The sequence below is a fragment of the Lucilia sericata genome, unplaced genomic scaffold, assembly GCF_015586225.1.
Source record: "Lucilia sericata isolate MDLA Ls3-8-SP2 unplaced genomic scaffold, ASM1558622v1 Contig000279F_arrow, whole genome shotgun sequence".
NCBI classification, from domain to species: Eukaryota; Metazoa; Arthropoda; class Insecta; order Diptera; family Calliphoridae; genus Lucilia; species Lucilia sericata.
Genome location: NW_023994304.1, coordinates 308,391 through 444,871, shown reverse-complemented (window position 1 = coordinate 444,871; position 136,481 = coordinate 308,391). Strand labels below are relative to the sequence as shown.

Genomic DNA, 136,481 nt, shown 5'->3' with positions numbered 1-136,481 from the left:
TAAATTAGATGGGCAACAACAAAACTAAAAACAGCTACTATTAAATAAATATCAATCCATATTCATATGTTTATTAATTTTAATTTAAAACTATATGTTTATTTTTTATGATACCCCACAACAAAGGGAATGGTTTTAATGATTGAGATTTGTTTCTCGCAAATGTAACATTTTTAAGAGTTTTGTAACAATTTGCATATTTGGGCTTTTAAACCCTTGACCACGGGAATAAACGACCTTTAAAAAACGATCTTCTTAAGGTTTTAGTTAGGCCTCACGTAACTGCTCTTTCGAATTACCAAAAACTACTACTAACTAACTAACTAACTAACTAACTAACTAACTAACTAACTAACTAACTAACTAACTAACTAACTAACTAACTAACTAACTACTACTAACTAACTAACTAACTAACTAACTAACTAACTAACTAACTAACTAACTAACTAACTAACTAACTAACTAACTAACTAACTAACTAACTAACTAACTAACTAACTAACTACCTAACTAACTAACTAACTAACTAACTAACTACTACTACTAACTAACTAACTAACTAACTACTAACTCTACTAACTACTAACTAACTAACTCTAACTACTAACTAACTAACTAACTAACTAACTAACTAACTACTAACTCTACTAACTAACTAACTAACTAACTAACTAACTAACTACTAACTCTACTAACTACTAACTAACTAACTCACTAACTAACTACTACTAACTACTAACTAACTACTAACTAACTAACTAACTAACTAACTAACTAACTAACTAACTAACTAACTAACTAACTACTAACTACTACTAACTAACTAACTAACTACTAACTAACTAACTAACTAACTACTAACTAACTAACTAACTAACTAACTAACTAACTAACTAACTAACTAACTAACTAACTAACTAACTAACTAACTAACTAACTAACTAAACTAACTAACTAACACTAACTACTAACTAACTAACTAACTAACTAACTACTACTAACTAACTAACTACTACTAACTAACTAACAACTACTAACTAACTAACTACTAACTAACTACTAACTAACTAACTAACTAACTAACTAACTAACTACTAACTAACTAACTAACTAACTAACTAACTACTAACTAACTACTAACTAACTAACTAACTAACTAACTACTAACTAACTAACTAACTAACTACTAACTAACTAACTAACTAACTAACTAACTAACTAACTAACTAACTAACTAACTAACTAACTAACTAACTACTAACTAACTAACTAACTAACTACTAACTAACTAACTAACTAACTAACTAACTAACTAACTAACTACTAACTAACTAACTACTAACTAACTACTAACTAACTAACTAACTACTAACTAACTAACTAACTAACTAACTAACTACTACTAACTACTAACTAACTAACTAACTAACTAACTAACTAACTACTAACTAACTAACTAACTAACTACTACTACTAACTAACTAACTACTAACTACTAACTAACTACTAACTAACTAACTAACTAACTAACTACAGTGGACGTCCAATAGTACGTATACTCTTTATTACGAATATCCAATAATACGAATGGCAAAATTGTTGCATTGTCTACTCTATAGTACGAAAAAAATCAAGATTTTTCTGTTCGATAGTACGAATAACGCATTTTTTATGGGAATTTTGGTTTTATTTACGTATGAATGAAGTTTTTATTATGTTTTTATTTTATTATTTCGGTATCATTCACCTTAAGCTCAGTAATTTTGAAGTTTTTTTTTTGTATTTATTACAAGTGTTTTGTATTTTAAAAATCCTATACAATACAATTTACTGCATGTATATTTACAAATCAACAATTATTTAGTGTTATTAATTTATTTTATTGGAATTTTGATGACCCAAGAGAAGAAATTAAATTGGATGATAACGCCAATGAGGAAAGTATTTTATTAGTTCCCCGACAATAACTCTGCTGAGAACAATATTGAAGCCTCAAAAAGCGCTGTTATTGAAAAAAGGCCGTAAAAATCATTTACAATGTAATAAACATCGATGTTAAATGATGGATTTTTTAATAAGTAAAATGATATTTATATACATATGTATGTATGAACTGTTAATTTTGAAAGTAGTGTGACTCCACATTCCAAACAATGGGTTTAAGGATAACTATTCTAATTTTTAAGAGAAAATTATAAATTAGAGAATTGTGGTATATTCCATTCAAGTTTCTAATAAAAGTTTTATGTAATCTGAACATTTTAATACATTTTAGAACACAATGTAAATTGCAAATTGTCTTTGGCACACATCTTTTTAAAAACATTAAAATTTAAAACCTTCTACATATGTCTCATTTCAACCATTGGACTCACGATACTTTCAAAACTAACAATTCATATACGTAAATATGTCCCTTTTATGCCTGTTTATGTACAAGAAATTTATTTAAAATAATACACATTTATTATATTTTGTTCCGTTATGTAATTTTTTCATGAAAAATAAAACAAAATAAATAAATCCATATTTTATGTGTATTATTTGAATTTAAACATACAAATGTGTTGTTCAATAATACGAATTTTTCGGTATTACGAAAGGGCCTGACACTATATAATTCGTACTAGTGGACGTCCACTGTAACTAACTAACTAACTAACTAACTAACTAACTAACTACTAACTAACTAAACTAACTAAACTAACTAACTACTAACTAACTAACTAACTAACTAACTAACTAACTAACTAACTAACTAACTAACTTAACTAACTAACTAACTAACTAATAACTAAACTAACTAACTAACTAACTAACTAACTAACTAACTAACTAACTAACTACTAACTAACGAACTAACTAACTAACTAACTAACTAACTAACTAACTAACTAACTAACTACTAACTCTAACTAACTAACTAACTAACTAACTACTACTAACTAACTAACTAACTAACTAACTACTAACTAACTACTAACTAACTAACTAACTAACTAACTAACTAACTAACTAACTAACTAACTAACTACTAACTAACTAACTAACTAACTAACACTAACTAACTAACTAACTAAATAACTAACTAACTAACTAAACTAACTAACTAACTACTAACTAAACTAACTACCTAACCTAACTAACTAACTAACTAACTAACTAACTAACTAACTAACTAACTACTAACTAACTAACTAACTAACTAACTAACTAACTACTAACTAACTAACTACTAACTAACTACTAACTAACTAACTACTAACTAACTAACTAACTAACTAACTAACTAACTAACTAACTAACTAACTAACTAACTAACTAACTAACTAACTAACTAACTAACTAACTAACTAACTAAACTAACTACCTACTAACTAACTAACTAAACTAACTAACTAAACTAACTAACTAACTAACTAACTACCTAACTAACTAACTAACTAACTACTAACTAACTAACTAACTACTAACTAACTAACTAAGAACTAACTAACTAACTAACTAACTACTACTAACTAACTAACTAACTAACTCTAACTAACTAACTAACTACTAACTAACTAACTAACTAACTAACTAACTAACTAAACTAACTACTAACTAACTACTAACTAACTAACTAACTAAAAACTAACTAACTAACTAACTAACTAACTAACTAACTAACTAACTAACTAACTACTAACTAACCTAACTAACTAACTAACTAACTAACTAACTAACTAACTAACTAACTACTAACTAACTAACCTACTAACTTAACTAACTAACTAACTAACTAACTAACTAACTACTAGACTAACTAACTAACTACTACCTAACTAACTAACTAACTAACTACTAACTACTAACTACTAACTAACTAACTAACTAACTAACTAACTAACTAACTAACTAACTAACTAACTAACTAACTAACTAACTAACTAACTAACTACTACGCTAACTAACTAACTACTAACTAACTAACTAACTAACTAACTAACTAACTAACTAACTAACGAACTAACTAACTAACTAACTAACTAACTAGCTAACTAACTAACTAACTAACTAACTAACTAACTAACTAACTAACTAACTAACTAACTAACTAACAACTCACTAACTAATTAACTTACTAACTAACTAACTTTGATGAAAACTCTATGAAATATGATATATACACTTCTATTGTCATAGGCCTATTACAAATAAAAATGACCGGGCATCACTTAACCCTAGTCCTCATACAAAGACTCCTTCAGAAAATAAGTTAAATAATGTCCACAATATCCTTAAAAAGGCTAATGTCGCGAAATTCAGAATAAATACATTTTATGGAAATGTAGATCAACCAAACTTTGTAGGAATCGGTCCACATTTTGCACCGGATCCCAAACCTCTTGCAGAAATTTAGTTTTTCATCAATGAATTGCTTTCATATTTCGGAGGCATTTAACTTATGTATATGTTTTATTATGAAACAAAAAAACACATTCTATTCTCTTAACTGGTGTAGGGTATTATATGCTCTGTAATGCCCAATATAATTTCTTACCGGTTTTTCTATATATAGGTAACTTTCTTTTCTCTAACAAAATATGTTAATACCATTTACGTAAATGCTATCCTAATCAGAAAAACTTAAATTTATCTTTAGCTAATTAATCTAGCTTAGAAAATCGCCAATATATACATTTTTATAATAAAAATCAAAACAATATATAAAAACTTACCAAAACTCCTTTAATATGTTGCATTCCATTCTTCTTCATTTCAGTAAATTTTTTCCTTTTTCCACTTCCTTTTATTTTAATTTTTCTTATTTTTCATTTACATTTTTTTTATTTTTCTAATATTTATAGATATTATTTTTTATCTAATTATTAAATTCACTATTTCGCTCCTTTCTATCACAATGCAATTTACATACATATTTATATTTACTTTTTAAGCCTTTTTTACTAAATGCACTTTTAGTACCAATAATAGTACCTATCAAAACACCAACTCATCACAGACATTTACTTGCATGTGTTTATTTACATTTTTGCTGCCTCCCACTTTCTACGCACAAAAATAAAATGGCAAACATTGAATTTTTTCTTTGGAAAAACTACTTTATACAACTTTTTTCCAACTTATTTTTCACTTGAAATAACATAATTTATAACTTTAAAACATATTTATTGTAATCTTTAGCACTTTAACTTTATTTTAACACAAAAATATTATTAATTTATTTGTTATTTCCATTAATAATTAATTTTTTTAACACTCTAAACTACTTGCGCAATTAACTCCCACGGCAAATGACAACAAACTGAAGATAATTGACAGCTGAATAAAAAAAAATACAATAAAAGAGACAGTTCGCCATCTTCAGAAAAGCTTTGTCAATTGTTATTGTTATTTGTCAGACAAAGGTTTGTGTCTTTGCTAAATTTAGCAAATAAAGGAATCATTTAGTGTAGGAGAAATAAAATGAGTAGAAAATGATAAAGATGTCGTGCTTGGTTGTTGAAAAATTAATAAATTTTAAAGAAAAATATCAATTTTAAAACTTTTTCTATAGATTTTCTTAAAATCTAATCTTTAAATGAAAAGTTTTAAATAATTTTTCTTTTGAAAAGTTGCAATATTGAAGGATTTGTATAGAAAATTTTCAATCTTAATTAATTTTTAAAGAAAATTTTTAAAATTAATAAATTTTCTATATATTGACAAATTTTCTATAGAAAAATTTCGATAAAAATATGTATTTCTATAGAAAAATTTCAATATTGATAGAATTTTCTATAGAAAAATGTCAATACTGACAAATTTTCTATGTTAGAATGCAAATATTGACTAATTTTCTATAGGAAAATGTCAATTTTAAAAATTTTCTATAGAAGAATGTAAATATTTACAAATTTTTTTTTACAGAAAAATGTTAATACTAATTTTCTATAGGAAAATGTCAATATTAAAACATTTTCTATAGAAGAATGTAAATATTGACAAATTTTGTATAGAAAAATGTTAATACTGACGAATTTTCTATAGAAAAATGTCAATATTGACTAATTTTCTACAGAAAAATTTCAATGTTGACTAACTTTCTATAGAAAAATTTCAATATTGACTAATATTCTATAGAAAAATTTCAATATTGACTAATATTCTATAGAAAAATTTCAATATTGACTAATTTTCTATAGAAAAATGTCAATATTGAAAAATTTTCTTTAGAAAATTGTCAATATTGAAAAATTTTCTTTAGAAAATTGTCAATATTGAAAAATTTTCTTTAGAAAATTGTCAATATTAAAAATTTTCTTTAGAAAATTGTCAATATTGAAAAATTTTTTATAGAAAATTGTCAATATTGAAAAATTTTCTATAGAAAAATGTCAATATTGAAAAATTTTCTATAGAAAAATGTCAATATTGACAAATTTTCTATAGAAAAAAGTCAATATTGACAAATTTTCTATAGAAAAAAGTCAATAATGACAAATTTTCTATAGAAGAAGTTCAATATTGAAAAATTTTCTATAGAAAAATATCAATATTTAAAATTTTCGATAAAAAAAATTTATTTCTTTAAAAAAATTTCAATATTGATAGAATTTTTTATAGAAAAATGTCAACACTGAAAATTTTTCTATAGAAAAATGACTAATTTTCTATAAAAAATTTCAATATTAACCAATTTTCTATAGAAAATGTCAATATTGACTAATTTTCTAGAGAAAAAGCAAATATTGACCAATTTTCTATAGAAAAATTTCAATATTGAATAATTTTCTATAGAAAAATATCAATATTAAAAAATTTCTATAGAAAAATGTCAATATTGACAAATTTTTTATAGAAAATGACAATATTGACCAATTTTCTATAGAAAAATGACAATATTGACTAACATTCTATAGAAGAAGTTCAATATTGAAAAATGTTCTATAGAAAAATATCAATATTTAAATTTTCGATAAAAAAAATGTATTTCTATAGAAATTTTTCAAATTTTCTATAGAAAAATGCCAATACTGACAAATTTTCTATGTAAAAATGTAAATATTCACAAATTTTCTATAGAAAAATGTCAATATGGACAAATTTTATATAGAAAATGTAAATATTGACTAATTTTCTATAGAAAAATGTAAATACTGACGAATTTTCTATAGAAAAATGTCAATGTTGACAAATTTTCTACAAATTTTCTATAGAAAATGTCAATATGGACAAATTTTTATATATAAAATGTAAATATTGACTAATTTTCTATAGAAAAATGTAAATATTGACAAATTTTTCTATAGAAAAATTTCAAAATTGACTAATTTTTTAAAGAAAAATGTCAATATTGACATTTTCTATAGAAAATTAGTCAATAATGACATTTTTCTTTAAAAAATTAGTCAATAATGACATTTTTCTATAGAAGAATGTCTATGGAAAAATGTCAATATTGACAAATTTTCTATAGAAAAATTTCAATATTGACAATTTTCTATAGAAAAATTTCAATATTGACAATTTTCTATAGAAAAATTTCAATATTGACTAATTTTCTATAGAAAAATTTCAATATTGACTAATTTTCTATAGAAAAATTTCAATATTGACTAATTTTCTATAGAAAAAATGTAAATATTGACTAATTTTCTATAGAAAAATGCCAATATTAACTAATTTTCTATAGAAAAAATTTCAATATTAACAAATTTTCTATCGAAAAATTTCAATATTGAATAACTTTTAAACAAATTTTTATAGAAAAGTTTCAATATTATTAATTTTTCATAAAAAATAGAAAATTTAAATTGTGTAAAATTAAATATCGGCTAAATATAAATTTTGTATTTATTAAAATTTTTACGATGCTTTTCCTTTCAAATTAAAATATTCAATATTTTTATTACTTTAAATTAGAACAAAACTCCATAAAGTTGAACAGAAAAAATCAAATGAATTTCAAATGAGCTATAAATTTTTTTTAAAAAACATTATAACTTCTTAATTATACAAAAAAAATAAACCACCAAAAAAATCCTAAAATTTGTTAAACATTTAGCAATATGTATACCAAACAAAATTCCATATAACGATCATATAAATTTATTTTTTTTCACGAAATATTATTACTTGTTTTCGAAATTTTTTACGACTTATTTTTATGGATTTTTTCTACGATTGTCAAAAAATAAAAAACAAAATATTTTTTAATCAAATGTGACATTAACAACATCAAACAGAAGTTGTTGTCTTAAAGTGATAAAAAATTGATAATCAACAAGCATTAAATTCGATTCGATCTGCCATCAAAAGAGAAGATTTTTTATCGTAGAAAGAAGATAAAACGTTAACCATAGTTAATTAATGTTTATGTGTCGGTGTTTAAAATTGCAATATTATGTTAATTACTTAATTAAAATAACATTTGTATGTGTTAACATTTTTTCTATTCGCAGAAACTCGTGTGTCGGATATTTATGATAAATAAAATTGAACTAGAGGTCGCAATTTTAAATTTAAGAAATATTAAAAAAAATAAAAATATATCCACAAATAAAACTTTAGAGATTTTGGCAAATTTCAGTTTAAGCTACTTTTTACGTTCACCAGTTCACTTAGAGAAAAATAGAGTAAAAGAAAAATAGGACAAAAAGTGGGCAAAAGTATTAAATAACTATTTAAAAAACTATAATATTCCTCGATTCTCTATTATGTATTATTTTTTACCTCCAAACAACTGTGATATTTTATATTATGTATTCTGTTATAAAAATGTCTCATTTTCTTTCATTCACAATAGATATTAGTTTAATAATTTCTTCAACAAAGGTTTGTGACTTTACTAAATTTAATTCTCAATAACATTTAGTGTGAAATTTGACAACCAGAGGCGCTATTTTTTTTTTTATTTCATGAAATAATATTGTAATAATGATTTACAATTTTATATCCAAAAGGTTTGTGTTTTTGTTAAGTTTACTTTTCTAAGTCTAGAGTAAAAAACATTTGAAAAATCTTTTATAGAAAGACTTTATTAATATTATTATTTTTTCTAAAGAAAACTTTCAATATTGTTAAATTTTCTACAGAAAAATTTCAATTTCTACAGTGTAATGATCTGTAATATGGCAACTCTACAAAAGATTGTAGTAATGTGTTATGTGGCAACTCTAAAAACTCATTAAGCCTTTGTCAGATGGAATGCAACCTGGCCTTTTTTGCATTTCCGTTTTAAGAATTATTATTGTAAGCCATTCTAATCAGAAAGGAACATAAATAAAAAACAAATAAGCATCCTTTACAACATCAGGTGTGGGGTGCATCTTAGTAAACCAACGAAAATATCGAAGCAGCTCAATGATGGATCTAAGACCTAGTCGCCAGACAATGACTGATGCATTAAATGCAGCCGGCATCGAGTTCCCTTCTTCTGCGACGCTGAGCCAACTACGAGGCTTATATGAAGCGCTAATGACACAACAAAGCAACCACGCTTTAAAACCAGCAAGCGAAGAGGATACAGTGGAAGACATGAACCAGTGCGCTGTCCAAGCAAATACTGATGCCGCTGAAAATACTATTAAGACACACGTTGTCGCAAATCCTGCTGCACAACAGCAAACACGTGCTCTAGATCAGTACGCCGTAGAAGTCAACACTGAAGTCCACGTGCATGATGCCGCTGAAACTGAAGACAATGCAACTGCTGTCCCGAAGCCCGCTGTAATTGCTGCCGCTGCCAGAATGCACACTGGAAAAACTTATGATTTTCTTCCAGATACCGCATCTGCTACAGGGTCCGACGAAATAAAAAAATTACAACTTCGTTTACAGATGTTACAACTACAGCAACAAATACAGGCCCTAGAAGAGGGCTTATCATACCAATCTCCTGTACGCAGAATGGACTGGATGGAATTGGACGCTGCTGTTCCTATATTTAGCGGTGACGACAACCAAGACATAAACCGCTGGTTCGTAGTCTTTGAAGATTATGCGGGGATGTTTTCCGAAAAGGAAAAATGTGCAGCCATACGCCGACGTTTGGAAGGGACGGCCAAACAGTACGTTACAAACTTAGGCCTGTTACAATTTGATGACTTAAAAGCTCGCCTAACAAGAATGTTCAAACGTACAGTTTCCCGGCAAGAGGTATACAGGCAACTACAGCAAAGAAATTTAAAGCCTGACGAGTCGTGCCTCAGCTACGTGGTGGCTATGCAGTCAATCGCTGCTAAAGCTGATATAGAGGAGCAAGAGCTAGTGGACATAATAATTGATGGTGTCCCTAAGAATGACAACGCAGTCAATATGCTCTACGGCGCCAGTAGTATGGACGACTTACTACGTCGTCTGGATAGGTATGAGTGCCGCCGTCAACAACGCCGCGTTCCGTTAAAGACTGTTACCGCAGCTAAACCGATGCCTTCTGAAACCACTGGTAATAAATCGACTGACGCTGAGGTCCGCTGCTACAACTGCTCGCAATTTGGACACTACCAAAGTCAGTGTCAGAAGCCCAGACGTCCCCCGAATTCATGTTTCGTGTGTGCAGAGATGGGACATTTCCACAAAGACTGTCCGAAGAAGAAGACTGCAGTTGGAGCCATAAATATTAAGGGTATTGATGCATTCCAATCGGTAAGTGTTGCCTTCAGACAACAAAATAAGCGCACTGATGTTATTAAATTTTTTTCTTTGTTTGATACGGGTAGCCCAATTAGTTGTATAAGTGAATCACTAGTACCGTTTGCAATCCCTATTAATAAAACTGTACCTACATTTCGCGGCGTTGGAAACAAAATCATAAATATAATCGGTCGTGTTGGATGTGACATATTTTTTCAAAATAAAACAGTAGCGGGTGATTTATTTGTTCTGCCGGATTCCGAAGCCATAGTGCCACTTTTAATCGGGCGTGATGTACTTAATAAACTTAATATTCACTTATGCAGCAAGAAAATTTCTTATAATAAAAATGAATTGTTAAAATTGAATTTGAAAAATGGATACATTGACAAAAAAATACATCGTGCGCTTGTGTTGTTTAAATTATGTAGTAGTCCTGAACTTCCACCTGCGGTAGAGAATTTATTCGATGAACTTCCATTTGCAACGTGTAATAAGAATGATTTTATTGAACCGACTAACATTAGGAGAATTATTTCACCTGAAGTAAAACATCTAGCGAGTCGTGGTAAAATTGCTTCTGAAAATGAGTGTAGTATAGTTGAAAACGTTGAAGATTTAGAAATTATTAACGAAGATGAGTATTGTGAGGAAAACATGGAAATAATTTGCAACGTTGAGGATAATACGAATATAGACATTGATGAGGGACTAGATACAGCGAGTGCGTGTACATTAAGGTCAATGTTAGAAACGCAGTATTTTGATAGATTGGGATCTCCTACAAAGATGGTAGATTATTGTATGGAAATTAGGTTAACCAATGATGTACCGATTTATAGTGGTCCAAGACGGCTTTCATACCGGGAAAAGTCTGAGGTTAAATTGAAATTAAATGAACTCTTAGAGAAGGGTATTATACGCCCTAGTGATTCGGCATATGCCTCGCCGATTGTGTTAGTGAGACGGAAAAGCGGGCAATTGAGAATGTGCGTAGACTACAGGGCCCTGAACAAGATTACACTAAAGGATAATTATCCCTTACCCATAATCGAGGATTGTCTGGACTATTTAGGTAATAAAAAAATTTTTTCGACCCTTGATTTAGAAAATAGTTTTCATCAGGTACCGATGCATGAGGATTCGATAAAATATACGGCTTTCGTCACCCCTTTGGGTCAATACGAATATTGTTATATGCCTTTCGGGCTAAAAAATGCTGGTGCTGTATTCCAGCGGTTTATTAATAAAGTTTTAAGAGATTTTATAGAATCAGGTAAGATTGTAGTTTACTTAGATGATATAATCATCGCCACTGAAACTTTGGAGGAACATGTAGGATTATTGTCGGACGTGTTAGGTGCTTTAAGTGAAGTAGGTTTGAGACTTAATATGAATAAGTGTAAATTCGCATATCGGGAAATAGATTATTTAGGTTATCGTGTGAACGAGATGGGCATTAGGCCTAATGAGGATCACATCAAGTCCATAAAAGAGTATCCTATGCCTACTGACTGTGAAGGGGTAGAGCGTTGTTTAGGACTGTTTTCCTATTTCCGAAGATTTGTACAGGACTTTTCGAGAATAGCAAGGCCTTTGAATATGTTGAAGAAAAATGGAAATTTTAACTGGACTGACGAATGTAGAGACGCTTTCTTGACTCTGAAGGATCGATTGACGAATGCTCCTGTGCTGGCAGTATATGATCAGCAACGTGAAACAGAATTACACACAGATGCTAGTACTAAGGGCTATGGTTCTGTGCTCCTACAGAAACTAGGAGATGGTAAATTTCACCCTATAGCTTACTACTCTAAGTGCACATCTCCGGCAGAATCTAGGTACCATAGTTTTGAATTAGAAACCATGGCCATAATATATGCGTTAAGAAGGTTCCGTATATACTTAGAAGGAATCCCTTTCACCATTGTGACCGACTGTAACTCCCTTGCACTAACATTGAGTAAGAAATTAATAAACCCTAGAATCGCCAGATGGGCTTTAGAATTGGAAAATTATAATTATAGCATTAGGCATAGAAGAGGAGAATTGATGACTCACGTCGATGCACTCAGCCGCGAACCAGTTATCGGGGTTATCGATGAGAATGAAGTCGACGTAAATATTCAGATTACGCAATCTAGGGATCCGAAGATACAGGACATTAAGATAGCACTTGAGCATGGTGAAAAAGAGGGGTTTTTGTTGGACAATAGTTTAGTGTTTAGAATAGGTAATCAGGGACAAAGACAATTATACGTGCCGGAGGAATTAGAAGAAAACATAATGAGGTTAGTACATGAGAAGTATAGTCATGTTGGTATTGGGAAATGTATGGACAGGATAAGCAAATATTATTGGTTCCCTAATATGAAGGACAAATTAAATAAATTCATAAGAAATTGCCTTAAATGTATTTACTATTCGGGCCCACATAAAAAAAATGAACGAAACCTATACAACATCGAGAAGAAGGCTATCCCTTTCGACACCTTGCATATCGACCATTTTGGTCCTTTACCAGCAATTAGATCCAAGCGTAGACACATACTAGCAGTAGTAGATGCATTTACAAAATTTACTAGGCTTTACGCTGTAAACTCGCCAGGGACAAAGGAAGCATGTTGTGCCTTACGAAAGTATTTTAGGGACTATAGTCGACCTAGGCGAATCATTAGTGACCGCGGTACGTGTTTTACTTCCGATGAATTCAATAGATTTGTAACCGAAAGAAATATTATTCATGTGAAAACTTCAGTAGCTTCCCCACAGTCGAACGGCCAAGTAGAAAGGATAAATAGAGATTTGAGGGCTATGATATCGAAACTATCTGAGCCAACGGAACATTGTGATTGGACAGATAAACTGTCGCAAGTGGAGTTTGCCATCAACAATTCGCTGCACAGTGCTACGAAACAATCGCCGGCTATCTTACTATTTGGAGTAGAACAACGAGGAGAGATAGTAGACGAACTGACAGAATACTTACAGGACAGATACGAGGATAGTAATAGGGATCTAAAGGTAATGAGGGAGGATGCATCAGAAAACATAAAAAAGTCTCAGGAGAATAACTTAAAGTATTTCCATGTTCATCACAAACCGCCAAAATCGTTCAAACCTGGAGATTTAGTTGTTTTAAAGAATGTTAATACAACCCCAGGAGTCAATAAGAAATTAATACCGAAGTACCGCGGCCCATACATCGTTCAGAAGCAATTAGGAAATGATCGTTACGAAATATCTGATGTAGAAAATTGCCAGGTGACACAATTACCCTATAAAGGTGTAGTAGATTCGACTCGATTGAAAAAATGGTTGGAAGTAAAGGACTCGGTAAAAAACAAATTATCTGAAACTGAAGGCAACACGAGTGAATACGAAGACTATGAGTTTCTAGAAGATGAATTTTTACAAGACTTAACGCAATCGAGGTCGATTGCCTAGTCAGGTTGGCCGAGATTGTAATGATCTGTAATATGGCAACTCTACAAAAGATTGTAGTAATGTGTTATGTGGCAACTCTAAAAACTCATTAAGCCTTTGTCAGATGGAATGCAACCTGGCCTTTTTTGCATTTCCGTTTTAAGAATTATTATTGTAAGCCATTCTAATCAGAAAGGAACATAAATAAAAAACAAATAAGCATCCTTTACAAAAGAAACACATTTTTGGTACAAAGATAAAATATATTATGCCATATGTGTTCCTTCCATAAATATCTAAACATCAACCTTATTTTTCGTCAAATTCAAAAATCTAAATTTAATTCATTATAATAAAATATCCATATTTTATTTGAAAACAAAATAAAAGTATCAACAATTAATTAATTTAATTATATTTATTTAAAATAATACACATTTATTATATTTTGTTCCGTTATGTAATTTTTCATGAAAAATAAAACAAAAATAAATAAAATCCAATATTTTATGTGTATTATTTTAATTTAAACATACAAAATGTGTTGTTCAATAATACGAATTTTTCGGTATTACGAAAGGGCCTGACACTATATAATTCGTACTAGTGGACGTCCACTGTAATTATATATATATATATATATATATATATATATATATATATATATATATATATATATATATATATATATATATATATATATATATATATATATATATATATATATATATAATATCAACACATATAATATAATATAAGCTTTATTATTCAAATTGATAATTTACTTTAGAAATGAGGGATTTGGTAAATTTTTGGTTCTACGAAAAAAATTCTATTTCTGTCAGTTTTTATCTGATTTCAACGTTTTATATCTTATTTTATTCATACAAATATGTTTTCAAATAAAGTGTTGGTCAAAAATGATACTGAATTGTAAAAAAATAAAAAAAAATATAAAAATTTGTATTTAGATCTAAATATTTTACACATTTCCGAAAAAAATATAAAAATGTGTGTACTTTTTAAAAAGGAAACTCTTTTCAAAACAGTTGAAGAATATTAAATCGGTTAAGAAACTTTTGAGATATATTTTTTTGGTCTGTCGAGTCAAAAAAAAAAAAACGTTTTTTCCAATATCTTCCGATTTTTAGGGTATATGAAGATTCTAAAAATGGTAAAATGATCTACTCATATAGGTCTATAAAAAGCATTATATCGCTTAATTAGTGTTTTTGAGTGTCACACAGTGTAATTTATTTAATTAAATTAATATTTTATTTCATTAATTGTTGATACTTTTATTTTGTTTTCAAATAAAATATGGATATTTTGTTATAATGAATTAAATTTAGATTTTTGAATTTGACGAAAAATAAGGTTGATGTTATGCTTTTAGGAGAAGGGAACCCTGTATGGGACCGACCGCACCCATGTTATAATTCGATCGTGAAAAAATCTTGAAATAGAATTTTTGTATACAAAACTAATATTTGTGCCAAATTTTATTTAGTTATGAGTAATGTATGGGAGCTATGACCAATTATGTATATAAAGACAAAATTTCAAAATTCTGTATCTATATCATTATTTGGTAATGAATATTGTGCATTTAAGTGATTTTCGGGAGGGGACCGATTTATGGACCGATCCAAAAAAACTTTCATAGTAATATTATTGTATATGTGAGCAATACATGTACCAAATTTTATATGGATATTTTAATTTTGTAATAAATTATGTGCGTTTAAGTGATTTTCGGGAGGGGACCTTGTATGGGAGCTATGACCAATTATGGACCGATCAGAAAAAACTTTCACAGTAATATTTCTGTGCATATGAGTAATACTTGTACCAAATTTTATATGGATATCTTAATGTAGTAATGAGTAATGCGCGTTTAAGAGATTTTCGGGAAGGGACCTTGTATGGGAGCTATGACCAATTATGGACCGATTGGAAAAAACTTTCACAGTAATATTTCTATGCATATAGGCAACACTTGTACCAACTTTTGTATGGAAATCTTAATTTAGTAATGAGTTATGCGCGTTTAAGTGATTTTCGGAAGGGGACCTTGTATGGACCGACCTAGAAATTTTTTTCTCTGAATGAATTCTATTGATATATCGACATTGTGACGGAAGTTATTAACAATGGAGTTTTGGAGTTTTTTTATTTCGGACCATACCTTTCTCAAAATTTAGAGTAAATAGTTTTTTTGAACAAAATTTAACTCAATTTAGTAATCACATTAATCTCATTATTCGGCATTGTTTCGGAACATCAACACCCACCCAAATTTTAATATAAATTAATTGTCATACTGATTTCGGCATAAATTTAATTACATCTACACTGAAAATAAGCCGTGCTTAACTTTACGAAAAACAATTACGAAACTTTTTTTACAAAATAAAATTTTATTTTGTTACGAAATTTTTTGTTATTTTCGTAATTTTGAGCGAGTTAAATTAAACATAATTTTAAATTGACGGGAAATTAGCTGCCTTATTTCTTAAGTTTTAAAAGGCGAACATTTGATAATAAAAATTTTGATTTATTTTAAACTAATCTTGATGGAAATAATACTTTGAAAATTGTTATCACTTAATAATAAAATTTTTAAAGTGTCTGTTAAACATAAAACAATAGTTTTTTTAATTTACAATAATGTTTTTTAAATGAACTAACATTATTATGTAATTAAAAAAAATCATAAAATAAACAAATTTTGTTTCTAAAATTATTTTGCATTATACTAAAATATTTCGTACAATTTCGTATATATTACGAAAGAATGTACGAAATTTTTCGTGTATATTAGGCATGGATTATTTTCAGTGTATTTTTACAGTATCAGTAAATTGGGATAAGATCTCAAATTCCATTAATAAGTTTCATTATAAAATTTCTGATTAGAAACTGATTTTTCTTTTTATTTAAATTGTTTGTTAAACATTTTTTTACCTTTTTCAACCAAATTTTCACAATAGCTTAGGCTAGTTTCTATCAAAATCATAAATTGTCGGTCTTGTAATTATGATGTTTTAATCTCGAAAGAACAGAAAATAAAATCAAGAATACTTTTATCGTTTCGAGGTATCAGATTAACCAAGAGTTAATATAAACTATTATTTTCTTTCCATTCAAGATTAAAACTCATTAACGCCTAATTATTCAAAAATAATAATATCTCTGAATTGTCCTTAACCTAAAGTTTAAGTAATATCACTGAATTGTCTTTAATCTTAAGTTATTTACCTAAAGTTTAAATAATAATACCCCTGAATTGTCTTTAAATCCTAAGAATATATCAATAAATTTAATGGCAGGCCCAGTTAGAATTGTACATTATAGTTCTAACTTAGGGTTATAGTTCAGTTAGCCATCTGGCTTAAGTTAAAATACTTGTAAAATAACTTTGAAATGATATTTGAATATATTAAACATTTAACTTAATTTTAATATGACTTCTATTTAAACAGGCTATAGAGGTAGGTATCGAGGTGTGATTTGGCTCCAAAGTTTAATACATTTTGTCTATATTGTCTAAAAAATTATACATCAAATTAAAGGTATTAAAAATACCTTTCCAATGATATATAACATGATACTAAAATATGGACCGACTTTGGGTTTTTCCCGAAAAATATATATTTTGACCCGACTTTTTTTATCTAAAAGAAATCGGGAAAAAATGTCAATATAATTCTATTTGAAATATATGTTAATATGTTAATAGTCAATGAATTAAGCTTTTATTTAAGGTATAAACCATTTATACTAAAAAGCTCAATATCTTTTAAATATAAGTACGGCGAATTCATTTCACGAAACATTTTTGTAAAATTTTTATATTTTATTAAGAATTAATAAGAAGAAAATATATTCTGAGTTGAATGTTTGTTTCAAACGAAAAATTCTATTTCGGCAGTTAAGTTAAGTAAGTTAAACTTAATAAGTTAAACTTAATTTTTTATGAAAAATAAACATAAAAAAGTACATATTCATGAAAAAATTATATTACGAATGAATGAATATTTGTTGCGAATGGATAATTGCACTCCGGCGAAGTAATTTTCAATATTTGGCCATAATGTAGCAGCCGCCGGAAGGGTAAATACCTCATATGAGTTTTGTTATATAAAGCGTTCCGGAACAGACTTTTTTTAGTTAATCTCTTTATCTACATAGTGTATATATAAAACAATATTTTTTAATTTGTTAACATTTAATAGATTTCAAAATTAAGCCATAACGTAGAAGTCAGCTGCCGCCGGCCGGGTAAATACTTCATATGCGTTTCTTAATATTAAGTGTTCCGGAAGAGATTTTTTTAGTTAATCACGTTATCTACACAATTTTAATATAAAATATAAAACAATAATGTGTAATATGTTAACATTTAATAGAAAAAAATATTTTTCTTAAATAACATATTTGTTAACATACCAATTATGCCATTATTTAAATAAAATTATATTTGTTTACGAGATGCTTGGTATTTTCAGATTTTTTACATAAACAATTCAAAATATTAACGAAGTTTTTCTCCGTTTAATGGACATTTTTAAATATAAAAATTTAAACAATAACAAACTTTGACAGCTACGTAAACCATGCGAATGAAGAAAAAAAGATCAGCTGATTGAATAACACCACCTTATATGAATTCGCCTTGGTATGCATTGTCAATGTTTTGTACTGACTGCGGCGTTATGAAATACTATACTTTGTTCGTATACACAGCAACTGACGTTTTGGAAGTCAGCCGCCTTACCAAACTTTTGTTCTCTGTACAATTGTAGTCTGTATACATACAATATCCCATTTTAGCAATGTTGCTTTATTCGTTCACTATGTTATTAGAGTAAGACGCATATAACTCTAAGAATTTTGTTATTCTATAGGATAGTAAGAAAATCAATGTTAATGAAAAAGAAGAAGACCTAATTAAAATACTTACTTACTTACTTGTCTCACTGTATTATCAAGCCCATCTTGAAATGATTAGTCACCTGGGGCCACACTAAGTGGTTAGTTCGGGACAGTCCTGCCGAACTGCAGGGAACATACAAAATGTATGAAACTCGTTGTCGACAGTGGCTGTGGTTCCAATTGTAAACAACCATTGATACGAATATGAAATTTTTGTTTTTTTTCGCCCGCAATCGAAATGCGGTATACATATAAGCACTACTTGACATTCAGAAAAATTTAGTAAATTAACAGAGTAAATTGGTGAAACAATTGTCTAATTCACAAGCCTCGTGTAGCTACGTATCGTGTGTATTTTTGTATTAGTTTACACTTCTGTATAAATGTTATTGGTAATTTCAATTAAAAAAGCTCGTATAACTTTACGTTTATTTTTCATGTTTATTTATTTCGTAATCAATGTCAAACTATCATTCTCATGTGAATGCCTATAATTAATTTAGTTTTTCTATTTAATTTTATTTTTATAAATATTGAAGATGTTTTTCTTTATTTTTTACAACATGGCTTTTTACACTACACAAGCAGATATCGGAATTCTGTATTTTAATATGCGATAGAAAATACAAATACCAGTTGTGAATTGGACAAATATGTATTTAGGTACCGTTAACGGTTTGCTCATTATATCCTTTCAACAAAGTTATGTACAAATAGTAAATAAAACAATCATTTAACTTTAAAAATTATGATATTGCATGGTTTATTATAATCATATATCCGACACAAGACATAAAAAGAAATCTTCCTGAAAATGTAAAAACACTAGATTTTAATTATTTTTATGTCTTAAAATAATAACATTTTACCTTTTAACAAACAGTAAAAATGTTACGACTTCTTTTGATCTTTCCAGTTATGTAATCTTCTCAATTGTTCTAAAATGAGAGAAAGTTGATAAAAATGTTACTTATTTTTACACATTTATACCTAAAACTAGAGACTATTATATATATATATATATATATATATATATATATATATATATATATATATATATATACGATATGTAGTGTATTATTGACATTTTACCTAAAAATTTATTCACTTCATTAGAATTAATTAGCTCAAGACATTATTTGTCTTGCTAAATCACTTCCAAAGCAAGTAGTAGTAGCACCACTATCTAATAATGATAAATACATCTTCCCAAAAACAAACACATTAACATAATAAAGTCTAATATCAATACTATTGGTAACAATGGTCGATATACATTGTTTTTGTAGGTTTCTCCAGTATGTTTTTATTCGAATTGCCGATCAAGTTTTCTTCTTATTTGGTTGACAAAATTTGCATATATTATTTTCGTTTATTTCCTTAACACGCGTGTGATATATTTGGTCTAAACAATTTAGAGAAACTTTTATATTATTAAATTCAGAAGTTAGTTTAATGCCTTTTTGTATGGATGTGTATCCTTTTTCGGATGCACATCCGCTTTCAAGTTTAAATGTTTATTTTGTTTCTGACACTTGGAACAATTCGGCTTATAAGTATCCGATGTTCCACAACCGTAACAAAAAATTTTACGAGGAGCCAAACAATCCTGATACCCATTTCATCACAATTCCAACATTTTAACAAATTACTATTAACTGCCTCAATTCGATCATCATTGTCATCACTATTATCTGTTTCTATTTTGTCATGGGATAATAAAATTTTCTCATGCTTTCTAATTTCCCGTCTTAATGTCGAAATATCGCTAATATTTACATGCAATAATTCATGCCGAATATTATTTCTCAAATTTCTACTAATAATTCCCACAAGCTCTTGTTCAGTTAAAGGAGATCTTAATTTGTCTGCCATGCATAGCATAACATCTAAAAATACACCAAATCGCTCATTAAACTTTTCTCTACGTCTACGCATATCATCCTTTATATCACAATCTGAACTCATCACAGTAATTTCATCTAAGCTACCCTTAAACGTTACATGCCAATTCTGAATGATATTTGATGTTCTATCCTTGGAAATCGACAATTGATCGTAGGAATTATATAACGGTCGAGAAATTCTAGAATTTGCATTCCCTATTTCAGATCTGTTCCTATTCTCATTCATATTTAAATTATAAGACGAAAGAACATTATGCAATTCACTACCAATTATTTCAGCTCTAAAATTATGAAGAGATTCGGAAATATAGTGCAATCAAGTGCTCTGCGAGCCTGAGATCTAGTCTGAACCCGTGGTACAGCACCTTGAGATTGTACATTAGGTTGATTAACATTTTCCTCAGTCGAGGTGTCATCAATTATTTGAACCATAGGTTCACTTGGACTACTAGTTAAGGGCATTTGTTATCAATTATTGCTCATTAATTATTGCTCTTTTTTCTTTTTGTATATGTTTTTCCTTTTAAATGACTACTTCTAAGGTTGATGTTTGATTCTTATCTTATTAAATGTATAATTCGAGTAAAATTATTCAAATAGTATGTCAAAATTTTAATTGTCAAGAACTACACATTAAAAAAAAATAAATTTATAATTCTATCGCAAAGGTATGTCAACTATTCATAATTGAACCAAACTTCCAATTGCAAAAGGATTTATAGAATAAATTAAAATTTATATAACATTATATAAATGGACAGTAATAAACTAAAAGTTTATATTTCTGTACTCCAATTTATAACATACATAATATATAAAAAAATAAAATAATTGAATAATAGGACTTGCATTAAACGTTAGTTTTTTTTCTTTTCAAAAACTAGATGTTAATTCATCTATGCAGGCCCCACGTTGGGCGCCAAGAATTATGTAACGATTTTCCTGCTCTACCATTTATTCAACTCGATCTGTAGACATTACACAATCTTAAAAAAAATAATCATGATTTTTCTTTTTTTTTAAAGAAACACATTTTTGGTACAAAGATAAAATATATTATGCCATATGTGTTCCTTCCATAAATATCTAAACATCAACCTTATTTTTCGTCAAATTCAAAAATCTAAATTTATAAATGGTAGAGTTATTCAACTCGATCTGTAGACATTACACAATCTTAAAAAAAATAATCATGATTTTTCTTTTTTTTTAAAGAAACATTTTTGGTACAAAGATAAAATATATTATGCCATATGTGTTCCTTCCATAAATATCTAAACATCAACCTTATTTTTCAAAAATCTAAATTTAATTCATTATAATAAAATATCCATATTTTATTTGAAAACAAAATAAAAGTATCAACAATTAATTAATTTAATTATATTTATTTAAAATAATACACATTTATTATATTTTGTTCCGTTATGTAATTTTTCATGAAAAATAAAACAAAAATAAATAAAATCCAATATTTTATGTGTATTATTTTAATTTAAACATACAAAATGTGTTGTTCAATAATACGAATTTTTCGGTATTACGAAAGGGCCTGACACTATATAATTCGTACTAGTGGACGTCCACTGTAATTATATATATATATATATATATATATATATATATATATATATATAATATCAACACATATAATATAAGCTTTATTATTCAAATTGATAATTTACTTTAGAAATGAGGGATTTGGTAAATTTTTGGTTCTACGAAAAAAATTCTATTTCTGTCAGTTTTTATCTGATTTCAACGTTTTATATCTTATTTTATTCATACAAATATGTTTTCAAATAAAGTGTTGGTCAAAAATGATACTGAATTGTAAAAAAAATAAAAAAAAAATATAAAAATTTGTATTTAGATCTAAATATTTTACACATTTCCGAAAAAAATATAAAAATGTGTGTACTTTTTAAAAAGGAAACTCTTTTCAAAACAGTTGAAGAATATTAAATCGGTTAAGAAACTTTTGAGATATATTTTTTTGGTCTGTCGAGTCAAAAAAAAAAAAAACGTTTTTTCCAATATCTTCCGATTTTTAGGGTATATGAAGATTCTAAAAATGGTAAAATGATCTACTCATATAGGTCTATAAAAAGCATTATATCGCTTAATTAGTGTTTTTGAGTGTCACACAGTGTAATTTATTTAATTAAATTAATATTTTATTTCATTAATTGTTGATACTTTTATTTTGTTTTCAAATAAAATATGGATATTTTGTTATAATGAATTAAATTTAGATTTTTGAATTTGACGAAAAATAAGGTTGATGTTATGCTTTTAGGAGAAGGGAACCCTGTATGGGACCGACCGCACCCATGTTATAATTCGATCGTGAAAAAATCTTGAAATAGAATTTTTGTATACAAAACTAATATTTGTGCCAAATTTTATTTAGTTATGAGTAATGTATGGGAGCTATGACCAATTATGTATATAAAGACAAAATTTCAAAATTCTGTATCTATATCATTATTTGGTAATGAATATTGTGCATTTAAGTGATTTTCGGGAGGGGACCGATTTATGGACCGATCCAAAAAAACTTTCATAGTAATATTATTGTATATGTGAGCAATACATGTACCAAATTTTATATGGATATTTTAATTTTGTAATAAATTATGTGCGTTTAAGTGATTTTCGGGAGGGGACCTTGTATGGGAGCTATGACCAATTATGGACCGATCAGAAAAAACTTTCACAGTAATATTTCTGTGCATATGAGTAATACTTGTACCAAATTTTATATGGATATCTTAATGTAGTAATGAGTAATGCGCGTTTAAGAGATTTTCGGGAAGGGACCTTGTATGGGAGCTATGACCAATTATGGACCGATTGGAAAAAACTTTCACAGTAATATTTCTATGCATATAGGCAACACTTGTACCAACTTTTGTATGGAAATCTTAATTTAGTAATGAGTTATGCGCGTTTAAGTGATTTTCGGAAGGGGACCTTGTATGGGGGTTATATCCAATTATGGACCGACCTAGAAATTTTTTTCTCTGAATGAATTCTATTGATATATCGACATTGTGACGGAAGTTATTAACAATGGAGTTTTGGAGTTTTTTTATTTCGGACCATACCTTTCTCAAAATTTAGAGTAAATAGTTTTTTTGAACAAAATTTAACTCAATTTAGTAATCACATTAATCTCATTATTCGGCATTGTTTCGGAACATCAACACCCACCCAAATTTTAATATAAATTAATTGTCATACTGATTTCGGCATAAATTTAATTACATCTACACTGAAAATAAGCCGTGCTTAACTTTACGAAAAACAATTACGAAACTTTTTTTACAAAATAAAATTTTATTTTGTTACGAAATTTTTTGTTATTTTCGTAATTTTGAGCGAGTTAAATTAAACATAATTTTAAATTGACGGGAAATTAGCTGCCACAACAAAATTTTTTTTCTAACCAAAATTCGAATAAAAAATAACCAAATTAAGAAAAAGAAAACAAAATTATTTTTATTTTTTTCATGTTTACATATGGACATTAAAATAACAAATTCATTTTCTGAAGTGGAACTATGTTAAATTTCGTCGCTAAACTGGTATTATGAAGACAGTTATCTTATATGAGACGTATGGTCAATTATGGACCAATTCTCATAAAATCTGACAGAGATATTTTAGTTCCTTTAAAACTTGATTATGTTGAATGTTTGTTGCTATATTGCAGTACATTATGAGCTTTAAAGTCATTTTCTGAGGAGACTTTTTATGAGGGATAGAGTCAATTATATACCGATACTCATAATATTTCAGTTTTCTATCTTGTTTCTTTTCGCCTCTATCGTGTTTTCAACAATAAATATAAGTCTCTTCGCGGATTCGTTAATAAGTGTATTTAATATTTATTTTAAAAAATAACAGAGTTTTTAATGCGTTTTAGCGCAATTCAAAAATACTCCACATGTGACTTTTTGGAAAACAATTTTAAATTATAAAATTCTTCCCATTTTATGTACAGATTTGGCGATTTCGTTCGAAATTTGAGTTTAAATTATAATACCATGTAGCGGATGTTAGCATTACATTCATAACTTCAGCAATATTTGTAAACGTAATCTATCCAAAATATCCGACAAATTGACCAAAATTTAGAATTTAAGACAGTAAAATAAAAACTTGTATACAACATCATCTAGAAAATGTAAATAAAGAACTAAAAGTCATGGTGAGATAGTAGAAGTCAAATATCATGAGTATCAAATCTTTGCATATATCGCGATTATTGTTCGTCGTACGAGTTTAGATGTTATTACAACTTTTGTATACAATACAATTTCATTTTCCTTAGCTGTGTTACTTAAAAATATCAGTTGATTAATACTTTAAAGATATCGTGATACTATTCTTGCATCAATTAGCGGAAAATACTTTATTAATTCTTATTAAATCATTTTTCTTAGAATTTCGGCAAATTAGCACAGTATCTTTAAATTTTAGACTATTCCCACCAAATTCCATAAAAATCGAAATGCGAAATACAGCCTACTTCTTTTTTTCATATAAGTACCGCGAGCAGAGATACAAGCCGAGACGGCTCAAATCGGCGGCGGCTGGCCGCCGGTAATATTTTGCAAGCCGCGCCGCGGCCGACTTCTTTCGTCTCAAAAGCTAAGCCGGCTTAAACGTAGCCGCTGATAAAGATTGTAATCGCACATGTATTTCAGAAAATAATTTAACCAAATTGAACGGAGTTGCCACTATTTTAAATTCTTATGCCAAATTGAAAAGAGTTGCCATACAATATTGTGCTAAATTAAAATAGTGAAAATTGATATAATAATGTCCACTTTCTGCAGAAAAAAACTTATATTGAGACAGGTTTCTATATAAAACACTATTACAGAGATTTTTCAATATAATAAACGCTTATAGGTCAATTTCTGAAGAAAAAGTTAAATTGAGCCGACAATTTAGCCGCCGCCAATATTTTCTATAATAAGCCGCCGCCGCCGACCGAAAACGGTCGCGCCGCCGCCGTCGATCAATTTGCATCGGCTTGTATCTCTGACCGCGAGTTCTTTACATAAAAAGTTCCAATAGAAATATTAACGGAAGGACGGACGAGTTTGAATCGATCTAAAAAGTGATTTTAAGTTCATGTATCCACCAAAAGGAGAGAGAGGATTCATTATTCACGGTGTTAGATTGACTAGTGTAAATAAAATATTACGATGTTGTTATGATTTAAATCAACTCATTTAATATGTGGAAAGCTCATAGGTACTTTTGCTAAATCCTAACCAATTAAGATATCGAAAAATACCTTTGTGTACATAAGTATAACCAGTAGATGTACAAATTGCAGTAATAAAAAATTTTCGAATAGTAAAAAAAAATTCCACTTATTACCAAAATTCAAAACAGGACGATATGTATATTTTTAGAATAAAAGCAAACAGCATTTAGTTCACTTCTTTGCCAAAAATAACTAAAACGAAAAAATAATTCACATGTACACATGCAAAATAAAAATAACCAATTTTGGTTAATAATAACCAAAGTGGCAACACTGATCAATTAACCGATTAAGAAAACTTATTATTTAACAGTAAAATTACTGTATATTTTATACAAAATTCAATATTTTTATAATAAATTTTCTTCCTTTATTAATTCCATAATTATTTTTCTATAAAGAAGAATATTTATTACATGATTTTTATAACAATACATTAGAAATATTGTGAGAATTTGTTATAATTTACCTACTTCTAGAATCGGTTCTTACAGAAACCCAGAAACTTTCAGATTCCTAAAAAGAAATCTTGGTTATAATGATATCGCCTTTACTTCTACATCCAGTTTTGAGGAACAGTGTTTCATAAGTATTTCAAATAAATTCTTCAGCAATAGTTATACACTAGTTCATTGGAAGGTATGAATTCTGGAATCGTTGAAAAATCTCAAAAACATAAAATTAAGTAACTTAATTTCTTTATATAGAAAAGGATTTCACATGAGAAGAAATAATTCATATTTGAGAAAAAACTTAATTAAAAAATTTACATATTCAATTTAAAGAAGTGAAAAATTATAATTGTGTTTGTTATAGGAAGAAAAATATTGTAAAAAAGAAATAATATTAATAAAAAACATCCAGTTACCATATATTTGATTAACCGAATAATTTTGAATTATCCGATAATTAACTACACAATATATGCATCTATAGTCTAGTTTATAGTCTAGTCTATAGTCTTGTTATACTCTTGTTTATAGAAATATTTATAAATTATTTAAATAATTTATTACTCAATTTATTTAAACAATTATATATTTTATTAATGTATATAAAAATATTAATAATAAACAATTCTCTATAATTTTAAATTTTATATACATATAAAGTAAAGAAAATTTTTTACTTTATTTTTTAATCGCTATAAACCGTTCCAAACAACCAAGGCTTTTCGCTACATTGACTATACTAAATAGCAACAACATGACACTGCAGGTTCACTATCTGTCTCTTTTCCACTTGCACAAGGTATTGAAACGTAATTTGTATTTTTTTGTGGTAAAATTTTGATGAAAAACAATATTAAATGAAATTTTAGAATAAATAGCAGTTATTATTCAATGATTTATCTTTTTAGTAATAAGTATAAACACATATATTATTGGCTTTTGGTTTGGTTGCGCATTAACTGTTCCTCTTGTTATGTTCCTCTTTGTCAGCAAACAAAATTTGTTTTTTTTACAGTTTTATCCGTCAATTGTTTTAAAAAATTATTTATTGTAATGTGAACACCGGGCAAACAAATTTTCACTATTTGTATTGAATTGTGTTTGGCTTTGTTTCTTCAAACAAAACGTCAAAACAGAAATGCTAATTTTAAGCACATTATGAAATGGAAATGTATTTAAATTTTTGTTTTTATGGCAGAAAGTTCTATGAAATCGTAAAAAACTATTATAAGTTCAATTAAATATTTTTTTTAACGTTAAAAAAAATGTTTCATGTTTGGTGTAGGTTGACAAATAAAAATGTTTCACGAAAAACAGCCGATATTTTCTTTGCTCTTCAGAAATATTTTGTGTTCACATTACAGCCAACAAATATTTGATAAAAAACTTCAAATATTTGATAGGTGTGAACGTAGCTTAACACTTCAAAAGAAAATCTTACTAATACATATTTAGGATTAGGTTAGGTTTGACAGCTGAGTTAGGTTTTTTCCGGGAGAGGTGGCCTTCTACGGTAATATTCTATGGTTATAAACATAGATGACATAGATAGCCAACTCAAGCTTTACCACGAATAAAAGAGCTTTCTCTCTTCACACTTACATGTTCTTTGTGAATTCAACACAAAGCTACAACAACAAATATTCAATATTTTAATTCCAAAATTCGCACAAAAAAACAATTCGGACACAAATTTTATAACACAAACACACATTTTTTATTTTTTTACAATTATTTTAATATAATTTCGTTAGCAAATTCTTTTTAATTTTCACAAACCAAAAAATTTTATTTTTTAATTATTTGACATTTCATTTTTTGTTTTTCTAATTTCAAATTGAAGGTGCAGAGTAGCATTTTTTAGTAGCAAACAAATTTATGAAAATCGAAAAAATTAAAGAAATTTACATTTTAGCAAATATAAAATGCATGAAAAATATTATCATGCATGCTTTTATAAATGCAATCTACAATTTAAAATGTAATAATATAAGAAAATTAATGCTATAAAAACATTGTACTATTATTTCGACCGATTTTATGCAACTATGTGGGTATTTAATGTGTGGTAAAAAGCTTTTATACACTAACACTTTTAAAGAAAATCTTACTAATACATATTTAGAGTTAGGATTTTTTTGACAGCTGAGTTAGGTTTTTTCCGGGAGAGTTGGCCTTCTACGGTAATATTCTATGGTTATAAACATAAATAATACACATAGATTGTCAACTCAAGCTTTACCACGAAAAAAACAGCTTTTTCTCTTCACACTTATATGTTCTGTGCGAATTCAACACAAAGCTACAACAACAATATTCAATATTTCAGGTCCAAAATTCGCACAAAAAAACGATTCGGACACAATTTTTATAACACAAACACACATTATTTATTTTTTTACAATTGTTTTAATATATTTTCTTTATTGAAATCTTTTTAATTTTCACAAACCAAAAAATTATTTTTTCAATTATTTGACACTTCATTTTTTGTTTTTCTAATTTCAATTTGAAGGTGCAGAGTAGCATTTCTTAGTAGTAAACAAATTTATGATAATCCAAGAAATTAAAGATTTTTACATTTTAACAAATATAGAATGCATGAAAAATATTATCATGCTTTTATAAATGCAATCTACAATTTAAAATGTATTAATTTATGAAAATTTACAACTAATTTATGAAAATTTACAACTAATTTATGAAAATTTATACAACTACGTGGGCATTGTATGTGTGGTAAAAAGCTTTTATACACTAACAATTCTAAAGAATTCCTGAATATTTAATATCGGATAACAGTAGGCAATTTAAATGTAAAGAATTTGATAGTTTATTGAAAAGTTTTGGAATAACGTACAGCCACTAACGTACGGCCATCTTCATCAAAGAAGGCCACGTCGGGACCAAAGAGAGGTGATGACCAATGCGGCATGACAAAGTCTGCTAGCACAACACCCAAGGGACTGTCTGCACAAAGAACGAGGACGCACGAGGGACAAGGGAAAAGGTAAAGATCTCTGGATCAAAATTGGTTCAGAATCCCTCCGACTCCTTCGTTCCTCTCAAGGCGTCATAAAATACGAGCTCAACCAACTTCGGTTGATCTTGCCCGCAGAGAAACGCAGTGATGAATCCAAGCGGCCTGAGGGTGGTACAGATTAATCTGCACCACTCCGAAGCAGCAACGGACGACTTGCTGCGCTGCAAGAACCCTGGCTTGCAGCCAATAAAGTTCGAGGTGTCCGGTCACGAAACTATGTGCTCCTCTCTCCAATCCCTGAAGGTAAAATAAGGAGCTTTATTTTGGTCAGGACAGACATTAGAGTTTTCCTTCTATCTAATTACAGATCTGGTGATTTAACGGTAGTTGCATTAGAGCGACAGGGGCTACCAACTCTAATTATATCATCTGAGTACCTACCGTATGACAATCCGCCCTCACGTGCCGTACGCACACTAATAGAATGGTGTAGTACAAGGAGCCATGATCTTGTCATGGGAGCTCCCCCCCATACTCTGTGGGGGAGCTCGGATATTAATGACAGGGGTGAGTGTTTACTTCAATACCTTCTAACTACTAACCTTAGTGTTTGCAATAAAGGTAATAGACCAACGTTTTTCAATAGGATCAGAGAACAGGTCATTGATATTACTTTGGTAGGGAACACTGACTCAGTCAGAATTCTTGATTGAAGAGTATCACTCGAGTGCTCATTCTCCGATCATCACAGAATAATCTTACGATACAGCTTACGATGACTAAGGAAAACCCCTTTAGAAATACATACTAGGAAAACCGACTGGGTCAAATTCAGTAATCTGATTGATACCATACCACCTCCGGAAACGGATGGACTACATGGTACACAAGACTTGGACGACTCAGTAGATTATCTATCCAGGACTTTAAGGGAAGCCTACTATGCTTCATGTAGGGTGCGGCAGGTATCTAGGAAATTCCGACAACCATGGTGGAATCCTAAACTAATGCAGCTAAGGAAAGAATGTAGGAAACTATTTAATTAAGCGAAGATGGATCAGAACCCGTTAAGCTGGGACGATTATCGTCAAAGCTTCAATACTTTCAAGAGGGAAACCAGAAGGGCTAAGAAGGAATCCTGGAAGCGTTTCTGTGATGAGCTGGAGAGTACCACGGAGGCATCACGTCTACGCAAGTTGCTATCCAATGACCCCGGTACGCCTGAATTCCCCGGTACGCCTGAATTCCTGATGTGCTACTGAAAGTAGCACCGTAACTCTGGAACTGCTTATGGAGACACACTTTCCGGGTTGCAGAGATGATGAAAATGAAGGCTCCACTTTGGAGCACCTCGCAGCTTCTCGAATCCACATAAGTGAATTAGTCAATTCCATTGTTAGTACGGAGAAAATTTCGTGGGCGGTGTCATCCTTTAAGCCCTATAAATCCCCAAGGCCAGATGGCATATTCCCAGTATTACTCCAAAAATCGATCACCATCATCATGCCATGGCTAATTATGATATTTAGGAGCAGCCTGGAAACAGGATATATTCCTAAAGTATGGAGAGAGGTTACAGTGGTATTTATCCCCAAAGCGGGAAAAGTAAACCATAATACCGCCAAAGACTATAGGCCGATCAGGCTGTCATCGTTTTTATTGAAAACATTGGAAAGATTGGTCGACATCCATGTCAGGAACATCATCTCTCCTGATAACTTCTGTAGAGCACAACACGCATACCTGAAAGGAAGGTCGGTGGAGACAGCCTTACATGACGTTATAGGAACTATAGAGAGGGCTCTTGACATAAAATAATATTTTATGGCATCTTTCTTAGACAAGAAACTGGATAAGAAACTGGACAGAAAACATGCTTAAGAGTAGGGCCATCAACTCTAATATGGGTATTGGCAAGACAAGGAAAGTTGTGACAAGGGGCACACCACACGATGGTGTCATCTCTCCACTCCTGTGGAATCTTGTCGTAAATAAAATCCTTTTCAGACTCAGTAGGATGGGCTTCAAAGTAGTCGCATATGATGACGACGTCGTGCTCCTTATTCAAGGGAAGTTTCTTCCCACAATAAGTGAACTCATTGAATCAGCCCTCAGCGTCATGGGCCAAGGAAAACGGTCTGGGTGTCAACCCGGCCAAAACTGAACTGGTTCTTTTCACCAGGAGGTACAAAATTCCAGAATTCAGACCTCCGCGTTTGGATGGTACCATTTTGAACACCTCAAGCGAGGCCAAATATCTTGGCGTAATCCTAGACTCACGTGGAAAAGATGGGGTCTTAAAACATACATTGTGCACTGGATGTACACCGCGGTCATAAGACCTATTTTGAGCTCTTGTTTGGTGGAGAGCGGTGGATACCAAGACTCATCTCTCTATTTTAAACAAGGTACAAAGATTAGCATATCTTGCAATCACTGGCTGTTTGAGCTCCACCACTCAGGCTAGTCTAGAGACGATGCTAAACATAACTCTGATATATACATCAAATGAAGTACGACCGCATTGGTCATGGCACCATCATACAAAAGGTAGGCAGGCCTATCATGGGGCAGGAAACAGATTACATTCTATCTACAAGGGATGATTGGGCCGCGAATACTGTCCTAAGGGACGACGTTATCTCAATCTACACAGATGGCTCAAAGACAGAAAGGGGTACGGGAAGAAGATTTAGATCATCGGAGAAGATTCCCCGATGATCTAAATCTTCTACTGCCTGACACCTGCACTGTCCTTCAGGCAGAGATATATGCCATCTATACTGCCGCGAGAAGAATCCGGGAACTAAATCCCGAAAATTCGACTATACATATATACTTGGACAGCCTTGCATCAATCAAGGCTCTTAACTCCAATGTCATTAAGTCGGAATGTCTTCTCAATTGCATTCAATCGTTGGCACAACTGACACAACATCACGTTGAGTTGATATGGGTTCCAGGACATGAGGGCATCCGGGGAAATGAAATATCTGATGAATGAGCAACCAAAGGGTCGTCCCTGGACTTAACCCTTGCGCAAAAGGATATTCACGCTCCTCCGACGACCCTATCAAAACTGATAGATGAATGGGCTCTGAGACGGAACTCAGGTGGTCAAATATCACCACTTGTAGAATATCGAGACTGCTCTGGCCCACTCTGACAACAGATAGGACTAGGACTCTCTTGTCTTTTGATAAGAACTCGATTAGGCTTCTAACTGGTATAATTACTGGGCACTGTATGATTGGACATATGTCAGAACGTATGGGCTACCCAAATCATAGCTACTGTAGAAGCTGCTTAGACGAAGAGGAACCTTCTATGTGACTGTCCAGCCTTACAAGAGCACCCACTACTCTATCTGGGTAGAGCTCTTTTCCATGATCTAGACTGTCTCACAGATGCGTCACTGATAAACATGATCGGTTTTATTAAAAGCACCGGCTGGTTTACATGGAGACCGAACGTACCAACGAAATTAGGGAGGGTAACCATTCTCTCATCGCTAGGGAATGGTAATTCTAAGGGTATCACAATGGGCCACAAGGCCTCCGAGTGAACTCGCTTGCTAGCGAGCAATCTACGTAACCTAACCTTTGGAATAAAACATATTTTTACAGCAATATATTCTCCACAGGCTAATGCTAATGAGAGAGTAAATCGTGTAATTAATGAGGCGTTGCGTTCTTATGTTGGACATGATCAAAGGAATTGGGATTTATATTTGAGTAACATTAATAGTTCTCTTAGAAATCATATACACATGTGGATTGGAAAATCTCCTTATTTAGTAGTTTTTGGTCAGAACATAATTACACAAGAGGATGACTACAAATTATTAAGAAACTTGGGTATGTTAACAGATGGGCCGACACATTTGAATAGACAAGACAAGTTTTCATATTTTCGTGATATGACAAAAAGTAAAATGGAGGATGCTTATAATAAGAATGTGAAATGTTATAATCTAAGGAGTAAAAACAGGAACTTCGATATTGGTCAAATAATAACGAGTAGAAATTTTCCACAAATTAAACAGATAGGTTATTTTATTTCTAAATTAGGTACTACAGGAATAAAAGCTAAAGTTTTAAATAAGTTTGGGAATTTACTTTATGTTATGGAATATTTGGATTCCGGAAAAATAGCAACATATCACGCAAAGCATATTTGGTGATATTTTTTGTTTTTTTTTGCGAGGTGTGATTGTAGCTGTGAGAAATAATACTTTGAAAAATTTTATTTTGAGTTCAGAAAATTTAAAATATTTAGTTTTCATTGAGAATTGAAAAAAAAATGAGAAAAATAAAATTTTTTGGTAGAAAGAAAAATTTATTGAATGAACTGGTTTTAAAATAAATTTAAAAAATTTTATCGGGAAAGGAAAAATTTAAAGAACTTACATCCTAACTTCTAAATTATATCCTTTTATAAAAGGAGAATATTATAAAAAAATATATATAAGTACTATCACATTAGAACTTTAATCATAACAATCATTATAATCAAGTTTTGGAAAAGATAAGATAAAATTATGAAAAGAATTGTCAAAAAAAATCTTTAAATTAACTGAAAATGCAGGTTACGAGATGAAAATTTAGAGAAAGAAGAACAATTAAAAAAAAAATAAAAATAAAGAAAAACACACAAAACTAAATGGAAATTTAAAAAAAATAATACATATATATATATATATATCGTCATCTAAAACGCAAACGGCCCTAACTAACCAAAAATTCATTTTATTGTTGATTATAATGTATTGCATCAAAACAAATGTCCACACAAAAAATTGGACTCCTCCGACCAAATTAAGCGATTTTATTGACAAAAAACAAAAGGCCCTATCTACAAAAACATTTAAATATTAAAGGTAAAAGTCCAATTTATCCATTTTTATATACGCCATTGTCAACTATCATAACAACTGATAGGTTTCACTATTAAACAATTTGCTTATTTACTACAAATAAATCGCGATGATAGAAACAAACTTTTCAATTTCAATAGTTTTTTGCTTCTCCTGTACAATTTTAAAAATGTTAGATAGAGCAAAACATTTTAACATTTTAAATAAAAAAACATATCTTATATATGTTAAATAATTAATTTAAAATCTTATAAAATAGTATTAACATTATTATAATCTTTATAAAATTTATTATCCATAAAACCTATAAAACACATTCGACGAAGTGATCACTAAGTTGTATGTAAGTAATGTATACTAATATTTATAATGTATTGATAACACTGTGTGACACTCATTACGCGATATAATGCTTTTTATAGACTTAGATGAGTAGATCATTTCTTCAATATACCCTAAAAATCAGAAGATATTGGAAAAACGCTTTTTGTTGACAAGACAGACCAAAGAAGAAGATATTGGAAAAAACGCTTTTTGTTGACAAGACAGACCAAAAATATTATATCTCAAAATTTTCTTAACCGATTTAATATTTTTCAACTGTTTTGAGAAGAGTTTCCTTTGTCCTTTTTAAAAAGTATACACACTTTTATATTTTTTACGGAAATGTGTAAAATATTTAGATCTAAATACAAATTTTAATATTTTTTTAAATTTTTTTTACAATTCAAGATCATTTTGGAACCACACTTTATTTGAAAACATATTGTTACGAAACCTCTTTCTACTCATGGGTGTGTTGCCACCTCGACTAGCTCATTTGAGGCGTGGATTCCCAACCCGCATACACACACTTGTTCGTACCAACAAAGAAATTTAAGATCCTCAACACAACCTAAACAAACAATACACTGACATTGAACATAACACCTACATAAATATGGGTAAATATGTCATTCCCATTACGTCACCCTCCCAACCTTGGTCATTATCTTTTTATCCTGTATGACCCCTTTTTCCTATATCAAGTTCTCAACAAGCTCATCTTCCAAGACGGCCCACTGTACCTAACCTTCTTCTTCAATTTACCAACACATAATGTTCATTTCTTTTCTAAACAAATTTATTACAAATATACTTATACTAAACATAAACAAAACAAATAACTTACTAACTATTAGTGGCTTAATATTTTAACAAGAATTATCAATTTATTATTATCTATTTTGGGTTTTTTTTACCAATATATTATTGTTTTATATTTACTTCCTCTGAAGTTTTAATTTCATTTCCGTTTCCTATTCTTTTTAATTATGCGAAAGCAAACATTTAAGTTGCTATAAACTTTTCCCTTTTCATTAATTCTTCTGAATTTTTTTTAATATATATCCGAATGGTTTTATATAAAAAAATCAACAACAATTATTTATAATTCCCTGGATGAATTCAAATATTATTATCTCTTTTTATACAAAGTTTTTTATCTTCTTTTCTATTTCTATATATTTTATACCCTCCACCACCATCAGTGGTGATAGAGGGTATATATAACTTTGTCATTCCGTGTGTAACACCAAGAAATATTCATCTGAGACCCAACAAAGTATATATATTCTGGGTCCTTATCAAATTCTGAGTCAATTTAGCTATGTCCGTCTGTCTGTCTGTCTGCCTAAAACACGCTCACGTTAAAACGAAGCAAAGGAAGTAAACCAAATTCACCGAAAATATTCATTGTTGTCCTAAGCAGTTTGGTATTGAAAATGAGCGAAATCCGTTCACACCGGGAAAAGTTATGAATCAAAATTTAAAACAACCTCGAAAAAAATAAGCATTTTTTACACATTCTGATGTAATTTTCTCGAAAACTATGCAAGATAATTTCATGAAAGTCAGCAAACATTCGTTTCTGCACAAGATCTTGACTCCTGCTGAAAATTGCCAGAATCGGTCCACAATTTCATATACCTCCCATACAAAAGTACATATTCCCGGAAAATTGGTTTTTTGTTAATAACTTCCGTCACAATATCGATATCTTCACAAAATTTTACAAATTAAAATCTTATGTCAATCGAATTCATTCAGAGAAAAAATTTTCTGGATCGGACCATAATTGGACATAGCTCCCATACAAGGTCCCCTCCCGAAAATCACTTAAACGCGCATAACTCATTACTAAATAAAGATATCCATATAAAATTTGAAATAAGTATTTCTCATATGCACAGAAATATTATTCTTAAATTATTTTCCGATCGGTCCATAATTGGTCATAGCTCCCATACAAGGTCCCCTCCGGAAAATCACTTAAAACCACATAACTCATTAGTAAATGAAGATATCCATATAAAATTTGGTGCAAGTATTGTTCTTATATACAGAAATATTAATATGAAAGTTTTTTTGGATCGGTCCATAATTGGTCATAGCTCCCATACAAGGTCCCCTCCCGAAATTCACTTAAAACCACATAACTCATTAGTAAATGAAGATATCCATATAAAATTTGGTGCAAGTATTGCTCTTATATACAGAAATATTACTATGAAAGTTTTTTCCGATCGGTCCATAATTGGTGATAACTCCCATACAAGGTCCCCTCCCGAAAATCACTTAAACGAACATAACTCATTACTAAAGTAAGATATCCATATAAAAGTTTGTACATGTATTGCTTATATGCACAGAAATATTACTGAGAAATTTTTTTCCGATCGGTCCATAATTGGTCATGGCTCCCATACAAGGTCCCCTCCCGAAAATCACTTAAACGCACATAACTCATTACTAAATTAAGATATGCATATAAAGTTTGTCACAAGTATTGCTCATATATAAAGAAATATTACTTTGAAAGTTTTCTCCGATCGGTCCATAATTGGCCATAGCTCCCATACAAGGTCCCCTCCCGAAAATCACTAAAACCACATAACTCATAAGTTAATGAAGATATCCATATAAAATTTGGTACAAGTATTGCTTATATGCACAGAAATATTACTGTGAAAATGTTTTCCTATCGGTCCATAATTGATCGTAGCTCCCAACAAGGTCCCTTTCAAAAAAACACTTAAAGGCACATAGCTTATTGCCTAATAGTGATGCCCATAAAATATTTGGCATAAATTTTATTTTTGTACACATAAATGTTATTTCAAAATTTTTTCACGATCGGTCCATCCTTGGTCATAGCTCTCACACAAGGTTTCCTCCCGAAAATCACTTAAACGCACATAACTCATTACCAAATATTGGTATCCATACATTTAGCAAAAATGTTGATCTTATATACATAAATTATACTATAAAATTGTTTTACGATCGGTCCATATTTGGTCATAGCTCTCATACTAGGTCCCTTCCAGAAAATCACTTAAATGCACAATATTCATTACCAAAAATGATATAGATACAGAATTTTGAAATTTTCTTTATATACATAATTGGTCATAGCTCCCATACAAGGTCCTTTTACGAAAATCTCTTAAACGCACATTACTCATTACCAAATAAAGCTATTGATACAAAATTTGGCACAAATATTAGTTTTGTATACAAAAATTCTATTTCAAGATTTTTTCACGATCGGTTCATAACATGGGTGCGGTCGGTCCCATACAAGTTTTCCTTCAGAAAATCACATAAACACTCATAACTTATTACAAAATTACGATATAGATACAAAATTTGACTGAAATATAGCTTTTATGTACAGAAATTTTGCTTAAAGATTTTTTTACGATCGGTCTATAATTGGTCATATCTCCAATACTAGGTCCTGCCTTTAAAAGCGCTTTAACCGTATTTAACTAGTTGCAATATCAATTTGTATAGAACAAAATTATATATATGTATTTTGAAAATCCTTAAATCTTTCACAACTCGCATATATGCAAATTACTAAATATCGCTAAGAGCTGTTAAAATGTAAAGAAAATGGCGTTTGTAATGTTCAATAAATCTTGGAATTGTAATAGATTTAAGCTGTTTAAATTTGGGATTTTTTCTATTTAAGACGTGAGAAAACTTATTTCTACATATATTTGATCAATTAGAAAAGTATTAATATAAAAGTAGCTGGTGGAGGGTATTTAAGATTCGGCTCAGCCGAATATAGCACTCTTACTTGTTTTTTTTAAATCTCTCTTTTGTAATTTTTAAACTAATTCTATGCTAAAACTTATCTATTAACATAAAGTAAAATAACACACACAAATGACAAATTTATTAAGGACCAACTAATATCTTTAGGTTTGGAACCTTAAATCTGCTCCGACATTAACTCAAAAAAAATTTTGTTCCTAATATAATCCCTGACAGAGCTCTCTAAAGGATTTCTTTTAAGGAACTTATCTATTTTACCCTTTTTTGGATTTTCTGAACTAAATTAACCTATTTAACATATTTCCTATTTAACATATTTCCTACAAGTTTGATCCTTTTAAAATATATAAATACACTATAACATACGACTAAACAATTCTTTTATCAAACAATTTTGTCCTAAATAACTTAACACTACCCTAATGCCACTTATACTATAAATTAGTTTTGCTACAATTATTGTTTTTATTTTTTTAACGGGTTTAAATCTTGGATACATTCAATTCTATGTTTTTGTACTGTATTAATTTAACCAAGTAATGGAGTATATTAACGTTTCAATTTTCGAGTCATAGATGGCTCTCTGGCGGTTTGTTTATATTTCATCCTGGACACACTATTACTTTAGACAATAATAAAGTTTTTGAATCATAGAGGGCCCTAATGAACTTAAATTCTCCTTGGGCACTAATAAAACGTAATAATGTTTCTTATTGTTTTAAATCAACTGTGTCACCTGGTTTTACGTTGTTTGTTACCAGTTTATATTATTTTAAATAGGATTCTTTGTCTCGAATGAATACCAAATCCATTCAGGCTTCTTATGATGTCCTTTGGACTTCGTATTGTCCTTTGGAACGTCTTGGTCACAGTTCCTTTTCACTTCACTAGGCTCAACATACTTGTCTTATACACTTGTTCAAACTTTCTTTTAATCTGATGCCTTTTTGTTTTTTTTTACTTTTTATTAACTTTCAGTTTTATGCTTCCTTTATCGTCAATCGCCAAATCTCGACTGTCTTCATCTTTTCTAGGTTTTCAAGTCAACTTCTTTTAACATAAAACCTAACTGAAAAACTTAGTAACTAATTAAAAAAAATATCGTTAGCCTAACTGTAACTTCAACAATCAAAACTGTGCAAAAAAATCTTGTTTAATAAGACCTATTTCAAAAAAAAAAAAAAAACAAAGAAATGTACATACAATACACCTAAATTGCTATATTAACGTTAAGGATCAACGTACTTTCCAATCCGACACATATAAGAAAAACTTTCGTGAATTCTAAAGAGAAATTTTCACGAGTTTTCAATTCATTTTCTCTTTAATCCTGGAAACGCTGTTTTTGTTTTTGTCGTATTAAACCATACTGGCATCACATGCAACACTGCATTATCCCACGATCCACATTTTGACATTTCTATTTTGACAACTAAATACATATGATCACACACACTAAATCAGACAACATAAACAAAACAATCAACTAAAACAAATTATAAATTAAAATTTATTTTAATTATTTAATAAACAATCATCAAACAAAACCAAGACAAGTGATAATTAAGACAAACTACAACTACAACAAAAAAACATACAACAGTGCAACAAAACAACACCACAACCAGCACTCACAAACAACCACAAAACAAACAAAAAACTAAAACAAACTCCCCGGAAGAAACCGTTTATTGTCCACCGTGTATTGTCCAACAACCAACCAGACGCGATACCAAGACTACCCTCCTGAAAACATGATACATCAAATCAATCTCAACAATATTTTTTAAATATTTTTTATTTTAGCCCATATTTTTATGAATAAAATAAGATATGAAACGTAGAAATCTGATAAATCTGATTCTAAAGTAAATTATCAATTTGAATAATAAAGCTTATGTTTGTGTTGCATATCTTACGTTGATATTTTACTTCAGCAAAGAGAGATTTGGTAAATTTTTGTTTTTATGAAAAAAATTCTATTTCTGTCAGTTTTTAATTGATTTCAACGTGTCATATCTTATTTTATTCATCAAAATATGGGTTAAAATAAAAAAATATTTAAAAAATATGTTTTCTAATAAAGTGTAGATTAAAAATTATCGTGAATCGTAAAAAAATTAAAAAAAAAATAATTTGTATTTAGATCTAAATATTTTACACATTTCCGTAAAAAATATAAAAGTGTGTGTACTTTTTGAAAAGTACAAAGGAAACTCTTTCCAAAACAGTTGAAAAATATTATATCGGTTAAGAAAACTTTGAGATATAATTTTTTGGTCTGCCTAGTCAACAAAAAGCGTTTTTTCCAATATCTTCCGATTTTTAAGGTATATTGAAAATTCTAAAAATGGTACTGTAATCTACTCTACTAGACCTAACAACTTCACTAGGTCTCGCGATGAGAGTATTGATTTTTTGTAATTTTGTCACACCGCGTAATTTGACATATTTGGATTCATTAATAATTTATTTAATTAATATTTTATTTAATTGTTGATACTTTTCTTTTGTTTTCAAATAAAATATGAATATTTTATTATAATGAATTAAATTTAGATTTTTGAATTTGACGAAAAATAAGGTTGATGTTTAGATATTTATGAAAGGAACACATATGCCATAATATATTTTATCTGGTACCAAAAATGTGTTTTAAAAAAAGAAAAAAAATTTAAAATCCTGATTATTTTTTTAAAGATTGTGTAATGTCTACAACACCCACCCCATTTCCCTGAGCAAGGTCGAGTTGAATAAATGGTTGAGCAGGAAAATCGTTACATTATGTTAGTTGACTTTAATAGGACACGTCAATAGCTAGTAAAGTAACTAGAAAAAGAGCTACTAATAAAGGCCAGCGCATATATATAGTAGGTATCAGAGAATGACAAAAGTAATAATCGTAAAGTATTGCAACCAAGCATGTATGCAGTGATGCCAAGTGTAGGGATTTTTCCCTTTTTGTAGGGATTTTTTTCAAAAATTTCACGTGTAGGGAAAAAGGGAAAGATTTCTTACTATTGTCAAATTGTAGGGATTTTTCAATTTCATAGTTTTTAATAACTAAAAATATACTCTTTCATGTATTAAACTTTTAAATTAAAAATGAAATCAGTTTTAAGTGTATCGTTAGTAAAAATTCCGCTTGTAATTTCTACAATATATGTACCTACATATCGCTACAAGACTGGCATAATCCAAAATTCGGCTTTCTTGAACTAAGGTCTTCAAAACATGCGACATACTAAAATCTTTCATATAGATTTATGAAATTTCAAATATGTCTATTATTTTCGATGTGAAATCGATTTTTTGTAAACGTAAAAACTAAAACCCACGTTTTTGTGAATATTAGACAACTAAAAATTTAATTTCAATTTAGATGAGAAACATATTAACCTCAACTATCTGGATCTGGATTTTTAAAACCCCTTGATTTGTTTAAAAGTTATTAAAAAAATAGTTAAATGTCATTAAATATTCATATCCATTTTTCTTGAAACGACTTTTTGGATTATGCCAATCCTGTAGGGCGATATATTCTGACTCCTTATAGATAGAGTAGTCGGGGGCTTAATGCAGTAACTCAGGATTGAAAAAATGAATTTAATGTTCTGAAAATTTATAAAAGTAAACCGCAAAAAGTAAACGCAAAAGTAAACCTTATTTAAAATAATTATTTTATGAAAATTTTTTTGTTGGAGGCACATAAAATAAATTTTTATCACGATTCGATATACTGCCATAAATCTTTCAATTGTTTTTTTTAATCTTAACTGAAGAGTCAGGGTTGGAAGATTTGTATGATGTAAAATTGAAAGAAAAAAAATTTAAAATTTAAATTCTAGAAATTTCATTCCTAAAAATTAAAAAAAAATACATACATATATGTATATTATAAAACGGAGCTAATATTTTAGTTTTTGATGTTATTTTCGTATTTTTTTAAGATAAACTTTGAAAAAAATGGAAAAAAGTAGTGTAGGGAAAAATGTAGGGAAAATAAAAAGTGGGTGTAGGGAAAAAAGGGATTTTTTCTCATAAGCGTAGGGATTTCTGAAAAAAATCTCCTGGCATCACTGCATGTATGTGTAATAAAGTTGAGTCAGTCACCCCCTACGATTAAAGATATGTTAATAACATTTCCAAAAATATAAAAAATATATTTTTGCCACGCCTAGAAATACCGCCCTTTTAGTTTTTTATATATTACGCCGCCATTTTAAGTCCGATCGTAACATGGCATATATCAATTAAATGTAGCTATATTGCACTCTTAGACCATTTTGTATTTCGACGTCATATTCCTTGCACGACTTCTGATATCTCGGATCCTTCCCCAAAATCTAAAAATGTGGCTATACTGGAATAAAGTACATTTAATTTTATGAAATATAGGCTTTTAAAATGCCCACTTTTTTGCATAAAGATCTATTTCACAGGTATTTAAAAATACCTGTAAAGTTCTAACTACAAACAATTTATTTGCTAGGGATGTGGTCAAAAACTATTTTTTTCAAATTAATTTACAATACAAAAATTGCATCCTACCGCCTATCTTAACAAAAGATCATTTTATTCAGCATTTAATTCTATTAATTGTTAACAAAATTACGTAGGTACATAAAAAACAAAAATTTTATTTCACAAAAATCGATGAAAAATTATAGTGTTATGCTAAGTTTTATAAAAATGTTTTTCATGTTATTTCCACACAACTACTTGCATGTTTCTTGTTTTTTTTTTTTTTTTTTTTTTTTAACAATTTTGAAAAATGTTTATACTAATTTTAATAAAATGTGATAAATTTATTTTATGATAAATTAACCATTCTTTTGAATAGTTACATATTTAAAGAAGTTCTTGAAATAATTAAAACTACTAAAAAAAGAATAATCGGGAATGGCCGACCATATGATACCAGATATGAGCATATCGAAAATGTGATTTATTATTTAATATAGCATTTATATTGAATTTTGTCTTAATTTCCATATATTATTTGAGCAATTTATTGATGAAAAACTAATTTTCTGAGACTATTAAAATTTGGTGGAGGGATTTATGTTCTTATAAGAGATATACATATATGCAGAATTTCATCATAATTGTAGTGTTTAAGAGGATATTAACGACCTTAAAGCCATTATTAAGAGCTCCATAGCCCTATTCGTGGAGTACGGTTGTATGAGGGCTAGGGGAATAATGGACCGATTTAATTCAATTTGCATCGAATTATCTGGAAAATTTCGACTGTAGTTCGATTACAATTAGGATGGATAAAGCTAAACCATTATAGTGCTGTAGGATATAATAAACAATCCTGTTTTGATAAGAAGTAGGATCTGGAAGGGTTTGTAACTGAACAAATAACAGTTTTATAATTCATTAAAAAAAATTCTACAGGTTTTCCTGGCAAATTAATTATTTGTTGTGAGAACGGTCGATAAGGAATATTTGAACATAATACATATCTATAAAATAGCTATATATGCATAAAAGTGAGCATTTCAAAAGCCCATATTTCATATAATTGAATGCTCTTTATTATTGTATAGCCACAGTTTCAGATTTTGGGGAAGGATCCGAGATATCAGAAGTCGGACATAGAATGTTACGTCTAATTTAAAAATCGTCTAAGGGTGAAATGTAGCTACAGCCAAGCCAAACAAATTGATATATCATATGTAGCGATCGGACTTAAAATAACGACGTAATATATAAAAAACAAAAAGGGCGGTATTTCTAGTCGTGGCAAAAAAAATTATTTTTCTATTTTTGGAAATGTTATTAACATTTCTTTAATCCTGGGGGGTGATTGACACAACTTTTTTTGTCCATAGAGACCGACACACTCTAATGTGTATATATCGTCAAACATCCCAGCAGTTCGACGGGTCAGTCCCGAACCACTTGACATACCACTTATGGTGGCCCCTAGCCACCCGACTACCCAGGTTACCAACCATTTTAACATGGGCTTGTCCTACGAAGAAGTCAATCTTCACTCTACAGTCTACAATGAGACTGTCAAGAGGTAGTCAATGCATGGTAATCTCCAAATGGGTTCCTGGGAGTCAGTCGCATTACTAGCTCTTTTGCTAGTTACTTTACTAGCATTGACGTGTCCTAGGGAAAAGTCAAGTGTCCCCAAGTAGCTGCTCCAATGGGCAGGTATTGCAGTAGGGTTAAATAACCGATCCATCGAAGTATAAATCTAAAAACTTATGAAAAAAAAAAAAATCTAAAAAATACTTTTATTTCTAGATTAAATAGATATTGAAATAAATATTTTTAATATTGCTGCTCATTTGTATCATCAGTAAAATCGGACTTTTAAACTTTGAAATTCATTAATACACATAAATGACTCTGAAAGAAGGAATGATTATTTTTTCCGTAATCTCTGCTAAAGTTTTTTGTTTTAACTCATCTTAAATGAATTCACGCTACCCTTCGCGACGGGTAGTCATCTTGACGCGATGCGAAGGCTTATGTGTGATGACCCATGCAGGCCGTGCTGGTAGGGCTACCCATGCCAGAGGGGCTCATGACGAGCACATACTAAGAATTACCCCTCCCACGATCTCTACTCATCCTTCGGATGTGTATCTTTTGACAGTATAGTCCGTTCGGGATCTTTAGATCCCTAAACTCCACGACGGTCCGTCTAAATCCACCAGCGTCTGTTCCCACATTGGGCGGCTTGGTGGTCTGCAAGCACATCATATGCAGAATCATATACTTGGCAGCAAGTATAAAATGCACACCGTTTTAATGTCCAATGTCAGACAAGAAACCGTGCCCCGCGTATCCGGTAAGGGGCCTAATAATCTCCGGAGACCCTACCCCCACGGCGAAGGCGACAGCCTGTGGAAAGTCGAGTGCTACTGCCACCCAGGTTAGTCCGGCGCAGACACCGGGTCGGGCTAGTCTGAATGCTACCGGCGCCAAACCCAAAACAAAAGCGTCTGCCGATTTAGGGATGCCTGGATCCTGCAGTCGCAAAACCATATCAACAAAAATAAGCAGCGAGGTACCTCTGGACGTCACCCCAAGTACCTCAAAAGCAGCTCAGGTCCGTATTGGCAAAATGCCGATAAAACCCCCTGTTTCGGGGACTACCAAGGCCACCAAAGCCAATGTAGCAACCCCAGTGCCGGTTATGCACGAGGGAACTGCGAACAAGATTTCGGGTTCTCAAACGGCATCACCCAATGCCACTACGGCGAATAATAAGACCCCCAGGCACGTAACACCAGCAAGAAGGGCCTTCCTACAACGGCGTTCCGCCGCCAAAATTCTAGCGCGCTTAGCTGGCAAGCCAGTTGAGTCGCTAAGTAAAGAGGACAAGTCCTCTCTAGAATGGGCTAAGGGAAATTGGCCGTTCTGGAGAAGAGTCCCCCCCTCTCGTCTAAAGACGCGCCTAAACGGCAACGTTCTGGGGAGGAGGCTAATCTTCAGGGCCAGCAGCCCGGGACAAAACGTCCGAAACCGTTGCCCCCAAGCCTCATGACAGGACCCTCGGTGAAGTAGTTGAGAACCAATTCACGCGTGCTGTCATCGACAGGGGTGACATTGATGGCGCTATGTCTCCATCTAGATGGGACATAGTGCGAAAAAAGCTGATGGGGGTGTTCTGGGAAGTTCTTACACAGAAACCTGGTACCCCCCCACACAGTGTGAGGACGGCGGTTGGTTTCACAACAGAGTGCGCCGCTTCGCGAGAGACAAGGGAAGGTCTACTACTGTTTCGAGTCGATTTTCCTTCGTGTCTACCAAGGCGACGACAAGGGACTATTGGAACAGGATGATCCCGATCAATCCGCTGAGGATATGTCTTGCGACGAGACTGACCTTTCGCTGAGTTAAACAACTTCTAAGTTGGTTAAGGAGGAGGAAGAGTCAGTTGACGAGAACGATCTCCTTGCCTCTGACAAGGAGGACGCCAATGTCACAGTGTTATATAAAGACAAAAAAGGAGAGTAACCCAAATTATTCTCCACCACTCCAAAGCAGCCTCGGCTGCACTGCTCCTCCGAATGGGCGTAAGTGGGGAGGAGCTCGCCCTAGTCCAGGAACCCTAGATTCACCAAGAAAGGTATGAAAAGCCATATTCTACTGTACGCAAAAGGATCTGGTAAGATTCGATCCTGTATAGTAGCCAAAAGCAGTCTCAACATCTTCATTCTTTCTGATTTCAGTGATGAAGACACCGTAGCACAGTGGTATAGAAAAAAAAAAAAGAGGGAAATAATTCGGTAACTTCTAAACGGTTAATCCGATTTTAATGAAATTTGGTGTGCACAAAGAGGAGGTGTTGTCGAGTTTAGGTTTTGAATTTGGACCTTATAGGCCAACCAGGGGCCCGGCGGGGGGTCATCAAATTAGGACACCTCGGCTATGTTAAATTTTTAAAACGATCCTATTTCTTCATTTGAGTTCCGATTTAAAAAAAATTTCGTATATAGAATCTCCTCATCGAGCACTATAAAAAATGTTGTCATAGCAGTAAATTATCTCTTATAGTTTAGGAGATATTCGCATTTGAAAATTAAAATTTTAAAATTTTTACCGTCCTTACTTTAGTTTTTTTTGATAATAGCAGGTCCAAATATTCCCGATTTTCGCCATTTTGTTTTATTCGCTTAACAACAAGTTTATATATCAAGCAGTGAAAGAATTATGTAAAAATCATGACTGAGTCCAAAGTTATAGGCATTTTAATTTAAAAAATTAAAAAAAGGCGATTTTTTGTCATTTTTTTGGGAAAAAAGTATCTTTTTCTTTTTAAGTTATCTAAAAAGTTTCTAAGAAGATGTATATAGAATTTATACTTTTTGGAAAGCTGACTTTACATAAAGTACGATAAATGAAACAAAACCTAAAAATTTTTGATACCGAGGGGACCAGGTCCATCCAAAAAAACCCTATTTTTTATGGAAAATTAAATTTTGAGCAAAAATTCTCAAATCGCATAGTCGATATCAAATTATAGTGACCTGTTTTATATGACCCAATATGTTCTTAATCATTTTGTAACGGGTTTCGATAACCCCGCCCCTGGTATGGATATAATAGGCAAAAAACTAAAAAATCCCATTTTTGGGATTTTTTAAAACTTTTTTGGGAATTCCGGGATTTTTAATAAGAAAATTCGAAATTTTGATTTAATTTTGGATTTTAAGTAAAAAAATCTACCTAACTGTAAAATTTCATCAAAAAATATTCATAAATAAAATTTTTATTGCAATTAGAAAAATTTGTATCTTCGCAAAAACTGAATAAAAAACATTTTTTAATTTTTTTTAAAAAAAGTATTCCGCGAATTTTTTAATTTTCAAAAATTATATACAGTTTTGAAAAATAGACAAAATTACCTTTCCATTGATATATAACATGCCTACCTAATGTTTTTTAAGTGACAAATTAATTAGGGAAAACTCAACATCTTTTAGAAAATTTGCCTAGCACTATTATTTTCATCCATAAGGTTAACTCTTAAATTTGTTACATATATGGATGAAAATAATAGTGCTAGGTAAATTTTCTAAAAGATGTTGAGTTTTCCCTAATTAATTTGTCACTTAAAAAACATTAGGTAGGCATGTTATATATCAATGGAAAGGTAATTTTGTCTATTTTTCAAAACTGTATATAATTTTTGAAAATTAAAAAATTCGCGGAATACTTTTTTTAAAAAAAATTAAAAAATGTTTTTTATTCAGTTTTTGCGAAGATACAAATTTTTCAAATTGCAATAAAAATTTTATTTATGAATATTTTTTGATGAAATTTTACAGTTAGGTAGATTTTTTTACTCAAAATCCAAAATTAAATAAAAATTTCGAATTTTCTTATTAGAAATCCCGGAATTCCCAAAAAAGTTTTAAAAAACCCCAAAAATGGGATTTTTTGGTTTTTTGCCTATTATATCCATACCAGGGGCGGGGTTATCGAAACCCGTTACAAAATGATTAAGAACTTATTGGGTCATATAAAACAGGTCACTATAATTTGATATCGACTATGCGATTTGAGAATTTTTGCTCAAAATTTAATTTTCCATAAAAAATAGGGTTTTTTTGGATGGACCTGGTCCCCTCGGTATCAAAAATTTTTAGGTTTTGTTTCATTTATCGTATTTTATGTTAAGTCAGCTTTCCAAAAAGTATAAATTCTATATACATCTTCTTAGAAACTTTTTAGATAACTTAAAAAGAAAAAGATACTTTTTTCCCAAAAAAATGACAAAAAATCGCCTTTTTTTAATTTTTTAAATTTAAATGCCTATAACTTTGGACTCAGTCATGATTTTTACATAATTCTTTCACTGCTTCGTATATAAACTTGTTGTTAAGCAAATAAAAAAAAATGGCGAAAATCGGAAATATTTGGACCTGCTATTATCAAAAAAACTAAAGTAAGGACGGTAAAAATTTTAAAATTTTAATATTCAAATGCGAATATCTCCTAAACTATAAGAGATAATTTACTGCTACATTTTTTATAGTGCTCGATGAGGAGATTCTATATACGAAATTTTTTTTAAATCGGAACTCAAATGAAGAAATAGGATCGTTTTAAAAATTTAACATAGCCGAGGTTTCCTAATTTGAGGACCCCCCGCCGGGCCCCTGGTTGGCCTATAAGGTCCAAATTCAAAACCTAAACTCGACAACACCTCCTCTTTGTGCATACCAAATTTCATTAAAATCGGATTAACCGTTTAGAAGTTACCGAATTATTTCCCTCTTTTTTTTTTCCTATACCACTGTGCGTAGCAGCCATATGGGAGACCAGTGTAGGTGCTATATTGGTTATCTCGGCGTACATTGCTCAAGACCACAGCGACCAGCCACCAAACAACCTGGCCTGCAGATCCATGGAGATGGCAAATTCGAAGAGTATGTCGATCATCATGGGGGCTGATGCAAATGCCCATCACACTGTCTGGGGTAGCTCGGACATAAACGCTAGAGGTGAGTCAATTTTTAACTTCATTCTAAGCAATAATCTTGATATTCTAAATTCAGGATCCGAACCGACCTTTATTGTTTCAAATAGAAGAGAAGTTCTTGACATTACGCTGGTTAGTTCAATGCATCATGATAGGATAAGGGAGTCTCAAGTGACTGCTCTTTCTCTGACCATCAGTACATCGATTTTGAAATCGTAGTTGACAATGTGGCCCTTTACAAACAGGAGACGAACAGATTGGGAAATGCAAATGGGACTAATCTCACGTTCACTCCAGGACCGATCATCGAGAACCGATCGGACATAGAAAACGCGGTTGAAACCATAAATCAAGCTTTCAAACACGCGACTTCACTGTCTTGCAAACAGAACATGCTAAAGGCAGATGCAGGCCCCCATGGTGCTCTGCGGACATTGCGAAATCTCGGAAAGAGACGCGCAGACTGTTTAACGAGGCAAAGAAAACAGGAAACTGGATTTCTTACAAGACCTCGGTTAATCGTTTCAAAAACCTGATAAGAAATGCAAAGCGCAAATCCTGGAGAGCCTTCTGTAGCGGCGTGGAAGGTTCTTCTGAGACCAGTCGTCTGCGCAAAATCTTATCATCTACTCCTCCTGTCCCAAGTTTCATTCAGAAACCATGTGGCAGTTGGACGACCAGTAGCCAAGAATCCTTAGAAGTTTTAATGGCCACTCACTTTCCAGGCTGTCAATCCCCGGAAAACGGGACTGACATGCAGTCTGCAGATCTCCCAGCTGATACAGGAATATCTATAAATGAAGATAAGATCAACTGGGCGATAAACAGTTTCGACCCCTACAAATCACCGGGTCCTGACGGTATAATACCTGCGGATTTGCAATACAATGCTGTCCATCTCATGCCTTGGCTAACGCGGATATATATATATATATATATATATATATATATATATATATATATATATATATATATATATATATATATATATATATATATATGATGCCTGCCTAAAATGGTCTTATATACCCGAACCTTGGACCAAGTGCACAGTGGTCTTCATACCGAAAGGAGCAAAGACCTCTCACACGAAGCCAAAGGATTTTAGACCAATTAGTCTATCCTCCTTTCTTCTCAAAACTTTGGAAAGGATAATTGATCTGCATCTCAGAATGCATATCAAACCTGACTATCTATCAGCATCTCAACATGCCTACATCAACGGATCATTATCTCCGAAATGGGAGCAGCAAATGTCACAAAAGTGGCAAATCGCGGTACCCCACAATAAGGAGTTCTATCTCCACTTCTGTGGAACCTAGCGTTGAACCCACTTCTTATGGATCTCAGATCTATGGGATTTAAGGTAATAGCGTATGCAGACGATGTGTCTGTAGTAGTATCTGGCAAATATCTGGATACTTTATTGCAAAGGATGGAGACTGCACTCAAGACACTCAGCACGTGGAGCAACGTCAGTGGCCTTGGTGTAAATCCATCGAAAACGGAACTTGTTCTCTTTACTAAGAAGTACAAGATACCCACCTTCACTCTCCCACGATTGAATGGGGTTGAATTGAAGTTATCAGATAGTGCTAAATATCTGGGAGTTATCCTGGATTCAAAACTATCATGGCATTTGAACACTCAATCTGGGGTGTCAAACGCGGCTGCGGCCTTATACACGTGTAAAAGAGCAATTGGTAAATCATGGCACAGTGGGGCAGAATCGAAATTTTTTGGAAATAAATCTGCTGATCCGATCGGTATAAAATTTGGCGTGAGCGTAGCCAAGGAGTATTCGAGTTTATGTTTTGAAGATGAACCCCGCAGATGCCCCAGGGACGGCGCTGTGGCGGCTCAAAGTAGGGTACCTACGACATGTAAAATTTTTAAACTCGTGCCGTTTTTATGTTTTTCATCCAAATAAAAAATTTTATATTTTCTGAAAGCGCTCGACGAGATCTTATCTCTTATAATATCCGAGTTATAGGCATTTAAAAATTTAGTGATACAAAATTTACCATACCTTGGTCCGCCTTTTTTTTGAATACCGGGCGTAATTTTGGACCAAATGGACTTGTTAGTTAGACAACAAAATTTCCAATAATATACAAAAAATTTCAGATCAATATCATTTACAGATCCAAAAATATACGTTTTTTAATTTAAAAATTCAAAAAATTTTAGATTTTTGCCGTTTTTTGCCAAAAATGTGTCTTAACTCTTCTATTAATAAAATAAAATTTTCTTTAAGAACATATAACAATTTTATAGTTTTCTAAAAGGTATCTTTACGCAGAACGCTTTGGCGTAAAAAACTTGTCCTATTTTTGAAAATGTTGCCACTGCGTCTTTCCGAATATGACCTATTTTTTATCAAAACTTCAACTTTGGGCGACATGTTCTAAAATCCCAAAGCTGGGATCAGAAAACTGAAAGCAGTTTTGGAAACCTCAATATGTTTTCTATTTACTCCAAAAGTATTTTCCCAGCCCTGAAAGAAATGTGGACCCTATGGGCAAAAATTTAAAAAATCCCATTTTTTGCATTTTCTTATTTGAAATGACAAATTTAACAAGCGTTGAAAATTTCATTGAGTTTTGTTCATAAATAAAGATTTTGTAATATATTACATATTTGTTTAATTTCTAAAACTATGATTTATATCAAAATTTTAATAGGGTTGCAGATAGCTACAACAATTTAGTCCATATTTATCCCTTAATATCTTTTTTTAGTTAGATATGAAAATTCTCGATTCTTTACAAAAATTTTCAAGCCAATATCTCAATTACATTCAAAAATATGTTCATTTAAACCTGTGTCCTTTAATTTCATCTTTTTCATATTTTAGTATTAAGTATAACAGAACATACATTTGGTGTTGAATAAAATATTTGGACAATTTTTAAAAATTATTTAGTTAATTATTTTATTAAAGACTATAACATTGTATATACAATAAAAAAATTATAATTTTATTATGAGCCACGCACAACAACACCTAAATCACCAAACACAAACCACCTTTCCCGCCCACCGAAATAGAAAACACAATTTAATACAATATCATCAGTTAGTATAATAGCTTTTTTTATTTGAACTGTTTATCTTAAACATAATACAATTAATTCTTACAACCTACTTATATAGTTAATTCCTAACACTACTTATTTTCTATAAAATAATCTGTCATATCGGTATACATATCCAGAAGGTAATATAAGTCCTTTAAATCTTCCTTGTTTTGAGATGATAGAGTTTCATAACAAATCCATCTTTTTCGCATAGTTGAAAGAACAGGATCAGAAGATAGAAGTAAACTATTAAAAATATCTTCATTCTGTGATTGCCTGGAGCATTTTCTTGAGCTGAATAGTTAAACATGCTTAAAATCTCGATTCCTCGCTTCCTGGGCTTCTTCTGTTAACTCTCCAAGTGGAAGAATATTCGATTCAATTATTATTTGACCATGACACAATACTTTGTGTACTGTTGGTGTTAGTTCCCTCCATGGATACAGACATACAAGTAATTTAGAAATTTCAGATGTATATTCCCCAAATCGATTTCCATTAATTTTATGTTTACTATTCAGTGCCATTAAAATAGTGTTAACTCTTCGAAGCAACTCCTTGTCGATTCCAGTTATTTTTGAAGTAATTTCAAAATCACGAAAAAACTTTCTCGCCGTATTACCGTCATTTGTACTACCGCAACTTGAAAGTGGTTTGTCGATGTTTAATCCCATCTGAACTTTAAATTCTTCTTGTATTCTGCTTTTTTCCGCAGCTCTCAGTTCTTTCAATTCTTCATTATTTTTTGTTGATTTAGTAAGATTCTCTGGCACACTTCTATATTTGAGGTCGTATGCTATGTGTAAAAAGTAATCCAAAAATCGTATTCTGGCATGAAGTGGTGAAATTCCGAAAGACAGGACTTCTTCATTAATACTTCTGCTTCTGTTTATATTTGAGAATTGCGACTTTTTCTCATTACATATTGAGCATCTCCAGAAGGAAGAAGTTTCTGTTATGGCATTGCTGACCTTTCCATCAATCATTGTTAAGCTTAGCTGATATGATACGTTAATAGAGAATTTCTTTTATTTTTATGCAAATGGGCTCCAGTGCATTTATTTCATTTTTTAAATATTCCACTAAATCTTTTGTTGTTTTCTTTGACTCCTCTATAAATTCAAATCCAATGGCTCTACAAAAATTTTTTGAACCCGGAGTTGTATTGATCCATATATCTTCAAATGAATTTCCGATGCTTGACGATGATGGATTAAGGGAATATGAACGAATTCGTAATGGCACTAATGATGACATAAATACACTTTTGTAGTCTGCTAATGTCCGACTTCCACAAGCTTGTTTTAATTCTGGAAGTGCTGATAAACCGTCACATCCCCACTTACACATTAAGACAACATCACAGTTATGAATTTTCCTTAGTTGGTCTTCTGAAAAGTCTGACACAATTCTTGATGCTGTGTTTTCGAGCAAAGATGATATATCACTACAAGCTTCCACATCATTAACAGCAATAGGTGATGGTAGGATAGGTGATGTTGGAGTTGGTATACTTTCCACAATTCGCTTAAGTCGTTTTGGTGATGCATTAGGAAGAATAGTTGCAATATGTACGGCATCCATAGGTTGGTTTTCCTTTTTCAGCATTTCGTTAAATGTATCAGCAATTTCCTCATTTGAGATTGAAAAAAGTTTTTGTGTGACCCTCTTTTTTTTTTTTTGACCTTGAACATAAGTCTTCGCATGACTTGCAAGGCGTTCCTGTTGATGTGTTGTAAGTTGAGATTTCCGTAGTAGTTTCCATCCAACTACAAAATTTTAATCGAAATTTCTTTTGATTTCCATCCACAGACTTACTTTTTACATCAAAAAGTTTTAAATTTTTGATATGCCTGTTTTGTCTACTTTTCTACTATATGTAGTTTTTATATAATTTGAAATGTCTTCAATTCTTTCTGGCCCTTTTGAAGATACACTCCATAAAACGGAACACAACTCTTCGTACTTTAATGTAATCTTCATTGTAGATTTATTAAATATGGTACTTAAAATCTGAGAAGTTTACTTATATACCAATTCTTGTCATTTCCGATACAGGTATTCCAAACTAAATACAGGTATTCCAAACTAAAAAATTAAAATAGGTAAATATAAGATTTAAATATGTTCTGTCATATTTAATACTAAAATATGAAATTAAAGGATACAGGTTTAAATGAACATACTTTTGAATGTAATTGAGATATTGGCTTGAAAATTTTTGTAAAGAATCGAGAATTTTCATATCTAACTAAAAAAAGATATTAAGGGATAAATAAGGACTAAATTGTTGTAGCTATCTGCGACCCTATTAAAATTTTGATTAAAATCATAGTTTTAGAAATTAAACAAATATGTAATATATGACAAAATCTTTATTTATGAACAAAACTCAATGAAAATTTCAACGCTTGTTAAATTTGTCATTTCAAATAAGAAAATGCAAAAAAAAATCCCAAAAATGGGATTTTTTACTTTTTTGCCCATAGGGTCCACATTTCTTTCAGGGCTGGGAAAATACTTTTGGAGTAAATAGAAAACATATTGAGGTTTCCAAAACTGCTTTCAGTTTTCTGATCCCAGCTTTGGGATTTTAGAACATGTCGCCCAAAGTTGAAGTTTTGATAAAAAATAGGTCATATTCGGAAGGACGCAGTGGCAACATTTTCAAAGATACCTTTTAGAAAACTATAAAATTGTTATATGTTCTTAAAGAAAATTTTATTTTATTAATAAAAGAGTTAAGACACATTTTTGGCAAAAAAACGGCAAAAATCTAAAATTTTTTGAATTTTTAAATTAAAAAACGTATATTTTTGGATCTGTAAATGATATTGATTGATTGAAATTTTTTGCATATTATTGGAAATTTTGTTGTCTAACTAACAAGGAAAAATTGAGTCCAAAATTACGCCCGGTATTCAAAAAAAGGCGGACCAAGGTATGGTAAATTTTGTATCACTAAATTTTTAAATGCCTATAACTCGGATATTATAAGAGATAAGTAGTATGTCCAAGCATGTTTTTTCAAGATCTCGTCGAAAATATAAAATTCTTTGTATTTGGGTGAAAAACAAAAAATGGCACGAGTTTAAAAATTTTACATGTCGTAGGTACCCTACTTTGAGCCGCCACAGCGCCGTCCCTGGGGCATCTGCAGGGTTAATCTTCAAAACTTAAACTCGAATACTCCTTGGCTACGCTCACGCCAAATTTTATCCCGATCGGATCAGCCGTTTAGAAATGCCAGATTTATTTCCAAAAAATTTCGATTCTGCCCCACTGTGCATGGGGCATAAACCCTAAGAACACCAAATGGCTCTTTGACATGGTAGTCATGTCCATACTACTGTATGGTGCACTTGTGTGGTGGAAGTCTGTACAAAAGGTCTCACACCGTAAAAGTTTTGAGGCAATCCTTCGTACATCAGCTCTGTTGATAACGGGGGCCCTTCGCACCACCCCATCAAAGGCTCTTTTTGTCATGATGGGATGGCTACCTATTGATCTAATGGCTCAAGAGGTTGGCCTCAACGCGGCCATTAGACTCAATACAGTTGTTATGTGGCAAATGATTCAGTCAGGTCACTCTACCATTCTCAATTGTCTAGGAGAGATCACTAACAATATCGACTATTGCATTGCCAAAACGTCTTTTGATAGAAGCTTTTCAGTGAATATCCAACACGATCCAAATGTGATGGAAACAATCCTCCATGACGGATCGTATAAGGTGTTCACCTTATAGCTCAAAATCAAACCATGGTGTAGGCAGTGACTTTTACATAGCACATTCGGGAACGGAAGTCTCCTTCAAGCTTCCTGACCAATATAGCGTTCTTCAGGCTGAATTATCAACCATAAAACGGGCTGCAAATTGGCTCAGGTTTCATCGAATATACGGTGCTAATAACCGAATTTATACCGACAGCCAGGCAGCCCTTAAGGTTCTAAGTGGTGTCTACACGACATCAAACTTAGTCCTAGTATGCCGGGCATCCCTTAACGAGATGGCGAAACATTCCACAATAGGACTGTATTGGATTCCAGGACATTAACAAATTCCTGGTAATACCATCGCGGGCTCTCTTGCCAAGTTAGGTTCCTCGCTTGCAAGAAAGCATACCGACCCTTTCGTCGGTATACCGCTTTCAACCTGCAAACGCTCGATACGTGAAAAACTATATGAGCTTGCGCAATGCATATGGTCGACTGAAGCCACCTATAGACAGGCAAGGATCATGTGGCCATCTTTCAACTCACAAAGATCCCACGCCCTTTTCTACATTCCGGAACTTAACGGCAGTGGTAACTAGCCACTGGCCTTTCGGAATCCATGCAAGAAGACTGAACATACCCAGTAACGACTTCTGCAGGAGCTGCCAGGATGAAGAGGAAGAAGAGAGTATAACTCACTTCCTCTGTCATTGTTCCGCCCTAGCTGATCACAGAATTCGCCTGCTAGGCAGTTATTTTCTGCATGACTTATCGGATCTATCAGAGGTCAATATCCGAAAGATAGATTCCTATATTCATGCGACAAACTGGTTCGGTGTAGGAATCCAGAGTGATTAGGTCGAAGTGTACTAATACGCCGACCGTTTTCTCTCGTTTCAGGTATCACAAAGGGATCAAAATACTGGACCCAAGTGTGTCCCCAGTGATGTCATCGCGAGGACGACCTGCCTACCTAACCTAAATTGTAAATATTTGTTATTAAATTTTACTATTTTTTAATCAAATTAAAAAACATTTTTTTTATTTTAAAATTCACACATTTTTAGCGAGAACTGTCTTAAACAATTTATTAAAGTCAACTAACATAAAAATCAAATAACTTAAAATGTAATGAAATAGTATAACTATTCATTGTCTTTGCACTCAGACAAAACTCATCATGTTTATTGTTTTCTCTTCACATTCAATTCTTAATTTTTTTATGTGCCCCCTCTCTCGTTTACTCAGGGGACAGTTAAGTGACGACTGACACTCTCTTGCTTACTTGGTGTACAGTAAAGTGACTCTCGATTACGAGTACATTCGTGATGAATGACCAAAAACATTAAAGTTTAACCATCTGGTTAAACTTTAGTGGAAAATAACAATTGTGACCCCAATAGATGTGAAAAATATCTACATTCTGAAGTACAATGGAAACAAATTTAAGTGTCCCCTCACTCATTTAACAACGTATTCACTCTCGTTTACGAAGAGTACGTTGGTGACGAATAACAAAATACCGGTTTCTTTTCTCCGTTATAATATTTCCAGCTAAAGAAAAACCCCTTTCCGACGGTGCACTGGTTGCAGGAATTGATAAAAGTTTTTAAAGTGGCACACAAAAAATTCCTTTTGACGAAATCATCGGTCCAAATAACAATCGTAACTTCCCTTTTTTCCCTTTTTTTCCAATAGTTTGTATACGCCGTCAGTTATTTTCTTTAGAATTTGCTCGGTATTTTCCATTCTATTTGTAAATAATTCAATATTAATATAAAGTGTTAAAAAGGTTTATTTAAAATACTTACTTTTGCTTTCGATGAAAATTGATAAATATGTCGAAAATATATATGGTAAAAATTTTTATTTTAAAAATTTGTTATCTGTTTGTTATTATCCTAAGCATTGAAAATCAGAAAAATCGCTTCACGACGTAAAAATTTCAGACTACCTCGAAAAAAATTATGTTTTTTCCCAATTCTTAAGTAGTTTTCTCAGAAACTACCAAAGATATTTCGATGAATTTTACCACACGTTATTTTTTTCTGCCAGGGATCAAGTATGTTCAAAATCATAACAATTGATCCTATAACTCCCATGGCCCCCATACAAAGGTATATATTCCCGCAAAGTAGATTATCGTTAATATCAAATACATCGATATCAACACAAAATTTTGTACACACAAATATAATGTGAACAGAAATCATACTACCAACATAGATCTCAGTCGGTCCATAATTGGTCACAGCTCCCATATAAGGGCCACTTCCGAAAATCACCCAAATCCAAATATTTTATTGATAACTAAAGCTATTGATAAAATTCGAGTTCAATATGTTTTGTGTACATACAAATCATTCTACCAAATTTTTATCGGATCAGTCCATTATTGGTCATAGCTCCCATATAAGACCCACTTCCGAAAATCACTTAAACGCATATATTTCATTGAATTATAAAGTTATCGGGATAAAATTAGTGTTTATAAACCGGTTAACAGAAAAACCGGTTTTTATATTTCGGTTTTTTGCAAACCGGTTTTTTAAAACATTGGTTTTCGGTTGACCGGGTTATCCGGTTTTTAAGTCTCGGTTAACCGGTTTCAAAAAAATTTAATTTTTAGTACAAAATTGTATGTTTTCTTTGATTTTTTATTGTGATTTTAAAAAATTTTGGATAGATAATTCTAAACATTATTTTCCGTTTGTGCATATGAAAACAGACTAAAGATTGTTAAACAAATGTTAGGAAATGTTAAACAAAATAAAAAATTAACTATTTAAACAAATTCCAACCATTATATGAAGAAGTTTGTTATTTATTAATCCCCGTTAACACCAACTCTGGTTATCGTTTTACAGGTAGATATTCTGCCGGTTAAAATAATTTTTGTATGAAAACTGTCAATTTAACCTTACGATAAAATATAACTAGACCTTGAGATATTGGGGGTAAGACGAATAAATAACTTTGATGATAAAATGCAGGATGCACTTAGTTGTTTACTGCGTGAGTATAATAAAAATAGAGAAGTTTCTCAAACGTTCTCAAAACGGATTATATTTATCGAAACATAAGGGTTGTTGTCGCTGTCCGAGAATTTATGCTGCTGGGGTTTTTCACAAACTGTAATGGCGCTTAGGTTGTTTGACAGGAAGTCAGAATGACACCCGTCAAAATTCCTAAGCGTCATTCACAGTAATTTGACAACCACAGGCGTAGCGAGCGGAGGGAGGTCACAATTAACCCTTTCAGGGTAGAAAATAATTTATGTCTCGAAAAAAAACTTGAAAACTTATATTTAAGATAATTTGAGTATGCTGAATCCGGGAAAAATAATATTTTTTGAATTTGAGTTTTCCCTAGTGAGTTATAAAAAGTCAAAGTTAAATGTCGAATATATTAGACATTCGAAAAATAGTCTCCAAAAAGTACCACCAACATTTTTTATGAATTTTTTTTTTGTAAAATGTCTTCTTAAACTTCTTTCAATACAATACAATTTAAATCTGCATAGTCCAATCTCCTAAAATACAATTTTTTTGACCATTAAATGAAGCTGTTTTTAAACGTTGTTAAAAAGCACTTTTTAAAAAGTAGTTAAAATCTGATTTTTAAATACTTTTAAAATACGGAAGATCTTTCAAAATCTCTATTATAAATATAATAAAGTCTTCATTTTTATCTAAAAGAAAAAAATTAAAACTAAAGTTAAATATTATACCCAAAAAATATTATACCCAAAAAGTGTAAAAGAGCAATTGGTAAATCATGGCACAGTGGGGCAGAATCGAAATTTTTTGGAAATAAATCTGCTGATCCGATCGGTATAAAATTTGGCGTGAGCGTAGCCAAGGAGTATTCGAGTTTATGTTTTGAAGATGAACCCCGCAGATGCCCCAGGGACGGCGCTGTGGCGGCTCAAAGTAGGGTACCTACGACATGTAAAATTTTTAAACTCGTGCCGTTTTTATGTTTTTCATCCAAATAAAAAATTTTATATTTTCTGAAAGCGCTCGACGAGATCTTATCTCTTATAATATCCGAGTTATAGGCATTTAAAAATTTAGTGATACAAAATTTACCATACCTTGGTCCGCCTTTTTTTTGAATACCGGGCGTAATTTTGGACCAAATGGACTTGTTAGTTAGACAACAAAATTTCCAATAATATACAAAAAATTTCAGATCAATATCATTTACAGATCCAAAAATATACGTTTTTTAATTTAAAAATTCAAAAAATTTTAGATTTTTGCCGTTTTTTGCCAAAAATGTGTCTTAACTCTTCTATTAATAAAATAAAATTTTCTTTAAGAACATATAACAATTTTATAGTTTTCTAAAAGGTATCTTTACGCAGAACGCTTTGGCGTAAAAAACTTGTCCTATTTTTGAAAATGTTGCCACTGCGTCTTTCCGAATATGACCTATTTTTTATCAAAACTTCAACTTTGGGCGACATGTTCTAAAATCCCAAAGCTGGGATCAGAAAACTGAAAGCAGTTTTGGAAACCTCAATATGTTTTCTATTTACTCCAAAAGTATTTTCCCAGCCCTGAAAGAAATGTGGACCCTATGGGCAAAAATTTAAAAAATCCCATTTTTGGGATTTTCATTCCTATTTTTGGGAATTGCGGGATGCCCTTTGACGTTTTAAATTTTTTTTTGCATTTTCTTATTTGAAATGACAAATTTAACAAGCGTTGAAAATTTCATTGAGTTTTGTTCATAAATAAAGATTTTGTAATATATTACATATTTGTTTAATTTCTAAAACTATGATTTATATCAAAATTTTAATAGGGTTGCAGATAGCTACAACAATTTAGTCCATATTTATCCCTTAATATCTTTTTTTAGTTAGATATGAAAATTCTCGATTCTTTACAAAAATTTTCAAGCCAATATCTCAATTACATTCAAAAATATGTTCATTTAAACCTGTGTACATAGAAAAATAAATAGAACTGAAACTGAGAATAAGAAATATTACTCTCTCACATGTACAGGTTCTGTGTGAATTTAATACAATTGTATGAGTATTTTTATTTTTGTTTACATAAAATAACAAAAATATAAAAGTACAAAATGTATCCGAATACATCATACCCTACCACATTGCGAGTAAGTAGCAATAAGTTATTAAGTATTTTTTAATGTAGAAGTTATATTCAAGAGATTGATGTTTGCTTAATTAATGAATGTGCTACTCATTATAACAATATATAGTCAAAATTTCGTATATATAAAATTTGTTGAGTCGAATTTTATAAATACCCTATTCTTGTATAGCATGTACCGCTTACAAAAAAGTTCAATAGGCTAATTTATGGGCGGATTACATGATTACATCGACGCAGGTGTTACAAACTTTAAGACGTAAACAAAATACCGTTCCCATTAGTGTGGTGTAGGGTGTATTTTGACTGCATTTGGGCTGCTTTGAAATTAACAATAATCGTTCATATCAAGCGTTAATTTTAGCATTAGCACAATTCCTTTGGCAAAATAGCCCCTGCTGCTGCAATAAACACTGCTAAAAGTTATGTTTTCCCATAAAATTATTGAAAACATTTTCAGAAAAAAAAACAAATTTTTCAATCGTTTTTATTTTTTAATATTATTTTTAAGTGTCAATATTGACTCAACCCAGCAACCACAAAGAGTTTATTTAAAATTAAAAATAATTTTTAATGAAGATCTTTCTTACATTGGTCAACTGATATTGAATAAAAATGGCTAATTCAAACCATTATTTCATAAAATATCGAAATATAATATCAAACAAAAATATAAAAACTTTTTAAACGAAAGAGTTTGTGTTTGTTGGGTTACATATTTTTCAACTAATACATTCTCACGACTTAGGTTTTTGACAGCAGACTTAGGTTTTGTCATACTCAGTTTCAGTTCTATGTATACCTTTTCTATGCCTGTGTACTTTAATTTCATCTTTTTCATATTTTAGTATTAAGTATAACAGAACATACATTTGGTGTTGAATAAAATATTTGGACAATTTTTAAAAATTATTTAGTTAATTATTTTATTAAAGACTATAACATTGTATATACAATAAAAAAATTATAATTTTATTATGAGCCACGCACAACAACACCTAAATCACCCCACACAAACCACCTTTTCCGCCCACCGAAATAGAAAACACAATTTAATACAATATCATCAGTTAGTATAATAGCTTTTTTTATTTGAACTGTTTATCTTAAACATAATACAATTAATTCTTACAACCTACTTATATAGTTAATTCCTAACACTACTTATTTTCTATAAAATAATCTGTCATATCGGTATACATATCCAGAAGGTAATATAAGTCCTTTAAATCTTCCTTGTTTTGAGATGATAGAGTTTCATAACAAATCCATCTTTTTCGCATAGTTGAAAGAACAGGATCAGAAGATAGAAGTAAACTATTAAAAATATCTTCATTCTGTGATTGCCTGGAGCATTTTCTTGAGCTGAATAGTTAAACATGCTTAAAATCTCGATTCCTCGCTTCCTGGGCTTCTTCTGTTAACTCTCCAAGTGGAAGAATATTCGATTCAATTATTATTTGACCATGACACAATACTTTGTGTACTGTTGGTGTTAGTTCCCTCCATGGATACAGACATACAAGTAATTTAGAAATTTCAGATGTATATTCCCCAAATCGATTTCCATTAATTTTATGTTTACTATTCAGTGCCATTAAAATAGTGTTAACTCTTCGAAGCAACTCCTTGTCGATTCCAGTTATTTTTGAAGTAATTTCAAAATCACGAAAAAACTTTCTCGCCGTATTACCGTCATTTGTACTACCGCAACTTGAAAGTGGTTTGTCGATGTTTAATCCCATCTGAACTTTAAATTCTTCTTGGATTCTGCTTTTTTCCGCAGCTCTCAGTTCTTTCAATTCTTCATTATTTTTTGTTGATTTAGTAAGATTCTCTGGCACACTTCTATATTTGAGGTCGTATGCTATGTGTAAAAAGTAATCCAAAAATCGTATTCTGGCATGAAGTGGTGAAATTCCGAAAGACAGGACTTCTTCATTAATACTTCTGCTTTTGTTTATATTTGAGAATTGCGACTTTTTCTCATTACATATTGAGCATCTCCAGAAGGAAGAAGTTTCTGTTATGGCATTGCTGACCTTTCCATCAATCATTGTTAAGCTTAGCTGATATGATACGTTAATAGAGAATTTCTTTTATTTTTATGCAAATGGGCTCCAGTGCATTTATTTCATTTTTTAAATATTCCACTAAATCTTTTGTTGTTTTCTTTGACTCCTCTATAAATTCAAATCCAATGGCTCTACAAAAATTTTTTGAACCCGGAGTTGTATTGATCCATATATCTTCAAATGAATTTCCGATGCTTGACGATGATGGATTAAGGGAATATGAACGAATTCGTAATGGCACTAATGATGACATAAATACACTTTTGTAGTCTGCTAATGTCCGACTTCCACAAGCTTGTTTTAATTCTGGAAGTGCTGATAAACCGTCACATCCCCACTTACACATTAAGACAACATCACAGTTATGAATTTTCCTTAGTTGGTCTTCTGAAAAGTCTGACACAATTCTTGATGCTGTGTTTTCGAGCAAAGATGATATATCACTACAAGCTTCCACATCATTAACAGCAATAGGTGATGGTAGGATAGGTGATGTTGGAGTTGGTATACTTTCCACAATTCGCTTAAGTCGTTTTGGTGATGCATTAGGAAGAATAGTTGCAATATGTACGGCATCCATAGGTTGGTTTTCCTTTTTCAGCATTTCGTTAAATGTATCAGCAATTTCCTCATTTGAGATTGAAAAAAGTTTTTGTGTGACCCTCTTTTTTTTTTTTGACCTTGAACATAAGTCTTCGCATGACTTGCAAGGCGTTCCTGTTGATGTGTTGTAAGTTGAGATTTCCGTAGTAGTTTCTATCCAACTACAAAATTTTAATCGAAATTTCATTTGATTTCCATCCACAGACTTACTTTTTACATCAAAAAGTTTTAAAAAAGTTTTCAATTTTTGATATGCCTGTTTTGTCTACTTTTCTACTATATGTAGTTTTTATATAATTTGAAATGTCTTCAATTCTTTCTGGCCCTTTTGAAGATACACTCCATAAAACGGAACACAACTCTTCGTACTTTAATGTAATCTTCATTGTAGATTTATTAAATATGGTACTTAAAATCTGAGAAGTTTACTTATATACCAATTCTTGTCATTTCCGATACAGGTATTCCAAACTAAAAAATTACGAATTGTCTACCTATTAACATTTAGGACTATATTACTATAACCTGTAATTCAGTCATTGATATTTCTTATTAGTGGATGAATCGAAATTATCATTACCTGTATATTTTTACCTACATGATCATAAACGAAACAGAACGAAATGATCTGTCGAAAAAATTTAGGTAAAAAATAGTTATAAATTTCTGAAAATTTAAGCATAATAGGACCTTTCAATTATAAGGATAAGCAAACAAATAGAAAATAGGTAAATATAAGATTTAAATATGTTCTGTCATATTTAATACTAAAATATGAAATTAAAGGATACAGGTTTAAATGAACATACTTTTGAATGTAATTGAGATATTGGCTTGAAAATTTTTGTAAAGAATCGAGAATTTTCATATCTAACTAAAAAAAGATATTAAGGGATAAATAAGGACTAAATTGTTGTAGCTATCTGCGACCCTATTAAAATTTTGATTAAAATCATAGTTTTAGAAATTAAACAAATATGTAATATATGACAAAATCTTTATTTATGAACAAAACTCAATGAAAATTTCAACGCTTGTTAAATTTGTCATTTCAAATAAGAAAATGCAAAAAAAAATCCCAAAAATGGGATTTTTTACTTTTTTGCCCATAGGGTCCACATTTCTTTCAGGGCTGGGAAAATACTTTTGGAGTAAATAGAAAACATATTGAGGTTTCCAAAACTGCTTTCAGTTTTCTGATCCCAGCTTTGGGATTTTAGAACATGTCGCCCAAAGTTGAAGTTTTGATAAAAAAAATAGGTCATATTCGGAAGGACGCAGTGGCAACATTTTTAAAGATACCTTTTAGAAAACTATAAAATTGTTATATGTTCTTAAAGAAAATTTTATTTTATTAATAAAAGAGTTAAGACACATTTTTGGCAAAAAAAACGGCAAAAATCTAAAATTTTTTGAATTTTTAAATTAAAAAACGTATATTTTTGGATCTGTAAATGATATTGATCTGAAATTTTTTGCATATTATTGGAAATTTTGTTGTCTAACTAACAAGGAAAAATTGAGTCCAAAATTACGCCCGGTATTCAAAAAAAGGCGGACCAAGGTATGGTAAATTTTGTATCACTAAATTTTTAAATGCCTATAACTCGGATATTATAAGAGATAAGTAGTATGTCCAAGCATGTTTTTTCAAGATCTCGTCGAAAATATAAAAATAGAAAATATAAAAATCTTTGTATTTGGGTGAAAAACAAAAAATGGCACGAGTTTAAAAATTTTACATGTCGTAGGTACTCTACTTTGAGCCGCCACAGCGCCGTCCCTGGGGCATCTGCAGGGTTCATCTTCAAAACTTAAACTCAAATACTCCTTGGCTACGCTCACGCCAAATTTTATCCCGATCGGATCAGCCGTTTAGAAATGCCAGATTTATTTCCAAAAAATTTCGATTCTGCCCCACTGTGCATGGGGCATAAACCCTAAGAACACCAAATGGCTCTTTGACATGGTAGTCATGTCCATACTACTGTATGGTGCACTTGTGTGGTGGAAGTCTGTACAAAAGGTCTCACACCGTAAAAGTTTTGAGGCAATCCTTCGTACATCAGCTCTGTTGATAACGGGGGCCCTTCGCACCACCCCATCAAAGGCTCTTTTTGTCATGATGGGATGGCTACCTATTGATCTAATGGCTCAAGAGGTTGGCCTCAACGCGGCCATTAGACTCAATACAATTGTTATGTGGCAAATGATTCAGTCAGGTCACTCTACCATTCTCAATTGTCTAGGAGAGATCACTAACAATATCGACTATTGCATTGCCAAAACGTCTTTTGATAGAAGCTTTTCAGTGAATATCCAACACGATCCAAATGTGATGGAAACAATCCTCCATGACGGATCGTATAAGGTGTTCACCTTATAGCTCAAAATCAAACCATGGTGTAGGCAGTGACTTTTACATAGCACATTCGGGAACGGAAGTCTCCTTCAAGCTTCCTGACCAATATAGCGTTCTTCAGGCTGAATTATCAACCATAAAACGGGCTGCAAATTGGCTCAGGTTTCATCGAATATACGGTGCTAATAACCGAATTTATACCGACAGCCAGGCAGCCCTTAAGGTTCTAAGTGGTGTCTACACGACATCAAACTTAGTCCTAGTATGCCGGGCATCCCTTAACGAGATGGCGAAACATTCCACAATAGGACTGTATTGGATTCCAGGACATTAACAAATTCCTGGTAATACCATCGCGGGCTCTCTTGCCAAGTTAGGTTCCTCGCTTGCAAGAGAGCATACCGACCCTTTCGTCGGTATACCGCTTTCAACCTGCAAACGCTCGATACGTGAAAAACTATATGAGCTTGCGCAATGCATATGGTCGACTGAAGCCACCTGTAGACAGGCAAGGATCATGTGGCCATCTTTCAACTCACAAAGATCCCACGCCCTTTTCTACATTCCGGAACTTAACGGCAGTGGTAACTAGCCACTGGCCTTTCGGAATCCATGCAAGAAGACTGAACATACCCAGTAACGACTTCTGCAGGAGCTGCCAGGATGAAGAGGAAGAAGAGAGTATAACTCACTTCCTCTATCATTGTTCCGCCCTAGCTGATCACAGAATTCGCCTGCTAGGCAGTTATTTTCTGCATGACTTATCGGATCTATCAGAGGTCAATATCCGAAAGATAGATTCCTATATTCATGCGACAAACTGGTTCGGTGTAGGAATCCAGAGTGATTAGGTCGAAGTGTACTAATACGCCGACCGTTTTCTCTCGTTTCAGGTATCACAAAGGGATCAAAATACTGGACCCAAGTGTGTCCCCAGTGATGTCATCGCGAGGACGACCTGCCTACCTAACCTAAATTGTAAATATTTGTTATTAAATTTTACTATTTTTTAATCAAATTAAAAAACATTTTTTTATTTTAAAATTCACACATTTTTAGCGAGAACTGTCTTAAACAATTTATTAAAGTCAACTAACATAAAAATCAAATAACTTAAAATGTAATGAAATAGTATAACTATTCATTGTCTTTGCACTCAGACAAAACTCATCATGTTTATTGTTTTCTCTTCACATTCAATTCTTAATTTTTTTATGTGCCCCCTCTCTCGTTTACTCAGGGGACAGTTAAGTGACGACTGACACTCTCTTGCTTACTTGGTGTACAGTAAAGTGACTCTCGATTACGAGTACATTCGTGATGAATGACCAAAAACATTAAAGTTTAACCATCTGGTTAAACTTTAGTGGAAAATAACAATTGTGACCCCAATAGATGTGAAAAATATCTACATTCTGAAGTACAATGGAAACAAATTTAAGTGTCCCCTCACTCATTTAACAACGTATTCACTCTCGTTTACGAAGAGTACGTTGGTGACGAATAACAAAATACCGGTTTCTTTTCTCCGTTATAATATTTCCAGCTAAAGAAAAACCCCTTTCCGACGGTGCACTGGTTGCAGGAATTGATAAAAGTTTTTAAAGTGGCACACAAAAAATTCCTTTTGACGAAATCATCGGTCCAAATAACAATCGTAACTTCCCTTTTTTCCCTTTTTTTCCAATAGTTTGTATACGCCGTCAGTTATTTTCTTTAGAATTTGCTCGGTATTTTCCATTCTATTTGTAAATAATTCAATATTAATATAAAGTGTTAAAAAGGTTTATTTAAAATACTTACTTTTGCTTTCGATGAAAATTGATAAATATGTCGAAAATATATATGGTAAAAAATTTTATTTTAAAAATTTGTTATCTGTTTGTTATTATCCTAAGCATTGAAAATCAGAAAAATCGCTTCACGACGTAAAAATTTCAGACTACCTCGAAAAAAATTATGTTTTTTCCCAATTCTTAAGTAGTTTTCTCAGAAACTACCAAAGATATTTCGATGAATTTTACCACACGTTATTTTTTTCTGCCAGGGATCAAGTATGTTCAAAATCATAACAATTGATCCTATAACTCCCATGGCCCCCATACAAAGGTATATATTCCCGCAAAGTAGATTATCGTTAATATCAAATACATCGATATCAACACAAAATTTTGTACACACAAATATAATGTGAACAGAAATCATACTACCAACATAGATCTCAGTCGGTCCATAATTGGTCACAGCTCCCATATAAGGGCCACTTCCGAAAATCACCCAAATCCAAATATTTTATTGATAACTAAAGCTATTGATAAAATTCGAGTTCAATATGTTTTGTGTACATACAAATCATTCTACCAAATTTTTATCGGATCAGTCCATTATTGGTCATAGCTTCCATATAAGACCCACTTCCGAAAATCACTTAAACGCATATATTTCATTGAATTATAAAGTTATCGGGATAAAATTAGTGTTTATAAACCGGTTAACAGAAAAACCGGTTTTTATATTTCGGTTTTTTGCAAACCGGTTTTTTAAAACATTGGTTTTCGGTTAACCGGGTTATCCGGTTTTTAAGTCTCGGTTAACCGGTTTCAAAAAAATTTAATTTTTAGTACAAAATTGTATGTTTTCTTTGATTTTTTATTGTGATTTTAAAAAATTTTGGATAGATAATTCTAAACATTATTTTCCGTTTGTGCATATGAAAACAGACTAAAGATTGTTAAACAAATGTTAGGAAATGTTAAACAAAATAAAAAATTAACTATTTAAACAAATTCCAACCATTATATGAAGAAGTTTGTTATTTATTAATCCCCGTTAACACCAACTCTGGTTATCGTTTTACAGGTAGATATTCTGCCGGTTAAAATAATTTTTGTATGAAAACTGTCAATTTAACCTTACGATAAAATATAACTAGACCTTGAGATATTGGGGGTAAGACGAATAAATAACTTTGATGATAAAATGCAGGATGCACTTAGTTGTTTACTGCGTGAGTATAATAAAAATAGAGAAGTTTCTCAAACGTTCTCAAAACGGATTATATTTATCGAAACATAAGGGTTGTTGTCGCTGTCCGAGAATTTATGCTGCTGGGGTTTTTCACAAACTGTAATGGCGCTTAGGTTGTTTGACAGGAAGTCAGAATGACACCCGTCAAAATTCCTAAGCGTCATTCACAGTAATTTGACAACCACAGGCGTAGCGAGCGGAGGGAGGTCACAATTAACCCTTTCAGGGTAGAAAATAATTTATGTCTAAAAAAAACTTGAAAACTTATATTTAAGATAATTTGAGTATGCTGAATCCGGGAAAAATAATATTTTTTGAATTTGAGTTTTCCCTAGTGAGTTATAAAAAGTCAAAGTTAAATGTCGAATATATTAGACATTCGAAAAATAGTCTCCAAAAAGTACCACCAACATTTTTTATGAATTTTTTTTTTTGTAAAATGTCTTCTTAAACTTCTTTCAATACAATACAATTTAAATCTGCATAGTCCAATCTCCTAAAATACAATTTTTTTGACCATTAAATGAAGCTGTTTTTAAACGTTGTTAAAAAGCACTTTTTAAAAAGTAGTCATAAGTGACAATTTCTTAAAATCTGATTTTTAAATACTTTTAAAATACGGAAGATCTTTCAAAATCTCTATTATAAATATAATAAAGTCTTCATTTTTATCTAAAAGAAAAAAATTAAAACTAAAGTTAAATATTATACCCAAAAAATGCTTAAAAACAAAGTCTATTGTAATGTCGAATATATTCGACAAAACCACGGAAAGGGTTAAAGCAGGGGATCAATGTCTATGTCGATACATTGAACACTATTTATACTTGATAGTCCTGGGCATACATTTTTTACTGATATAGATGCATATATATTCAAAGGTCAATTTATCCCTCCTATGGCAACTTCGATATAACTAACGAATCAATAATTTCTTCATTTTCTATTTCTTCATTTCTTATGATATATTAATGTACATCATCTATTAGGGTGATCGACTGTCTTTGTATTCAGAGATTACTTAAATTAAATTTTGAAGTATATAATAATACAGCCCTTCTAAATTTTTCTAATATTTTTCTAACGCACCTTTGGTTAAACTTTTTTGAATTTCATAATTAATTAACAAATTTTATTTTTAAAATTTATTGGAATAACTATTTGATAAAATTTTATCAATCTTAAGATTATATTCCAATTACAATAATTACTTGGCGGCTAAACTATTATTGATGTGTTGGAATGCCTATAAAAATTGTCTAAACAGGGATTTTAGCTGGATTACATAGTATCTAATATTTAACAGAAGTGTCCCACATTTTCCAATTTTTTTACATTAAAGAAATAATGTAAATCAGTCGACTATATCTATATAAAACCGCTTTTTTTCTGAATTTGAAAAATATCAACCGGTTTTTTGAAATGTCAACTATTCGAACTATTCGGTTTTTGGAAAATGTCGAACAATCGATCACCCTAATATCTATACTAAAAATTGCAAATATGTTATTAAGTAATTCATAATATTTCGCAAAATGGCATTTTTCAACTAAATACTATATATATATATATACTAAAAAAAACCCGGCGTGCTTTGCTAAGGCAATATTCTTTTTTGATTGAACTTTAGCTAAAATTAATGAGATGAGAAAGGTTTTTCCGGTTCCTCCTGGCGCATCAATGAAATAAAATCTTGTAAGAAATAATTATTAAGAAATAATATATGTACATAAATATCATTAATTAATAAAATACTTTAAATATCAAACTATCTTTGTCTTATTACTTTATGGTTTTGGATAGTGACAAACAAATATTAATAAAATTTTTACAGTGGCTCCGAAAAAATTTGAGGACTCTAGCTGTTATATTTTCTCAGATATACTAATTTAAGATTTTCTTTATATGAGAGGTGCCACGCCCATGTAGCTATGCTGCCCATTTTGTCAACATGTGTTCATATGAATGTCAAAGTTGTTCATACAAAATTTGAGGACTCTAGCTGTTGCAATTTCTGAGATATGCGACTTTTAATACTTATTTTTTTATTACTCTTTCTTTTATTACTCTTTCAATACATAATTACTAAACCGATTTACATAAAATTCGGCATATTAATAGGTCTGACCTCAGAAGTTACAAATGACTCTATATGATATTGATTGGATGCTACGCACATTTTTATGTTCACTTTTAAAATAACAGCTATAACACCAAATTTCTAGGCTAAATATAAAAAAACATGAACCAATTTTCAAGAAATTTGGCAACAGACAGTATATTTTTGGAATCAACTTTTTGATCTGGATTTTATGCTTCATGAAATTTTGCATGATAATAGTTCTATTGTGGAAGGCTAGGTTAGTTTGAGGAAGAGAATGTTTAACACATCAAATCCGAATAAATATACCTATACCAATAATTTCGGCCCTTTTGTGATCTTAATGAAATGCAATGAACTTTTTCCGTTAATTTTTTGTTACATTTATAATGCTCATGATATATACAGTGGTTTCCCGGTTTAACGAAAGATATGTCAGGCCCTTTCGTAAAAACGAAAAATTCGTTAAACCGAATAACAATTTTTCTATGGTTTAATGATAAAAATATGGTAATGGAAGGTAGGAAGTATATTTATTAAATCCGTTTTAATGAGTTCATATGATTGTGACCGTTTCTATTCATTTTTCTGCAGTATGCAAAATAAATATAGTGAAAAATGGTAGAAATAGTGAATAGTAGAAAATTGTTTAGTTAAAATTAGAAACAAACCACAATTAAAGATTTCAAGAAAAGAAATTTATTAAGGTTAGATAAATGGATTTTTATTCCCATGTGTAAAATTCTGAATATTTTCCAGTAATTTTGTTAACAAACAATTCTATTACTATCTGTATTTTGAATATAATCACAATATTAATTTAATATAGATTTTTTCGTTCAAATGGATATCTTTTTTTAAATATTGTTTCCGAAAATTATTTTTTATATGTAAATTTAATTTCTATTGAAATCCAACTAACTTTTTCACTTTCGTTAAATCCCGAATTCGCTAAACTGAGTATTCGTTAAACCGGGAAACCAGTGTACTTCTTATAGTATATGAGAATTATTAAAATTAAAATTTTAATCAAAAATTTATTTTTATTTGAAAACTCTAAAATATAGGTCCTTAACTTACCTTACGATTAAGTAAAATAAAAATCTGCAATCAATTTAATTTATTATCAAAAAACGATTTTCATCTAAAGCGTAAAATCGGCTGTAGATTCGTATATCCCATTACTTATATTTTCCACCGGAAAACTATTCTTATTTCAAAACCTGTTGCTCCGACAAAATTTGAGGACTCTAACCGTTATATGATCTGAAATATACTTATTTAATATTTTCTTAACATGGGCGTGGCTCCCCGCCCACTTGGAATTTCAAAATAAAAAGTTACCCATTTACCTATTCCAGTCATGCAGGAATACGCTGTGAAGATTTGAAGAAAATCGGTTCAGCCGTTTAGTAATCTATAACGTTCAAACATACAAACATATAAACATATGAACATAAAAACATACAAACATACAAACAAACACACATTCATTTATATATACAGTATCTCACATAAGTATTCGAATTTAGGTGTACTTTTAAAGGAAACATAATTTAATAATATTTATTGTGTGTAAAATTAATAATTAAATTTGATATATTGTCTAGAGAGTCTTAAGGTTTAATATCACACTCCTTAAAATTTGGATAATTTACATTTACTTAAATAAATTTAACTTTTTTTAAAAAAAAGTCCATAAAATTACTTCACAAAAGTATACGAATTTTTCCTGTATTTCATATTTGACCATATTTTACGAAACACAAAAATTAGAATCGAATGGTCTTTTTGCTTAAAATTGTTTCAAGGGGTTACTATCAACCGAAAGGATATATTTTTGGCCCATTTGGCCCACAATTTTGGGGCATTTGTACCATCTTTTCATATAATATCATTAAAATGACGATTTTTGACCATATTTGCCATTTTTTACTCTTTTTCCAGAGATAAAACCAGAATTTAATATTGGGATTTAATAGATTCCTTGAGGTAGGTATCTAAAAATAATAATTTTTGTTATAAGGACCTGTACTTAAACATTCCAAGATATATTTTTGGTATCGTTTTTCTGTTTCTAATTGGATTATCTGGATCTTAAGGTCCTTTTCGTATCACTAGGTTAGGTTGATAGCAGGATGTATACTACATCAAATCCGAAGAAATACACCTAGGCCACTATCGGGCCTGTTGTGCGCTCCAATTCATGAAAAAAAAAATTGTTCACTGAATGTATTATTTTTCCATGTTCAGAAACTCAGTTTCCTGGACGTAATTCCTAAGAATCTTCCAATCGGTGTTGGTTAAGAATGTTATTTCCTGAATAACATCACTTCCAAGATACTTGGATCTAATTTCGACGAATGCCTGACAATGGCAAAGAAAGTGATCCAGAGTTTCACTGTCCTCTTCACATGCTCTACATTCGTCTGAATCCGCACGTCCAATTTTGTATAGATGTGCACGTAATCCTGTGTGTCCACTCAGAATACGTACCATCTAACCTCAGACTTGCTCATTTTGAGGAGATTTCTCGTCTTGCTCTCATCAGGGTCACCCCATAGAATCTTTGTGGTTCTACCCACCGTTTCATTATTCCAAGAGGCCTTATGGGATTCTCACACCCATATTTTTAATTCAGCTTTTGTTGCGTCGAATGGTTTTGCGTTTGTCAGGTTAACTACATCGAGCTCCCTTCCCTTTAAAGCTATTACATTCGCCCTTTCGTTGCCGACTACTACCGAGTGGCCTGGTACCCATATGATGTGAATCTTACCTCTGGGAGAGTATTCAGTTAAAGCTTTCTTACAATCCAATCTTAGATTTAATTCTATCTCCTGATATCGTCCTAATTGCCTTCTGGCTGTCGGTAAATATATTAAGACCTGTGGGCGCCATATTGATTCTAATCCAATTTACACATTCCGTTATTGCTCGTACTTCTGCCTGGAAGCTTGTGTTATGATTAGGTAAACGGTGGTATATTTCTGTTTCTGGGTCTTCAATATAGAACCCCAGGCCCACTTTGTCCCCTAATTTAGAGCCATCAGTGTAGCAACGGATTCCTACTGGTATTTGCTCTAATGTTCCGCTTGACCAAGGCATTCTATCTGGGATTAGCGTTTCAAAGTTTTCGACATATTCTGTGTCTGGTATGCGATCAGGCACGTCCGATGAATGTGTATAACCTTCCAATGTGTCCAGTATACATTGATGACGTGTCTTATAACCGTTTTTGGCCAGTTCGCCTAAAGTAAAGAGCCGTTCGGCTGTAAGCGCCGCCTCATATCTTATATATGTTTCAATTGGTGGAATATCTAGTAACGTTTCCAGAGCCTTGGTTGAAGTAGTACACATGGCACCACTTATACCCAAGCAGCATGTACGCTGAACTCCCTGTAGTAGTTTGATATTACACTTTTTGTCCAAAGCAGTCCACCAGATTATTGAAGCATAAGCTAGAATTGGTCTAATTACACTTTTATAAAGCCAATTTGTCATAGTAGGACTAAGACCCCATTTCATGCCTATGGTTCTCCTACATATCGCCCAGCACCGATGTGCCTTGTTGATCCTATCCTCTATGTGGTGTCTCCATTTTAATTTCCGGTCAAGTATTACACCTAAGTACTTAACTTTGTCTGTCACCGGTATCTTCTTGCCCAGGAAGCAAGGTTCAGTATATGTAGAAATTTTTGTATTTCTTGTGAAAAGACGGATTTCCGTCTTCGCCTGGTTAACATTGAGGCCTCTCGGTTGACGATCGGTTTCCACCGATCCCTTTACATAAGCATGCTGCTTATATTTAAGGTCTTTGTATGGTATACTGCTTTTAACCATGCTATCGACTATCCGTTCCAAGGTTTTAAGTAGGAAGGACGTAAGACTTATTGGTCGATAGGACTTAGGTGTCTCATAGCTAGGTTTCCCTGGTTTGGGTATAAATATTACCCTTGCATCTTGCCATTTAACTGGGGTATATGCCAATTTTAAGCATGCAGTGAATATCTGTGACAGATGTACGGAAACCAGTCCCGCCTCCATCTGCAAAAGTGCCGGGCAAATTCCATCCGGCCCTGCAGCTTTATAGGGAGCAAAGCTCTTGATTGCCCCTTTAACCATGTCAGTTGTAATAACTATTTCCGTGTTACCCTCCCCTTCCTCCAATATCGGTACATCTATGTTATTCGATATACCGGGTGGGAAATGAGAGTCCATTAGGAGTTTCATTGTCTCCTCCATATCCTCAAGCCTCCTGCCTGTGACATCGATCATAGATTCCGGTTGGACATGAGTTTTGGATAGGAATTTTTTTATCTTCGATACTTCATTTACGCTATCTACCTGTTCACAGAAAAGTTTCCAGGAGTCTCGTTTGGCTTTTCGAACGATTTTCTTATATTCACTAATTTTATTCTCCGCTCTCGCAGAGGGCAGCCGTCCTCGAACGATTCAACCAGGGCACTTGTGAACGTTTCCACTTTGGCATCTATATCCTATAAACGGTTCTTTAGTAAGGTCACATTAGTTTTAGACCAATTAGTTTTAGACTTATTCCGAAACTTTATCGGCTTTGGTGGTGGCCTTAGTATTTTGAATCTTATGTACCGATGATCAGAAAAGAAGTGCTCGTCCGAAACTCTCCAATCCTGAATTTCGTTTATAAGCTCTTCTGAACATATAGTTATATCTAATACTTCTTCTCTGATTCTATTGACGAAGGTAGCTTTATTACCTAAGTTCAATGTTATCAAGTCTTTAGTATTAAGGAAATCCATGAGGGCTTGTCCCCTGCGATTGGTGTGTATTTTTAATAGACACATTCCCAATTCTGAAGAGCACTGCTGTTCTGTCTTCTGGCGGGTGAGTGATTTCCACCTCGCTTTTAGGATTTGATTCCTCAACATTGCCAGTACTTGCTAATGATGCTTTGGGTACTGTCTTAGGTGTTTTAGTGTCCTTGTCGGGGCCGGTTTTGACAGCCCTTTCAATCGGCGCCTTCCCAATTTTGGAAAGGGCAACTACACTTTCTTCTGGCGAGTTAATGGTAAATTCCTCGATTTTAGGATTTGACTCCTCAACGTTATCAGTAGTGGATACTGATGCTGTGGTCTTAGGTATTTTAGTGTCCTTTTCGAGGCTTGTTGTAACAGCCCTTCCAATCGGCACCTTCCCAATTTTGAATATGACAGCTTTAGAGGCGAAGTAAGCCCTACCTTTATTCTTGGCAAGACTAGCCATGGATTTCTGGTCGATACCTATTACAAATAAAGTTCCCTCAGGTTCTTCTTTCCTGTAAAAGACATCCCATTTTTCCACGGCCAGCTCAGCATTTTGACCTCCAAGAATTTCCAGTATACGTTCATTAGCCAGTTTACTGCCCCATCCTTTTATGTATACAGTGGACTTTAAGAGCACCGGAAGCTCGCTCTTCTTTGCCAGTCCCAGCCTAGCGCCGTCCCAGGGAGGAGGGATACTTTCCACCAAGTTCTTTAGGGTGCTAACACATTGGTGAGATGCCAACCTCATTAACATCACGCCCATGCTGAACTCGCAGCTCTCGCTCTCTATTGGTTGTTTGCCCTTTGAAGCGATAGCATGGTCCACTATCTTATTGTTGACCAGGTCTTCTATTTTACTCTGTTGGTCTATTGGAATTTTGCCTGTCGGATTACCGGCATCGTAAACTGCATAGCAGAGATCGTCCCGGTGCCTACTTCTGGCAACTTTGGCGTAAGATGGCGGCTCTTTTCCTTTTCCTCCGTCTAGCTTCTCCTTCCTCGTTTTTCGGGGCTTCTTTTGAAATTCCCTTACCTTCGAGGTTGATTTCGCCGACGTGTTCGTCTTCGGAATATCTGGCTTGGCGTTGTCACCCTTACTCGCACGATTCTCACTTGAGATTCCTTTGAGTGAAGTATGGCTTGGCTTCGACTGTGTATTAGCAGACGGGGAGCTTTTTTTCTTCTTAGGTTTATTCTCAGTTGTCAACTCCTCGGGAGACCTGATCCTTTTTGCCTCAGATCTTGTGAGAGAGTCCGATTTTTCCTTTGGAGTGTCGTGGGATTGACTAACTATGATTTCCTGAAGCATCTTTTTCAACTTCCTCCTCTGTGCTCCAGAAAGTCTTTTCTTAGTAATAGGTAGTTTAGCTATGCTATCACTCACCTCTTTCACCATTTGCTCTACTTCATCCTTTTTGGGATTTGCTATAATGGTATTATTATTATCATCTGAGGACTCAGAGTCGGAACCCTCACCTATATTTAAAGGCTGAGGTAGCTTAGAGCTCTCTCCGAGTACATCCTTCTCTTTCACCCCTATATTTTTGCCAGTGGCATGCTGTACACTTGACGCATTGTCCGCCACGGAGGCCAAGGTACCCACCTTCGTAGTAGTATTTTGCTCACGATTGCAGGATGACGACGACACGTGACTTGCGAGTAGATCAAACCTTGCCGCCGGTACTGGGTTATTTAGGCCCTGCACCGTAACTTTTATCTTTTTATTTTCCATATTTGTATATATCGTATCACTAGGATCGATATTTTCCGACAAAGTTGGCTAGTATATATTATTGTAGATATTAGCACTAATATATTTTAATTTTTCAAAGCATCGTAGTGGTATACAACTTCAAAACATGCCTTAACAAAACGTCATCCTATACAGTAGATTTCAGTTATTATTACTCATAACATTCACGATTATGTTGCCCATTACAACAATGCTGTATGTCCAAAATTTTGGGTTTATTTTGATCATAATAGATAATATTTAAACAGATATCAATATTTTTGAGTTAGACCATAATGATATGGTGACATTCAGCCTAGAGGCCATTGGTTATAAAAAGAATGATTCCACTATATTGAATGGCGTTTCTTCGAGGCATGCTTTCGAATTGTACACTTCCACAATATATTGAAAACTTAAAATGTATAACAGCTGATATCTAAAACAATATATAGAAGACAAGTTTCCCCGAAAAATGTTGACCCTGGTATTATAAAAATGGACTTGAGTTCCAATAAATTGAATTAGCGATAGAAGAATGATTCCAATAATATATATTGGAACGTTTAAATACAGATTCTTGTAACAAAAAATATTATTTTTAGATACCCCAAGGGGTATATTAAATCCCAATAACAAATTTTGGTTTTATCTCTGGGAAAAAGGAGAAAAAAAATACAAATATTGCCAAAAATCGCCAGTTTATTGATATTACATGAAAAGATGGCACAAATGCGCCAAAATTGTGGACCAAATGGTCCAAAAACATATTCATTCGGTTGATAGTTACCCCTTAAAACAATTTTTAGCAAAAAAAAAAAAACATTCGATTATAATTTTTGTGTTTCGTATAATATAGTCAAATATGAAATACAGGAAAAATTCGTATACTTTTGTGAGGTAATTTTATGGACTTTTTTTAAATAAAGATAAATTAATTTAAGTAAATGTGAATTTTTAAAGTTTTAAAAAGTGTGATATCAAAGCTAAGGACTGTCTAGACAATTTAACAAATTAAGTTATTAATTTTGCATTCAAAATATATTATTAAATTTGGTTTCTTTTCATATTATACCTAAATTCGAATACTTATGAGAGACACTGTATATAGATTTATGAAAATAGTCGACACAGACTGGGGTTGAACTCAGTACCTTCCGTCTGCCACTCACTACACCACTGCTTAGCTGTTTTATTGTGCGTCAAATCATAGTTTTCACACACAAATACTATTTTATTTTCTGTTTGTCTAAAAATAGACATTTGATATCGTGTGCACAAAAAAAGGAAAAAAGTAACTGTTTTATTTTAGTTTGTTTCTTTATTTTGATTTTTTTAGACTTTACTTACCTACAAAGTAAGTCATTAATAAAGTACTTAATGGTAATCATTGCAAGCAAAGATTTTGCTGGCTAGGTTCGGGAAAAATGTGTCAGCCATAAAATACTAACAAATATGTTTAAACCAAAAAATAAAGAGACATTAACATATTTTGTTCAATAATATCATCGTTCTGGAAGAGGTTTAACAAAAAGTTTTTTAAATTAAAATCAATCAAGAATTAAATAAATTTCTTTGCAGGAAACTGTAATATGGATTAAAATATTAAATTATTTATGAATGTAGCGAGAGCAATGATAATACTAAAATACCGATTATCTTTTACCTGTATCAAGGATAACGAATTATTTAAGAAAGTTTTTTTAATAATAATTACTTTCTTCAACAAATCATTTAAAGAGTTCTGAGTGTAAACTAAAATTATCGATCTAGAACTGTTCTATAAAACGAACAACTCTAAAATGATTTCAGGAAACTAGTTCGGAAGTCCTGAAAATAATGAAATATTTCTTGCAATCATGGTAATTAAAAATATAAATTATCCTCGTAATCAAACAAAAGGTCGTAATGTTCAAGATTATTTGATGACTCATATTGAAAATGTTAGAAATTGGTCTATTATTATTATTTTACCTAGTCCCCATGCAATTGTGCCTCCCGAATAGGCCTTTGGTGTTCCTCAGAAATTGACTTGAACGTCCTTTCTTTACATTACCTAAGTGTTACAAAAAGGAACAGAAAAACGTTTTCATCTTAAACACATAGAACCGATAATTTCAAAATTATGAAACAGACAATATATTTAACAATTTAAAGAAAATTAAAAAAAAAAAATAAGTCAAAATACCTTAAATAACTATGATTTTTAAAATATTTCATAAGTTCCTAGAAAAAAATTATAAAAGTTACTGTTTCGATGTTAAATTTAGTGCCACCAAAGTTGTTGAAAAAGCACTAGGCACTAACTCGAAATTTTTCTTTTCATATAATATCATTAAAATGACGATTTTTGACCATATTTGCCATTTTTTTCTCTTTTTCCAAAACCAATATTTAATATTGGGATTTAATAGATTTCTTGAGGTATCTAAAAATAATAATTTTTTTTATAAGGATCTGTTTTTAAACATTCCAAGATATATTTTTGGTATCGTTCTTCTGTTTCTAATTGAATTATCTGGATCTTAAGTCCCTTTGCGTACCACTAGGATCGATATTTTCCGAAGTTGGCTAATATATATTATTGTAGATATTAGAACTAATATATTTTAAATTTCCAAGACATCGTAGCGGTATACAACTCCAAAACATGCCTTAACAGAACGTCATCCTATACAGTAGATTTTAGTTTTTACTACTCATAACATTCACGATTATGTTGCCCATTACAACAACACTGTATGTCCAAAATGTTGGGTTTATTTTGATCATATTTTTGAGTTAGACCATAATGATATGGTGACATTAAGCCTAGAGGCCATTGGTTATAAAAAGAATGATTCTACTATATTGAATGGCGTTTCTTTGAGACATGCTTTGGAGTTGTACACTTCCACAATATATTGAAAACTTAAAATGTATAACAGCTGATATCTAAAACAATATATAGAAGACAAGCTTCCCCGAAAATTTTTGACCCTAGTATTATAAAAATGGACTTGAGTTCCAATAAATTGAATTAGCGATAGAAGAATGATTCCAATAATATATCTTGGAACGTTTAAATACAGATTCTTGTAACAAAAAGTATTATTTTTAGATACCCCAAGGGGTATATTAAATCCCAATAACAAATTTTAGTTTTATCTCTGGGAAAAAGGAGAAAAAAATACAAATATTGCCAAAAATCGCCATTTTAATGATATTGCATGAAAAGATGGTACAAATGCGCCAAAATTGTGGACCAAATGGTCCAAAAATATATCCATTCGATGGATAGTTACCCCTTAAAACAATTTTTAGCAAAAAAAAACATTGGATTCTAATTTTTGTGTTTCGTATAATATAGTCAAATATGAAATACAGAAAAAATTCGTGTACTTTTGTGAGGTAATTTTATGGACTTTTTTTTAAATAAAGCTAAATTAATTTAAGTAAATGTGAATTTTTAAAGTATTAAAAAGCGTGATATCAAAGCTAAGGACTGTCTAGACAATAAATTCGAATACTTATGAGAGACACTGTACATTACCCAGCAAAAAATAATTGATGTCATACTTTACAAACGACATCTTAACCAAATCTAAAAATGCGATTACAAATAAGATTAGATGTAATTCAAAGTTGTTAAAAATTAACAACATCCCTCCAATGACACCCTAATGTAAAATTCATAGGTTTTTCACCTGAATTTGAAGCACTTCGGGTTACTGATTGTGATGAAAATACTACATCTTTTTCCACACTTTTTTTGCTGGGTACATTTCTACAATTTGACAATTTATACAGAAAAATTTCCAATTTGTATTTTTAACAGTTAACATTTTTTGATGGAGTGCAGAGTGGAGTACTCCATCATTGTAAACGTAGATTTAAAGCTACGTTTACAATGCTGGAGTACTCCACTCTGCCCTCCAGGAAAAAACGTTAACTATTCAAAATACGGAGTGGAAAAAATTCTAAATAATTTGTAAAAAAGTTTAGATTTTACATAAACAATAATAATATGATTAATAAACAAAATATCGAAAATAATTAAATTTCATTAAAATTTTAAGACAAATTTGTGAGTTTGGCCGCTTCCCACCATTATCAGATGTTTGGAAACAGAATCTACTCAGCAAAAAAAGTGTGGAAATGATGTAGTATTTTCATCACAACTAGTAACCCGAAGTGCTTCAAATTCGGGTGAAAAACCTATGAATTTTTTCATTGGAGGGATGTTGTTCATTCTTGACATCTATGAACGGGATCTAATCTTAATAATAGAAGCAGTAAAAATACGATAATTGGATGTTAAAAAATAAACCACATTCTTTTAATGACAGGCTCAAGGCGAATTCAGATAAGGTGGTGGCAGTTCTGCAACAACATTTTACATGTATTTTGTTTTTGCATTTGGTTTACGTAGATGTCAAAAACCATAAGTACGCGAATTCATTTGATGAAAAATTTTTGTAAAATGTTTATATTTTATTGAAAAATAAAGATAAAGATATTAAAATTTGTGAGGAAAATATATTCTGAATTGAATAATGTTTGTTTCAAACGAAAAATTTTATTCCGGCAGATTAATTTGCAAAATTTTTAACTGAGTGTCTGAAGTTAAGTAAAACTTAATTTTTTGTGAAAAATAAACATAAAAAAGTACATATTAATGAAAATATTATATTACGGATGAATGAATATTTGTTGCGAATGGATAATTCTACTCCGGCGGAGTAATTTTCAATATTTGGCCATAATATAGCAGCCGCCGGACGGGTAAATACCTCATATGGGTTTTGTTATATAAAGCGTTCCGGAACAGACTTTTTTAGTCAATCTCTTTATCTACATAGTGTATATATAAAAAAATATTGTTTAATTTGTTAACATTTAATAGATTTCAAAATTAAGCCATAACGTAGAAGTCAGCAGTCACTCACTAGGTTTTAAGACAGTTGCTTACGCTGACGATGTTGCAGTAGCGGTAACTGGTATGCATCTTGAGACTCTGTCTCAGAGATTAGAAGAAGCGCTGAAGATAATAAGCTCATGGAGTGTTATATGCGGTCTCAGCGTTAACACAGGAAAAACGGAATTTTCCCTTCCTCGTCTTAACGGCGAGGTTCTTACGCTGTCGGATAGCGCAAAATACTTAGGTGTTATTCTCGATAAAAAATTGTCTTGGAGCTTGAATATCATCTCCAGATCTTCCAAAGCCATTACGGCGTTATACGTTTGTAGAAAGGCTATTGGCCTGCATTGGGGTATCAACCCAGGAAATGTGAATTGGCTATATGAGGCGGTGATTAAGGCGATAATGATGTATGGTGTAATTGTCTGGTGGTATGCACTTGACAAAACATCTAACAGAAATATTCTCACAAAAGTTATGAGACAATCTGCTCTTCTTATAACAGGTGTACTAAGGACTACGCGCAGTAAAGCGTTGTTTGCCATGCTGAACTGGCTGCCTGTGGATCTTCTTGCTAAACAACTGGCAATGAATACTGCAGCCAGACTAAGAATTACAAATAGATGGAACTACGGTTCCAGAGGTCATGCAAAGATTGTAGATCTTCTACCAAACCTACATCATGCTATTGACTACCATATTCCGGAACCGTGCATTTCGAGAAACTTCCGGTATAGTTTAATCTGTGATTATAATGAAAGTGTTGAAAGCTTTAACGTGTATACAGATGGCTCTAAAACAACTAAAGGTGTCGGCGGTGGCATATTCATTGAAGAATTTGGGACGAAAATCTCTTTCCGACTCAACGACAAATGTACTATTTTACAGGCTGAAATCTCAGCTATAAAAAGGCATCTAATTGGCTTAGGTACTATCGGATATCCAACAGAGATATCAGAATTTATACTGACAGTCAAGCCGATATCAAATCCCTGATAGGTGTGTATTCTACATCAAAACTTGTCCAAGAATGCCGGGCGTCTCTAAACGAGATGGCGAGACATTCAAGAATTACCCTCGTTTGGGTCAAAGGACACGGGGATATAACTGGCAATACTACTGCTGACATTTTGGCAAAAGCCGGCACGAGGATGACCATAATGGATATAGACCAGTTCTGTGGTGTCCCCTTAGCGGTCATCAAGAAACAAATACTTGATTATTGCTTTAATTCAGCTCAGGAACGGAGGCCACAGTAACCTAGCTCGATCGCTAGGTTACTGTGGCCTTGTATGGATTCTCATAAAACATCCTACATTTTAGGGCTAAACAGAATATATCTGAGCGCTCTGTTATCAGTTCTTACCGGTCATTCAAAGTTCGGAAACCATGCTAGACGTATTGGTATTCCATATAATGACTTTTGTAGGTGCTGTCAAAATGAAGAAGAGGAGGAAACAATTACTCATCTTCTGTGTAACTGCCCGGCCCTGGAATCGCTCCGTCATCAGGCGCTGGGTTCGTCTCACTTTTCTGATCTATCTGATCTGTCAGCTGTCCAACATGGGTGCATACTAGCATTCTTGAAATTGTCGAAATGGGTGTGTAACTAAATACACACTATGATTTTTTCTTGAAATACAGTCTGGATTTCATCGTTATGCGATGTTCATTATTCTATGATCTTTATCTGTATCTTCACTACTATCTCTATCACTATTTTTTCCCTTCCAAATGTTTTTCTCTTATCTTCTCTCTTTACAGACGTTACAAAGGGACCTAATAGGACCCAAGTAAAGACTTACTCGTGTCAGTAAGCAGTCTGCAAAACCTAACCTAACATAAAAGTCAGCTTCCGCCAGCCGGGTAAATACTTCATATGCGTTTCTTAATATTAAGTGTTCCGGAAGAGATTTTTTTAGTAATTCACGTTATCTTCACAATTTTAATATAAAATATAAAACAATATTGTGTAATATGTTAACATTTAATAGAAAAAAATATTTTTTATTAAATAACATATTTGTTTACATACCAATTATACCATTATTTAAATAAAATGATATTTGTTTAAGAGATGCTTGGTATTTTCAGATTTTTTACATAAATAATTCAAAATATTAACGAAGTTTTTCTTCGTTTAACGGACGTTTTTAAATATAAAAATGTAAACAATAACAAACTTTGACAGCTACGTAAACCAGGCGAATTAAGAAAAAAATTATCAGCTGATTGAATAACACCACCTTATATGAAGATGTCATTTGTAAAGTACGACTTAGGTTATTTTTTGCTGGGTATGTTTTAAATGGTTTCAAATAAAATAAGGGTTTTAAAAGATGTTAACGGAAGCAATCTATACATAAATTTACTGTGTTCACTGTTTACTGTGGCCTCCGGTAGGTTAGTGGTTAGTGTTCTAGTCTGGTAGACCGGAGGTGGTGGGTTCGATTCACACCTGAGGCACTGGTTAAGGAGCGCACAACAGGCCAGATAGAGGCCTAGGTGTATTTCTTCGGATTTGATGTATATACTAGACATCTGCACGAGTGCGTTAAAAATGACTTACAAGTCACTCGTTTATTTTATGAATACTGTCTGTCGTGCTGCCGAAGTTAAAAAAGCAGTAGATCATCTACACACAACAATAAAAGTGTAAAAGCAAACAAATACAAAAGAAACAGAGACAATAGAGTTAGAGTGAAAAACCAATCAGAATAATGTATGATCTGTTTCGAAATGTTCCGAGACAACTTATGAGTGATTTTATAGAATTTGTGTTAATTGAAACAAAACGCATTGTTACAAGAATAAAATACAATTAATAGAATTTAGATTTTACTTTTAATCGACAAAATGCAAATAATCAATGGCTATAAAATATTTTTAAAAATTTTTTCACTCATATGTATTCCATAATTTGTAATTTCTGAAACAAAGCGACATCAACATGCTTTGTTGAATGCTTTGAAGCAACTAAATAAAATTTTTGTATTTTTTATGCCCTTGTTAAGAGGTTCGTCTACGATCGTGTTCTGTACACGTAAATTGCCGAAAATCTTCGCTTTCAAAACAATACTAGCGCCGTACTATGGTTACAAAGCATAAGGGCTGTTTGTACTTAAAAGTTCGAACTGATCACACTGATCACTCGTAGATTTCGAGATGTTTTTGCTATCATTAAGATGTTTTTATCTAACTATATCAAACACTAGACAACTCTCAACGAGCGAGACGAGTAATATTCCGTTTCTTAATTAAGCAAGTTGTGTGTGATTATAACTCATTTGTTCGAACCTACACATCCTGCACATGCTTGTTTAATATTTTCACAATAGTGTACGTGTATTTTGATACTATGCAGTACTGTGAATTTAAGAACAAGTATACCCATGCAGATGTTTAGTATATACATCCTCCTTTCAAACTAACTAATTAACTACTGTGTTCAATCTTTTCATTTCTTCAGATTTATTTAACTTGGACCACATACAGTGAATCAATTAAGTAATTTGCGTATGTAAAATTTTATAAATTTTAAGAAAAAACTTTATCTGAACAATTATTTTTAGCAAAATAGAGCAATTTGTTTGTTGCATTTTTTAAAGAATATCTTATATTTTAATTTTCTAAAAAGTATTTTGCTTTTTTAGGTTTTTTGTTCATTTTTTTAATATTACTTCATTATTTTTATAAAATTTAATATTTTTATTACTCCTATGTATTAGAATAACATTTTTTAGATATTTTAGTAGTGGAACGACTAAGTTTAGACATTTCTTAACCGATTTATTATCCTATATACCTATAAAAATTTTTCAATATTTGACTTAACATGAAATCTATCGTTTCTTTGATTTAATTTCGAAAATAATAAGTAATTTTGAATTGGATACATGATATATTAGGAAATCAATGGATTTGGACCTAGAAAAAATTTTAATGGGGCATAAATCTATAGATTATAACAAAAATAATCTGGGTTTTTGGTCATTTTGTATTGATAAACAAAAACTACATTACGGAAACCCCCATCTATTTGGGGATTACTGTGTGAATTTCATTTAGAATTGTATAATATTGATTCTTATTCAATAAAGCTAACACTAAGTATGGGGATATAACCGTATACCACTATAGAACTATTACATGCTAGAATCTTGATATTCTACCTCATATTTTGAATGCATTATTTTATGAATAAAATACAGTAGGCGTAGTTGGATTTGGATAGTTATTCTTGATTTGGGTTCTAACTACAGTGATGTGAAAAATGATAGGGACACTTATGTCCAACAATCATATTTGATCAGAAAATAAGTAAAATAAGAGAATTGCTAGAAAATAACTGTACATATTTTTAGGTAATATATTAGAAGAACGAGTTCCATTGTGTTTTTCAAAATGGTTGTTTTTATTTTAATTTTTTTAATAAATTAAACTTAAAATGCAAATTCACTCTGTGAAAACAAATAAGGACACTTCATGTTATCACCTAAATAATATTATAACATTAAAAAAAATGAAGAGATTCACAGTTATCACTATTCTAATATTGTTTTCCATTGATTAATATTTTGTTGAGGCTCCGTTGTTTTTTAAAACTGCTAGGCATCGTCGTGGCATAGAGTCAACAAGGTTTTGACAGACTGAAACGGGTATATCATTCCACGCAGCCTGAATTAATTCCCATAGCTGATCACAATTCGTCGGGCACTTTCCTCTAATTGAAGTTTTCACTATATTCCACAAATTCTCTATTGGATTTAAATCGGGGGACTGAGCAGGCCATTCTAATAAATTTATCTTGTTAACAAACCACGTCTTGGTGCACTTTGCGGTGTGTTTGGGGTCATTGTCCTGTTGGAACACCCATCGCAGTGGCATATTTTCTTCGGCATAAGGAAGCATACAATTTTGTAGAATGTCAACATAATCTGTTGATTTCATAATGCCCTGTATACGATACAGTGGTCCAACACCATAGTAGGAAAATGATCCCCAAACAATGATGTTACCACCGCCGTGCTTAACCGTCTTAAGGGTGTATTTTGGGTGGTATTCCGTATTAATTGGTCTTCTTACAGTATGAAGGCCCCTATCTGAATTAAATAAATTAATTTTTGTCTCGTCCGACCAAAGAATATTTCTCCATTTTTCTTGAGGCCAGCATGCGTGAACTTCAGCAAATTTTAGCCTTTGTTGTACGTTCTTCTTTGACAACAATGGTACTTTTCTAGCACTATGAACTTTAAGATTCTCTTTAATTAGTGTTTTTCTAATTGTCGATGAGTCAACGTTAATGTTTAAATCATTTTTTCTGTTTTGATGAAATAAATGGATTCTTTTTTACACATCGAACTATTCCACGTTTTACTGCAGGTGTAATTTTTGGTTTTCTACCACGTGTTTCTCTAACAGGAATCCATTTGACTGCATTTTCTACCATTGTTTTTGAAATTCCAAACAACTCGTGCAATTTTTCTATAAGAATTTCCATCTTTATGTAAATTTTTAATAGTTTTTCGTAGTTCTGGGCTACAGTGCTTAGATTTTCCCATTTTTCCCTAAAATACTACAAAATTAAGCTGTATTTTAGTTTGAATTGAATTTAAAGTTCCACTAAAAATCACTTTTCTTACCTTTTGTACACAAAAAATAACTTTTAAAAGCTTTAATATTATTTTTTTTAATTACTCGACAAACTGTCCTTATTAATTCTCACAACCAAAACCAATACAGTTATTTTTGAGCGATTCTCTCATTTTACTTATTTTCTGAACAAATATTATTGTTGGACATAAGTGTCCCTATTATTTTTCACATCACTGTATATATAAGTGTATGTATTAGCTGAAATATATTGCTTTTGTGGATCTTAGGTGATGAGAACCGCCTCTATTTGTAAATATCTAAATTAAGTATTTTTCCCGTACCAAACGATAGTTCATTTTATATTGTTTCCAAGCAACCTAAGGTCTGTTTAGAGGTCTAAATTTAAACATAGTGTTCTTTTAAGTTCGTATATGGACTTTGGAGAAGATAAATGATAACTTAAATGGTTTTTGCTTGGATACAAGTCGCTCTCCTTTGGCAGTTAAAGATTTTGAAAAACAACTCAGTGCGTTTTTTTAATAATTCTTTGTGTTATTTCATCAATTTCTATATTTTATATATTTTAATGATTGATTAAACATCTCATAATTGAATTTCATTGATTTATACTTGTTCTAAAAATCTAAACTAATTTTTTATATTGGAATTGCCTCATTATTTCCCTTTAAACATTTTTAACGCAAATAACGACACAGTTTCACACAATAAGGATATGATTTTTGAAAATTACAATTGAAAAATACTTAACACGTGTCCTTTTAACAATAAAACAATAAAATCCAAAAAGCAATTAAGAAATAATTTGAAAAACCCAACGAAATTACCTGGAAATTTCAATATGCAAAATACTTTATTGACGTGCAAATTCTGATGAAAAATAATAAAATGCAACAACAAATGCACCAAAATTTTTATTTTAATATTTTTTTCTTGGTTTTCCCATTCTACCCAATCTCTATTTTCAATTGGAAAACATAAATTTACTTTTTACCTGTTTTTTTTGAATTTTATTTATGAACAAAAAAAACATTCTCTTAAAAAAGGGTAGGCAAAAAACTTAGTTGATTCACTGTAAATATTTTCGGTACTGCTTCCTAGAAGCATTATAACCACTATAAGTGTAATCTCATCATGCATCATTGAAGGGCATGCAATCCAAGAAGCATTCCAAATTATACAGATTCTAGTTTTTCTAAATAGTTACTTCTTTTTTCGAATTTGTCTAAGCTTCCAAACGAACGAATTATTCATTCCTGCAGTTTGCTTCCTTTTTCAAATGCATACAATACAAAGTATAACAAGTAGTTCGACTCTTTGACAGGAGTACCAAACTCTAAGCATGTGTTAGTGAAAAAGTACCTATCCAGTAAACAATTTTTTCAGACATGTCTGATGTCAGAAATTTTCTGAAATAATTCTTATACTTCCAGAATTTTTAACGAATTTCAAAATTTCATTTAGACATTTTACAGATTAATCGGCAAACTGTTTGTTAGACTTTTCTGCACATTTTCTGAAGTATTAAACGATTAACATCAGACTTGTCTGCACATTGTCGAAAGGGTATTTCAGTGTTACGACAATTATGAGACTAATCTGCACATTGGCGGAGGACAATTTGTTTTTTTATTCCTATATTATTTTTTAGACATAAAGGAGAATAGTCTGTACATTTTCTGAAGTAAAATATAAAATGGCTTAAGAATTATTTCCGATAAATCTGCACATAATCTGAAGAGAATTGTTTTTGTTATTTCGTCAGACAATTAAACGAATAATATAAATTTCCTTTAGATATTTAACAGAATAGTCTGCACATTTTCTGATATTTTTTGCTCGGTCATTTTGTTCCCATTTTCAGTACATTTGTAAGAAAACTTCGCGACAACTCTGTACATTATCTGAAGGAAATTTTTTTTTAATAAAAATCATGCACGAACCTGTTTATATTTTGAAATGCGTCAACTGTACTTTAAAAGGGAAATTAATTTTTTTTTTATTTTCTCAGTTGGTCTTTGGAAACCAAGTAAACAACATCTGCATATGTGATGATTATTGTTTAAGTTTCTTTAAACTTTGTTAATACACAAAAATTACTAAAAAATTATATAATTTTTTATGGTTTAATTTTATAATTTTAAATAGATGTATATAATGAACTCTATTTTCGTATATAAAATGTAAGTAGTATGGTTTAATTTTATTAATTTAAAAATTAATCTATAAGTTTCTATTATTTATTTAAGCACCCTTAAGAAGTCATGAATAATGGAAGCTTATAAATTATTATTAAAATCATAGTAAAAAAAATAAAGGTATAGCCGTTCTCTCTTTTTGTAGCCATATTAAATTTCTGACGTTTGGGCGAATTATTATTTTATTGCTTAAAATCGTGCTACCATATCTACCTTAAAAACCTATGTTTTTTGTTTACTTTTATATTTCTTTTTCAAATGTCTGTAAAAAATATTTTTTCAAACATAAATTAAAAAATATTATAAATAAAACAAATAACCCGTGAGATTACAAAATATAAATCAAATAATACTATCTACCAAAGTCTGTTGCTTCCAAATTTGTGTGTCGGGAGATGCTGGCCAGCATTATATGGGAGTTTCAACATACCATCAAAGAAGAAAGTCTTTGACGTCTGACGTCTTTGTTCTAGAGAATATAATTTTGTTTAATAAATAGCGAAAATGTTCTGATCAATCTTATATCGTACTAATCTAGCAGCGCTCACGATATTTGATAGTTTTACTTCTTCAGGACCATCGTATATATTGTGTGTGTGTATGTCCGGTAGGCCATTTATTAACACTAAAGTCTTATAATATCCCTTTTAATCCAGTGGCATACTACGTTTTACAAAAAGGAAAATATCCTTATTTTGACCTGACTTTAAAACGGAATATGCCAGTGGATTCTATTTTCGATTTTCATTGCACACAGGCGACAAGATCTAGGAAAACCAGTAAATCAACCAGTACCTTTTAGCAATTCAGAAGTCCCTTAAAAACCCAAATAAAGAAATAAGGTGGCGTGTCATAATGTCCATGGACGATATGACACACTAAATTAAGTCATAGTGTCCATGGACGTTGACAATTTTAAAAGTGTCACAATGTCTACGAGCAAAAGGACATAAAAAAAGTACATTTATCAAAAATGTCTTAATATAGCGAAGCCGGTATTCGAAATACCCTAGAATTTAAAACACCCTTACGAGGACACTTTTTTAATCCAATCCAAAATGCAACATACACCAAATTTAGGAGCAACTCTTTTCGGGATGAGAGTGTCCCTTTCTTTATATCTAAATAAAATTTCCAAAACTTTTCTTTTTTAAAAGTGTCATAATGTCCATGGACATTGTGTCACTGGACATTATGATACGCCACCAAGAAATTACCATTGAGTAGAAGAAATTCCAGCGAATTTATGGTTAATCACCTTCATTCGTTCTTTATAAAGTGTTAGTTTATATAAAAATATAAAACAATAATAAAACATTTATTAAAACGTATTTATAATCGTTTATATTTGCAATTCACAACAGTTACACTTTTGTAGTAAACAAAATTACACATTTTTTAATTCTGATTTCCTAAATATAATTTCCCTTTTAAACTGTGTGGCAACGTTTTAATTTATTTGTTTACAAAAACTAAATATCAAAAAATCATATTTACGTCAAAAAATTTTTCATTAAGAGAGAACAGAGTTACCTTGTTTTCTTTATACCATGATTAAAATTAATAAAATTAAACCATAAAAAATAATATATATGAAAATTGTTTTCATCAGACGTTGATCAGAATAGTCAGGCCATTTTCTTATACTTGATCAGACTTTTGTACGAATTGTCGGACATTTCATCAGACATTTATCCGACACACAGTGGTATAGGAAAAAAAAAAGAGGGAAATAATTCGGTAACTTCTAAACGGTTAATCCGATTTTAATGAAATTTGGTATGCACAAAGAGGAGGTGTTGTCGAGTTTAGGTAACTTCTAAACGGTTAATCCGATTTTAATGAAATTTGGTATGCACAAAGAGGAGGTGTTGTCGAGTTTAGGTTTTGAATTTGGACCTTATAGGCCAACCAGGGGCCCGGCGGGGGGTCCTCAAATTAGGACACCTCGGCTACGTTAAATTTTTAAAACGATCCTCGTAGCAGTAAATTATCTCTTATAGTTTAGGAGATATTCGCATTTGAAAATTTTTACCGTCCTTACTTTAGTTTTTTGATAATAGCGGGTCCAAATATTCCCGATTTCGCCATTTTTTTTAATCGCTTAACAACAAGTTTATATATCAGTGAAAGAATTATGTAAAAAACATGACTGAGTCCATAGTTATAGGCATTTTAATTTAAAAAATTAAAAAAAGGCGATTTTTTGCCATTTTTTTGGGAAAAGGTATCTTTTTCTTTTTAAGTTATCTAAAAAGTTTCTAAGAAGATGTATATAGAATTTATACTTTTTGGAAAGCTGACTTTACATAAAATACGATAAATGAAACAAAACCTAAAAATTTTTGATATCGAGGGGACCAGGTCCATCCAAAAAAACCCTATTTTTTATGGAAAATTCAATTTTGAGCAAACATTCTCAAATCGCATAGTCGATATCAAATTATAGTGACCTATTTTATATGACCCAATATGTTCTTAATCATTTTTAACGGGTTTCGATAACCCCGCTCCTGGTATGAATATAATAGGCAAAAAACCAAAAAATCCCATTTTTGGGATTTTTTAAAACTTTTTTGGGAATTCCGGGATTTCTAATAAGAAAATTAGAAATTTTTATTTAATTTAATTTTGAGTAAAAAAATCTACCTAACTGTAAAATTTCATCAAAAAATATTCATAAATAAAATTTTTATTGCAATTTGAAAAATTTGTATCTTCGCAAAAACTGAATAAAAAACATTTTTTATTTTTTTTTAAAAAAAGTATTCCGCGATTTTTTAATTTTCAAAAATTATATACAGTTTTGAAAAATAGACAAAATTACCTTTCCATTGATATATAACATGCCTACCTAATGTTTTTTAAGTGACAAATTAATTAAGGAAAACTCAACATCTTTTAGAACATTTACCTAGCACTATTATTTTCATCCATACATTTGTTAGGCATGTTTTACTACCTAAATTTTTATGAATTTTTACAGCCACTTTTTACGATTAATCTTTTATTCTTTATCCCTAAAAAAAATTAACAAGTATTTATTTTATATAAAAATAGTCTTTATTTATTTTTTTATAAATTAATATAATTTTGTAAAATAATCGGTATCACAGTAGACCATATCTAAAAGATAAAGTAAATCTTTAAATTCATGAATATTTTCAAATGCTAACGTTTTGTAGCAAATCCAACGTTTCCTTATAGTAGATAAAACAGGATCAGAAGATAGAATCAGCTTATTAAAAATATCTTCATTTTGAGACTGCCTAGAACACTTCCTTGAGCTAAACTGATGAATATGCTTAAAGTCTCTATTCCTCGATTCTTGGGGTTCTTCTGTAAGCTCTCCTAAAGGCAGAATATTATGTTCTATGATGACCTTTCCACGACATAATATCTTGTGAACTGTAGGTGTCATTTCTTTCCAGGGATATAATTCCAAAAGTAATTTAGAAACTTTTGTGGAATACTCTCCAAATTTTGTTGCGTTCACTTTATGCTTGCTATTTATCGCCATTAGAATAATATTGACCTTTTGCAGTAAATCCATATTAATTCCGGTTATTTCGGAAGTAGTTTCAAAATGTTTGTGCTTCCATATCCTGTGAGTGGCTTATCAATATTTAATACCATCCGCTTTTTAAATTCCTCTTGAATTCTTCTTTTCTCACTGGCTCTCATTTCCATTAACTCCTTATTGTTATTTGCACTTTTGTTTGCATTTCCCGGTATGCTTCTGTACTTTAAATCATATGCTAAATGTAGAAAATGTTCCAGATATCGTATGCGAGCATGTAGGGGGGATATTCCAAATTGTAATGTTTCCTCATTTATTGAGCTTTGCTTGGAAATATTCGAAAATTCTGATTTTTTATCACCACATATGTAGCAGTACCAAGTAGATGATGTTCCTGCAATGGCATTTCCAACTTTCCCATCAATCATTGTAAGTTTTAAATCATAGGACATGTTAAACGAATAATTTTCTATTTCGATTGTTATAGGTTCCAAGTTTTTAATTTCTGCTTTAATACGATTTATCAAATCTTGCGTTGTTGTTTTTGATTCCTTTATATACTCAAAGCTTATTGGCCTACAAAAAGCTTTGGATCCTGGAGTCGAATTCTTCCAAATATCATCGAAACTGGTTGATGGAGAATCGCTGTCAGCATACTTTCGAATTCTTAATGGAACTAGCGATGTCATAAATACACTTTTATACTCGGAAGATGATTCACTTGTGTTGATTTCTTTATATTCCGAGAGTGCTGATAATCCATCACTTACAAATGAGTTGAAGATCACAAGAATTTTTTTTTTTTAGTTGGTCTGAAGAAAAGTCAGAAGCAATCCTTAAAGCAGTATTTTCGAGTAGAGCGCCGAGTCCAATAACAGCCTTCCGATCAGTTATTTCAATAGGAGATGGTATAATGCTTTTCTTCTTTTCATTTATTTTGTCATATGATGGTAAAACATCCACTCCTTTTTCAGATAGCGCCTTTCTTAACGTTATGTAGTTATCACGACTTAATCCCAGCTGCAACATAAGCGCAATAGCTTCTTCCTAAGTGAACGTTGTATCAGATGATGGTGTGGGTATACTCTTTACAATTCTTTTCAGTCGCCTTGGTGATGCGGTTGGAAGAATATTTGCAATTTTTATGGCATCCAAAGGCTGTTTTTCTTTTCTTAACATTGCTTTAAAAGTGTCCGAAACTTCTTCGTTAGATAAGGTTTCTAGTGAAGTTGATAACCTTTTCCTCTTTGATTTTGAGCTCAAATCCTCATACTGTTTACAGGGAGCACCAACAGTTGATACGCAAATAGCAACTTCTACACATTCATCCAGCCAATGAGAAAATTTCGATCGAAATTTAGCAATGGAATACGGAACACTCTTCAGTTTTATATCAACTGATTTTATAAAATTTTCAATTTTACATATATCAGTTTTATCCACTTTATTTTTATGTGCAGTTTCAATATATTTCAATAAGAAGTTGACTTTATCTTGAAAAGGAGCTGAAGAGTGTTCAAATAAAATGGAGCACAAATCATTTTTTTTTAGTACGATCGCCATGGTTAGAAAATTACAAATAATTACAAACAGATATAAACCTGTCTTATATATTAATTACAGATACTTAAATTAAATTATTTAAAGGGTTATGATATTCTACCTAATATGTCTAACGTTTCCTTATGTAATGAATTTTTCCTCAATAGGTCACTTTAATAAGCTACCTATTAAAGTGACCTATAGGGGTAAAAATCATTACAGTTTAAAAAATAATACCTGAACATTTTTTAATATATGTAACAAATTTAAGAGTTAACCTTATGGATGAAAATAATAGTGCTAGGTAAATTTTCTAAAAGATGTTGAGTTTTCCCTAATTAATTTGTCACTTAAAACATTTAGGTAGGAATGTTATATATCAATGGAAAATTAATTTTGTCTATTTTTCAAAACTGTATATAATTTTTGAAAATTAAAAAAATCGTGGAATACTTTTTAAAAAAAAAATTAAAAAATGTTTTTTATTCAGTTTTTGCGAAGATACAAATTTTTCAAATTGCAATAAAAATTTTATGTACGAATACTTTTTGATGAAATTTTACAGTTAGGTTTTTTTACTCAAAATCCAAAATTAAATAAAAATTTCGAATTTTCTTATTAGAAATCCCGGAATTCCCAAAAAAGTTTTAAAAAATCCCAAAAATGGGATTTTTTGGTTTTTTGCCTATTATATCCATACCAGGAGCGGGGTTATCGAAACCCGTTACAAAATGATTAAGAACATTTTGGGTATATAAAACAGGTCACTATAATTTGATATCGACTATGCGATTTGAGAATTTTTGCTCAAAATTGAATTTTCCATAAAAAATAGGGTTTTTTTTGGATGGACCTGGTCCCCTCGGTATCAAAAATTTTTAGGTTTTGTTTCATTTATCGTATTTTATGTAAAGTCAGCTTTCCAAAAAGTATAAATTCTATATACATCTTCTTAGAAACTTTTTAGATAACTTAAAAAGAAAAAGATACTTTTTCCCAAAAAATGGCAAAAAATCGCCTTTTTTAATTTTTTAAATTAAAATGCCTATAACTTTGGACTCAGTCATGATTTTTACATAATTCTTTCACTGCTTGATATATAAACTTGTTGTTAAGCGAATAATGCTTTTTACATAATTCTTTCACTGCTTGATATATAAACTTGTTGTTAAGCTAATAAAAAAAAATGGCGAAAATCGGGAATATTTGGACCTGCTATTATCAAAAAACTAAAGTAAGGACGGTAAAAATTTTAAAATTTTAATTTTCAAATGCGAATATCTCCTAAACTATAAGAGATAATTTACTCCTACGACGACATTTTTTATAGTGCTGGATGAGGAGATTCTGGTTGGCCTATAAGGTCCAAATTCAAAACCTAAACTCGACAACACCTCCTCTTTGTGCATACCAAATTTCATTAAAATCGGATTAACCGTTTAGAAGTTACCGAATTATTTCCCTCTTTTTCTTCCTATACCACTGTGCGACATCTATCAGACTTTCTTATACTTGATCAGGCTTTTGTACGAACTGTCGGACATTTTATCAGACATTTATCCGACATCTATCAGACTTTCTTATATTTGATCAGACTTTCGTACGAAATGTCGAAAGAAAGTCACACATGATATCAGACATTTGTCCGACTTCAATCTGATTTATCGAAAATTCCTTCAGAATTTCCCCAAGAATTTACATCAGATTTCGTACCGAATTCTGATCGACAACTCTGCACATTTTTCCGAATTTCCTTAGACAAAGAATTCCGAATTCCGAGCAACCTTTCATTCGATTTTCATAACGAATTCTGACGGAATTCTGATACGAAATCGGCAACTTGTGCAGACAGTCGGTACGAATTCGGCAAAAATTGTTTAGTGGGTAGCTCTAAATATGTGTTAGTAACAAAAATGTATTTGTATTGGTGCATTCTAAACACACAGAGTTTTATAAAAAAATACAATTTTAAATTTGTTTGAATTTTCAATACCAAAAATTGAAACTCTGTTTGTAAAATAAAATTCAACAACAACAAAAATAAAATGTCAATAATTAAACAAAAATTTTTTTCAGTTCAAGAAAATTAAACAAAATTCTAAATCAAAAGTGCAATAAAACTATTTTAAAAAATTGCAGTTTTTTGTGGATAACTGCAATTTCGCGTACGATCCTTGAAAGTGGCCAAAAAGTAAGTTAAACATTTGAGTGTTTTGACATGTTTAAATTTCTCACAAGAGAGTCGTATTCACACGGCACTCGTAGATGTGAGAGAGTAATTTCATATATGTGAGAGTCGGACTACTTGTTATACTTTGGTCTAATACATGATGTAATAGTACATCCTGGTCTGATACGTTGACAAAGGAAAATCCCATTCATTTTGCCCAAAATACATATGTATGTACTTTAGAGTGCATCAAGCTTGTATGAAGGAAAAAAAATTTTGTCCGACAGGCCGTCCCTCCTCTACAACTGTTCTATTGGGTTGTAAAACTATGTCATGTAAAAAATTAGGCTGATAGGATAACGCTAACAGGAAGTTTCAAAGTGCATTTACAAGGGGAAAAAATCGTTTTTTTTTTCAGCTTTTGCTCAAATTTTGCCATTTAATAATAAACTTTGCACTTTATTGTGAAGGAATCGTAATGTACACATAATAAGCATTTCAGAAAATATAAAACACAAATATTGGTTGAAAAATTTTAAAGTTATTGTAAATTCCCCAGACCATTAACGTGTCTTATAGCACATGAATTCGAAATGTGACAAAAAAAATTTTTTGGGATATATTCTAAAAAACCATTTTGTTACTTAAAATCTATATAATTAATAGGCAAAGCGATTTTTGTGACCACTTTTACTCTTACAGTATACATCCGATCTTGGCCAAAGATATATCATTTTAAAGGTATTTGTTCGCAGATGTGCACAATATATATATATTAATAAGATCGGTTCAGAATTTTGGTAGCTATAAGCAATTAAAGTTGTTACTAATGCATAGAAACAAAAGTCACACGTACGTATGCTTGAACTAAAAAACAAACAAAGCAAGAAACAAAACATTAAAAGTAAACAACACAGCTTCTAGAAAAAAGAGAGGAGAGTATATCTGAGGTGTTTTGCTTTGAATCGTATAATTTTTAAATACCTTTATAAGTGTAAGGAATCCAGTGATGCCACATATAATCTTAAAAAATATTAAAATTTTTATCTGTACTCATTTTACATATGCACACATATTTTTATAATCTGAATTTTTAATCTAATTTCGAGAAGGGAAGCGGAGCTCCCTTTATGTACTCTAGTATGTATAATTACTCGAATATTAGCGTTTGTCCTTATACTATAACGCAAACTTACTCTCAGCTATGGCCAAAAAAGTTTGATTTTTTTCAACGGCCGTTTCAAATCTCCAATTTCAGTTTTTTTGAAACTTTGTTAAACAGATTTTAACATTTTTAGTAGATCTCATGGGGATTTATGGACAATAGATAAGAGAATAAAACATAATAATATTTTAAAGAATACGTAATAATTATTTACTATTTTACATTTAAAAAAAAAAATAAACTGAAAATTTAATTTTTCGGACACAACAGCAGAATGGAATGCATTTTCGGGCCCGCTACGGCTCCTCATCAGCAATCTTCTTGTACCATATGCTATGTCACTTGTAAACATCACCTATTTAACTCACAAGTTTTGAAGAAATGGAATATGGGAATCGTAACCAAGTCCTTATTCCAATTTCATTCAAAAAAAATTCTTATTGTAGGTTTGTTGAACAAAATAGTTATCAAACTGTTTTAAGCTATAAACCTTTTATAAACAATTTCTATTCATAAACATTTTCTATCTGTTCAATAACTATTAAACAGATTTTATTTTATTCTGGTAATGCTGTGATTTTTTATTTGTCATTTTACTATTAGTGATAAATAAAATATAAAAAAAATTATTCGACAATTCAAAACAGATTATTTTTGCTTAATGTTTTTTTGATTTTTATAACATTTTTAATTAAAAACGAAGTTTTTTACATCTTCTAAAATATTTCTTGACTTGGATTTTGCTAAATTATCAACAAATTTTGCCTTTTTGCTATATTTTTTTGAGGATTTAAAAAAAGAATTCGAATAACGAATTCTTTATGATTATATTTATATCACTAAATACAATATTTTGTTTTGATTTTTGTTATTATCAAAGTTATACTGTTTATTAATAAAATTCGTGTTATTTTCTCGCGGAACAACAAAAAATAGTTAAAATTACAAGGAACAATTTTACGAAACCATAACACGGTTAAATTATTCCTGAAAAAATCACGCAAATGCATATTTATATATGTACTATACAAAGACCAACGACATTTTAAAGAGGTGCCCAAGATATTCCTTTCTTAATGATTGATCTGAGTGGAATCCAAATCTAACCATAGAATTTTTTTATCACATCAGTTTTTCCTGATATCGAGTCGTTAATATTGAAAAAACAATGATTTTTAGTAATTTTTAAGTCATAAAATTTTAAAGATACCTATATTTATACAGATTGGATTTTCAAATGACATAACAGATTTTAACTTCGCGGTATTATTTTCCATACATACTTACATAAGTATATGGCTAAAAACGGTAGTTTTTGTAATTTGTATTAGGCAAATATCTTAAAAACTTGATGTGCTGTAGAAATCCAGATTCGGATTAAGCGCAGCTTAATCCTTTAGAAAATTATACTTTGATCACTAGGCTAAACATTTTTTCAGCAACACCAGAATATATTTGAATGTATGTTCCATTTTGCAGTCAATTTTTAGGGTATGACCAATATTATTTTTCTCTCTACTCTCAAATCTTATAAAGGTCGACAATATAAAGTGCAGTAACTTTATAGTTATCTAGAAATTTGACCATCTGGATAAACTAGTTAAATTATATACATATGAAGCTAATAATGATTATAATGAAACTACATAATTTGTCATTAATTTAATTAAATGGTCAAATGGGTTTTACGTACACATCTGTCCATAATTTCGCTAATCATTTGCTTTTCCACCATCAATACGTTAATACATACATACATACATACATACATACATACATACATACATACATACATACATACATACATACATACATACATACATACATACATACATACATACATACATACATACATACATACATACATACATACATACATACATACATACATACATACATACATACATACATACATACATACATACATACATACGTAATTAATGATAACAAGTAAACAAGTAAGAGTGCTATATTCGGCTGTGCCGAATCTTATATACCCTTCACCATAGTGTATTTAAAAAATATAAATTTTATAAAATTTAAATTTATGTACCTATTTAATTTTCTCGATTATATCATTATTATAGTAATAGCAAAACAAAATGAACAACAACAACGCTAAACGAAATAAACACTCAAAAAACAAAATACACAAGGCAGTAAAACCAACAAACGAAACTGTACACCAACAAACAAAAACAATATACACAAGGCAATGAAACACACAGCCATCCAAACATACAAAACTGAATACACCAAGAAACAAAAACAATATACACATGCCAATGAAACACACAGCCATCCAAACATGTGAAACGAAATACTCAATGAATAAGCAGTGTTGTTGTTGTTGCTTAATAATCAAAGCATGAAAAAATTGTCTTTTTTAATGAAATTTTCAGAGGTTGTCTCGGATTTTTGCTTATATCTCCGTCATTTATGGACCGATTTTGCTGATTTTAAATAGCGATCTTCTCGAAAGCATGTCTAACAGAATTATTGAAGATTCGGATCTCGCCGATATCTGGGGTCCTCTAAAAACTGATTTCAACAGACAGACAGACGGACATGGCTTAATCGAATCCGCTATCTATAAGGATCCAGAATATATATACTTTATAGGGTCGGAAAATTATATTATAAAAATTACAAACGGAATGACAAACTTATACATATATACCCTTCTCACGAAGGTGAAGGGTATAATTATACTTTGGCATTTAAAATACATAATAATTTTGCACAATAATTCATAAATCCTTAACTTTCTTTAAAAATCCTCTTAAATTTACAATTTTTTATTCTATTTTAGGTTTAAAGTATGTTCTTGCCTACAATAAAATTTCTATATTTAGAACACATTAATAGAAGGCTTATAAAACAAAAATAGTATTATGAATACACATTTTTGTAAACTGTTTAATAAAATGTTTATTAAATTGTTCAAAACCTTTTTGAATAAGACTGTAATTATAAATACTTATGAATTAACCCTTTTTAAACATATAAATTTTGTATTTTTAGACATATTATGTCGAAAATCGACCGAAAAAATGGACTACATACCAGTTTTAAAACCAAAATGTTTCTTTTGAAAATGTAGGTACATTAGAGTGGGTCGGTCTCTATGGACAAAAAAAAGTTGTGCCAGTCACCCCCTAGGATTAAAGATATTTTAATAGCATTTCCAAAAATATAAAAATTATTTTTTTGCCACGCCTAGAAATACCGCCCTTTTTGTTTTTTATATATTACGTCTATTATTTTTATATCCTCCACCACCATCAGTGGTGATAGAGGGTATATATAAGTTTGTCATTCCGTGTGTAACACCAAGAAATATTCATCTGAGACCCAACAAAGTATATATATTCAGGGTCCTTATGAAATTCTGAGTCGATTTAGCTATGTCCATCTATCCGTCCGTCTGTCTGTCTGTCTGTGTAAAACACGCTCACGTTAAAACGAAGCAATGGAAATTAACGAAATTCAGCCAAAATATTCACTATTCTCCGGTACAGTTTGGTATTGAAAATGAGCAAAATCGGTTCACAGCGGGAAAAGTTATGAATCAAAATTTAAAATAACTCCGAAAAATTAATTTTCTCGAAAACTTTGCAGGATAATTTCATTAAAGTCATCATACATTCGTTTCTACACAAGATCTTGATTCTTGCTAAAAATTGCCAGAATCGGTCCATAATTTCATATACCTCCCATACAAAAGTACATATTCCCGGAAAATTAGTTTTTTGTTAATATCTTCCGTCAGAATGTTGATATCTTCACAAAATTTAACAAATAAAAACTTATGTCAATAGAATTCTTTGAGCGAAAAAAATTTCTGGATCGGTTCATAATTGGACATAGCTACCATACAAGGTCACCTCCCGAAAATCATGTAAATGCACATAACTCATTACTAAATTGAGATATCCATATAATTATATTTGGTACAAGTATTGCTCTCACATATAGAAATATTACTATGAAATTTTTTTCCGATCGGTCCATAATTGGTCATAGCTCCCATACAAGGACCCTTCCCGAAAATCACTCAAACGCGCATAACTCATTACTAAATTAAGATATCTATGTAAAATTTGGAATAAGTATTGCTCATATGCACAGAAATATTACTGTGAAATTTTTTTCCGATCTACTACATTAAGATACTACTATATTAAGATATCAATATAAAATTTGGTACAAGTATTGCTCACATATACAGAAATATTACTATAAAAGTTTTTTTTTAGGTCGGGTCATAATTGGTAATAGCTACCATACAAGGTCCCCTCCCGAAAATCACTTAAACGCGCATAACTCATTGCTAAATTAAAATATCCATATAAAGTTTGACACAAGTATTGCTCATATACACAGAAATATTACTGTGAAATTGTTTTCCTATCAGTCCATAATTGATCATAGCTCCCATGCAAGGTCCCTTTCAGAAAAACACTTAAAGGCACATAACTCATTACCAAATAGTGATACCCATAAAAAATTTAGCATACATAATATTGCTGTTATGTACATAAATTACACTATAAAATTGTTTTACGATCGGTCCATATTTGGTCATAGCTCTCATACTAGGTCCCCTCCAGAAAATCACTTAAATGCACAATATTCATTACCAAATAATGATATAGATGCAGAATTTTGAAATTTTGGCTTTATATACATAATTGGTCAGAGCTCCCATACAAGGTCCATTTACGAAAATCTCTTAAACGCACATTACTCATTACCAAATAAAGCTATTGATACAAAATTTGTCACAAATATTAGTTTGGTATACAAAAATTATATTTCATGATTCACGATCGGTCCATAACATGGGTGCGGTCGGCCCCATGCAAGGTTCTCTTCAGAAAATCACTTGAACACACATTACTTATTACTAAATTACGATTTAGATACAAAATTTGTCTGAAATATAGCTTTTATGTACAGAATTTTTGCTTAAAGAATTTTTTACGATCGGTCTATAACTGGTCATATCTCCCATACTAGGTTGCATTATCTATTTGTGTAGAACAAAATTATAAATCCTTAAATCTTTCACACACACGCATACATGCACATTATTAAATATCGTTAAAGCATATCTTAGGGCGCTATAAAAATATAAAAGAAAATGGGGTTTGTAATGTTCAAAAAATCTTGGAATTGTAACAGATTTGCTGTTTAAATCTTGGGGTTTTTCTATTTAAGACATGAGAAAACTTATTTCTACAAATATTTGATCAATTAAAAAAGTATTAATATAAAAGTAGGGGTATTTTGGAGGGTATTGGAGGGTATTTAAGATTCGGCTCAGCCGAATATAGCACTCTAACTTGTTTTTATTAGTTTTAACTATTCCAAGAACTTCTTTAAAAATGTGTAACTATTTAAACTATTTAAAGTTAATTTATCACATTTAATAAAAATTAGTATAAACATTTTTCAAAATTGGTAAAAAAAAAAAACATAAAAAACATTTTTATAAAACTTAGCATAACATTTTAATTTTTCATCGATTTTTATAAAATAAAATGTTTAGTTTTTATGTACCTACGCGATTTTGTTATTAATTAATAGAATTAAATGCTGAATAAGATGATCATTCTTTTGTTAAGATATGGGGAAGGATGCAATTTTTGTATTGTAAATTAATTTGAAAAAAATTTTCGACCATATCCCTAGCAAATTAATTGTTTGTAGTTAGAATTATACCGTTATTTTTAAATACCTGTTAAATAGCTCTTTATGCATAAAAGTGAGCATTTTAAAAGCTAATATTTCATATAATTAAATGTACTTTATTCCAGTATAGCCATAAGTTTAGATTTTTGGTAAGGATCCGAGATATTTGAAGTCGCGCATAGAATATGATGTCGAATTAAAAAATTTTCTAAGAGTGAAATATAGCTAGAGGGCGGTATTTCTAGGCGTGGCAAAAAAATATTTTTTTATATTTTTAGAAATGTTATTAACATATCTTTAATCGTCGAGGGTGACTGACTCCACTTTTTTTCGACGCACCCTAACTCTAGTTTACTCCATAGTCAAAAAGTTAAAGTAGAATTTTGTATACTTAATATAAAAGTTTTTGTTATATTTTTGCTATTTCTCTTATTATATAGAGCTTTATTCAAATGGATAATGCTTTTTCCAATTTTTTAACTTTGTTGTTAAATTGTTCCCAAGTGCTTTAAAGGGTTAATTTACCTTTTTTCACTCTAATTTAAATATCGGACTTTATACTAAAAATTCCAGTCATCTTTATTTATTTTTTTTATTTATTTATTTAAGAATATTCAATAACCTAGCCTATTGGCCATAAGCGGTTACAATAATATACTATATAAAATATACTATATAAAATAACGATAGGACAATTAAATTGTACCACATTGATTATAAATAAATTCCTACATAATTTCCAATCAATCAAATGTAATTCAAAGAAGCAAAACAGGTTAAAATAAAGAAAATAATATGTAGAAGTCATAAACAATCCCAAAAATGAACTCACAGAACCAATCAATATGTCAAACAGCAACTATATGGCAAATAACACTCCAGACTGTAAAGGACATAGGTAATACAAATCAGACAGAAACATGAAGCTATAAAACACCTATCAGTTGAACATTTCTGAAGAAATATAAGACAATTAATTGGAAGAAAGTTTTAAACCACCCCAAAAAATATCAACTCTTGTAAAAGAATTTAAATACCAAAATTACCAGTCAATTACATAATAAAAATTTCAAGACTAACTTTAAAAGAACAAAATGAAAAGACAATTCTATAAGAGCAAAAATATAATAGCAGAAAAAACCCTCACAAACACAAAACTCTATGCACACAATAACAGTCACAAATCATCTTCCACCAAAACAGTCACAAAGTAAATTAATCCAAATCAGCAATTTTTACTGAGCAATCACAACATCCTTAAACCACACAACATTCCCCCATTTCAAAGCTAACAGAAATTTCCCAAAATTGGCAAACAATGTCAATAAAATTCATATCATAAATCAGTCAATACTAGTTTAAAAACCTATGCATATTAATTGCAATTAAAACAAGTAAGAAATTATAGTCGGGCGAGGCCGACCATATAATACCCTACACCTTTGACAAAAATATAATGTAATTTAGTTGCCATAATAAAGCATTTAAGTTGAATTGTACCTTGCCTTAGATATACATACTTAAGCCGTTTATTGTTGAATAAAATTGTGGACATTTAAGTGAAATTTTGATGGGGGCTTTTCATAGGGGCTAGGGTCATATGAGAACCTATTATTATGGAATTCGTGGGGGTCATCAAGTCTTGTATACAACTTGGTTATTGCAGCTTTTTGTCGAGATATGAGTATATAAAACATAATTATGAACTTAAAAGCCCTATTCGGCGGGTTCAGTTGTATGGGGGCTAGGTGAAATAATGGACCGATGTAAACCATTTTCAACAGGCTTCATCTACGGTACCATAAAAGATCATGTGCCAAATTTCATTGAATTATCTCCGAAATTGCGACCTGGACAATAGAAGATCATGTGCCAAATTTCATTGAATTATCTCCAAAATTGCGACCTGTAGTTTGATTAAAAGTTTTAAAAGCCCTATTCGGGGGTTCAGTTGTATGGGGGCTAGGTGAAATAATGGACCGATGGTAACCATTTTCAACAGGCTTCGTCTACGGTACCATAAAAGATCATGTGCCAAATTTCATTGAATTATCTCCAAAATTGCGACCTGGACAATAGAAGATCATGTGCCAAATTTCATTGAATTATCTCCAAAATTGCGACCTGTAGTTTGATTAAAAGTTTTAAAAGCCCTATTCGGGGGTTCAGTTGTATGGGGGCTAGGTGAAATAATGGACCGATGGTAACCATTTTCAACAGGCTTCGTCTACGGTACCATAAAAGATCATGTGCCAAATTTCATTGAATTATCTCCAAAATTGCGACCTGTAGTTTGATTACAAGTTTTAAAAGCCCTATTCGGGGGTTCAGTTGTATGGGGGCTAGGTGAAATAATGGACCGATGTTAACCATTTTCAATAGGCTTCGTCTACGATACCATAAAATATCATGTGCCAAATTTCATGGAATTATCTTCAAAATTGCGACCTGTAGTTTGATTACAAGTTTTAAAAGCCCTATTCGAGGGGTTCAGTTGTATGGGGGCTAGGTGAAATAATGGACCGATGTAAACCATTTTCTATAGGCTTCGTCCCTGGGACAATAGAAGATCATGCACCAAATTTCATTGAATTATCTTCAAAATTGCGACCTGTAGTTTGATTACAAGGATTAAAAGCCCTATTCGGGGGTTCAGTTGTATGGGGGCTAGGTGAAATAATGGACCGATGTAAACCATTTTCTATAGGCTTCGTCCCTGGGACAATAGAAGATCATGTACCAAATTTCATTGAATTATCTTCAAAATTGCGACCTGTAGTTAGATTACAAGTTTTAAAAGCCCTATTCGAGGGGTTCAGTTGTATGGGGGCTAGGTGAAATAATGGACCGATCTTAACCATTTTCAATAGGCTTCGTCCCTGGGACAATAGAAGATCATGTACCAAATTTCATTGAATTATCTTCAAAATTGCGACCTTTAGTTTGATTACAAGGTTTACATGGACGGACGGACAGACGGACGGACAGACGGACGGACATAGCTAAATCGACTCAGAAATTGATTCTGAGCCGATTGGTATACTTTAAGGTGGGTATAGGACCAATATTATTGTGCGTTACAAACATCAGCACAAACCCAATATACCCTCCCCACTAAAGTGGTGTAGGGTATAATGATATGAACCAACAACAATAAATAGGCAACCAATAATACCAAAGCAACAGTCTAAAATACTTGCATTATAACATACCTTAAAAAGAATCAAATAAGAGTAATTAGTGAGTAATATGAGAGACTAATACAACATAAATCAAAATCTTATCAAAAAAAGGTCTCACATAAGGGACACAATGAACTACAAGAAAAATACCAATTTAAGATAAGATAATCAGTTAAAGAAAGTAAAAGAAAATACAAAGTTCCAACTTCTAATAATATAACAATAAGATATTAAAAATAATCTTGAAAAAAAAATCAGTGAAGCAGACAACACCAACAATGTTCAAAGTATTAATCCAAACAACACAAATAATCCTCACCCAAGCAATTACAAGTAAAACACTAATGATACCTCATTTACATATACCCAGCAAATTTTTATCAGTCAACAGATATTCAATGATGCACCCACATATGAAATAACAAGTAAATGACAATTGAATATAATGCATTCAGCCAAATCCATTAAAATTTCAATACAAATATCAATAACCACATAAAACAAACCATAAACACAATTATGACAATATCAGTAATTCATCATATTGGATAATCACAAAGACAATTACTCTAGAATAGCAATAACAATATGAATAACAACACAATTCCAAGACCAATCTAAACATTCCAACCCACCAAAAACTGTATTATAGCATCAACGAATTTCCAACTGCAAAAGCAAATCAACATAGTTAATTCCTCAACATTACCAAAGTACCACCAAATGCAATAACAATACCACAACTCAGTCAAGTGATACTAATATTAAAAAGGTAATAACCAACAAAGGGAAAATGCATGTTAATATCAATAAAACATACAATATTTCAATAATAATAAACCATTCACATAATAAAAAATATACAACAGAATACGATCTCTAATTTCAATTATAAACAAACTCCAGCTCATTTATCAGAATAATGCAAAATGCATATATAAGTTATAGTATTACTACCCACTCACAGTAAACAATTCTCAAAAAATCCAGTCAAAAGACATCAACTTTACAATAGTTAAAATATATACCTATTATACAGAATAAATATATAATACAGCAACCCTCCACTTAAAAAATGATTATCAACCATTATTTAACAGCAACAAAAAGTCTCCTAAAAATTACAAAATAATGATACTGCCAGATCATTGTCAGTTAATTCATTACAAAAACCAGTATGTAAATATAAGATCAAAACAAAAAAAAAAGTTAATTCTTAATGTAGCAAAATAGAATCTCAGTCACCTGAATAAAACAAAATTAAGCGAAGAAAAACTTAAATGCCCTAGCAAAATCCCACACAACAAACCAGGCTTCCAAAGTCATAGAAAAAACAAAAAGCATAAAAAATTAACTACACCTTAAAAAAAACTGCACAAACAAGAATGAAATGTTTCCCCAACACAAAGACAAGAAAATCCAAAACTTTACAACCATACCTCCACATTACCCAAGAATACGCTATAAAGAAGCAAAAAAAAAAAACAATTCAATAGAGTTACAGGAAACTCAATTACCATATGCCATAAAATCCCCAAAATTTTTATTTACAGAATTACATAAATACAGATACATATGCCATAAAATCCCCAAAATTTTTATTTACAGAATTACATAAATACAGAAATTGATACAAATAACATTGCCTTGGTCTTATTTACATTCACAGAAAGATCATTATCCTGAACCCAACTAAATAATAAATCGGCAGTATGATCAATAACACTTTGTAAAACATCAGGAAATTCTACATCACCTCTAAACAAAAGCTGAATATCATCAGCAAATGAAAATGGAAGACATATATTACTAGAAATTCTACTGAATAGATCATTCATACACATTATGAAAAGCAAAGGTCTCAGTACTGATCCCTGAGGAACTCCACTGTAAACAGGAAGCAGTCCAGAAACACGACCACCACTAAACACATATTGTCGTCTATCTGATAAATAAGATGAAATCAGTCTACATGCTGAGCCAGAGAAACCGTAATACCTACGCAATTTTTCTACTAAAATTGAATGATTCACCCTATCAAATGCCTTGGCTAAGTCTAATGATAATAAGACACAATTACCCCTATTAGATACACATCTTCTAATATTATCAGTAAGACCTAGAAGCAAAGAAGTGGTGTTCCTATTACATCTGAAGCCAGTCTGACAATAATGAAGCAACCGACCATCATCAATATGCTTTACCAGTTGAATCTTAATCAGATGCTCAACCATCTTTGATAGAATGTGCAATATAGATATAGGCCTAAAATCATTACCACCATTAATACCACTATTCTTACTCAAGGGAACAATCCTAGCAACCTTCCATAATAAAGGAAAACTAGAAGTTGTCATTATTGTGCTAACCAAATGTAAGACATAATTACCAATAAATGGCATCAAAATTCTTAAAAATTTAAGTCCAAATCCATCATAACCAATCGCCCTAGACTTAATAAGTTCAAATGCCGTAAGCATCTCAAATTGTTCCCAAGTGCTTTAAAGGGTTAATTTACCTTTTTTCACTCTAATTTAAATATCGGACTTTATACTAAAAATTCTAGTCATCTTTTTTTATTTTTTTATTTATTTATTTAAGAATATTCAATAACCTAGCCTATAGGCCATAAGCGGTTACAAATTTCTACTTTGCAATAATTCTTCCAACACAAAATACATAATTATATAAAAATAAAATTACAACTAAATTATTTAAAAAGATAATATACTATATAAAATAACAATCAATCAAATGTAATTCAAAGAAACAGACAGAAACATGAAGCTATAAAACACCTATCAATTTAACATTTCTGAAGAAATATAAGACAATTAATTGGAAGAAAGTTTTAAACCACCCCAAAAAATATCAACTCTTGTAAAATAATTTAAATACCAAAATTACCAGTCAATTACATAATAAAAATTTCAAGACTAACTTTAAAAGAACAAAATGAAAAGACAATTCTATAAGAGCAAAAATATAATAGCAGAAAAAACCCTCACAAACACAAAACTCTATGCACACAATAACAGTCACAAATCATCTTACACCAAAACAGTCACAAAGTAAATTCATCCAAATCAGCAATTTTGACTGAGCAATCACAACATCCTTAAACCACACAACATTCCCCCATTTCAAAGCTAACAGAAATTTCACAAAATTTGCAAACAATGTCAAAAAAATTCATATCATAAATCAGTCAATACTAGATAAAAAACCTATGCATATTAATTGCAATTAAAATGATGTGAACCAACAACAATAAATAGGCAACCAATAATACCAAAGCAACAGTCTAAAATACTTGCATTATTTTTGTTATATATATAATTATGTAAGTTTGACAATAATGAAGCAACCGACCATCATCAATATGCTTTACCAGTTGAATCTTAATCAGATGCTCAACCATCTTTGATAGAATGGGCAATATAGATATAGGCTTAAAATCATTACCACCACTAATACCACTATTCTTACTCAAGGGAACAATCCTAGCAACCTTCCATAATAAAGGAAAACTAGAAGTTGTCATTATTGTGTTAACCAAATATAAGACATAATTACCAATAAATGGCATCAAAATTCTTAAAAATTTAAGTCCAAATCCATCATAACCAACCGCCCTAGACTTAATAAGTTCAAATGCCATAAGCATCTCTCTTAATCTTCTTATAATCATTTTAGCTTTATTCCTACATCTACAAAATTTCCCCCAATTGGCATCAGTTCTATTATCCAAATATGCACCATATGCAGATCTCTTAGCGACAACTGATATCGAATTTCAGGTGCATTAATCCAGCCATTTCCACATCCACGTATCATTCGTCTCTTCAAAGGTACTGCAGAATGCAATAACTGCAAACCATTATTTAATAACATCAGCTGCTCATCCACACTGCCAGTTAAGTACATATCATCAAAACCACACTCAGAAAGCATAGCTCCAATGGACTCAATATTAACCGAATCATAATCGTAAAATTCAAAAAACTGTCTACCAATAAATCGAGGAACCTCAATCGACAAAAAGATGAAAGAAAGAAGAACGAGTTATACCAGGACACTGAAATTGATCAGCCAACCAACCAATTCAGGAGAAGATACCAAAAAACAGTCTAACAAGGAAGTAGAATTGTGACAAACATCAAAATGTGTAGGCATAGAGTTATGAATCAGAGAAAGATTCATCCTTCTACAAATATTTCGAACCCTCAAGGACTTGACATTATCAAATAAGTTATTATTAAAGTCACCCATAATAATAATATTATTGTAACGAACAAGCAAATCTGATATTTCATCTTCAAACAAATCGAAATTACCATGAGGAAGGTAAACAACTCCTACCAAAAGCTTTATATTTCCAAGATAAAGTTCAACAAACAAGCATTCTACAACATTTAATTTCACGAAATTTGGATGAATTTGGATTTAAATTAAAACTAGTGCAATTTAAATGTCCTATGTTAATATTTAGATCTAAATTATATAACCTAGACCTAATAAAACTACTGTCACTAAAAATTGGACCAAGGTTTTGTCTAGCTGTCATATATAAAAATAAAAAGTATGCCGAAAATAATATAAATTAAAAAACTATAAATTAAAAATAAATTAGAAATACAACAATTTAAAAATAATTAAAATAAATAAAATAATAAAACCACCAACTTTAAAATGTGTATTTATCACAATATTCTACAAAATTAAATTTGGCCGACAAATAAATAATATTTCGATATGGTACACTGAGAATTCACAAATATTGCAAAATTTTACCTTTGAACTCCACAGTTTATGGGTTAAAAAGTCCGATTTGAATAAAACTTCAGATATATAATTAATATTATTTGGACTATAATACTTTATTTAAAATGTAAAACAGTGAAGATGTTCGATTTTCCCGAAATCCGCCGAGTTCAAATTGAAGGTACAGTTAAACTGCAAGAAGTATTGATCTAATTTTTTTTACCATTTTATTCCCTTATGTTCCCACTGAGGCGTTTTAAGAAAATCTAGTTTTCTCATGTCTTAAATAAAAAAATCCCAAGATTTAAACAGCTTAAATCTATTACAATTCCAAGATTTATTGAACATTACAAACGCCATTTTCTTTTATACTTTTATAGCGCCCTAAGATATGCTTTAGCGATATTTAGTAATTTGCATGTATGCATAAAAAGATTTAAGGACCTAGTATGGGAGATATGACCAATTATAGACCGATCGTAAAAAATTCTTTAAGCTAAATTTCGGTACATAAAAGCTATATTTCAGTCAAATTTTGTATTTATATAATATAATTTAGTAATAAGTAATGTGTGTTTAAGTGATTTTTTGAAGGGAACCTTGTATGGGACCGACCGCACCCATGTTATGAACCGATCGTGAAAAATCTTGAAATAGAATTTTTGTATACAAAACTAATATTTGTGTCAAATTTTGTATCAATAGCTTTATTTGGTAATGAGTAATGTGCGTTTACGAGATTTTCGTAAAAGGACCTTGTATGGGAGCTATGACCAATTATGTGTATAAATACAAAATTTCAAAATTCTGTATCTGTATCATTATTTAGTAATGCATATTGTGCATTTAAGAGATTTTCTGGAGGAACCTAGTATGAGAGCTATGACCAAATATGGACCGATCGTAAAACAATTTTATAGTGTAATTTATGTATATAAGAGCAATATTTTTGCTAAATTTGTCGATATCAATATTTGGTAATGAGTTATGTGCGTTTAAGTGATTTTCGGGAGCGAACCTTGTATGGGAGCTATGACCATGACCAAGGATGGACCGATCGTCAAAAAATTTTGAAATAACATTTCTGTGTAGAAATAGTATTTTTGCCAAATATTTTATGGGTATCACTATTTGGTAATGAGTTATGTGCCTTTAAGTGCTTTTCTGAAACGGATCTTGTATGGGAACTATGATCAATTTTGGATCGATAGGAAAACAATTTCACAGTAATATTTCTCTGTATATGAGCAATAGTTGTGCCAAACTTTATATGGATTTAGTAATGAGTTATGCGAGTTTAAGTGAATGAATTCTATTGACATAGGATTTAAATTTGTAAATTTTTGTGAAGATATCGACATTCTGACGGAAGTTATTAACAAAAAACCCATTTTCCGGGAATATGTACTTTTGTATGGGAGGTATATGAAATTGTGGACCGATTCTGGCAATTGTGTAGAAACGAAACCGATTTTGCTCATTTTCAATACCAAACAACTTAGGAAAATGAATAACATTTCGGGTGAATTTGATTAAATTCTATTGCTTCGTTTTATCGTGAGTGTGTTTTACACAGACAGACGGACAAAGCTAAATCGACTCAGAATTTGATAAGGACCCAGAATATATATACTTTGTGGGGTCTCAGATGAATATTTCTTGGTGTTACACACGGAATGACAAAGTTATATATACCCTCTATCACCACTGATGGTGGTGGAGGGTATAACAAAACAAATTTTAATTTTAAAATTAGTGGCACTTAATAAACAAATGTATACTTTTACAAATGTAATTTTTTATTTGTATTGTTTAAATTTGAAGGAAATTAATATTACTATCGTTACACCAAAATAAAATGGCGGGATTCGTTCGAAAATTCGATTAAAAACGAGTAAGCTCAGTGAAAACACCTTGAAGAGGTTTACGCAAATCTAGTAGATTTCACGCCAGTGGAAACATAGTATAAGTTATGGAATAAGGGTATTAGATGTAATGCAAAACAAATTATTAAAAAATTTAAACTTCATATCCAGATTTTATATACAAGTAAATCAAATTGTATGTAACACAAAGTAAAGCACACAACATTGGTTACAATTCCGAATACTCTGAAAATTTTCTGTGGGTTAATTTTCTTTTATTTTTCACTATAATTTTCTTCATAATCCATTTGAAATTGAAAATAAACCAAAAAATAAGTTTCATAATACATGAATGAAAATTTTTCAATACATATTCGGTTTTTAAAAAATATAACTATAAATCGCTTTCTTGGAGGTCATTAAACCTATGCAAATCTCGAAGAAAGAAGACCGATAATGGTAAAGACACGCGAATAAGGGTATATTTGGTGCTGAGTTGATTTAGTGATTCACTTACTCTACATAAATAAACATATTGTATCTAAATTTGTTTGGGTGTACTTTTAATTTAAAAATGTATTTATAAAAAACTTACTGTAGTCATCAACATTAATTAATGGTTTTATAACTATCGGATACAAGGTAAGACCGGTTATTCCAACAAGCGCAGTTATAAAACATATGTAACGAAATCCTTTTAAAGTAGCCATGGACCTGTTTCATATAACTATATTAATTTGGATAGAATGTGAATGAACTGAACACTATCATTACGTGAAACAATATACACTGTCATTACTAGGGGTTCGTTCCCGGGAAGCGTCGGGAAAAAATTCCCGGGAAATGTAGTGATTTTTAGCTTCCCGATTCCCGGGAATTTTAGTCGGTAATCCCGGGAATTAAAAACTAGTAAAAATACAACTATGCTTATTGTAACACATTTTATACAACAAAAATGGACAGGTATTCCTTCAAAAAGTTGCCCGCGGGACACTTTATAAAGAAAATAATAAAGTATTTTATTTACTTTATTTAAATAAAGATTGGCTATCGTTTTCTCAGCTCTACTACCGTTATCTCTAAAATATCGTTACCGAACTACCGTTATTTTATATTATTTTTAAATAATTATTCCTTTAAAATACCCTCTTATCTCACTACCATTTCCGCTAAAACAACTTTACCGAAATAATCTAAATACCGTTACCCTTATCTTTTCACTGCTTCAAAACTATTGCCAACCGTGATTTTATATATACATATTACTAAGCAACATGGTATGTTAAAAAAATTCAATAAAACATCGCGTAAACGCTTTTTTAATTAATTTTTTATTTTATCGGGAATTCCCGGGTTCCCGGGAATGTGAATATTTTTTTCCCGATTCCCGGGAATCAAAAAACGTCGGGAATTTGGAAACCCTAGTCATTATGTGAAACAATATAGCCATGAATACATTAAACAAATGGTTGTTTTTAGGAATTTAAGAATACCAAATGAATAAAAATGGAAGTTCATAGAAATACCCTCTACAAGTTTTATAAACCTAGATCCGCTTTAAATCCAAACTTAATATATAGAATCCAAGAGCTTGTGTAAAAAAAGTTTTGTAACAAATCTAGTTTACCCAAATTGTAGAAAAAATATCAATCAATGTATTGAAATTGTAATTTACAACAAAAAATAAGATTAAAAATTGTGCAATGAGATATCATTTATACCTGTATAGTCGACCGATCGAAAGGATTACATTCTCTGAGGAGTATTCAACACCTTCTATACTTAAAATATTTGTCTGCATTTCTAAATTTTTGGGGCTACCATTATGTACAGGAAAAATTTTTTCTGTGCGACCGGCCTTCGATCGGATGTAATGATTATATCCACTGATTCATTTCAAACACCAGCTTCGTAAGATACTGTTCATGATTATTAATATTAAGTGTACACTGTTATTGTTTTTCTGTACATCAAGATTTTTGGGGTTACCGTATTATATGTATGTATGAATTTTTCCAATATTTGGAATGCCATAACTCCCATAAAAAACAAAAATTCTATCAGCCATAGACCACTTTTAGCTGAGGGGACACCAACGTGCGACACGAGTTTGTTGGCAAAGGGGGTAAAGACGAAAGGGAAGTAGCAAAAGACGCACGAATCGTAATTTCAGGGTTTTTTGGGTATCTCTTTTGTTAGCCCCTGTAGACAAATATTTATTATACTAAACGTCAAATTGTTGTAAAGACGAAAGGGAAGTAGCAAAAGACGCACGAATCGTAATTTCAGGGGTTTTTTGGGTATCTCTTTTGTTAGCCCCTGTAGACAAATATTTATTATACTAAACGTCAAATTGTTATCATGATTCAAAATTAGCAGGTGTAGACAGCATTTATTAGCGTTATAGCGTCGTTATGACAGTGTTATCTAAACAATTGTTTAAACAACGTTGTCTTGATAACAAACGTCATTGTATTGTAAAATTTGTATAGAATTTTATTTTTGTGCAATTAAAATTGATTTTTAACAAAATTTTAGTGAAATTAGTATTTATTTACAAAATTTGCCTTTAATTTCAATTGTTTCCGTAAAATATAGCATTATTTTAGTAAAATTATCTGCGAGTTGTCGTGATAAAATCAGCTTTTTGTTACTCCTATGAATTAACATAAACAAAAAACTGAAAATTTTTCTGCTGACGTTTTGTCAAGTGCTGTGATAAATATTTGTCTAATATAGACACGGGGTGTTCGTATTTTGGGCAGTTGCTTTATTTTTATTCTGCACTCAAAGAGTGAAGATCGTGTGCGATCACTCGAATGCATGAATCAGTGTTGCCACTTTAATATTTTGAATTTTATTTACATTACATTTAACCCAAATATAATAAATATTTTAATATTTGACTGTTAAATTGTAGTTATTTTTATAAAGAATATAAATAATTGAATAAATAACTATAAAAATAACAATATTTCTCAACTACATTCATATTTTAATAATCAATTGGTCGTTATTTCACCAAATTTGTATAAATTATATTTGTTAAACATATTTAACACAACATTTAATTAAGAAATATTTAAAAAATAAACATATATATTATTAAACAAAATAATAGAAACAACATTTAAGAATCATAAATATGGCAACACTTTTTGAGTCTCCATATAACCGTTCATTATTTTACGAAGGGCATTTAAAAAAGAATGGAGAAAAAACCCTTCGCCTTGACCCCTCAACTAAAAGTGCTCTTAGAATTTTGAAGTCTATAGCCCAAAATAAATTAATAAAGTAGCGACACGAGTTGTTGTACAACAAACGTCTACAAAAACCACGGGCAATTTGTTTTTGTTCGAAATACTCAACAGTCAAAAATTGTTTACAAAATTGAACCCGAGATATATTAATTATAAGGTAGTGTTATCAGAACAGCTGATCGTTTTTTGCTATTATGTCCATTTTTCGCCGTGGTGTATAATTAATGTCAAACATTGTTTTCATTTTTTTTAATGTCAAACTGGTTTCATTTTGTATATGTGAATGTTATGATTAAAGTGAAACTGTGTGGTTAGGGTTTATTTTTGTGTTTTTAATCTTTAAAAGTTTAAACATCAAAATAAATTATAAACAGATTCAAATTTATAACCATTTTTTGTTTGATATAAATTCGCTTTGATTTATTTGTCAGCTGTTTTTGAAATTTTTCCATTTCATCCAATTCGCCTTCAATTGCAGGCACAATGTCAAACTACATATAAAAAATATAACCAATTCGCTTGGTATTCTGAATTCGCCGATGACACTGCCTTATAAAATTAATATACATTGATTGAACCAATAATTAATGGAAAATATGGCATTATTGGTGTGAGTTTTCTTTATTTTTTTAAAAATTAGAACATTTTTCAAAATATTATACCCTTAAATACAACAAATTACTCAGAAATTTGTACAAAAGCACGCGTTAAAATTAAAACAAAAATTTCAACATAAACATTTTTGACAAGATAGTCCACAAATAGCAAGTTTAAAAAAATAGTCAGCTGTTCAAATGAGTCTACTTTATAAATTTACTTTGCTATAGCCGGAGAGAAAATAACAAAGTAATTTGCAGCGAATTGAGTGTACTCTTTTATTTTCTGATTTGCAGACGGTTTTTGCAGTACTGCCAAGTTCTGTACCTCGTTTCTGTAATTTTCTCGAATAGAGATAAAACTTAAAATATAATAGTCTTCCAGTTTTTAACAGTGTGACTCAGATTATTTTTAAACTGTACTTATTAAAATTTACTTGAAAATGTAAATTTTTGACAGATATGAGGTGAATAAAATTTTACTAGCTCATCGGGCTACATAAATTTTTGACAATTGAAAAGAAAAATTTGAAAATACAAAAAATAAAATATTTTATAATTTTAGTTTTTAATACATTTGTGATTGTAGAAATTTATTTTAAAAATAAAAAAATCAATAAAAGTGTTTCTTTTATTAAAATAAATGCAGATTAGTGACAATTGTCAAAATTTAATGTAATCAAAAAAGATTTCGTTTGGCACAGCAAAAGTCATAATATTTTCCACCATAAGAAAATTTTATTTTACTAGAACTTTGCTGCCGTTTGGCACACAGTATTAATAACAAATTTTTAAATTTCTTGTATTCACCCTGTTTTACACAAGATGATCATTAGTAGGGTCCTATAAATCGACTTTCGAATAATCGACTTTTTGTCGAAAAAAGTCGAAAGTCGACTATTTTGTTCCAAAAATGTCGATAACTCGACTATGGTCTGTGAAAAATGTCGGAAAGTCGACTTTGTTAATAAAAGTCGAAAAGTCTGAAAGTCGAAAAGTCTGAAAGTCGAAAATAGTCGATAAGTCGAAAAAAGTCGGAAAAAGTCGACAACTCGAAAATTGTAAAACAGTCAAAAATAGTCGAAATAATATAGTCGGAAAAACTCGAAAAAAGTCAAAAAATAGTCGAAAAAAAGTCGAAAATAGTCAAAAAGTCGAAAAAATCGAAAAGTCGAAAAAAATCGAAAAGTAGGAAAAAGTCGAAAAAATTCGAAAAGTCGAAAAAAGTCGAAATGTCCAAAAGTCGACTTTTAACTAAATGAAAAAAGTCGAAAAGTCGACTTTTCGTTTCAACTATAGAACTATATAGTAGCATATAGGCGAAAGGGATTGTCAAAGACCTAAGTCCCCTGTCAAAGACCTAACTGGTGAGAGTGTATTAGTAGAAGCACAAAAATAAACACAGTTGTTCAAAAGGTACTAAATAATAAATGTATTTTAGATACGTTATTTTTTGTGTGTTATTACTGGGATTTCATCTACTTGCAAATTAAAATATTAGTTAATTAATTTTTTTCAAAAGATATTTAATTTTAAAACATATTATAAACACGTCTTTTTGTTATTTTTTCCGCACTAATGGAAAAAGAAAAAAAGTATGTGAAATACTTTTTTCATTTTCAATACAAAAATTTACAACTTTTCTTTTTTCAGTTTTAATTAAAATGAAATGTCAAAGAATAAAAAATATTTTTTTTCGTTTGTAAAATTTAAAATATTTTCGGGGTTTTAAATACATTAAAAGTGTGGCAAAAAATAATAAATATTAAGTTTAAGTGATAAGATGAACTATTAAGTGCTAATATCCTCGCAATTTCGCGGAGAAAATTTGAAGTTTTGTGAGTGTGTTTAGTTCTCTCAAGTGTGTTTTATTCTCTCAGAACTCGTCTGTGTGAAGAGAATAACAAATTTTGTTTGACAACCCCTTCAGTTTCGCCTATATACGTACTATATGTATAGAACCCTAATCATTACCCCGTGTCTATATTAGACAAATATTTATCACGGCACTTGACAAAACGTCGGCAGAAAAATTGTCAGTTTTTTGTTTATGTTAATACATGGGGGTAACAAAACGCTGATTTTATCACGACAACTCACAAATAATAATAAAACAATTAAAATTAAATGCAAATTTTGTAAATAAACACTATTTCAATAAAACTAATGTTAAAAATCAATTTTAATTGCACAAAAACAAAATTCTAAACAACTGTTTAGACAACACTGTCATAACGGCGTTATCACGCTAATAAAAGCCGTCTGTACCTGCTAATTTTTTATTATGATAACAATTTGACGTTTAGCATAATATATATTTGTCTAATATAGACACGGGCTTAGGTTTCTATAGTTGAAACATTTTTCATTTCGTTAAAAGTCGACTTTTCGACTTTTTGCATTTTATGAAAAGTCGACTTTTCGATTTTTTTCATTTAAAGTCGACTTTTAGAATATAACTATTTTATAAATAGTCGACTTTTTCCGACTTTTTGACTATTTTCGACTTTTTTTAGACTATTTTTGAGTTTTGCCGACTATTTTAGAGTTTTTGACTTATTTTTCCCCTTTTTTTTAAATTTTCGACTATTTTTGACTTTTTTCTACAATTTTCAAGTTTTCGACTTTTTCCGACTTTCTTCGACTTATCGACTTTTTTCGACTTTCAGATTTTTCGACATTTTTCGACTTTTATTAACAAAGTCGAGTTTTCGACCTTTTTCACAGACGATAGTCGAGTTATCGACTTTTTTGGAACAAAATAGTCGACTTCAACTTTTCGACTTTTTTGGACAAAAAGTCGATTGTTCGATTATTCGAAAGTCGATTTATAGAACCATGAATTTTTCGATACCCATTAATAAAAGAATCTTTTGTTAAAAAGCATTCCCTAACAGCTGTTTTTGATTGTTGTGTGGTGAGTTTCTGTTAAAACGTAAACAAATGAAACAAAAACAAATTACTAGACATATTTATTTTGTGCTAAGAAAAATTTATGTATTTTAATAATGTTTTAAAGCCAGTGCAAGTGTTCTTGGTGTACACCATCTAACCCAATAATAATCCCGGTTTCTTTAAAAACGCCATATATAATGTGCAATTCATTCTATATTCCATGACTGGTTGATAGAGTCACGGAATCCATCGGAGATCAACCTAAAAAAATGAAAAAGGGGTGGCTTTAACTTCTTGTTCCGTTCATATGGGGCAAGATTTGAGCCTCATCGTATCAATTCGCCAGATACCTCATTTGTGTATATTGCAGGGTCCTGGTACCCAACATAGCCTTATTGTAAACGGTCTCATAATAACACTTAGATCTTTTCTTCATTCTACGATTATGCAAGAATACAGCTATGACATATTAATGCTTTAAGTGCAGCATGACTATCAACCTAAAATCTTACCAGAGAACGGCGAACAATGTGATTTCCTATTAGTTCCGTCACTTTCAAGATCGTTAAATCACCACTTGGAAGACACAATCCATCAGGGAGTCAAGGAACATTTTACACCGTTTGTAACACATCGAAAGGAACTAATATACATTGGGTATAACTCTCCAATTTTTAATTCTATGATTTATGATATATGTCTTTTGGTCAACAAATGTACAGTTATGGAGTTAAAGACCTTCGAAGTTAAATATATATATATTATCAATATCTTCTTTATTTAAAAACCCATCTGGACAATAGTGCTCTGAAATACCTTTTCAACGATGATCCTTTTTATTAACCCTTTGAGAACCAATTCCTCAAAAAGTATTTTTTATATAGAGTTTTTTGACAAAAATGCCGTTATTTCGTAAATCCATCGATATAACGATACTGATATATATTGGAAAAATTGCAGAAGAGATTTCAAGCTTTCATTTGATGTATGGATATAAGGTCCACCTCGGGAAATTACTACCGCTCATAACTGGCTTAAAAAATGTATAGCTATAAAATTCGACATAACAACTTTTATATGAAATAAAATTTATCTGTTAAATTTTGTTAGAGTCGGTCCACAGTTGACCTTACCTAAAATCGCAAACAGATCTTACCTTCCGATTTCTACACTTCCAACTTAAAGTTCTATATATGTTTTTATCGTGCACAAGATCGTCAGATAGCAGTTATATATCATTTTCTATATACTGCCATAGTAACACTTTTTTTGAAAAAAAGTTTGTTGTTGTAGTACACCCCCTAGAACGACGGAATCCTGACATTCCCCGACAGCCGGTTCTACGTACCAGAATGACCCGAAATTTTTCGGCCAAGGGCTGTCAACCTCAGCAACAACTACACATTTTTACCAACGGAGCAACATCTTCCGGCATTGCTGCTCCGTATCCTTTTGGTCCGTGCCGGAATCGAACTAAATCCCGGACCATGGTTCTGTACAGTTTGCCAGAACCGGTAGCACCATATGTCCACCCAATTACGGTGCAACGCTTGTTTGGGCTGGTGTCACCTCAGAAACTGCTCTGGACTAAATCATCATCGGGAGTGGTCGGAGACTTTTGTCGCCCCATGCTGCCAACAACAGCGACGGAATTCATTGGCATCATCGACAACGTCATCGTCGTCATCATACGCCACACCTCCACCCTCCCCACCGCAATCACAACAACCGCAGCAAACACAACATCTTCAGCAGCAACAACAACCCTCGCCGCTGACTTCTTCGATTGCGGTCCAGAGACCTGGGGTGATATCCATATTGCAGTTTAACTACAATAGCCTCCAGAGTAAATTACCAGAGATAACCAGATTTATGCAGCAAAACAACATCGTGGTCGCAGCGGTCCAGGAGACAAAACTGACGAGTAATTCCAGTCTGCACAGTTGTAACGGTTACAACGTTCTCCGAAAAGACCGCACCAGAAGCAACGGGGGGCATTGCATTTATAATTCATAACACAGTGCAGTATAGAGCTCTTTCCCTTGATCTCAACGCTAGGGACCAATACCTTGAAGTCCAAGGTATTGTAGTCAGATCGGGGGAAACCGACCTAGAGCTCTATAATGTCTACATTCCGCCAGTAGCCAGTTGTCCATCAGGCTACCGTCCCGACATTAGGACATTATTAGACGGCGATATGCGTCTAGTCCTTGGGGACTTTAACGCGCATCATCAGCTCTGGCACTCTAGTCTAGGGGAAGACCAGAGAGGCGCGTCACTGGCGGAACAAATTGACGAATCCACCTTCTGCACAATAAATGATGATGCCCCCACACGGATTATGGGTAACTGCGCCAGCTCTCCAGACATCACAATAGCGAGCCCTGGTCTGATAAACTACGCAACTTGGAGAGCAGTAGTTTCTCTAGCCTCAGACCACTTACCCATAATCGTTTGTCTGGATCGACCCAATGACTTCATCGTCTCTGAACGCCGTCTCTACATAAACCAAAAGAAAGCAGACTGGCCCGGCTTCAGAGAATTCACTGATCGCATCTTCAATGATTTTCCAGCTCCTAGCAACGTACACCAAGCAGAGAGCAAGTTCCGCGAAACTGTCATCGCAGCAGCAGCCCGCTTTATTCCTGCTGGTCGACTATCCTTAGTGCGGCCGCACTTCCCAGCAGAGGCAGCGAGACTAGCAGACGAGCGCGATGACCTCCGAAGTATCAACCCCGACGACCCACGTATTGTCCAGCTGAATCATGATATCAGCAGGTTGGTAAATGAGGACAAGCGGAACAAATGGTTAGATCATTTGAAGAACTGCAACTTGAGCTCAGGTGTTAGTAAGTTGTGGTCTACGGTTCGGTCTCTCTCCAACCCGACGAAGAAGGATGACAGGGTCGCGATTAAGTTTGCAGATACCACTATTTCCGACCCTGAACGGTGCTCGCGTGCATTTTGCCGACTTTTTATTGAGCACCCAGAGAGAGATAAGGCGAAACGAAGTGTTGTTCGCAAACTTCACAACCTTCCAGTCTCGGACATTCCACAACCTTTCACCCCTTCTGAAGTTGCAGAGGCCATCAACGCAGCCAAACCATCTAAGGCGATTGGCCCCGACGGCATATCCATGCTGATGCTGAAACACCTTGGCGAACGGGGAGTCGAGTACTTGACAATGGTATTTAACCTGTCAATGAGCAGCCTGATAATACCCAATGCCTGGAAAAAGGGTAGAGTCATCCCGATACTGAAACCAGGGAAGAACGCGACAGAGGGTCAATCCTACAGGCCGATTTCCCTCCTGTCACCAGTCGCGAAGACTCTTGAGGCGCTCCTCCTCCCCCAGCTGTCCTGCCATCTTACAGCAGCTCGCCACCAGCATGGATTCCGTAAGATGCACAGCACCACCTCAGCATTAACCGCCATAACCACTCAGATCTCACATGGCTTAAACCAGCAGAGGCCTTGTGAAAGGACACTCCTTGTGGCGCTAGATTTATCGAAAGCCTTCGATACAGTCAGCCATGCCACACTCTTCCAGGACATCCTGCAGTCCACCATGCCCAACAACTTGAAGAGATGGATTGTAAATTATCTGAGTGGCCGTCAGTCGTTCGTTGAGTTTAGAGACAAATGTTCCAAAACCCGTAGAGTTAAACAGGGAGTACCACAGGGCGGTGTCTTATCCCCCCTATTGTTTAACTTCTACCTCCCTAAACTCCCCACACCTCCACAAGGTGTGGAAGTGATATCTTATGCGGACGACTGTACCATTATGGCGACGGGCCAAAACGTTGATGAGCTATGCGATCGAGTGAATGGTTATCTCGGAGAAATACAAAACTTCTTCACTGGACGTAACCCGAAACTGTCACCAGCGAAGTCTTCAGCTACACTTTTCACCACCTGGACGAAGGAGGTAAACTTGAACCTAGGCGTCGTAGTCGATGGAAACCAACTTCCGACTGTGAACCACCCAAAGATTTTGGGGGTCACCTTTGACAGCCTGTTTACTTCCTCAGCTCATGCCACTGCAATTACGCACAAATTGCGAAGTAGAAACAAGGTCCTCAAAGCGCTAGCCGGCAGCACTTGGGGAATGGACAAAGAAACCTTGTTGGCTACCTATAAAACAATTGGCCGGTCAGTGGTCAATTATGCTGCTCCAGTGTGGTCTCCATCGCTGAGTGATACCCAGTGGAGAAATATTCAAAGCTGCCAAAATGCTGCCCTAAGGACTGTAACGGGCTGCATGCAAATAACCTCAGAACACCATCTACATGAGGAAACGAAGGTCCTCCCAGTCAAGGAACATAATGTCATGCTGACTAAACAGTTCCTCCTGGGATGTCACCGGAGGAGTCATCCCAACTTTAACATTACACAGTTGGATGCTCCCCCGAGGCATGTCAGGAAGGACCTTCGTGTATACGAAGAGAGCATACGAAGTTATGTTCAGGATCCCTTAGATCGGACTTCGTATACAGCAGCTTTGAACGACATTCATAGAGACGCCATCAATACCGCGGTTTCAGGTTACCGCATGAATGTCGTTCTTGGAGGTCGCCCACCGCCCATAGCAGAAATAGAGAAGAACCTGCCGTGGAAAACAAGAGTTGCTCTGGCACAACTGAGATCGGGATGGAGCAACAGGCTCAACGCCTACTGGTCCCGCATAGACCGTGCCGTCCCCAATATATGCCCATCTTGTGGACAGGGTCCCCATGATACCCACCACATATTCAACTGTCCAGCCCACCCTACTTCACTTAGCCCAATGGATTTATGGACTAACCCTGTTGAAGTAGCCCGATTTCTTGGCTTGAACCTAAATACAGAACCCCCGGATTAAAATTGTATAGTTTAAGCTGTTACAACAACAACAACGGAATCATGAAAAAAATGTATGCCATCCGATTTCTACCCTTCCAACTTAAAGTTCTATATAGGTTTTAATCGAGCACAGGATCGTCCGATAGCAGTTATATATCATTTTATATATACTTCCATAGTAACATTTTTTTGTAAAAAAAGTTTGTTGTTGTAGTACACACCCTAGAACGATGAAATCTACAAAAAAATGTATGACATCCGATTTCTACACTTCCAACTTAAAGTTCTATATAGGTTTTTATCGTGCACAAGATCGTCCGATAGCAGTTATATATAAATTTATATGTACTTCCAAAGTAACATTTTTTGTAAAAAAAAAATTTTTTTGTTGTAGTATAGACCCTAGAAGGATGAAATCCGGATAAAAATATATGCCGTCCGATTTCTACACTTCCAACTTAAAGTTCTATATAGGATTTTATCGTGCACAAGATCGTCCGATCAATTACAACAACAACAACAACGGAATCCTGAAAAAAATGTATGCCATCCGATTTCTACCCTTCCAACTTAAAGTTCTATATAGGTTTTAATCGAGCACAGGATCGTCCGATAGCTGTTATATATAAATTTATATATACTTCCATAATAACATTTTTTGTAAAAAAAAGTTTGTTGTTGTAGTACACACCCTAGAACGATGAAATCCGGAAAAAAATGTATGCCATCCGATTTCTACACTTCCAACTTAAAGTTCTATATAGGTTTTTATCGTGCACAAGATCGTCCGATAGCAGTTATATATCATTTTCTATATATGACCATAGTAATTTTTTGAATGTTTTTTATTAAAAGGCATTCTGTAACGATATAATCCGAAATGTATTTATATTTTTATCAGATTTGTTCCCTTCCACATTTATATACATATTTTAATTGATCAAAAATATTTTTTTAAAGTAAATCATGAAAATCAATTTTTTTTACGGTTTGTTTTATTTTTCGTCTTTATGTGCGTAATTTTTCGACAGATTTTCTCGATGCGAGAATTAAAGAAACGGGTTACTGACACTAATTTGTTGCAAATCAAAACTTTTTTATTTATTTATATTTAAAAACTTCTGCTGGTTTATTTCAATTTTTTTGTATTCTTTTTACTATAAATTTTCATTTGAAACCACAAAGTATATTTCAAAAGAACTTTTACGATTTTATTTAAAATTATTTAGTTTTTTCAGACCTTTTTAAGTTTTTTTAACTTAAATTAATAAACAGCATGCCACTGGCAAAAATATAGGGGTGAAAGAGAATGATGTACTCGGAGAGAGCTCTAAGCTACCTCAGCCTTTAAATATAGGTGAGGGTTCCGACTCTGAATCCTCAGATGATAATAATAATACCATTATAGCAAATCCCAAAAAGGATGAAGTAGAGCAAATGGTGAAAGAGGTGAGTGATAGCATAGCTAAGCTACCTATTACTAAGAAAAGACTTTCTGGAGCACAGAGGAGGAAGTTGAAAAAGATGCTTCAGGAAATCATAGTTAGTCAATCCCACGACACTCCAAAGAAAAAATCGGACTCTCTCACAAGATCTGAGGCAAAAAGGATAAGGTCTTGACAACTGAGAATAAACCTAAGAAGAAAAAGAGCTCCCCATCTTCTAATACACAGTCGAAGCCAAGCCATACTTCACTCAAAGGAATCTCAAGTGAGAATCCTGCGAGTAAGGGTGACAACGCCAAGCCAGATACTCCGAAGACGAACACGTCGGCGAAATCAACCTCGAAGGTAAGGGAATCTCAAAAGAAGCCCCGAAAAACGAGGATGGAGAAGCTAGACGGAGGAAAAGGAAAAGAGCCGCCATCTTACGCCAAAGTTGCCAGAAGTAGGCAGCGGGACGATCTCTGCTATGCAGTTTACGATGCCGGTAATCCTACAGGCAAAATTCCAATAGACCACCAGAGTAAAATAGAAGACCTGTGCATCGTTTCTGTAACTCTCGCATCGAGAAGTTTCTCGCATGAAACAGTGAAATTGAAGAAAAAACAATGTGAATTGAAACATGCAAGTGTTTCTGTAAGAAAATTTTGTGAGAACTATCTGTCATTTATGTTTTTTTGAAGTAAGTTATTGGAAATTTGTGAGTAAAAGTGTTTCTGTAAGAAAATTTTGTGAGAAGTTTCTCACATTAACTGTCAAAAAAACTCACATTTTAAAACGGTGCGGAAAGTAAAATTTTAATTAAAAAAAAAATTAATTTAAACACGAATTCTATGAAATAATGAAAAAGTAATGTTATATTTATAATTAATTAAGATTAAAATAAATATTGTTCACTAATTTTTAGAAAATACGAGGAATTTCGGATATACAGAAGCAAATGCTAAAAAAGTACGTGGGCGTAAACTTAGAATTTGGCAAGGGCGAATTTAGTGGGATAATTTTTCGAACAATTTTCATTTAATTTCTATATTTTTTGTTTATTTATTCTTCGTTTATAAATTTGTTCGTTTTCTTCCTTTAATTTTTATATTTTTGACAGCTGTTTTATTGGAAATTTCCAATAAAAACGTAATTCGTGTAGCCTCTTCTCACTTTAAGTAACAGAAACACTTTTTACTCACAAATCGAGAAACGATGGAATTTTTTGTTTCACACTTCTCGATGTGAGAACTTCTCACTAAAAGTTACAGAAACGGGGTACTGGTTAACAATAAGATAGAGGACCATGCAATCGCTTCAAAGGGCAAACAACCAATAGAGAGCGAGAGCTGCGAGTTCAGCATGGGCGTGATGTTGATGAGGTTGGCATCTCACCAATGTGTTAGCACTCTAAAGAACTTGGTGGAAAGTATCCCTCCTCCCTGGGACGGCGCTAGGCTGGGACTGGCAAAGAAGAGCGAGCTTCCGGTGCTCTTAAAGTCCACTGTCTACATAAAAGGATGGGGCAGTAAACTGGCTAATGAACGTATACTGGAAATTCTTGGAGGTCAAAATGCTGAGCTGGCCGTGGAAAAATGGGATGTCTTTTACAGGAAAGAAGAACCTGAGGGAACTTTATTTGTAATAGGTATCGACCAGAAATCCATGGCTAGTCTTTCCAAGAATAAAGGTAGGGCTTACTTCGCCTCTAAAGCTGTCATATTCAAAATTGGGAAGTTGCCGATTGGAAGGGCTATTACAACAAGCCTCGAAAAGGACACTAAAAAACCTAAGACCACAGCATCAGTATCCACTACTGATAACGTTGAGGAGTCAAATCCTAAAATCGAGGAATTTACCATTAACTCGCCAGAAGAAAGTGTAGTTGCCCTTTTCAAAATTGGGAAGGCGCCGATTGAAAGGGCTGTCAAAATCGGCCCGACAAGGACACTAAAACACCTAAGACAGTACCCAAAGCATCATTAGCAAGTACTGACAATGTTGAGGAGTCAAATCCTAAAAGCGAGGAGGAAATCACTCACCCGCCAGAAGACAGAACGGCACTGCTCTCCAGAATTGGGAATGTGTCTATTAAAAATACTGCTATTCCTATACCTGATAAGGACACCGCAGAGCCATCAACAGTACCCACTGCATTAATAACCACTTCAGGCTATCCGGAGGAGTCAAATCCAAAGAGCGAGGAAGTGACCACCAACTCGCTGGAAGACAGTTTAATGGATGACCATGATTGAGGTTATCCAAATAAACCTCCATCGGAGCGAGACAGCTACCAACGCTCTGATGGCTAAAATTAACGCAGGTAAAATACATATAGCTTTAATCCAGGAACCTTGGACGATTCGCAACAAGGTTTCTGGATTAAATCACGTAAATTTCCAACTTTTCTACGCTGATACAGGATCTCGCCCGAGAACATGTATCTTATGTCACAAGAACTTATGTTTTCTCCTCTCAACAGGATTATCAACATCGGATGCAACGGTGCTGAAGCATGGTCGTGGCAACATATTCCTTGCATCTGTTTACCTGCCTTTCGATTCTCCGACACTACCACCAACGTCGGATCTGATGAAACTGGTTGAAGAGGCACAAAGAAAAAATAAGTAAATTGTAATAGGTTGTGATGCCAACTCGCACCATGTAGCTTGGGGTAGTACAAACACCAATCGCAGAGGACGAGCCCTCATGGATTTCCTTAATACTAAAGACTTGATAACATTGAACTTAGGTAATGAAGCTACCTTCGTCAATAGAATCAGAGAAGAAGTATTATATATAACTATATGTTCAGAAGAGCTTATAAACGAAATTCAGGATTGGACGAGCACTTCTTTTCTGATCATCGGTACATAAGATTCAAAATACTAAGGCCACCACCAAAGCCGATAAAGTTTCGGAATAAGTCTAAAACCGGAACCTTGGGAAGACTCTTCGCAAACTATTTAACCGGGCACGGCGTAAAAAGACCGCAGTATACTGGGATGAGTATCGTAATAAACTTGGTGAATATAAGAAAATCGTTCGAAAAGCCAAACGAGACTCCTGGAAACTTTTCTGTGAACAGGTAGATAGCGTAAATGACGTATCGAAGATAAAAAAATTCCTATCCAAAACTCATGTCCAACCGGAATCTATGATCGATGACATGGGCAGGAGGCTTGAGGATATGGAGGAGACAATGAAACTCCTAATGGATTCTCATTTCCCACCCGGTATATCGAATAACATAGATGAACCGATATTGGAGGAAGGGGAGGGTAACACGGAAATAGTTATTACAACTGACATGGTTAAAGGGGCAATCAAGAACTTTGCTCCCTATAAAGCTGCAGGGCCGGATGGAATTTTCCCGGCACTTTTGCAGATGGAGGCGGGACTGGTTTCCGTACATCTGTCTAAGATATTCACTGCATGCTTAAAATTGGCATATACCCCAGTTAAATGGCAAGATGCAAGGGTAATATTTATACCCAAACCAGGGAAACCTAGCTATGAGACCTAAGTCCTATCGACCGATAAGTCTTAAGTCCTTCCTACTTAAAACCTTGGAACGGATAGTCGATAGCATGGTTAAAAGCAGCACACCATACAAAGACCTTAAATATAAGCAGCATGCTTATGTAAAGGGACGATCGGTGGAAACCGCTTTAAACGAAGTTGTCCACTACATAGGTGAATCTTTCGATTGCAAACTGTATACACTGGCGGTATGCATTGACATCGAAGGCGCTTTCAATAACGTGCACACTGATACCCTTATCCAATCCCTAGACCAGTTTTATGTTGACCGGGTGCTCCGTAACTGGATCAACTACATGCTAAGGAACAGATGGATAAGCTGCGAGATGTACGATATAACTATCAGGAAAAAGGTATTTCGCGGTATACCACAGGGTGGCATTTTGTCACCTTTACTCTGGGTTACCAAGATTAATAGCCTCCTAAGGACCCTAACCGAGAAAGGACTTAGACCTGTCTGCTATACAGACGATGTCGTAATACTTTTAAAGGGAAAGGATCCAAATTACCTGTGTAGAAGAGCTGAGAAGGCTCTGAATACGGCCTTGAGCTGGGCTCAACCGAGAGGCCTCAATGTTAACCCAGCGAAAACGGAAATCTGTCTTTTCACAAGAAAGACAAAAATTTCTACATATACTGAACCTTGCTTCCTGGGCAAGAAGATAACGGTGACAGACAAAGTTAAGTACTTAGGTGTAATACCTGACCGGAAATTAAAATGGAGACACAACATAGATGATAGGATCAACAAGACACATCGGTGCTGGGCGATATGTAGGAGAACCATAAGCATGAAATGGGGTCTTAGTCCTACTATGACAAATTGGCTTTATAAAAGTGTAATTAGACCAATTCTAGCTTATGCTTCAATAATCTGGTGGACTGCTTTGAACAAAAAGTGTAATATCAAACTACAACAGGGAGTTCAGCGTACATGCTGCATGGGTATAAGTGGTGCCATGTGTACTACTTCAACCAAGGCTCTGGAAACGTTGCTATTCCACCCATTGAAACATATATAAGATATGAGGCGGCGCTTACAGCCGAACGGCTCTTTACTTTAGGCGAACTGGCCAAAAACGGTTATAGGACACGTCATCAATGTATACTGGACACATTGGAAGGTTATACAAATTCATCGGACGTGCCTTATCGTATACCAGACACTGAATATGTCGGAAACTTTGAAACGCTAATCCCAGATAGAATGTCTTGGTCAAGCGGAACTTTGGAGCAAATTCCAGTAGGAATCCGTTGCTACATGGATGGCTCTAAATTAGGGGACAAAGTGGGCCTGAGGTTCTATATTGAAGACCCAGAAACAGAAATATACCACCGTTTACCTAATCATAACACAAGCTTCCAGGCAAAAGTACGAGCAATAACGGAATGTGTAAATTGGTTTAGAATCAATATGGCGCCCACCGACAGCCAGAAGGCAATTAGGGCGATATCAGGTGATAGAATTAAATCTAAGACCGTATTAGATTGTAAGAAAGCTTTAACTGAATACTCTCCCAGAGGTAAGGTTCAAAAAAATATGGATGAGAGAATCCCATAAGGCCTCTTGGAATAATGAAACGATGGGTAGAACCACAAAGATTCTATGGGGTGACCTTGATGAGAGCAAGACGAGAAATCTCCTCAAAATGAGCAAGTCTGAGGTTAATATGATGGTACGTATTCTGAGTGGACACACAGAATTACATGCACATCTATACAAAATTGGACGTGCGGATGCAGACGAATGTAGAGCATGTGGAGAGGACAGTGAAACTCTGGAGCACTTTCTTTGCCATTGTCAGGCATTCGTCGAAGTTAGATCCAAGTATCTTGGAAGTGATGTTATTCCGGAAATAACATTCTTAACCAACACCGATTGAAAGATTCTTAGGAATTACGTCCAGGAAACTGAGTTTCTGAACATGGAAAAATAAAATAATACATTCAGTGAACCATTTTTTTTATTTTTTTTTTATGAATTGGAGCGCACAACAGGCCCGATGGTGGCCTAGGTGTATTTCTTCGGATTTGATGTAGTATACATCCTCCTATCAACCTAACCTAAATTAATAAATATAATAATTAAAATTCCAGTACAATTTTATGTAGGTATAAATTTTATAAGTGGAATACTTAAAAATTAAGTATTTATTTATTTATTCTTATTTTATTTATTTATTTATTTATTTATTTATTAAAAATTCATTGTAATATAAAAGTCCCACTGGACCAAAATAACTTATATTACGTAGACAAAAATACCTGAATATAATACATATTTACATGTGAAACTTATATAAAAGAAAATCCTATTCAATGCCACTTATAAATAATTATCGCTAATGGCTCCCCAACCATAAAATAAAATAAAATTATGTAAAAAAATGTCCCATCAATAGCAGCAAGATACACTTAAAATTCCATTAATCTAATTATTTCATTAAAGAGAATGTAATAATACTTCAATATTTTAATATTTTAAGCACATTCAGATAGAGCCCTCAAAGTATTTCAGGAGTTTCAGACGAAATACATTATTCGAATGTGAAAATATTCGAAGTTCAAAAGGCAGTAGATTCCACCACCGAGCTACTCTTACTACAAAAGCTTTATCAAATAAGTTATTGCGTATCATAGGTATAATAACCTGAGGATTTCGGGTGGAACGAGAAAAATTAAATTCCGATCTCAGTTAAAACGGCAATCCGCTTTTAACCACCCTAAAGAACATCAACAGATTTCTAAGTGATATAAATTCCCTAAATGAACAGCCTAAAAATGATCTTACATATCCAGAAATATGCATCCTTCTACGAACATTATAAACATAACGAACGATTACATTTATAATTCGATTTAAACCTAAGATATTGTAAGACACAGTACCAGAAAAAACCTCTAGACCATAGCAAACATGTGGCATTAAAAGAGCATAGGCTAATTTACGTTTAATGACCTGGGTCAGATATATACTGGACGAATAAAAACTCCTCAGAAACCCAACAATTATACCATGTAAATGATTAATATGATAAGAAAAATTAAGTTTGTTATCAACAAACACCCCTAAACATTTAAACATATCAACAAACTCAATTGTTGATCCACCAATATGTATATTAAGATTACTAATCGATGTACCAAACAACATAGCCTTAGACTTTGAAGAATTAATTTCGAGCGAATTATCCCTTGCCCACAGCCCAACTTGATTTAGGGTATAGTTCACAGTCGATTCGAGCACATCCTCATTATCACAGTCAGAACTAAAAAGTAGAAAAATATCATCCGCAAATAAAAACGGCCTACATACATTTGTGTCAATATATTCAGTAAGATCATTTACATATAGTAAAAAAAGCAGGGGTCCCAGGACCGAACCTTGAGGCACTCCAGAATTTAAAGACAGTATACCCGAACATACACTATCCAACTCCACAAACTGAGACCTATGAGACATGTAAGAAAAAATTAATTTGCATGCCGATCCAGAAAATTTAAACAATACCCTCAACTTATTAATCAATACACATTTATTTATTCAATATAGTTTATATTCTGAAGTTTTGATACACCCTGTTTTTTAAAAACCAAATCAAATTGAAAGAATTAATATTTCTATATTGCCTTTTAATTATGGTTGTGTTTTGAATTGGTAGCACTTTTATTCACGTTAAAATTAACTTATGTATATAATTTATATATATATATATATATATATATATATATATATATATATATATATATATATATATATATATATATATATATATATATATATAGCGGAATGCTAGAAAAGCTTGATGGGTCATTTGTCAGTTGATGCCGTAGCTCAATTTTTTTCACATAATTTCATCGTACATACGTTGTGCTTTGACACATATACATACAGCCCAACCTACAAGAGGATGCTCTTATGATGTTAGATATATTGCTTCATCATGTACCACATTTGGTGGCTGTTCATAGTGCTGAAATGTTTCAACATTTGTTAGAAATGATATGTTAGGGCAGTTTGTGACAAAGCCGGACGCATGTTAACAGTGAATATGGGCCAAAGGCATACTACAATTAAATGGCGTTCCAAGGTTTTGTTATGTTTGCAACAAATGCACTTTGCAAACTTTGGTAGAACACAAAGGAAGCTTGCGTGAAGATGCCTCAAAAGCCAATAACAACAATAGTAAATTTATTACATTTAGCACAAAAAACGAACAGCACTAGCGTAATGTATCAATCGTTCTTTGGGTAGATCTGCATTATCCGATGAAATTAGTATCTGCGACGGGTCGGGACAATTACGTTCATACGTGGAACATGAGACCGCAACAAGTTTATGATTCAGGCACTATCGAAACATTGCTAAAACTTGATGCAGCCATATCTTTGAAAAATGTTTCGGAAATTATTGAGAATTTATGGCCTCTAATAGAAAAATATGAAAAACAAGTGAACAATCATGATTTGAGTACATGGTTTAAAGATCAAAATGCCGATGTTTTTGGAGCCAACTTTGGGCAAGAATCCTATCCGTACCAACAACTGATATTTGAGGAAAATAAATATTTAAACAGAATTCCTATGTTATTACTGTTCTAATATCCTTTTTTTATTTTTCATTTTAGATGTAGTATTGCAATATAAAAAAATAAGAAATCCACTACAGATATCCTCATTGTTTTCAACAAAACATAACAGTAGCATATAAAATATTCGTTTTTATTCAAATAATTTGAATGAACAATCTACCAGATTCATAGCTGTTTTAAAATATTTTACAAAAATTCCTGCATAGACATTTTTACTGGGTTTTGTTACACGTTCCGAAGGTATAAAGTACATCGCCATAAACTTTAAGAGATTTAATGATGCTTTGTTTTGTTTCACGAACATTTTGTAAGAATTTCTAAAAAATAGAACATGAAAATTAATGTTATTTAAAGTATTATAAATGTTTACATTGAATTGGATTGAGGAGATAAGTACAGGTTTCTCAGATCAATATGTGATCAAATCAATTTCAATATTCCACAAATATATCAGATTTTGATTTTCATCACACAACTTCGTACACATTTAGTTAGCTAATTAGGCCACAACAATAATAAGAAAAGCTTAATAATTTTTAATGTAAAT

At 31.8% G+C, this 136,481-nt stretch overlaps 1 protein-coding gene across 2 annotated transcripts; it reads right to left on the bottom strand.

The window, feature by feature from the left end:
* Positions 1-19,503: 19,503 nt before the first annotated feature.
* Positions 19,504-115,598, bottom strand: LOC119603184. Of its 2 annotated transcripts, XM_037955137.1 has the most exons (4): positions 115,557-115,598; positions 115,378-115,496; positions 19,857-19,925; positions 19,504-19,795 (listed from the first exon to the last, which is right to left on the bottom strand). In XM_037955137.1, the coding sequence occupies exons 2-3, from the start codon at positions 115,490-115,492 to the stop codon at positions 19,879-19,881; spliced, it is 162 nt and encodes a 53-aa protein (XP_037811065.1). In that variant the 5' UTR covers positions 115,493-115,496; positions 115,557-115,598; the 3' UTR covers positions 19,504-19,795; positions 19,857-19,878. The 2 variants fall into 2 exon arrangements, with proteins under 2 accessions (XP_037811065.1, XP_037811066.1); XM_037955138.1 differs by having other exon boundaries at positions 19,504-19,812; positions 115,378-115,590.
* Between the last annotated feature and the right edge of the window lie 20,883 nt (positions 115,599-136,481).

What these genes read in the sequence shown, in the direction of transcription:
- LOC119603184 (XM_037955137.1), bottom strand. Translation starts at nt 115,492, where the DNA reads ATGGCTACTTTAAAAGGATTTCGTTACATATGTTTTATAACTGCGCTT. An exon ending in AATTAATGTTGATGACTACA is followed by an intron (nt 19,926 to 115,377) that starts GTAAGTTTTTTA and finishes CTCTCATTTTAG; the next exon opens with AACAATTGAGAAGATTACAT.